Here is a 119,117-nt window from a genome sequence, read left to right as displayed (position 1 = left end):
ATGATAAAGAAGATTTAAATAAAGAGCGTTATGTTTGTCAATGCCCAGCTTGGAATTTTAATGTATTGCTTTTCAAGGTTGTTGAGTTGGAGCTTTGGATTTATTAGCTTTATAAGGATTTGTCTCTGTAGTAGCTACACCTCTCCTTCCAAAACATCATGGTTATTTCAGCGGTTCAGATTCATTTTGGTGGGTGTGATTATTAAATATATCACCGATTGTACGTCTTAATTCAATTCAGACAGGTTATTCTCGTAAAATATTTAATTCAAGAGACAAATTGTTGAAATATGGTTTCAATTTAAGGTTTTTATTTTCGATATAATGTTAAAACTCAGATGATTCTAAAAATTTAATTAACGTTTTAACAGTAATATTATCCTGACATATTAATTATGAGACAGATAAAGCCGACAATGTTTTGATCGTTTACTTCGTCTTCTTGCTATGTTTAGTGGGATACGACTATGTTATTTATAGTTTGTACAAGAATCTTGGTCGTCCTGATTCGACTGGCTTCCAAACGGTCATTCCAATCATTGTAAATAAAAAATTATCCTTTTTTTTTTTTTTTTTTTTCTTTGTGTATGCCTTTATTTTAATTCAGAATATATATAGTACATAGTATTCCTTCATTTTGATATTCTTAGACCTCTTTTTTATTTTTTTTCCCCAATTGTTAGCATATAAACAAACTTTGAGATTTAATTTGTAATTACTAGCAAGTCGTCCTATCTTTTTTTTTTTTAAAAAAAAAAAAAAGAAAGAAAAAAAAAGAAAGAAAAGAAAACCCCTAACACTTGAAAGAGAAAAAATGAATATAAAACAAAACAAGCAAGAAGATTTTTTCACGTTTTCAAATTCTAGGGAATGAGTATACTTTTTATTAAAGTAATGATTAAATGATTACATTTATTTATTCCTATCAGCTTAAGCTTTTGAGATAACTGATAATTTAATATTGTATCATAGTCAAAGGTCTTTGGATCGAACATTGACTCCGTCAAATCACCTATATTTAAATTAAATATTTCACGTGTTGGGTCTCACCTATTAAAAGGGAGTTTGAGCCAACATGTGAAGGGAAATATTAAAGTAATGATTAAGTGATTAAATTTATCTCTTGTTATTAGCTTCAGCTTTTAGAATAACTGATAATTTTAACACTTTCAAAAATATAATTTTTATGGTTGAATTATAATTTTATTAAACACTTAACAAAATTTTTTAAAAAAAAATACAATTTCATTAGCTACGTTATCAATTTTTTTTAGTCACACGTTTTAAAACTGTTAAACCAAACAAATACTTTAAAGTAGTTGATGTTAATTATGAGTTCAATTGGGTTCCAAATTGAAATGGATATTTTTCAATGCTTTGATTACGAGGTTTCCATGGAATTTTCTCACGTATATCACGTGTGGGAGTAGAACTAGAAATTTAAGAATTCACCAAAATTCCTGTAGTAAGACTGTAGTGGGCTAGAAGGCTACGTGGGCATTTCTCTGCTGACAATTGTGTCAGCCAGGCATGGTTGTTTTATTGTTGGCGCGCAATTAGGTATTGTAGATGGGATAATTTTGCTTTATGGTTTATGTTTGCTTTATTGTCGGTACTATGTTGCCGACATTTGTATTTTTTCGGTTCGGAAGCAAAATATCAATAAATTTGACGTTTAAAAAAATGTAATTACACTATGATGTTTTTTTACCAAATTGTTCTTCGCACGGCAAAATGAGCAATGGATTGAGAAAGAAATTGCTATGAATTTTACTATGAGAAAATGGTTGTTGAGCATAAATTGAGAAACTTTGTGTATCTACATGCTTATTTATTAGCGTAGGATCAGACCTTGCACACATAAAATTCTAGTTTTGCCTATGTAACCAATGACAGACCCAGGGGGACCGGAAGTGGCCTGGTTCCCCTCAAATCACAAGAAAAAAAAAAAACTTTGGTCCTTAATCCCTCCCCAAATTGAAACTTGGGTCCGTCCCTCCTGTTACTTTTCGCACTTGTTAGTAACATGCATTTTAAATGAGCTAATATGACGTGTTTTAAGTAGCTTTTCGAATTAGCTACTTGAAAAAGAAAAATCAAGTCACTTTAAATACGCCACGTCAATCCGTTTGAAATAAGTATAATAAATGAATATGAATTGTAAAATTACTCTTCTATTTTTTGTGGACTCATAGACCCCATACAAATTCGATAGTTAAAAAATAATAAATTCTATCGATACTCTTAATTTTATTTTATTAAAAGATGTATCCTGAATCTGTAATCATTAATCCACCTAATTTGAGATGGAAGGAGTAAGATTTGTTTATATGAAAAATCTCTTTCAACGTGTATGCGTGTAATATAAAACTTAGTATCGTGCATGTATGCTATTTGAAATCGTATGTATTTGTCAATTACTACCAAGATGGGAGATCACAACATATTTCTCGTGCATCACATGCTTCCTTTCTTTTTCCTTTTCCTTTTTCTTTATATATATATATATAAAATAATATTTAGAGATTGTAGAACTGATCAATACATGATATTTCTACCTTCGGATCTTCCAAGAACTAGGAAGATTTTCTATTTTTTATTAAAAAAAAAAAAAAAAATCGTAAAGGTTTTGGAAGTGGTGAAAAGGACCGAAGTGGAAAGTAGGTAAGGGATTATTGATTGTGGTGCTGTATGATTGACGGGGAGTCCTTCTCAAGCACTAAAGAGGGATCTCTTTTTCTTCCTCAACGTAAATAAAGCTTGATTGGATGCTTATCTTCGATGCTACGTATAGATCACTACAATAGGCCAGATTTCTAATCTTTTTTTTTTTTTTTTTTTTTGTGGCTATTGCTTTATTCCTTTTTCTTCTGGAATTTTTTTTTTTTTAAAAAAAAAAAATTTAGAACCAACTCGAACACTCGTGCCCTGCAGCATGGCTAGCTGTCTGGTATTGAATGATTTGATTTGAAACTTTGCCTCCTGTCACGTTTGATTCAACCACGGTGCTCCTGTTATTTTCTATGCAAAGGCTAAGGAAAATATCCTGCAATTGGGGATCTCGACAAATTTTTATTGAGTAAAGGAACGGTGTTAGTGAGGACTCGATCGGCTTTCTTATTGCCTGAGCAAAGTGCCCATTGTTTAGGCTTTTTGCTTGGAATAGTACTACACACTTTCACTTTTTCATATTTAATTTTTTACAATTTTAATTGGTTTTTAAAGTTACAATTGAGTTTGTGATAAATCTTTATATATATATATATATATATGAGTGTTAAAAAATGAGTGTGAAAAAAAAAAAGTGGATGTAGAGCATTACTCTTTTGCTTCCTCTCTTGCAATATTCTTTTGCAATTTTTCTCTACCTCCTGTGTTGGGCAAGAAAAATTGCAGATAATCTCAATCAAAGAAAAACATGGGTAACAGAGAAGCTTCTTATTCAAGTAGGGTAGGAATTTGGGTAAGTCTCTTGTTGACTCTCTTCCTCAAGTAAGAAGTCTCCTTTCACAGAACAAAAATGGACAAAAACAATGATAGAATTTTGCAATTCTATAAGGAATTCCGAAATAGGAAAAAGTTTCTCCCCCCTGGCACACGCATTCATACATTCATGATGCCCTTTTACTTTAGCTCAGACTTAATTGTACCTGGGAGACTTTGAAGTCTACAACAACATGCAACTTCAAGGAAGACGACGTTACATGAGTAATTCAGAAAAATCTATACCGTGCGACTCCGTGATTTACTAGAGCGGGTGGTCACGGCGCCAGCCCAATTAAAATTAGAGCCTATAAATCATAATTCAAGTTTGTATAATATATTGACATGCTAAAATCAAAATAAACTAACATATAATGTTTAAAATAATAGAAAATGGTACCTACTTGACAATAAGTAATTAAAACTGTTTAAATATATGAAAAATATATAATATTTTTCATATATTTTATAATTATGTTAATATCAAATATTTTTTATTTATGAGCTGATTGTAATTAAATATTAGGATTGTAATCAAATCAAGGAGATTTGATTACTATACTTATATTTAGACATTGCTCTATAAATATGGACATTTGTATTGTAAACAAAAAAATGTTAATGAGTACAATGTAATCCTTAGGGGTATTCCGAACGGTGGACATAAATGTCTAACAATGAATCACCCGTAAAGTTCTTTGTGTTCTTGTGGCCTTCAATAATCACGCGTCGCCTCTAGCCACCATGCTCCGCCCAAAGCTTTTACCGGTTCTACCACACGCCACAACATTCCATCAATCACTCTGGTTATCATCCCATCTACCATAACTTTTGCCGCTCGTTCCAGATTAGCTGGAATTAGCCTAAAACGACCACATCACGTGTGCCACATGCCGGTCAAGTTCGATGCGCCGATCTGATAACCACCCAAGTGAGTTCATTTTTTTATTTTTTTTATTTTTATTACAATCACAATATTTAATTACAATCAGCCCATAAATAGAGAATATTTGATATCAACATAATTATGTAATATATGAAAAATATATAATATTTTCCATATCTTTTAACAAAAACAATTCATTAATTTCATTGAATGTTTTTCTAAACGGAATTGAGAGAGTCCTTGGAGGAGTAGGGATAATCATAACTTCTTGCAAACACAATTGCTATTATAATTTATGTTTTTGGGAAAAGAAACAGTTGGGCCTACAAAAACAACGTGGATGTTATAGATTAGTTAAACATGAAAAATAAAATAGTCCCGGCAGCACCCGAACAATTGTGGCTTTTTAGCCTTTTTTCGATTTTACTCCTAAACGCACATCTTTACCAACAATAGTCCGGACAAAAGCGCAAGGATCCGGTGCGTTAAACGCACACTGAAACTGGCCTAAACCAAAGCAAACCACTTCCTTCGAAGCCCAATCTTTTCCAATTCGGAGCTCTTCGGGATTGCAACGACGCCGTCTGGTTGTTTCAGATCCGAGATACGTTCGTTCGTTCATTCAATGGCTTCGTGGCTCACACATTATCTATTGGGCCTCTATTGGGCCAATAGTGTCGGGCCAAAAGCCAACTACAAAATTTCGGCCCTCAAATGTCCAGACAAATTTTGTTAGATTTAGCCCGCCTCATATTTCCTACCACATATCTTTAAAGGTCGGAATCTAAATTTGCCGAGAGAACGAAAAGAAAGCACACCAAATATTTACAGCTTAAAAAAAAATTGTAAGAGTCAAAATAAATTAAAGGATAATGGAATAATTCTATTCCACCTAAAAATAAAGGACAAACTAGCAAATGCTCCTCAATTTCAAAAGAATTAAAATTCAATATCATAATAGTCATCATAAACATCAAGTATACAAACCATAAATTCTAAGAAATCGACCCCAGAACAGTTTCAGATCGAGAACAGAACAAAATATGTTACAACCCTGTGTTGATATTGAAGAAACACCAACCAACCAACCTTGAAGAAAGTTCTTCGTTGTTCATGAGGTATTCGTCGATTGCGCGCTGATAAATTTTTAGGAGTAATGTTATTTAGTAGACTCTTATATAATTGTTATGTAATTATGATGATGTGGCAATGAAAATTAATATTTGAACTATTAAGGACTTGTAAAATAAAAATCAATGGCTGATATTTACTGTCACATCATCATAGTTGTATGATAATCGTATAAGAAAAGTCTACTAAATATCATTTCTCATTACTTTATTCTTTTCTCTTCTAGATTTTTGTTTTTTTTTAAATTACAATCAAACATCGAAATCGTATATGGTATCAGAGCTTTTTGAAGACTAATGTCTATTCTTCTTCAATGGCTTCCTGTTCATCCTCGGATTGTCCCTTTTGGTTTGAATGTACATTCCATTGAAACCAAATGCTTAACAGTTGGACCTACGAAAATAATGGGCCTACTGGAAAAAGGCCCAATGCCGAGCCCATTGATTTTCTTCGCAGTTGTTTTTTTTTTTTTCTCTTGTTCGCCACGTGGATGTTATAGATTAGTTAAACATGAAAAATACAGTAGTCACGTCAGCACCCGATCAATTGCGAGTTTCTTCGATTTTACTCCTAAACGCACATCTTAACTAACAACAGCCCGGACAAAAGCACAGGAATACACAGATTCCGGTGAGTTAAACGCAGGCTGAGACTGTCGCCAAAACCGTTTGATTTCTTTAATTTCGATCAAACTCTTCTCCCAACACCCATTCCATTTCCTTCGAAGCCCAAGCTTTCCAATTCGAAGCTGTTCGGGATTGCAACGACGCCGTTTGGTTGTTTCAGATCCGAGTTACGTTCATTCAATGGCTTCGTGGCTCAAAGCCGCAGAAGGTGTGCACCAGTCTTTCTTCTTCGATTTTCGTCTCCATTTTGGGGCTTAACTGTGTTTTGTGTCTGATCCGATGCTTCAGCGTGATTGATTTTGTAGATAAACAAACCTTTTGTTGTGCATTAGAATATGTAATACGCATTGGAATATAGCAGGACTGAAATGGAAATGCTTAAGCTTAATTATCCTAAAAGGAACTCTTTGGTCAGCTATGGTTTAATTAAATGGAAAATATGCACTGCTTTATTTGGCAAACCTATCCTTGTTGGCATTCTCTGGTTTCAATCAGTACTATGGATTTGTTGATACCTCACTTTGTATGAATGGGTTATGTTACTTTAAGGGTATGATTAGGGATTAGCTATGAATTGCACAGATGAAAGTAATCGATCACATTGATATGATCATTTTTTTTTTTTTTTTTTTATGAATAATAATTTATTAGGAGAAAATCTCACGTACATGAAAAGTATACAAGAGAGGCAACCACCCTATTGGGGTCGAAAATCTAAAAATTTGACAAGATCTACAAGATTAGATGAAGAGAAATTAGGAACAAAAGCTACAACTCAATCTAAGAGGGCACTCAAGAAAGAGAATTTTAGCTGAAGCACATTAGATTCACAATCCTCGAAAAAGTTTTCTCTCTCCAAATGCTCCACATTAGTAAAGTAGGGATGACTTTCCATATGGCCTCTTTGGGTTGTCTCCATCCTTGTGTCTTCCAACATTGAAGTAGCTCAGCAACATTGCTAAGCATGACCCACTAGACTCCAAATAGGGTGAGAACCAAATGCCATATCTTGCTAGTAAACTCACAATGGATGAAGAGGTGGTTTATGGTCTTCTCGCTCTTCTTGAAAAGACAACACCAATTAACAAGGTTAAGACCCCAGTTCCTAAGGTTTTCAATCATAAGTATTTTACCCAAAGCTACCGTCTAAGCGAAGAAAGCAATACGAGGTGGAGTCTTCACCTTCCAAATGCTCTTCAAAGAAAAGGGTAAGACTTGCCATACTGTAATATATTGTAATAGCTCTGCACTTCAAATTTATGATCACAAGCTGGGGACCTCAACATTATATTTGTCTCTCTCAAAAAGGTTTTCGATGAGTACTAAATATTGAGGAATGCAAGAAAGGACTCAAGCTCCCAATCCTGGACTGCCCTAAAAAAGTTAGGGTTCCAACGGACATAAGTGCTGGAATATTCCATGTAATCTGACACTAAAGCCTCTTTATCATATCAATGTAATCCTACATTGATATGATAATATCACAAACTGCTTCTTTCTAAGAATCATACCTATTTTAATATATTTAGTAGAATGAATAATTGTTGTTAGTATTCCATAGCATTCTGCCAGATGATTTTGTGTCATAAACGGAAGAGGTCTATTTATTCTTGAGCTGATCATCACCAGTTGAAAAAGCCTTAATTCAAATATAGTCGGTAAACGATTTTGCTACTACTGCTAAGATTTTTCCTTTTCATTTATTTTGTCTATATAGAATATTTGCGTTGGGATTCTTTTTTCTAGTATTTGCACTTGATTTGTGAAAGTACCTGTTGCAGGATTAAGTAGCACACACAGTTACATACATAGCCGTGTTCTACATTAACCTCTTATTTAAGAATCTAAAAATCTTTAACTGTTTTCGTCAGATTTGTTTGAAGTTGTAGATCGAAGAGCAAAGCTGGTTGTCAATGAATTGGCTGATGAACAATCTGATTCTCAACCTACAGGTATAGATCTTAATTCTCTTCATATATCTTACATTTATCTCTGCCAAATATATAATCTGATAGTCTGATGTATAGGTACTAACTTAGACATTGGCCCTTTTTCTTTCTTTAGTATTTTTTTGCCCGGGCGGGGTGGGGGTGGTGTGAATTCAAAAAATCTGGATCTTTGATATAAAAGTACTATTTTTAAGTTGAAGTGGATGTTGGTGTTTCCTTCCTGACGTGGTGAGGGTCAAAACTCTCCTGCTTCCATAGGAATTGCGGTGCCTGTGGGCATCCATGTTTCTGGAATTTTAAAATGAAGAAATGAACAACATTCCACTGATTCTAGGGAATTTAGACTTCCTAGCTTGAATTCATAGTGACTAATAAACCCTAATTGACTTTCCTAAAACTAAGGTGGTATTGTGATTGTACCTGGCTATAAAGTGTTCTTGACTTCTTGAATGAAAAATCTGGTGCTTATTGCTGTTTTTGTTTTCCTTTTCTTAACGGTTAAGGTGCTAATAGGCAAGGATCTCAACCCAAGAGGAAGTCAAAGACTAAGGTACTTGCCAGCATACCTGTAGCCATAGGTAATTATTTTTTAGATTCTTTTCAAAGAACTCTTTTCTCACATTTTGTTTTTCACAGGCTCAAAAGAGAGTCCCTAGGAATGAATCTGATACTTCAAAGGAGCAAAGTAGTACATTGATTTCACAAGAAGATGTGACACCCGAAAGTAATAGGGCGGCTCAGTTAGTTGAGAATGACGGAACTCCTGATACGTCTGTGGCCCAAACAGACAATGGCCAGCAGCACACTATTGGAAAAGATTCCCCCATGGTAGTCATTCCTTTAACAGAGAAACTAGCAAATGACGCGGTTGAACGTGATGCTGATCATATAGAAGTCCCATCAACTGTTACTGATGTGGAAGCTATCACACCTTCAAATGGTGAGATTGTCAATGAGAATGCTTTAGATGTTCATAAAGAACACCCTCCTTTGTCATTGCCTGCCAAAACAGTTGAGATTGTTAATGAAGATCGTCCAATTGATGCTGGCCAAAGTATCAAATCTGGAGATGCAGATGTTACTTCGAAGATTGACCAAGAGAGATCTCAATCTGTGTCTACTGATTTGCCCAGTAATGGTGAAATTCAATTGGAAGATGGTGATATTGAAGTTGAACCTCTTGTCATTCAAAAGGGGCAACAAGAGGATAAAACTGAGAAAAAAAGGCAACTGGAGGATAAAGCCGATGGTTCTCCCTTGAAAGTACAGGACCAACTTGATGAGGTAAAGTAATTACTAGAGGGGAGACTATCTACTTCACTTTATTTGTTCAAGTGCTATATTGTTTTACATGCCTTCCCTTTAGATTTTTTGTTGACTAGATCCTTTAGTTCATGTGCAGGCTCAGGGACTGCTTAAAACTACAGTTTCCACTGGTCAGTCTAAAGAGGCAAGGCTAGCTCGGGTAAGCTCTAAAAATATCCTTTTTTCCGTACCTGCAGATATAGACTATAGTCAGATTAATTGACATTGGGTTCTCTTTACTACCTTTTTTTTAAAAAAAAAATTATTTGAATTATATTAAGCTAATAGAAAAATTGAATTGTCTACTTCTAAAATTTGATGCATGGTACTGGTGGCTAAAACTAAGCATTGTCTTTGGATCAAACCATCAATGGAACTAATGGAGCATACATCTTTACCAATAGCATGTTCTTTGCCCTTTTATTAGGATACAGGAAAAATGCTGGCAGCAATCACTTCTTTTGGGTATTAGTTCATCCAAAACATGGTTTCAAGCCATTATTAACTGGTCGAAGGCATCTTGTATATGAATGTATGTGTTTTTTCTTCTTCTAAGAAACGAAAACAGAAGAATAATGAGAATAAGTTGTGTACTAAGAAAAATAAAACTCTATGAAATTTGTGATTATTCAGTTTAGGCCTCTTTAGTGTGTTAGATACAAATTAAACTACAGCCATTTGTTTGCTTATAGCTTGCCTAGTGCAAATCAACGTGAGTTCCACCTGCATCCAGCCCTCTAATGGGCCAAGAACGAACAAAAACAAATTAGATATGATTTTTTTCCTTATACATGTGTGTTCTCTCTTTTCTTCTACAGTATAAACCAATCAATTTTTCTTTTTTGTATCATCTAGCAAATGCAAACTGCTCTACCAATTTTGAACCACATGCCTTTCAGCAAGCAGTTAGTTCTGTAAAGCAATCATTCTTCAGAAAATGTTACTGTAGATAGGATAAGCATGCTGAATATGTGATCTCCTGTGGAAGAGTTACTTGCTGGTCGGAATCTGCTGTTTTTTAATCCTTTTTGTCACAAGTATTCAGGTTTGTGCTGGACTTTCATCCCGTCTTCAAGAATACAAATCTGAGAATGCACAGCTAGAGGAACTTCTCATAGCGGAGGTGAAACTCCATCCCTGTCCATTTTAGGGATTAAATTTCTGGTTTTTTTCTTTTTTGATCTTCATACTATGCTACTGAAGGAGTTCTGCTCACTAGCTAGAGTTGTATCTTTATAGAGAGAGCTGAGTAAATCATATGAGGCTCGCATAAAGCACCTGCAGCTAGATCTGTCTGCATCCAAAAGTGAAGTGTCAAGAATAGAGTCAAATATGGTTGAGGCCTTGGCAGCAAAGAACTCTGAAATTGAGGCACTTGTCAGTTCTATGGATGCACTTAAAAAACAAGCTGCTTTGGCTGAAGGAAATTTAGCCTCATTGCAGGTTCATCACAGTCACCATATGCATGATCATTCTTTTTCTTTTATACTTTTTTTCTTTATAAGTCATTCTTTTCTTTTATATTATTCTTTACTGAAAATAACTGTCTTCACATTTCCTTTTTACATTTTCTGTGTTGATGTCAAGTGTAAAGCTTTAGCTCAAATTTTTGAAATTAATGGAAAAACATGGACACATAAAACCTTTCCGACCCTTCAACCCTAGATTGCTCCCTTTCGCTCTAAGCTTATCATATTGGATCTTTCTTCATCAGTGTAGGGCTGACTTGGGTTATGCCTAGAGGGGTGGTAAACCTTGTTGCCTGTTGGAGAGCGCGGGGGGGCAGGTCTCAACTTGATGCGGTTTGGAGTATAATTCCGCATTGCCTTTGTGGTGTATATGGTGGGAAAAAATGATCGTGAGAGCACCTTAGTAGAATTAAAGCCTTTATTCTTTAAAACTCTCTTTCTTTGGGCCGCTGTCTCATATTCTAGTTTTTCAAATTTTCATGTTGTCTTAGATCTCTCATCCGCTTCTAATAGGGTTCTCTCTTGTGTACTCCTTGTGTACTTGGGTTACAGCTTTGTTTTTTTAATTAACTTTGCGTTTACATATCCAAAAAGAAAAAGCTTATCGTATTAGATATTTCTGTTTTCCTAATAAATTCAGAACCTTTCCCACCATTCAACCCTAGAAAAGAACTTTTTAGCTGCTGTCTGTGTGTCCATTTGCTGCTGCCCTAGGTCAAGTGGGGGATAGGAATAAGTTCATAGCCAAGATTTTTTATTTGGAGAAGAGTAACCATGTGATGTACCCTTCTTCAGTTTCCACCCATATTTCATCATTTAACTCCTTGATCTGCCTATTACATTTCATCCTAAATTTTTCTTTATTCTATGTTCAATCTATCTGTGCTCCTTGCTTGGATTTATGGTTATATAAGGCTCTTCTAATTCTTAGATTACTTTCATCAGGCAAACATGGAGTCCATTATGAGAAATAGGGAATTAACAGAGACAAGGATGATGCAAGTAAGTTGGTTGGTTTTTCCTTACATGTGAGATATCTTATTTTTGGATTCTTGGACATAATTACACTGTTTTTATCATTAGAATTTGATTATTAGAAAAAAAATTACCCAGATTCTTAAGAATAAAATTCTTTTCCAGGCTCTACGGGAGGAGTTAGCATCTGCAGAACGGAGAGCAGAAGAAGAGCGTGCTGCGCACAATGCTACCAAAATGGTTTGCGTCTAGAATCATTAATTTAGTTATTATGTTTATGTTGTTTTCTTGATTGTGATTATCTGTATTCATGACACAGGCTGCTATGGAAAGAGAGGTAGAATTGGAACATAGAGCAGTTGAATCATCCACAGCCCTTGCAAGGACCCAGGTAATGTAAGCACTCATCATGTTTGCAGCTGATTACTTAAAATGGCACATGTTGGACTACATAATCATTACAGAGATTAAATGCATTCTGATTATCACTACTGGTCTTGACTCTTGAGTTTGGAGTTCCTCAATAATTTACATTTGAGATAGCTAGCGCATTTTCTTTCTTTTCTAATCGCAACTTAGGAGTATATACCTGTCATTTGATCATTATATCCATCATATTGATTGAATTACTGCAATTGCTTCTTTATCTAGAGAATAGCAGATGACAGGACAGCAAAGGCAGCAGAGCTTGAGCACAAGGTGGCACTGCTTGAGGTAGCTAAATACATTATAACTGGTTTTTCTTTTCTCTCTCTCTTCTTCTTCAATTTTTTTTCCCAATTACGAAGATTTGCTCTCCATTCATTGTATGCGATTTGAAATTTCTTACTGCTATATGCCATTAGGTTGAATGTGCATCTCTAAATCAAGAACTGCAAGATATGGAAGCTCGTGCTCGCCGTGGACAAAAGAAGTTGCCAGAAGAGGCAAATCAAGCGATTCAGGTATGCATTTTAAGACTACGGCTAACCCTTCAATCCAAAAATTTCAGCCACACTGAATGTACTGTGGCAGATCTCTTTTAATTGACAACTTATTCCTGATATGGGATAATTTCAGGGAGCTATCGGTTTCTACGTTACAATTAGTATAGTTTGATAATTGAAAAATCATTCCTTATTTTCAAAGAATAAATGTTATCTTGAAGTCAGATTCGATTTAACTACAGGATTTTCGAAGTTTGGTGTTTCAATGGGTTTTATAGTTGGAAGTGCATGCGCCTGTGCGTGTGCATCATGTTTCACAGTAGGCTTTTTATAAATTTGGAGCACAAATTTGAGGAAATTCTTTTGTTTTAGAAAAGTTGAAGGTGTGCTTTGAATGCTATCTTTCCCTTCTTCTTTTTTTCGGTATTATTTTCAATTTTTGATACTATTTGAGCTGTGAACATGGTTCTACTACTGTAGGAACACACCTCCTCCAGTCCAATAGTTTAAATTATGAAACTATCCTGCCATTTACATACAATTAAACCAATAATTTAGTCCTTTGGAAGCAGTGCTGGTGTAACAGTAGTAGTTATTTATGGTCATTTGCTATAGTATCTGTATATTTACATATGTTTCTATCTTAAGATGCAGGCTTGGCAGGAAGAGGTCGAGCGTGCACGCCAAGGACAGAGAGATGCTGAGAGCAAACTTTCTTCTTTGGAGGCAAGTATCTTTTTCGTTTTGCCTAAAAATTCTTAATTCCACTCAACTTTTTGCCTAGTGATACATTTCCTTTCATAAAGGGAGGAGGTTCGAGATTGGGATTAGCTCCATGGATCCTTTTTGCCTGATGACATACTTAGATAAATCCTGTAATTTGGCATTTGGTGAAGGCTTTGTTTGCTATGACTTTTTGGATATTTGATTTCAGGCTGAAGTGCAAAAAATGAGAGTAGAAATGGCTGCAATGAAAAGAGATGCTGAGCATTATTCACGTCAGGTTACCTCTGATTTATCCCGCTTTTTGCCTCTTTCTCATGTGCTCTATTTTTGTTTCTAGATAAGGAGTGTCAACCTTGGTTTTTCATGCATGTCAAAATAAATGAAGGGAGGCCAGGAAATCTGTGGATCTGTTTTGGACATAGATGTGTCCAAATGCTCTAAGGGCATATGTACTTAAAATGGCCTTGTGAACTGGTAGTGGTGGCTACATGTACCCTTCATCGCCAATCTTGCTTTTGTTGTAGCCATATTGACTGTCATGTCATAAGCCAGATAGTCTTTTCTTGCTGCTTTGACCAAGTTCTTGATGCAATTTTCGGTTCTTGTTGTGTATAGTAAATCATATCAGAACACTAGGATTGTGATGTAAATGTAACTCAAAGTTGTATTATTTTCCTAACTTCCCATCCTCTTATCAATTTATATCAAATGGAACTCAATGATGCAAAGTATCGCCTTCAACTACTTCCAGGGTTTTATGATTTCTATGACACATATGAGCTGAAGACAAGGCACCTAAATTGTCTCTATCCATATCTGTATATTACAGGGGCAATATCATGATTGGCAGGGGACAGGAATGAGTAATAAATAAATTCTAAAGCATGAAAGGGGTTTTATAATTGAACGTTAAAGTGCAACCAAGAAGAAAAATTGTAACAAAACTTCCTATCTCAAAACTTCCCAGAGTGTAAATGAGATTTTTGGCATCATGTGGGTAATACATTTTTATAGAAAGAAATGTTTTGTTTCAGGTATGATTTTGAGTTATATTTGTACCAACTTGGTGCCTAAAATAATTTATGCTATCCTGGAACATGGGAACTTTTGTTTATGTCATTGTGCTGTTCTTTTTTGTTGTTGCGACTTTTAGGACATTAGTCAAGCAAGTGGGGTTTGAGTTGTTCTATTATTTTTCTAATTTTTTGGGTGTGTTTCTTCATGATATGATTAGTTCCAAAATATTATATATTTTTTGAGAATCACTTATTGATAATAGCTGTCATTGAACAGGAGCACATGGAGCTAGAGAAACGCTACCGTGAGCTAACTGATCTACTGGTAACTTGAACTCAAAAGTGCATGGTCCCCAATTTGTTTGTTATATGATATCCAATATTATGATGAGTTCTTGTATCTCTAAGGTTTATCTATTATTCAGCATTACTGATCAAAAAAAGTTTATTTATTATTCAGTACTACAAGCAAACACAGTTAGAGGCCATGGCTAGTGAAAAAGCTGCAGCAGAGTTTCAATTGGAGAAGGAGATAAGGCGTATTCAAGAAGTGCAGGTCTGACGCTTGCTACTTTGCTTCTTGATTTGTAGTCATTTATATTCTGGAGTTTAATCTTTGTATATCTGGTTATTTCATATTTTATTTTTTGGTTTTGCTTGCAATTTCGCTGTTATATTGAACAGGTAGAGGCTGAAAGAAGTAGAGTGTCCCGTCGGGCATCAACAACTTGGGAAGAAGACACTGAAATGAAAGAACTTGAGTATGTTGATTTTTTTAATTATATTTGGCATTTATATAAGCTTCCGCTGATGATTTTGGCTTGTTATGAGCCGAGCACATAGATTGTTGACTGTTAAAGTTGTCACATTAGCTTTCTTAAAACGTTCTCTGATTGTGATTGATATATGATTATCTAAGAGTTACACGGAGCTCTTAAGTGTTGTAGCTATTGATTATTGTAGACATATTGAGGAGATGAAAATTTGCAGAAATCTGAATGTTGTGATTTCTTTTCATAGGAGTCTCTTGGAAGCATTTTAAGGGTGTGAGTTGGTGTTAGTGATTCATTGTATACCCCGATGAGTTATTGGTTAGGCAGATATCTGTGGATGCATAGTTGGTTTTCACTTGTTAGGTTGAAAGTCATGGTGGTTTCAAATCCCTTATTTATAGAATTTATTATTATTCCATGAATGAACAAAGGAAAATGAAGATCTTTCTAGGAAGCATGCATGCACTGGGCTGCAATGTGATTCAGCTTTCCAAAGCTTGAATTCCTACCACTTCACATGTACTTTTCTCCTATCAATTCTATCAGTACTCGTATTATCTATTAAATCATACAGCCTTCTTATTTCTATAACTGCCCGACCCATGTTTCTTCTTCTTCCTCTCTCTCTCCTCTTTTTTTTTTTTTTTTTCATCATTCCTGTAGTTAAATTTACTCCTCCTTACTGGTTGACTATGTGACCAGCTAAGGCTAAAGTTTCATTAAAAAGTGTGTTTGCACAGAGTTTACTTTCAGTTTGTTCCGACTCCTCTTATGCTACATCTAACTTTTGGTGAATGTGTTTTTCCTTAAATTTTCTTGTGTTGTCTTGATTGGGTATCTCTATGTGAACGTGCGTGCAGCAATTTTGTCTCAATTTGCAGTTTTTATCGATCAAACTCGCAAATTTTTCTTATGAAATAATAATTGCAGGCCTCTCCCCTTGTATCACCGCCATATGGTTGGGGCAAGACTACAGGTATCCCTGCTCTCATATCTCACACCATTCTTGCCCTCCCTTTCTTTATTTTACTGTTTGTTCAACTTACCTTGTACAGTTGCAAAAGGCGGCAAAACTATTAGATTCAGGGGCTGTCAGGGCCACAAGATTTCTTTGGCGCTACCCAACAGCTCGTGTTATCCTGCTTTTTTATCTGGTAAGAAGAGTTCATGTTGTGTTAATTACAAAGATTATATGGAACGATTTGAGTTGTATATTAACTATGAGAAATTTTTCTTCAGGTATTTGTACATTTCTTCTTGATGTATCTGATGCATCGTCTTCAGGTACAGATATTTGGCCATTTGCACTAGTGTTATTGGAAGTATGCTTTCAGCCATGATAGATATTTGAAATCTTTGCAATGTGTACATTATATATATATATATATATATATATATATATATATATATATATATATATATCATGTTAATAAATTATTTGCTTTCTTAAGCATGACTAATGAATCTCATTTGTTGCATTTTATGATAGTTGGGATACTTTCTCCCTAATAATAGTGATTATACCAGGAATCTACTTTGTATTATAGGATAATGGTTTAGAAATGAAATGTACTAGATCTAACTGTGGATATGCATGTTCTTTACAATGTTTAGGCACAAGCAGACAATTTTACCGCAAGAGAAGTTGCAGAATCTATGGGACTTACGACCCCTACCTTGCCGTGATTGTTTTAGCTGCAGCAGGTAGAAAGGTAGCGTAACCCGTTTTATTTTTTAAAAGGGTACATCTTCCAATTCTGGAAAAGCATGGAATTGCTTGAGAATGATGCAACAGGATATGAATATAAAAAGAAGTTGAAATTGTCAGTCTATTCTTTCTTTTATACAACAATTCGAGGAATTAGTTGATCCTGGAGAAACTGCTGCCAGTTGGGATTAGGAGACTGCATTCAGGTGAAGGTAGACACTAGACAGTAGGCTGCATCTCTCTCCATCGTCTTCAATTGGCATGCAAATGTTGATATGTCACAATTTATATGTTTCTATGATTGATTTGTAAGCCTCACAAACACTCAAATTATATTCAAAGTGAAGTCGTCACCATTTAGATCCAGATTTTTGCTCCTTGAATATGAATTTTTCCTTCTGTTTTTTTATTTTTTTATTTTTTATTTCCTTAATTTTTAATGTGATTGCTAGTCGTAGTTCTCATATTGGATTTTTTGTTTTAAATTAACTTTGCCACAGCCTTTCATCCGTGCACTTAAGCGAGTTGTATTTTTAAGAAAAATGCAGTTATTGTTGAAGTCCAACCCTTAATTTTATTATTAAATATGATTAATATATCTTTGAAGTGCCCAAAAATAACACTTGTATATAAATACAACCTTATGGTTTCTTTCATTTTTCTCTTACATGGGTTGTGTACAATTTTTTTTTTTTTTGTTATATACTTATTTCGTTCAATATAAGAAATTAACCACAATTATAAAATAATATAAGATTGGGTGGGGCAAGGTTGGGATGGGATCTATTGTTCCTCATGCAATGGAAAAGGAGACCTTCAAACATGCCTAACTCCAGCTTAAACTAATAGAAAGAAGATATAGGCTTTAAAGCAAATACAAGTTTTACCGCACTAGAACTGAAAATGGCGGATGGGCAAGTGACGGGTAGTTTAGTTTGATGGGAACCGCTCAAGAAGAGAGTTCTCCCTCAACTGGGAGTCTAGGACCAAGCTCTCTCACTGGCCAACCAAGTCAAGAAGCGAATTTCCATGCAAGCAGCCGTCTGCCGGGACTCCCAAGAACACATTATCCAGGCGAAATCCTGGCTCAAAACACCATGTGATCCAAACACAAGAGAAGCTTTGGCTACTCTTCTGGTACCTCAAATGGTAGCCTCCTTAAGCCGGCAGAATCCTTACTCTAAACTATTCATGGGTCAGCGGATCTCCCCATCACTACCGATTTACTCGTAGCCCTTTTGGCTTTCTTCAATTTGAAAACTAAGGAAAGTTGACGGAAATACAAACTTTTGTACCTACCTTATGGCAAAATGGGCTGCCTCTAGATATTTTCTTTGGATACATTCCCATCTCCCCTAGGCCCAACTCCGCCTTTCCATCTTCATCGACAATAATGATAAGAACCCCATGGTTCTTTGTTTCTTTGTTATTTCTTGCTTACCTGTTCCACCATTTTTCATAAAAAAATAAATAAATAAATAAAATTTCAAATTTCAAATTTCAAATTATAAAAAAAAAAAAAAACAACAAATTAACAAAAAAAAAAAGAGAAAAAAAGATTGGAGCTACAATAACTTTTACTATAATTCACTTACAAATTTACATGGCAGGCCACATTTTATAGATATGAGTATATTATGTGAATTGCTACGTGACAATCCATATTTTAGTAGCTAATATGGTAAATGCTACACGAAATGATATCAATTTGTAAAAAAATTGTACTAAAAATTATATTACTACAATCAACTTTTTTTTTTTTTTTGAGAAAAACTTTAACAAAAAAAAGAAAAAGAAATGAGTTACGTCAAATCCTAATAAAAAAAAAAGCGTATAAAGCGTTCGACTTCTAGAGAGAGAGAGGGGCTCTACCTTCTCTTTATAAGTTTTCTTTCTCCCTTCCTCTAGGCAAAACCAAAGAAGAAGAAATCACATACGAGTGAATAACGATTTCTAACCTCCTCCCTTCTCTGGTAGCAGTGCTCAGTGTCTTCGGGTTTCCATTTTTGGCGGGTTTGTTTTAGATCTAGTTTATTGATATAGATCTAATCGTCTTCATCAGCCAAGACATGTCTTCTTGGGAATGTCTATGATGTCGTGCTCCTTCGTTGCTGCTTATAAAAAAATTTTCTTTTTGTTTTTTAGTCTTTTTACTTTGATTTTTTTTTTTATTCTTTTTGTTCTGGCATTTGGGTTGAGGACATGAATTGTCTCCTCACCTTTGGGCTGAGGAGGAGTAGAACAGTGTGGGGATTTTATCTCTCACGGCCGAATTTTTAGTTTTTTTTTTTTTTTTTTTTTTTTTGTGACTTCATTTTAGACCCTAGAATTATCACGCGATTTGAGAAACCCCTCCCAAACTTTAAAACCTTTCAATTTGGAAACTTCAAAACCTCTCAATTTGGACCTCTAAACTTTCAATTACAATCAATTTGAACCCCTCTGTCAAATTTTAAACATTAAAAGTGAGACAATGATGTTTACACCCTTGACTTTTTTATAAAATTTCAAATTTATCCTTAATTCCAAATTAAAAAAAATTAATTAAATTTTTTTTAAAAAAAAAATCAAGGATGTTTTGGTCATTTTAGGGATAAATCAAGGAAATTAACAGTTAAATCTGACGAAGGGGTTCAAATGGACATCAATTAAAAGTTTAGGGGTCCAAATTGAGAGATTTTGAAGTTTAAGGGACTTTCTCAAATCGCATGGTAATTCAGGGGTCTAAAGTGAAGTTACTTTTTTTTTTTTTTACTTTTGTTTTCTTATATATGGGCTACCTATGTCCTAGATCTAGTTTGTTAGGAGCAGATATGTTCCATAACTGTAGTTGTACATAGTTAGCGAAAGCTTGAAGTTATAAATATGCACTTGATTTTAAGAATTTTTTGATTATATCTATGACTTTGTAATCTTATAGCATTTGACTATATTTTTCAGAGCTTTATGCTCTTAATCTTTTTTTTTTTTTTTTGAACGAATTATCTCTTTATTGATATAACAATCAAATGAGACAAAATGTTTTGTACAATGTCAAAGATACAATTTAGAATCTTTACAATTCAAACATCATCTATGACATATATAATAGTCTCTCGGGCTATTGTAAAACAATATTTACGAAAAGTCACCGTCCTAATCAATTTAAGATCTACAGCAAATTTTGACGAATCACGTCTCTATTTGCTACCGGGTATTGATTCCCTAGCTTTTTTATCTCTACTATTAGTGTTTCACCAATTGCAATCTCCTTCCCTGCCTCTACTATAGTGACAATTTTTCTATATGCTTGATAACTCTTCCGTCATTGGTGTATAGTTTGCTCCCAGAAAAGGAACCATAAGAAAACAAAAAGACCGACCATAAACAAATTCTGTTATTCTTAAGGATTCGTAAAAATAAAACTTAAGAAAATGAATAAAATTTCACCTCATAGATCGCTATTAAAAGCAAATTTAATGAGAATACATTTTTATTTAAAAACAATGAAAATACAACAACAAAAACCCAACACACCTTCACGCATTCTAGTGTTCCACGCACCACTAGAATACACCTTGAGGACCATTGACACACGCGCCCTAATTGATCTACAGTGAAGGCGGGAAAAAGGAGGGAGAAAGGGGGCATATTTCCATTTAAAAAAAAAAAAAAACGTATATTCAGGCGTAGAAATATCAATGTAGACACTTTTTCAAGTTTACTGAACTTATCAAGCAAGTTTCTAAAAGAAAAGTGAAACACCAAAGCATCTATTTAGTCAAAAGGTACCGATGATTGATGAATCGCAGAAGAACTTTTTGGCGCTTTGTTTGGATTCACTTTAGCTCGAAATCTCAGTGCATACCTTTCTTCTTGACAGATGCTAAAACTTACCAAGGAAGTTGCTCAGGAAAAATTAAAAATAAAAAAATACCAAGCATCTATTAGTAAAGATCAATGCTACATAATGCTCGCCAACCATTTCTTTTCTTTTTCTTCCAAAAAAAAAAAAAATAGTCAAACTCGTTCCTTTAGGTAAACAGATAATTTCCTTACAAAAAAATCATAACTTCTTTCATATTTATATCACATCAGTCAATTATTTATTCATTTATCTATTTTTATAATTTAGGTCAACCACAATAACTGATTTTACATTCATTCCTATTTTTATCCTATAATTATCCAATAATGTTTATGTGTCACTCCAAATCAATCGGTAGATCATTTTATTATTATTAGTACTTAACAATAATTAATTCAAGGGTTAGGTTTTTTTTTTTTTGAGCAAATAGGGAAAGAGCTATAAATAATTAAAAAATCAAAAAAAAAGAAGAAAGTGTGAGCTCTCCAACAACAAACTCAAAATGAAAATACAATAATAATAATAAAAATAAATAAATAAATCTTAGGAAATTGACCAAAAAATGATCTGGTCCGCTGGATCTTAGTCGAAAGACTAAGCAATGCACCACAAATTGGTGTTTGAAGCAGGTTAAGAAGCTAACCCGCTTGAAATCTACAACAACCACCGAGAGGATGTTGTTGAAGGAGAAGCACTGATTTCAAAAGTTATTTGAGAGTTAATACATCAATCTTATTAGATAAATGTTAGCTTTTTTTTTATTTTTTGCAAGAAAGGTATTGATTCCTACTTAAATGTTTTCTATACCAATTATTCATGCAAAGAACATCCATAATGACTTTAGGTTGTCTTTCATGGAAGAGTTCTGCCTGAACTTGCAAAATAAGGGAGGAGGTGGTCAAAAGGCCACCGATTTGGAGACCAAGAGGCACTCCAACACTCAAAATAATAAAGCCCAATTGAGAAGGAAAGTAAATTAGTAAAAAGGGAGAAAGAGTATGTGAGAAATATATAGGGAATGCTTAAAACCATAGGCTAGAGTGAGATGGATCCCGTGAGAGTGGTAATGCATTCCCATCAATAGGATCTTCTATTTGAAATAAAGAGTATTTATTTAGCGTAAAATGATGAGTAATATTGTAAATTTTATCGTTCATCAACTTTAATGTTAATACAATATTATCTTTTGTTTTACACTAAATAAATACTCTCAATTTCTTTTGAAATGACAAGAATCCTACTCCCCATTGATGTGGACTTAGTCAATTTACATCTTTTTAGGTTGTCGGGCTTTGAAGACTCATTGCTGCTTATGGTCCTCCACCGATGATGAATGATGAATCGCAAATGAACCTTTTGCTTTGGATTCACTTAAGTTGGGAATCTCAGTACATGCACCTTTCTTCTTGAAAAGTCTTAGATGCTAAACTTATCAAGGAAGTTGCATCTATTAGTAGGGAGAGTAATAATATGTAATATATTTTCATTCTACAATATTCAACAATATTGACGTAGCTCAAAATCAACCATTAAATATTTTTTCTATTATTATTTAACAATTATTAATACAAAAATTAGTTGAAAGTACTATGTCAACCTTCCTGAATAATTATTAAATAGAATAACACTATTTAGCATTTTTTTCTTGTGAAAATGGTACTAATCCCTTTACCGATGAATTGCAAAAAAAACCTTTGCTTTTCTTCGTTTGGATTCACTTTATAGCAGTACACGCACCTTCTTTCTTAACAAAACTTAGAGCATTCACATTGAACTCTCTATATTTAGCTTTTTTAAAAAATTTTTGAATAAAATAAACAATTTAACAAACTCTTTAGCCAGTTCTAGATATAACTCTTGTCATACATCATCTCCAAATGCAAAGAGCCCAATAGGTAAAAGTTATATTTTTTTAATCTTATTTGTGTACATGTCATACTAGCTACGCGTTAAAGTTAGTTTCATGGTAGTTGGCTTTGTAAATCTAATGGTTAATTTGTAATGGTCCGTTTGGGATTGCGGTTTCAATAAGTGCGATTTTAAAAATAATATTTTTAAAATCGCTACTTTTTTAAATTTTTAAGAGTTAAATATAGAAAAATTTGGAAGAGCTCAATGCAAAACCTTTTTAATCCATAACTACCCCCCATAGGGGCCGAAAAGTATATCATTCCCTTTGTTTTTGTTTTGTTTTTTTTTTTTAAAAAAAAAAAAAAAAATTATAAATGCAAAATGAATATATATGGTTGACCTAAATTACAAATCACTCATTGTCATATTAAAATGAATTCAGAGGTCCTTGGATTATGTCAAAAAAACAATTTAGTCCATAGACTCAAATTATGTTAAAACAATTGATGTTTTTTGTTGGGTATCACGTTAGTACCAATAAAATAACGACATGTGTCTCTCTTAATAAAAAATATAAACATATCAAACTAAAAAAACTAAATGGTGGTGGCTCGCAGGCCACCTTGGCCACCTCTCAAGGGTATCCACCCATTTATTTGTTTTTTTCTTTTTCTTTTTAAAAATTAATATTTTAGTTTTATATATTTATGTATTTTTATTAAGAGTGACACATGTTGCCATTTTATTAATCCTGACGTGGCAGCTAACAGAATTCTCAAATGTTTTAACGGAATTTGACTTTAGGGACTAAATTGTTTTTTGGCTTATTTAAAGGACCTCTAAATTCATTTTTATATGACATAGAACGTACAATTTGTAATTTAGGCAAATCATAGATTAATTTTACTTTTTTTTTTCTTTTTTTTTTTTCCCTTCACTTTCATGTTTTAATTCCTTTTGAGGAGAATGACCATTGCGTAGCCTTGAAATTTTAGAAAGCGACACTGAAGATTGCTTTTGGATAGTGAATAACCTATTTGGGAAGAGCTTTAGGTTAATTATCTTTTTAGTACTTAGGGTTTCACGTTTTTATTCTTTCTCACCTAGGTTTCAATTCGTATGATATACGGTACCTGACTTATGAGTAAATACTAGATTAGTACATCCATCACAATTCTGTGAGCCAAACGAATCAACTACAATGACGGTGGCCGTACCACTCCTAAGGCCATTGGGGGTGGTTTGGCCACCCCCAGATTGGTCTTAGGGAGTGGCCGAAACCAACCCCATGGCAATCTGTTAGTTTGGCCGATGAAATGGTGATGGATGTATTAAATTGGTATTTACTCATAAGTTAGGTATTATTTGTGATACGGATTGAAATCTAGGTGGAAAAAAATAAACGTGAAAATCTAAGTACTAAAAAGATAATTAACCCAAGAGCCTTTCTTACTGTACACATCAAATTGGGAAAAAAACAAAAAAAAATCCACTACATGCACCATCATATCAATGATATCATATTTATGCTTAGAAAAAAATAAATTGATATCATATTTTGGACCTTCACTAATTTATTAAATCAATATACATTATATATTTATATGATTTAAAGATGGTTGAAAAATAATGAATTAAATAATGAATTTTATATATATATATATATTAAGGTACATATTTTATTAAAAAAAATGTATATAAAAATAATATATATTTTAAATATGCCAATTGAATTTAATAAATTATGATAAATACTATTTAATAAATTGTTATAGTATTTTTACACAACTGAAATGAAGTAAATATTAATCTTAATTTTTTTTACAAATATTTATTAATTTAACTTAATTTTCAATTGTTCCACACCAGTATAAATAGCATTACTCTTACTCATAAATTATATTCAATTTTACGATTGATTTCTTATTTAAAAATTTAAATTATTTATTAAAATATTAACTGTTGTGTCTAAATCCACGTACACCTTCCTATTATATATTCTCTTCTTAAAGAAGCGGGAAATGTCTCACATTTGCTCCCGTTGAAGAACTCACAAACACTCTCTCTCTCTCTCTCTCTCTCTCTCTCTCTCTGTTCCTCTTACTCTAATGGCGGACCCTTGGTCTGCACAAGTTGCGCTCCCTGACGCGGTGGAGCAACTGCTCCAGAATATCTGCAGGGAGCAGAAGCAGGCGCCCCCAGGCGCCGAAGTGCGGCAGAAGCTAGCCTCGCTAGGTGAGGAAGCGGCTCTCGAGATCCTCCGTAAAATATCGGCCTCTTTCAACAGGAAAGGCCTCGGCGGATTCATCCTCTACATGATCGACAAAGCCTCCCCTCAGAGACTTGCCCCCGTCTTTCCTCTTCGCACTCCCTCCTTTGCTTCCCGCCTCATGTTCAGCCCGCCACAAGGTACCCACCCAAATTTTGCTATCTCATTTTGTTGACAACGCTTATTTCTACGGGAATTTTTCAATGATCACTGGATATAACTTGTTGAGATGCTACTTTTAAACGAATCGTTTGGTCTAATTCGCATTCTCATTGTTCTAACTCTCAGAGCGTTCTTTTTCTTCTGGCTCTGTTTGGCTACAAGGAAATGTTATTTATTTTAATTTTTATCTTCCCCTCGTTTTTTACTGTGAAAAATTGAGGGTTTATTATTTATACTTGCTTTTTCACTGTTGGAGTTTAAGCGGCCGAATGTTGTAAATACTAGTCCTCTGGTTTTCTAATATTTAGTGGATTACTGGATTTAGTCCTCTGGTTTTCTAATATTTGGTTTAGAACTTTTCCTTTCATATACTGTTTGAACTTTATTCTAGTAGTATTGTTTTATTAATCCGGCGCCCAATAGAAAATTGCTGACTCCGCCAGTGGCTTTGTTGGTTATTCTTCAACAAGAAATGCTATTCTTCACATCATAATCATGCTATGCTGATATGGCATGAGCTAATAGTCTTTGTTAAAAATAAAAAATCAAGGACTACTTGTCCATGTCACGTTAGCATAATGTGATTGTAGTGTGAAGTATAGGATTAGTAGTAGCTGCATTACTCTTCTTCATCATTGAAATTTCAAATTCGGGGTCCTATGAAGTCAACATGGTGTTAGATTTTTAAAATTTTGTTGGTCACGATTTGTATTTTCTTTGTAGGAGGGCTTAATCTTGAGCTTCATGCAGCATTTGCTTTAGAACCTCTGTAATTTTTTATCGGGTAGATAATAGTTCCTAGAATGTATTTTCCAAAAATGAGATGGGTGGTGCCCTTACTTGATCTCTAATTCCAGGGAATTTGAGAGGCACCCCACTTTGAGTTCACCAAAACATATTGTATCAGGCTTTATATGCTTCTTCCTAATTTCTAACTTTAATTTGTTTACATTTTGTTGGGGGAAGTTAGTTTAATTTGTATGACAGTGTTATACTATGCCCTTGCTTGATTTTATTCCATATGCAATAAACCAAATAGTGTTATATGATTTTTTTTTTTGGGGTACATTTTGTGCCCGTAAGTGGTGCTGTTACTCACACTCCAATAATAATAATTCAAGGGAATCTGAGAGGCTCACCCTCTTCAAGTTTGAGTTCAGAGAAGTTAGCGGCCTGGGGAGAACTTGAGTTTCGAAAGGCATTTCTAATACTGAGTTATATTGGGGAGTAAGTTTTCCTTGCTTTCGACTGGTAGTTGCGGTTACTGCATACTATGCTCATGCTAAGCTGCTTTTTTGATTTTTTCTACAGAAACCTGCTGGAGGATATTGATGATATTTCTGCCGATGAAATTAGGAGTCTGAAACATTTAGGGATGCTAGATTTTGAAGAAAGAGTTTGGGAAACCTTGGGAAAAAAATATATTGACGAAGAAGACCGGCTAATGGTGAATATTATGTTCTAATTGTTGTTGACCTATGATGCTTACCGTTTCTTGACTAATTTCTTAATGCCAGAGAAGTCCACTGAATATATATAAAAGATTGAAGTTGCTTTCCTCTTCATATTATGAAAAAGTAGTTTTTTTTTTTTCCTCTAAAAAAAGAACTGTTTATCTGAAACAGTAATGTATATACTTGTGACTTGATTCAAATAATCGGAAGGAACCTACAAATGCTATTTTTATGAAGTGATATCTTAACAATTAGTAGGGTTTCTGAGTACATAAAATAGACAGCCATGTCTTCTATGTTCTCTTTGCTCTTTTTTATTCCAGGTGATTCATTAAAGAGATGAATAAATGGCCTCTTAATATATCCTCACATCCGTAAATTTGTTTGAGCTAGGAATCTTTTGTTGTGTGGTTGATATGTTTTAGATGAGCGAATCCATGAGTTCCCAGCAAACAGTAAAAAGAAAAAAAAGAAAAAAAAAGGAGAGAGAGAGAGAGAGAGAGAGAAGATTTAATCTGGGAAATGTGCTGAAATCGGTGAAATCAAAGGGCATTACTTGAATGCTGGTGGTAACAAGTTGCTTCGATTCAAAATCTGATTAGTTATTCTCCAATTACTATAATTAGAACCATCCTACCTGTTTCTATTAGCATTTTATGTGCAAAATTGACTCCGCTTTCTAAACTTTATTGAGCTAATCTAGTTATTGGATAAATGGAATTCAATTAGAAAATGTGAATGTTATCTTCTGTCTGATGGTGGATAAATTTCAAATAAGGGTTCAATTTTATTATTGAGTATTTGAGAGGTAAATGCTCTCCGGCCAGCAGTGTTAACTTCTCTTTTTAAGTCATCAGCCTCCCTTGTATCAACTGCAATATTTGCTTAACCCTTTTCTGTTTTCGGGGTCTTGCAGACTCTTGATTGGGATGCGAAAAAGACGACACATCTGTATCATTGTCATGTTTCTCTGGATGGGAAATACAGGTTCAAGGTTTGTATGTATCCTCCATTGTATACATAGAGCATGCCCAAACACAAGCAGATACATGTATGTGATCACATAAACCGACTTCTATTTTGAGGATGATTTTTTCAAATCTACTTAACTCATGGAAGTTTACCTCAATTGCTGGTGTAAAATTGATTAAGGTTCTGTGGGAAGCTGTATTCTAGGTCATCATAACTTAACTTCCCTCATAGAAATGTAATACAAGTACATGCATGAGACACACTACTATTGTCAATTATCATAGAGGAAGGTTGTGCCTTCTGGGTTCAATTTCTTGGGTGGCAGTGATTTATAGTAATTCATGCCAGTGCACATCAAGAATTGGTACTTGACACTTTCTATTATGAAAGGTTTGCATCTCAGTTCTGTTTGCTTCAGGGCTTGAGGTTGCACCGGTAATGTGTGTTGTCTTGTTGTCACCTAATTTTTTTTATGAAGAAAGTAGCTTCATAAAATAGCTGTATATGTTTTTCCTTAATAACACACGTTTAGAGTGCTCAAACACAGTACTTTAATCAATACATTGTCACCGATAAGCAATATTTTGTGGATCTCAAGCATTTATGCTCTTAACTTCTTTACAAAGTATTATGTTCTTATAAATTGACATCTTCATGTTTCAGTTCTTCATTATGAAGAGAGTTCTACTATTAATTTATCACTTCAAGATATTTTGTGCTAAATATATTGTTGTTTCATTTGACCATATTCAGGGCCCGTATTTACACGAAACAAAAACTCACCTACAAAGAGTTTTAGGTGATGAGAACGTTCTAGCAGTGAAGTTTGCTGAAGAGGTGGCAGGCAGGAGAATCTTATCCCGGGATTATTATTCTATTTACCAGAAGATTGCAAGAGAAGGGATTCGTGTTGGTTCCCGTCGTTATTGTTTTTTTGGTAAGCTATTCTTTATTGTATTTTTGAATGAACTTTACATTTTTGGTTAGTTCTTGTTTTCTTATTTTTACTTCTCTTTGTTCTTTGAACTGTACTATTGTTTAGAAGCAATTCAATTCAGGATGTGCACTTGATACTTTTCGATTTTAATGTTATACATACAAAAACAAGTTTTGGATCTTTTTCCCATTTCTGAAGTACTGTTCCTTTATTTTTCTTATCACTGAAATTTTTGCCCTTTCTTGTGTTTGGAGTGTGATTTCCTTTTTGAAAGGACCAACTTTGTATAAAGCGAGTAAGAGAGAGTTGCAAAATCTTGATAATTGTTTTTCCTTGTGCTGTCTCTCATATATGATTAAAACAAGTAGGTATCTGGAATTTTTGACTGTGGATGTACCGATTCACCTTCACACATGCACACTGCACACGGGCCACGCAAGTTCATCCCTACCTAACTTGTTTGGGTATATGGTCCCAAGGTTTTAAAGGATCCGTTTTTTGTTTTATTTTGTTTTGGGTATTTTGTTATTCTTATTACAGATAACAAATCTGAGTTTGTCATTTCCTTTTGAATAGGACCAAGTATGAGTTCAAGTAATGGTGCATGGTTCTTTGTCAGATCCAAGAGCCGAATTTTAGTTTGGGGGTGGAGGGGCAAAACTAAAAACAAAAAGATCTTTTGGGGGGTAAAAAAATTTTTTTTGGGGTCCATCTCATAAGTATCATAAAATTTAAAGGACTTTTTAAAATTTTAGCCAAAGGGTGGTTTTGCACCTGGTCAGATCCTATATTTTTCCCTTGCTTGTTATCTTATTCGAGTCATAATTTAGGTTCCAGTAACATGCAAATAGATAAACCTAAAAGATTTCTTATCAAGTTGGCTTGTTAAAAGACCTAGCATAATTGATACTTTCTTGATTTGGTTATTGGTCAGTGTTTAAAGATGGCGGAAGAGAAGAAAGGAAGAAAAACTCAACTACTTCACCTGTCAAATGTTTTTTCATTCGGATGGAGTCTAATGCTACTATTGATCAGAGCGAATATATATTATCTAGGAAAACAGTTAATGAAGCAAGAGCGGTATTTATGCATGCACATGGATTGTCTAGTGTGACCAGCTTTATGGCTAGGTACGTAAACAATTCAAAGCATCTCTTTTTCAGAGCCATATCTGAGCACTTTCTCAAGTCTTTGTGTGTATTATCCTTATTCAGGTTTTCTCTTATCTTGTCCAAGACCGTAAAGCTAGAAGTTGATGTAGCATCTGTTAATATTGAAGTAATTGAAGATGTACTTTGCAGGGTACGATCTTTGAATTATTTTTCCAGTGAGATTTCCTGCATTCTGTGAATGTAGTTATATTCAATTCTTTTTACTAATTCCATCAACATGCATTGTACTCTTCTTCTTTTTTTTTTTTCCTTTTCCTCTTTGGGTGAATTGCAGGATAGAGATGGCAATATTGTCTATGATAAAGATGATAAACCTCGTATACTTACAGATGGAACTGGTTTCATATCTGAGGATTTAGCATTGCTTTGCACTCATGATATTTACAAAGGAGAACAAATCAGAGATGAAAATATTGAGGTTTGTGATACTGGATTGTTTCCTTATAAGATGCACTTTGACAGCCTATATGTTGCAGTTTGAAGTGACGAATATAAAATTTTTTAATTTCTTGGAACATATTCCAGTTTATGTTAACTGATCTGAATTATGTACACATGGCTGGATGTTTTATATACCATGTTGTCTTCTTGTCTTCTGTATTTTTTTTAAGACTAGTATGTCCTCTAATCTTCTGTTACGTAACTAATCTTTCGACTAATGGTCTGTTTTAATATTATCAGAGAAGTTCCGAACTTGATGAACTTGCGGGGAAAATTTTGGCAATGATGAAACAACCAAAATCTCAAACCCGAGAACTGGTATGTTGATCTAGTACTGGGGCATGATTTTCTCTTTTTGAGTCTTTGTTGATGTGTTTCATTTATTTTGGGCTTGGAATTCTTTTCATTCTTTCTCACATCTTTTTGGCTGTTTTCTAGCCTTTGCTGATCCAGTTCCGTCTCTTTAACAACGGTTGTGCTATCAAGGGAACTGTTTTGGTCAATAAAAAGGTAGTTTTATTGTCAGTTTCTATTGGAGAAAAGAATGTATTGGTTTGTCATCTCTAAAAGTTACTTCCAAAGGATCCAGCTTTAACTGAAAATGAATATACTTGCTATGACCACAAACAAAGTAATGATGAGTCTAGAATGCAATTTTTATTCAATTTAGTGCCGGTGGATGGCCTTATAGTTGGAATTTTATTGGAATAGAATGTTTTAATTTGTATGGAACATATCAAATTGGGGCATTAGTGGAACAGATTAGACAACACTGCCAACATGACCTTGATGCTATTTTTTAATCATATATCACCTGACTGTATGCCTCTTTCACTGCAATATATTATGATGTTGAATAACATGGATTAAATATCATTTTTGGCCAATATTAATTGGAAATCACCTCCAATTTCTATTAAATAATAACGTAATTTTTTTTCTTCTCATAATTGAATATCATTCAACCTTAGTCACAGGTTTATTTCTAATAATTATGTAAATTTAGAAACTTATTGTAACACTCTAGGAAATTAGTTTCACATTAAGTGGGTGGGCTACGACAGTGTTGCATGAGTGTCAAATCCCACATTGGTTATATACTAAGTGAAATTTGTCTTTAGTAGTGAATTTAGGAATTCCAGTTGTATTATAATTAGTTCTTTTGGAATAATAGCATAGATGTGGTTAGCGTTTATTCTGAGTTCTGAAAAATGGTATCAGAGCAAAGTAGTAACACCATGTGGTGCTGGGGCATTATATTATGTGGATCCTAAAGCATGCGTTGGGGATTTGAGTGGGAAAGATTGTGACGCCCCGTAAAATTAGTCTCACCTTGGGTGGGTGGATTGTGAAAATATTATTACATGAGTGGCAAGTTCCACATTGGTTCTTTACTATGTATGTAGCTAGCATTTTTCGTAGGTCGTGACACTTACACTCTGAAGTTAGTGTAATACATTATGCACATCACTTCAGGGTTAATGGTACTAATTTTAGTTTTGATTTCTAATATGTTGTGTTTGTTGAAGGTTCCTAATTGGCTGTTGAGGCTCTTAGCTCTGTTCTTCTTTATTTTTTGTCTTGTTCTAGTTTCCTTTTTCTTCTTATATTGCATACCTTTTTTGGTGTTTTGTATTCAAATTTTGTAGCTTCCTCCTAGAACAATTCAAGTTCGACCTTCAATGATTAAAGTTTGGACAGATCCAAAACTTACAAATATTAGAACGGAGAATTCATTTGAGATAGTAGGAACAAGGTATTCATCATTTCACCCTTACTTTTACTTGATTTTGCAATTTATATGTCCTCTTCAGTTGACATGGTAGTTATTTCCATTATAATCTTGTTACTAAAGTATCATTTAATCTGAATTTACTTTGAAAATGGCCTATTTTTGGAACAATCAAATGTACTCAAGGTTCAAAATGGAGAAAAGGAAAATTATAATTATTCAGAAAAAAAGGATATTTAAATTTTTGTTCTTCATGCTGATATTTGTATGTGAATGGCTTTGGTGCAGGAAGTTTACCTAGGATAGTGTCTTAGAAATATGTAATTATTTGCATTGTAGGTAAAGCTTGGGGTTGATGACGAGTCAACCATTGCCTGACAACAATTGAATCAATATGTAAAGTAGGGTAAATTGCATTTCCTCACCTAAGCTATGAGGCTAATTTGTAGTATCTACCCTACCGTTAAAGTTTTTCGGGGTAAATACTTTTTTTAGTACCTATGCTTTGCCTCGTTATCAAATAGCTACCTCAATTTGCAAAAGTATCATAAATGGTACATGTACACATCTTATAAACACAGTTGGTACTTTCCTGCATTTTTCATCCAAAAGCTTCACGATTGTCACGTCAAACCTATCAGTGACTGTCACATGTCCGATATGCCATATTAGTACTATTTTAAAAAAAAATAATAGTAATAAAATAAAAATTTAGGGGCTGGCTCCACCACTCCCTTTGGCCAAATGGGGGTGGCCCGAATGGCCGGGGGTGGTTGGTTTGACTACTACTTGGATGGCCATAAGGGGTGGTCGAGCCACCCCCTAATTTTTATTTTTTTAATTTTTTTATTCATGTTTATTTTTAAATTATACTAATGTGGCACATGGGAGGAAAAATTTAGGGGGTGGCCGTGGGTGGTTTCAGCTACCCCAGGCTGGTCATAGACCATCCCCTATTTTTTTTAAAAAAATTTCTTTTTAAGTAATACTAGTGTGACATATGGGACATGTGGCAGCTGTTGATAGGTTTGATGTAGTGGACCGTTAAGCTTTTAGAAAGAAGTACCAACTCTATTTATAAGATGTCACATATAATCTTTAATTATTTAAAAGTTTTTGAGATTCTTGTTCATAGAAAGGTTTTAAACCCCTCATATTTTGACCATAAGCAAAATCCTACCGAACATGTGTCGATTTTCACAGTAGTAGTGAGATGGAACTGCCCTTGAAATCCAACAAATCTTTGCATGTCGAGAAACGTTTTAACAATAAACTCTGTTGGCCTTGTACCATGAGGCAGTGAAAGAAGGAACCACGCCGGACAGATTAATAATACTGTCCATTGTCAAGGAAAGAAAATGCTCAATGACTTCAAAACTCTGTTGAAAACTGCAATACCCTGCTGAGAACCTTTTAACTAGCGACAGCAACCTTACAACTCCCGCACCTCCCTACCACATTTCAAGTCTAGTCTTCAATGGAAGACTTCCATTAAATAGGGTTCATGAGGCAGAGACACCATTAATTGCTATGATTTGTAGGCACTTATATTTGAAAATTGGCATGTTGGACACTTGAGGACATGAGACCTGAATCTCCTATGTCTGACACTTGCTTTGAGTCTGCTAAGTAAGTTCACCTTCTGGACATGTCCTTATGTCTTGATTTGCTAGTTGCAGAGCTGACACCTAGTGTGCATTGAAACTTGAGACTCTTCTTTACGTCTACAAATCACGGGCTAATACCCATTGTTGCCAAAGTGGTCTGGAGCTGGTTCATGAAATGTGAAACACATTCATTTAGCAAATGTGGTGTATGTTGGTGTGCAAAGAAACTAGTAGTGATAATTGAGATTGAGTTTGCTATGCTAATTATGGAAAATTAACACACGGAAATTTAAATTTTACTCGCTATTGAATTAATTGATAAAAAATAGTTCTTGGTTGATGTGGTTGACTCTAAAAGATTTCACCCACTGACCAACTATATTAGTACAAAGTGTGCTATTATAGTTTATATAGGAAATCATTTTCCGCAGATGCTTGTTCGTGATTTGAGACATAACAATAGCAGTCATATGATATTACAATTCTATGGTTTGCTTGTATTGATGTCAGTTTTGATTATATTATTTATCATGAAAAGAACATTCAGATATATTGAAGTGCTACTTCTGTTTATTTCTATTGTTTAAGGCGATATTCTAATTTTTAAGTTCTAATCTGACAGTCGTAAGCCCAAGAGAGCATTTTTGTCAAGGTATTTGATTGCACTTTTAAGCTATGGAGGGGTCCCAAAGGAATATTTCATTGAAATAGTTAAGAATGCTTTAAGGGATGGTCATGGCGTTTTCTCCGATAAGCGTGCAGCACTAAAAGGTAGTCTTTCTGATAAAGCTTGTTTGTAGGATATGGGTTTCCATAATGTTTCTCTTATCTTTGTTACTATTGTTATTATGATTACTATTACTGTTATGTTTACTTTTACTGTTACCATTATTATTTATGGCATTATTGGGAGCAAAATCTTATGTTTTGCTATCTTTCTATGCATTCATTGGCCATTTTGGCGTTAAGGCTTCTTTTTTTTTTTTTTTTTCCGTGTTGAATGTTTTTATTTGCTTCTTATTGGCTTTCCGCAATCTCACCAAAAGAGTGATAATACTTGTCTGTTTCATTTACTTCTCTTTCAATGTACAAATCCTTGATGGATTTCCTTCAATTCTTTTGCTTTATGCAGTTTCCATCCGCCATGATGACACGGATGATTTTAGTGCAGCAAGAATGATTTTATCAGGGATACCTCTTGATGAATCATTTTTGCAACATTGGCTGTCTATACTGATAAAGATGGAAAAAAGAAGTCTTGGACAAGGAAAGCTTCCAGTACCGGAATCTTACTATTTAATGGGGACTGCTGATCCCACTGGAATCCTTGAGAGTGATGAAGTTTGTGTTATTCTGTATGTATGCTGTTTAACATGTTTTTCATTTCTTTATGGTTGAAACCATTGGAGCATTTTAAGAAAAAAAGGAGAAAGCAACCATACAAGTATTGGACAACAAATATTTTGAAATTTATATTCCAACAGGTATGTTTTATTGAAAATTTTGAGAGATTCCCCTGTTATACTTTACTTTGATCTTTGAACCGCACTAATACAAAGAGAATTTGTCTGTCTAGTTCATGCTCTACCATTATGGTGGCATTGAATTACAATTTGTTGTTCGAATCGAGATTCTTTTGCAAAGACTGCACGAGTAGATACAGTTTCTATTTTCTTAATTATTATTTTTTTTTTGTCAATATGTATCGACTTCAGTGGCAATTAATAAGGTTTTTTTTATACTTATTTCATATGTCTGTGTGTGTGTGTTCTTATCTTTACACATTATATGTAGTGACAATGGACAAATTTCGGGAAAGGTATTAGTCTACCGGAATCCTGGTTTACATTTTGGCGACATTCATGTTTTGAAGGCCACCTATGTGAAAGCCTTAGAATCTTTTGTTGGAAACGCCAAGTATGCTATATTCTTCTCTTGTAAAGGTCCACGGTCCTTGGCGGACGAAATAGCAGGTGGTGATTATGATGGTGACATGTATTGGGTCTCAAGAGACCCCCAGGTAAGCGTTTTCATTTATTTTAGTTTCAGATGATTTCTTCATTTCTCCCATTTTTTCATTTTTGTGGGTATAATCTTATTTTCTGAGTGTCTTGCAATCTTAATGCTTTTCCTATCTTTCGGTATTTTGCTTTCGACGTGTTCGTAGGGTTTCTCTTTTTTGTGAACCTCTTAATTCATGTCAAAATTTTGGTCTAACAAATTCAAATAATACTCTAAAAAGTATTTAAACTACTTAAGGTTGAATACACAAGTCTTAGCTCAATTGATCTCATTCTAGGAATAGTGGTTCCCCTTGATATAGTTCTACTCTAGCTTTCATAAGGCATTCTTTCTTATGTTATGTGTTAATTACTCTTCTTCATAATCAATGCTCTCTTGGCAATTACTCTATAACTTGTGAACATGTTGTTTACGAAAAGGCCAACATAGAACAACGTCTATTGTTGTATTGGAAAATCTTCACTTTTAACTTCAACAGTTTAAAAAGATTAGGCCCTCTTAGGAGTGCTACTCAATTAATGGCACTATTTCAGTGAATTTTTTTTCTCTTCCATCTCCTTTCTCCCTTTATTGATTATGGATAGCATGAATGTGGGGGAAAAAAGATCATGTTTGGTATCTCTTGACCATAATTTTTCTTATTTTCCTACAGATACTCCATTTTTTAAAGCTTCCTGTATGCTATATAATGCTAACGAAAATTTTACAGTCAAAGTATCCATAATTCTAGCTTAAAGTAGAGCACACTCTAGTTTTTCAGCAGAAGACTTGCACACTTCGACCATTTCTAAAATATTTCCAAAGTAGGCCATCAGTAATGTATTCCCTACCATTGGCCAAAGTCAGGCCCTTGTATATCACCAAAAATGTACCAGGTTAACATCTCCCACTATTGCTCTTTAGCTAGTTTAGAGGTATGATTTATTGTATCGCGATGGCTATTGGTGTCAACACGACCTAGGTTTTTTGAGGAAACTAAAGTCGAAGTTATCAAGTCTTTATTCAAGAAACACAGTAAGAACATGATCTTTAAACTTATGAAGCCTTCTTTTTTGATAAGTAAACTTATGAAGCCTTCTTAACTGAAGATCATTTGTTTCCCCGAGTATTATGATGTACTAAATTGGCATTTCAAATGTCGCCCTTGTGTGCATGTGTGGGTACTAGTTAATTTCTTTATACATTGAGCACTTATTATTGAAATTACTTCAGCTATTGAAATATTACAAAGGGAGTGAGCCTTGGACACCGACTTCTTCAATGCAAAATGTACCCAATCATAATGTACTCAATAAAAAGCCAAGTGATTTTTCAGCTGAGAAACTTGAGGAAGAGCTCTTTAAACTGTTCCTGACAACTAGGTTTCAGCCAAGGTATGCACTTAACATATATCTATTAATTATGGATTATAAAATTAATGCAAATAGATTTTGACCAGATGTGTAATGAACAATTAAGGGTAATGGTCCAGGGAAAATAGATTTTCTCTGAAAATCATTTTAGCTTTAAAATTTCTCCCCTTTTTGAAGTTTCAACTAATTGTTGGATCTCGAAAACCTTATTCTCTGGACTGTGAGTTTGTAATGCCAAAATTAAATCAGACGGAATTCATATAAATATGGCTTTTCATTCCACAATCAAGTCATAGGGTTTCCTAGGTATTGTTTACATCAGGAACCTGGTATGGAGATCAACCTTTACTATCATGAAACCATGATGTTTTCTGCTGTTTACAGCTATGCTATGAGTGAGGCAGCTGATAGCTGGTTGGCATTAATGGATCGGCTTCTGATTCTGGGAGAGAATTGTATTGAAGAGAAAGATCACGTGAAAGCAAAGATACTTCAGTTGATTGATATTTACTATGATGCTTTAGATGCACCGAAAAAGGGTGGACGAAAGGTTAGTTCTGTTTTTTTTTCTAGATACCCGGGACTTTCTACCGGTTCCAATATGGTTAGGTATGAAATTAGGCTGATTAACTTGTGAACTATTTATATCAAGTACCTTCTCAGGCTGAAATGTTTCAAAGCTCACCACCACATGGCACTTGACTTTTGAGCTTTTTTAACTTCAAAGCATGGTCCAACAGTAGATTGCATGTGGGTCATGTAGCAACCAGCAAAAATGGGAGATGTATTTAGATAATAGAGGGGACTAGAAAGGGCTTTGAACCTGTGAACCAGCATGCTCTGCACATACAAGTTGTTTTGGTGGGGGTTGTATTAGGTTTTTAGTAGTTGAGTGCTGCATAAGTCGGATTAGGCTTAAGTGTTTACATGAAATTAAATGTGAATAGGATTCATTTTCGGGACAAGAGGGACTTATCAAAAAATATAATAATTTCTGGACAAGAGGGATTGATGGAGGACAGGGGAATGAGCTTGGGGCAAAAGAGAAAGACGGTAAACCCCTTCCATTTGGTGGTCTGAAATACTTAGATACTTCTTACAGCATTTGTTCAAAATCCCTTATTTGCACTCAATAATTTCTGGGAGACCATTCTGCTCATATCTATTTAGCGTGTTAACCCCTGGTTTCTTGTACTCAATATAGTGATTATACCTCACAGAAGATGTTTCTGATTATAACCTCCCAGCAGTTGTTTCTATATTTTGGGTGATGGAGCTAATTCCTTGGTTGCATTCAAGGAATCAATTAATGCTTATAGTATGCCCGCTGTCTAGAGTGTAAGCCCTCTTGTTCAGCCTCCTGCTTGTCCGATCTATATGTTGTCTCTAATTTTGAGGGTTCACTAATGGATGGAAAGAAGAAGTTGTTGCCCTCCAGATATCAATGAATTTGTTATAAGCAAATTCTAAGGCAACAATCTTATCAGTAGGTGTTTTGGTGGTTAATGCGATGAAGTATGCTTGAGCAATCAATAATTAATAAAATCTGAAGGGCTTTGCTGCTTTATTAGCTGTTTTATTTTCATGATCCTTGATCTCCCAAGTTGCTTTGCAGTGACTGGTTCTACCTTGAATTTACTAACTTTTTTTTTTTTTTTTACCCCTTTTTTTCTAAATAGATTGAAGTTCCCAAAGAATTGAAGGCACAATCGTTTCCACATTACATGGAGAAGAAGAATTCTTACCCTTCTACATCTATTTTGGGTGTAATATATGATACTGTTAAGTCATATCAATCAGTGAAAGGTGAGGATTTTCTAAATTAAGAAGGTAATTATTTTCAATTATTCTTTCCCCCATGGTACGCTGACCGAAGATTGTCTATGCTATAAGTGAGCCAAAATAGGACAAATCTAATGTTTATAGAATAGAAGGAGGCAAATTGTCTTCCTCAAATTATGTTCTACTGCATTCTTCATTTCTATATTGTTTGCTGATAAAATCGTATCCTTAGAAGGCTTGAACATCATATGATGCTAATATATATACGTCGTGCTCTTCAGAAATTAGGAAACTCCCCTGTTTTGATGTTAAAGTCCCTAAAGCATGCTTGAACAAATGGAAGGAACACTACGAGCAATATAGGCAGGAGATGGCTAATGCCTTGCGTAATGGTGATGAGGGCAAAAATGAGGTTGCTGAGGAAGTCATACAAAAGTATAAGAAGGTGAGGCTTTAGTTTATTCTTCTTAAATTCTCAAATTTGCACTCCTATGGAAAGTAAATCGTGCCTTGAAAGTTGAAACCCCTTTTTCCCTTTTCTTGCTTTGCTAACTATTTTCTTGGCAGATATTGTATGGCGCTGCGGAATTTGAAGAGAGTAAAAGGGGGATGAAAGAAATCTTTGGTGAGGCTCTTGCAATATATAACATCACTTATGATTTTGCTAAGAGCAGAAGATCTGCCAGATATTGTGGCTTTACATGGAGAGTTGCAGGTCCAGCCCTACTCAAGTACCATGCCATGAAACCATGCGAAAGATCCATTCTCTTTCTCCCATCTGTTTTACGGGATATCCTTTGTTTTTTTTGTAGATGTTTTACGGGAGATCCTTAATTAACGGGATATTGGTATATTGTATCATAATTATAAATAAAGGACATGAAGTATTGTAGTGTAAATATGTATTATTATCGTATAAAATATGGTATATATATTTAGCTTGTCAAGTATATCGATCTGTCGCCATTTTCTTTGTGAAGGCATTAATTCATGATTTCAGGGTTAATCTATATATATATATATATATAATTAAGAATCGTGTTCATACCCTAGTCGGTGTCTGTCCAATTAAGCTAGTATAAGGATAAGTAAATACATGTGGAGCCTCTGAATATTAGTATGGATCGAGGAAATAATATTTCATAAAATCTTTCATATGGAGATCCTGTTGTTTGTTCTGGATCGATGCTTCATGAGGATTGTACGGAGTGAAGAAGTATGATATGAATATCCTGTTGCCTGCATGTGTAGTATAGCGGGGATGGAGATATTGTACGAAGTTAACAAAGTGTCATAGCAGGGTAATTTGGTTGTGGTCTTTATTCACCGTCTAAGAATGCATGTTTTTTTTTTTTTTTGATAAATTAAAAAAAAAAAAAGAAGTTATTATAAGTCATTTGTCTATTTTGTTGGAAATGCTCTATTATGAGCTATTTTTTTTATGTCTAGTAGCTACTTTAACATTTTTTTTTCTTATAGTGTAATAGTGAATATGCACTCTGCTGTCTCTTTCTTTCAATCTCTCTTCCCCACTTTCTTTCTTATGTTATGTGTTAATTACTCTTCTTCATAATCAATGCTCTCTTGGCAATTACTCTGTAACTTGTGAACATGTTGTTTAAGAAAAGGCCAACATAGAACATGATCTATTGTTGTATTGGAAAATCTTCACTTTTAACTTCAACAGTTTAAAAAGATTAGGCCCTCTAGGGGTACTGCTCAATTAATGGCACTATATTTCAGTGAATTTTTTCCTCTTCCATGACCTTTCTCTCTTTTTATGGATTATGGATGGCATGAATGTGGGGGGCAAAATATCATGTTTGGTATCTCTTGACCATAATTTTTCTTATTTTCATACGTACGGATACTCCATTTTTTAAAGCTTCCTTTATGCTATATAATGCTAACAAAAATTTTACAGTCAAAAGTATCCGTAATTCTAGCTTAAAGTAGAGCATACTCTAGTTTTTCAGCAGAAGACTTGCACACTTCGACCATTTCTAAAATATTGCCAAGATCTCACTTTTTCACATTTTTATTTGTAGATTTCCTATGTATTTAAGTTTTTTTCACCTTGTGATATATTCCTTCATGAGACAACTAAAGATGCTCTGTACTCTCTCCTTGCCTCTCCTCCGTGGGGGCAGTGCATGAGGCTGGTTTTTTCGAAACGCATTCTTGGTATTCCGTTTATTAGGCTCTTTTTGACAAACATTTTTGGGCAGCGGCGTTGGGCATATACTGTTCAGTCAGTTTGAAATTATCTGCCAAAAGACTGGAGGAGCATGGTCTAGTGAACAGGAAGCTTACTTCAAAACCGGCGCCTTTTCCAGCCTTCTTTCACTGTTCCAAAAATGCCCTTGCAGCATGTGATATTTCTTCTTGCTTTTCTTTCCTTCATTATTCAGAAAACTTCTGTCTTTCTTCAAAATAATAAAATAATAATTCATCAAATATATTGGGGTTGAAATATTTAACATTGATTAAGAATTAATACCTAAAATATAATGGGCCTTAATAATTAATTAATGGATCAACATTGAATTTATCAAGCATACCCATTTTAATTGAATATCTCTGAATTGTTCCAACCATATAAAACATTTTAGAGCTCCTTTTTTATTTTCAGGAAAAGTGTAAATAATGCGACTTTTAAAAGGAACATTTATCCATTTTAAACTTAGAAAGTGATTTGATAAATTATTAAATCCATAAACCGACATTAACGCCTGCTGATTATTACGTACGTACTCACACTGGCAGCAAACCGGTTAAATGGCATAGAAATTTGAGGCCACCTATTGTTGACGTGTCAAGTTGGGGTTGGAGTGTTGGGGCTTGGTCAACTACGTCTTAAAACTGCATGCATGACATACCACGTTACGAAGAGGAAGTCAACAACTTCTCATGACGTGCACGCCATGGCAGAATAAGTGGGCCTACATATGCCCGCAGTCGGCGCAATATTCAGATTCTTGGGTTGTGAATGTGAACAATATTTTGACTTATAGATTGAGGATGATGAGTTTCGGCATGGAGGTTCTTTACTCTCAGGGCCAAAGAATAAACGCTATCTATGCATTGAATTGTGTCTGTTTGGTGCAAATATGAGATTAAACCTATTGAATAGTCATAGGTTAGCGGATGATGTTGTCAGATTTGTGTGTTGATATCTTTGCTACCTATAACTTTAGCTTCGAATATGATTTACTTTAGAGCTTTTTGCACTGTTCGTAAGAGTTTTTACTCGCGACCATTTTATCAATGAATGAATATGAAATGTTTTCCTTCCAAAAAAAAAAGTTCTCATATTGGATTTGTTTAAAAGTAATGAAATACCTTATATACTGATGCGGCATTGTCAAATTCACCATTATATTTTTATTTTTATTTATTTTTAACAATGACAAATATTGACAATATCACATTAAACATAGTAAAATAATGGTAAGACAATAGGATGGTATATAGCATTTCTCTTGTTTTAAATTCAGTTACTGTTGAGGCCCAAACCTTCTACATCTAGGGACTAGGGATGATAATTTCTTCCCCTTAAGCCGGGATCTGTCCCACCCATATCTCTTCTTTTTATTATTAAATAGTACAAATTTTACTTAGCGCAGGATGTTTTATTACTTTTATAATTGTTAAAAAGGCGGAAATGGTGGAGATGGAAATGCATCTAGAAAATTGATCTTAAAGGTCTTGGCAGGGGGAGGGGTTCAACGGTGGGGAGAATTGGGGGACTTTTATTCCTCCAGACTGCATGATGTTTAAGGGAGACTTTCTTGATCTGGTTGGGCAGTGAGTGAGAGAGCATTAGACTTAGGGGACAAATGTAACATGGTTAAAAAGATAAACCTCTTGCTTGGAGTTGGGGATGCTACAGGGATTTTGACTTACGAGGGTCGGTGATAGTGGATACCCACTCACTCAAGGAAGTGACCTCAACAAAAAGAGAGGCTAGGGGCCGAAAGGCTCGAAAGTAAGAGCGTTAATTCTTTTATTGAGGTTTATGTTTAGCTTATTTATGGATATTCATTATATTTATTTTAATTAATTATTTTGTTTTTTTTCAACGAATGAGTTACACATCAGTTTAATAAGTCTCTGTTAATAATATAATTAGTACCCTTAGCATTTCTCTTTACTATAATATACTTACAAATTTATATGACAACCCACATTTTAAAGATATAGGTGTCACGTGAACTACTACGTGACAATCTATATTTTAGTGACTGTTATAGTAAATGCAACATGAACTAGCATATCAATTTGTAAATAATTTATAATAAAAATTATACTACTGCTAACAACATTATTTTTTCTAAAACATTTTTTTAAAAATAAATCAAAAATAAAAAGGGAGTTATATCGAGTGAGATCCGAAGCGAGGAAAAATTGAGAGTGAAATTTGAACTAATGACCTTTATTTCATGAAACATGATTCTCAGTCAATTAAATTATCTCTTATAGACCATATATTCAGGCATATAAATAAGAGTATAGACACCTTTCAAGGGTACTAAGCCTAGCAAAGAAATTGCTTAAAAAACAAACAAACAAACCAAAGTCATTCAATATGGGAGAGGGGAAATGCTGAAATGAGGATAAACATCAAAGCAAAAGCATCCTGCATCTATTAGTCAGAAAGGTGTACTGAAAGTCTGCATGTTTCTTTACCGATGAATCGCAAAAGAACCTTTTTCTTGCTTCATTTGGATTCGCTTTAGCTCCGAGTCTCACGAGCTAGTACATGAACTTTTCTTCGTGACAAGGCCAAGATGCTAAACTTAGCGAGGAAGTTGCTCAGCAAAAGAATAATAATAATAAACTAAAGCAAGAAGTTAAACACCAAAGCATATATTTGTTTGAGAATATTATATTTTTATTTTATAATTGTTTAATACTGTTGATGTGACACTATTAATCGGTTATTATATATATTTTCATTTAAATAATAATTAATTCAATAATTAGTTGAGAGTATTATGTCATTTTTAAATGAATGTTAAATTAAATTACAATATCTAACCTTTTTTTCTTGTGAAAAAGGTATTCATTTGTACCAATTTTATTTACCAATTGTTAATGCAATGAACATCTACAAAAACCTCAAGTTGCCTTTCGAGGAAGAGCTTCGCTTGCACCTACAAAATAAAGGAGGAGTTGGTTATACGGCCACCAATTTGGAGACCGAAGATGCTTCAACAGTCAAGTTAATAAGGAGATTGAGGGAGAGTTGATCGTTGCAGTGTATCCCATGGGAGCAGTGGTGCATCCTGCTATTGGTCTTGGGCATGATGTAGAGTTATCCATATGTACATCTTTTTAAGCCTATTTGAACTCTTTTAACAGTTGGACTTCAAAACCCCGTTGTTGTGTTGTAAACCCCTTCCTTAAATCCTAGTTGTAAGATAACTTAGTAAATTGGTATTAAAGTTATTTAGTAACGCATCATGTGGTAATGTCAGCACCATATGAACATCATTGGTTTAAGGAGGGGGGGGGGGGGGGGGGGGGGGGGAGAGGAAGATAAAGAGAGAGAGAGTTTAACACTTTGGTCCTATGTTGAGAAAATGAGTAGCTCACATAGATAGTAAGTGGTTTATAATAGATACTCATAAGTTCTAAGTTCCACATAATTTACTTATTAAATGAAATTAGGCTTTTTAAGTGATTATAATAAAGCTCTAAATTGACTAATTTTTTTTATAATCATGACATAAATGTAACTAGCATTTTTTTTTTTTAAAGATCATTACATTTGTGGTATGGTCAAGCCAATAAATCGCAAAAAAAACCTTTTGCTTGCTTCGTTCGGATTCACTTTAGAGCATGGAATCACAGTATATGCACCTTTTTTCTTGACAAGGCTTAAAGTTGCTCAAGAAAAAAAAACAAAAAAAATTAAACAAGAAGCATTTACCAAGTAAGAAAAGTAATCCCATGTTTGATTTTGATTTTGATTTTGATTTTATAATTGTTCAACAATATTGTTAATGTTGCACTTCAAATTAACCATCACTTTTTTTTATTAAAAAAAAAAAAAACAATAGTATTTTTCTTAATTTTTTTTTTTTAAGCAAAAAATGGTAGGTCGGGAAGATTAATTGTAGTTATCCTATCTAGGCGTGACCATAATAGCACCTACCCGCTGAAAGCCGCACATGAGAAGCCTAAATAGTAAAAACTACATGCGTTCCCTCAAGTCCGACTGAGCCATAATCTGATTCAGTCTCATCAAAAAATCAATGAAAATTCAAGTCGGTTAATACTAATCAAGCATATATAAAAATTCTCCATTGCAAAAATTTGAACTCACACCTTAACATATGTTTTAACCAATTAAAAGTTTTCTTAAGCCATTCAATCAGTACCGTTGATGGTTTAACAATAGTTAGATAAGAGTACGAGATGGTCTTATTAAATGGATGTGAGATAAAATTTTCTTGTTTTGGATTTCACTTTAGCTCAAAATCTCAGTGCATTTCAACTCTTTTCTTGGAGTAATCCTATATATAAAATATATATATATTCTCACTCCACTTTTCTATTTTCACACTTTGTAAGTGAGTTGTAAAACTATTATTAAATTGAAGTTTAATAGTGATATATGATAATTTTTAAAAATGAAAATGAAAATAAAAAAGTGAACGACACCCAATCTTGTATAGATTGGACACGTCGGAAGAACCTCCTTGGGAAGAGCTTTTTAAGTGTACAACATCAGACAAACTCTGAAAAAAAATCAACAACACCATCACATCATATAATGATTCATGCACCTTCACTAATTTATTACCCCTCAAATTTACAGAATAAACAAGTACCAAAAATAATAAATTAAATTAATATATATTTATATTTAAATACAAAATTAACTCCAAATCCACGTACGCCTTTCTACTATTCTCTCTCTATATATATAACTAAAACTAAAAGCGGGAAACGCCTCACATTTGCTCCCGTTGAAGGACTCGCAAACACTCTCTCTCTCTCTCTCCGTGTGTTCAGACTGATCCTCTTACTCTAATGTCGGACCCTTGGTCTGCACAAGTGCCGCTCCCTGACGCGGTGGAGCAACTGCTCGAGGATATCTGCAGGAAGCAGACGCAGAAGCCCCCAGCCGCCGACGTGCGGCTGAAGCTAGCCTCGCTAGGCGAGGAAGCGGCTCTGGAGATCCTCCGTAAGATATCGGCCTCTGTCATCAAGACCACCCTCAGCGCATTCATAGTCTACATGATAAAAAACGACTCCCCTCAGAGACTTGCCCCCGTCTCTCCTCTTCGCACTCCCTCCTCTCCTTCCCGCCTCATGTTCAGCCCGCCACAAGGTACGTAAACCCATCTAAATTTTGCTCTCTCATTCTGTCCACACCATCGACATGCGAGTGTTTTTGCATTTGGGGTCACTGCTTATTTCTTCGGGATTTTTTCAATGACCACTGGATATAACTTGTTGAAATGCTGCTTTTAAACGAATCAACTCTCTCTCGGAGTGTTCTTTTTCTTCTGGCTCTGTTTGGCTACAAGGAAATGTTATTTATTTTTCCTTTCCCTCATTTTTACTGAAAAATTGAGGGTCTATACTTGCCTTTTCACTGTTGCAGTTTAAGAGACTAGTCCGCTGGTTTTCTAACCTATGCTTTAAATGATCTTTTTATGGTTAAATATAGAGCTATTTTTGTACACTTTGAAGTAGAAGTTTTACTGGGGGAAATTAGTTTAATTTGTATGATGCCCTTTCTTGATTTCATTCCATATGCTATAAACCAAATAGTATTATATGATTTTTTTTGGGTACATTTTGTGCACTTGAGTTGTGCTGTTACTCACACTCCAATAATAATAATTCAAGGGAATCTGAGAGGCTCACCCTCATCAAGTTTGAGGTCAGAGAGTGCTGTTCGTCTCAAGTTAGCGGCCTGGGGAGAACTTGAATTCAGAAAGGCATTTCTAATACTGAGTTATATTGGGGAGTAAGTTTTCCTCTCTTTCTACTGGTAGTTGTGGTTACTGCATACTATGCTCATGCTAAGCTACTTTTTTTCTACAGAAACCAGCTCGAGGATATTGATGATATTTCTGCAGATGAAATTAGGAGTCTGAAACATTTGGGGATGGTACATTTTGAAGAAAGAGTTTGGGAAGCCTTGGGAAAAAAATATATTGACAAAGAAGACCGGCGAATGGTGAATGTTATGTTCTAGTTGTTGTTGACCTATGATGCTTACCGTTTCTTGACTAATTTCTTAATGCCTGAGATGTCCACTGAATATATATAAAAGCTTGAAGTTGCTTTCCTCTTCATATTATTAATGATAAAGTAGTTTTTGTTTTTTACTCTCGAAAAGAAGTTCTGTTTATCTGAAACAGTAATGCATGTACTTGTGACTTGATTCAAATAATCGGAAGGAACCTACAAATGCTATTTTTATGAAGTGATATCTTAACAATTATTAGGGTTTCTGAGTACATAAAATAGACAGCCATGTCTTCTATGTTCTCTTTGCTCTTTCATGTCTTCATATTATTAATGATAAAGTAGTTTTTTTTTTTTCCTCTCGAAAAAGAAGTTCTGTTTATCTGAAACAGTAATGCGTGTACTTGTGACTTGATTCAAATAATCGGAAGGAACCTACAAATGCTATTTTGATGAAGTGATATCTTAACAATTAGTAGGGTTTCTACTTATCAAAAAAAACAATTAGTAGGGTTTCTGAGTACATAAAATAGACAGCCATGTCTTCTATGTTCTCTTTGCTCTTTTTTATTCCAGGTGATTCATTAAAGAGATGAATACATGGCCTCTTAATATATCCTCACATCAGTAAATTTGTTTGAGCTAGGAATCTTTTGTTGTGTGCTTGGATATGTGAGAAAGAGAGAGAGATGAATACATGGCCTCTTAATATATCCTCACATCAGTAAATTTGTTTGAGCTAGGAATCTGTTGTTGTGTGCTTGGATATGAGAGAGAGAGAGAGAGAGAGAGGATTTAATCTTGGAAATGTGCTATATCCTAAAGTTTAAACCATAATTACTAAGGAGTGCAGAAGCAATTTATAAAGCACAAGCTGAAACCCGTGAAATCAAAGGGCATTATTTGAATGCTGGTGGTAACAAGTTGCTTCAATTCAAAATCTGATTTTCAATGAGAAGAAATCTAACTATTCTCCAATTACTATAATTAGAACCCTCCTACCTGTTTCTATTAGCATTTTTTGTGCAAAATTGACTATGCTTTCTAAACTTTATTGAACTAATCCAGTTATTGGATAAATGGAATTTAATTAGAAAATATGAATGTTATCTTATGTCTTATGGTGGATAAATTTCAAATAAGGGTTTAATTATATTCTTGAGCCTTGAATTGAGACTTTTGAGAGGTAAATGCTCTCCAGCTGTTGACTTCTTTTTTGTAGTCATGAGCCTCCCTTGTATCAACTGCAATATTTGCTTAACCCTTTTCTGTTTTTGGGGTCTTGCAGACTCTTGATTGGGATGCGAAAAAGACACATCTGTATCATTGTCACGTTTCTCTGGATGGGAAATACAGGTTCAAGGTCTGTATGTATCCTCCACTGTATATGTAGAGCATGCCCAAACACAAGCAGATACATGTATGTGATCGCATAAACTTTACTCATGGAAGTTTACCTCAATAAATTTATTAAGGTTCAGTGGGAAGCTGTATTCTAGGCCATCATAACTTAATTTTCCTCATGGAAATGTAATACAAGTACATGCATGAGACACTACTATTGTAAATTATCATATATCTTCTTTTCGCCTTTAGTGGAGCCTTTCTTTATATACATCCTGTGTACTAGGGTTGTGCTTCTCTGGCGTTTCAATGAATTAATTATTTATCCAAAAAAATTATCATGGAGGAAAGTTGTGCCTTCTGGGTTCAGATTTTTGGGTGGCTGTGATTTATAGTAATTCATGCCAGTGCACATCAAGTATTGGTAGTTGGCACTTTCTATTATGACAGGTTTGCATCTAAGTCCTGTTTGCTTCAAGGCTTGAGGTTGCATTGGTAGTGTGTGTTGTCTCGTTGTGAGCTAATCTTTTTCTGAAGAAAGGAGTTGTATTTGTTTTCTTAATAACATACATTTAGAGCCTGTTTGAGATTGTGTTAAGAAGCTTAAAAGTGCTTTTAATACATAAGAAGCTGTGCCAAGCAAAAAATGCGTCTGTTTGGTAAAAAAAAACATAAAAAACATTTTTTTGACTTTTTTGCCCTAAAAAGTCCAAAACTGTGTTTTGGAGGAAGTTTGAAATGAGGCATTTTCTAAAAAACTTTTTTAGGCTTTTTCTATAGATAAAAGCTCTATTTTCTAATGCAATTCTAAACAGGCTCTTAAACAACACAAAGTACTTGATCAATACATTGTCACTGAAAAGCAATATTTTGTGGATCTCATGCATTTATGCTCTTAACTTCTTCACAAAGTAATACGTTCTTATAAATTGACAACTTCATGTTTCAGTTCTTCATTATAAAGAGAATTCTACTATTAATTTATCACCTCAAGACATTTTGTACGAAATATATTGTTGTTTCATTTGACCATATTCAGGGCCCCTATTTACACAAGACAAAAACTCACCTACAAAGAGTTTTAGGAGATGAGAATGTCTTAGCTGTGAAGTTTGCTGAAGAGGTGGCAGGCAGGAGAATCTTTTCCTCGGATTATTATTCTATGTACCAAAAGATTGCAAGAGAAGGGATTCGTGTTGGTTCCCATCATTATTGTTTTTTTGGTAAGCTATTCTTTATGCCATTTGTGAATGAACTTTACATTTTTGGTTAGTTCTTGTTTTCTTCTTTTTACTTCTCATTGTTATTTGAACTGTACTATTTTCAGAAGCAATTCAATTTAGGATGTGCACTTTATACTTTACGATTTTAATATTATGCATACAAAAACACGTTTTGGATCCTTGTCCCATTTCTGATGTACTTTTCCATTACTTTACTTATCAATGAAATTTTTGCCCTTCCTCGTGTTTGTAGTGTGATTTCCTTGTTTGAAAGGACCAACTTTGTGTAAAGCGAGTAAGAGAGAGTTGTAAAATCTTGATAATTTTTTTTCCTTGTGCTGTCTCTCACATATGATTAAAACAAGAAGTAGCTACCTGGAATTTATGACTGTGGATGTACAGATTCACCTTCACACATGCACACTGCACACAGGCCCTGCAAGTTCATCCCTACCTAACTTGTTTGCGTATATGGTCTTGAGGTTTTTAAGGATCCCCTTTTTTTTTTTTTTTTTTGGCTATTTTGTTATTCTTATTACAGATAACAAATTTGAGTTTGTCAATTCCTTTTGTTGGAAATAGGACCAAGTAAGAGTTCAAGTAGTGGTGCATGGTTCCTCTTTGTTAGACCCAAGAACGGAATTTTAGTTTGGGGTGGAGGGGCAAAACTAAAAAAAAAAAGATATTTGGGGGGTAATTTTTTTTTTTTTGGGGGGGTCCATCTCATAAAAATCATTAAATTTAAATGACTTTTTAAAATTTTGTAGCCCCCCAGCGAAAGGGTGGTTCTGCCCCTGGTCAGATCCTATATTTTTCCATTGCTTGTTATCTTATTCGAGTCATAATTTGGTTTCCAGTGACACGTAAATTGATAAAACAATTTTTTTATTTTATCAATTTGGCTATTAAAAGACCTATCATAATTAACACTTTCTTGATATGTTTATTGGTCAGTGTTTAAAGATGGTGGCAAAGAAGAAAAGAAGAAAAACCCAAGTTCTTCACCAGTCAAATGTTATTTCATTCGCATGGAGTCTAATGCTACTTTTGATCAGGGCAAATATATATTACCTAGGAAAACAGTTTATGAAGCAAGATCCGTATTTATGCATGCACATGGATTGCCTAGTGTGACCCGTTTTATGGCCAGGTATGTAAAACAATTCAAGGCATCTCTTTTTCAGAGCCATATCTAAGCATTTCCTCAAGGCTTTGTGTGTATTACCTTTATTCCGAAATCAGGTTTTCTCTTATCTTGTCCAAGACCGTAAAGCTAGATGTTGATTTAGCATCTGTTAATATTGAAGATATTGAAGATGTACTTTGCAAGGTATGATCTTTGAATTATTTGTCCTGTGAGATTTCTTCCATTCTGTGAATGTAGTTATGTTCAATAGTTTTTACTAATTCCATGAACATGCATTGTACCTTTTTTTCTTTCTTTCCTCTTTGGGTGAATTGCAGGATAGAGATGGCAAAATTGTCTATGATAAAGATGATAAACCTCGTATACATACAGATGGAACTGGTTTCATATCTGAGGATTTAGCTTTGCTTTGCCCTCATAATTTTTATAAAGGAGAGCAAATCAGAGATGAACATATTGAGGTTTGTGATACTGGATTGTTTCCTTTTAAGATTCATTTTGACTGCCTATATGATGCAGTTTGAAGTGACGAACATAAAAAAAGTTTAGTTTCTTGGAACTGATACCAGTTTACATTAACTGATCTGAATTATAAACACATGGCTGGATGTTTTATATTCCATTTTGTCTTCTTGTCTTTTGTATTTTTTTTAAACTAGTATGTCCTCTAATCTTCTGTTACATAACTTATCTTTTGACTAATGGTCTCTTTTAATATTATTAGAGAAGTTCCAATCCTGGTGAACTTGCGGGTAAGCTTTTGGCAATGATGAAACAACCAGAATCTCAAACCCGAGAACCGGTATGTTGATCTAGTACTGGAGCATGATTTTCTCTTTTTGAGTCTTTATTGATGTGTTTCCTTTATTTTGGGCTTGGAATTCTTTCTATTCTTTCTCACTTCTTTTTTGGCTGTTTTCTAGCCTTTGCTGATCCAGTTCCGTCTCTTTAACAACGGCCGTGCTATCAAGGGAACTGTTTTAGTCAATAAAAAGGTAGTTTTATTGTCAGTTTCTATTGGAGAAAAGAATGTATTGGTTTGTCATCTCTAAAAGTTACTTCCAAAGGATCCAGCTTTAACTGAAAATGAATATGCTTGCTATGCCCACAAACAAAGTAATGACGAGTCTAGAATGCAATATTTCTTCAATTTAGTGCTGATGGATGACCTTATAGTTGGAATTTTATTGGAGTAGAATGTTTTAATTTGTATGGAACATATTGACTTGGGCCATTAGTGGAACAGATTAGACTACACTGCCAACATGACCTTGATGCTATTGGTTTAATCATATATCACCTGACTGTATGTATGCCTCTTTCACTGTAATATATTAGGATCTTGAATAACTTTGATAAAATATCATTTTTGGCCAATATTAATTGGAAATCACCTCCAATTTCTATTCAATAATCATGCAATTTTTTTTCTTCCCATAATTGAATATCATTCAACCTCAATAATAGGTTTATTTCTAATAATTATGTAAATTTGAAAACTTCTTGCGATACTCCAGGAAAATAGTCTCACATTAAGTGGGTGGATTGTGAAGGTCTTGCATGAATGTCACATCCCACATTGGTTCTTTACTATGTGAAATTGGGCTTTATAAGTGAATTTAGGAACTCCAATTCTATTTCAATTAGTTCTTTTGGAATAATAGCACAAATGTGGTTAACTCTTTCTCTTGAGTTTTGAAAAATGGTATTAGAGCAACCTTGTAACATCATGTGGTGCTGTGGCATTATATGATGTAGATTTTGAAGAAGGCGTTAGGGATTTGAATTGGAAATATTGTGACACCCCAGAAAAGTAGTCCCACATTGGGTGGGTGGATTGAAAAGATATTACTGCATGAGTGCCAAGTTCCTCATTGGTTCTTTACTATGTGAGACTACCTTTGTAAGTGATTTTAGACACTCCAATTGTATCTTGACTGGTCCTTTTGAAGTAATAGCTCGTATGTAGCTAGCATTTTTCGTAGGTCATGACACTTGTGCAGTTATTCTCTACTGTTAGTGTAATACATTATGCACATCACTTCAAGGTAAATGGTACTAATTTTAGTTTTGATTTCTAATATGTTGTGTTTGTTGAAGATCCTAAATGACAATAGTAATTGGCTGCTGTGTCTTTTCTTATTTATTTTTTGTTCTTGATCTAGTTTCTTTTTTCTTTTTCTTATGTTGCATACCCTTTTTGGTTTTTTGTATTCGAATTTTGTAGCTTCCTCCTCGCACAATTCAAGTTCGACCTTCAATGGTTAAAGTTTGCACAGATCCCAAACTTTCAAATATTAGAACAGTGAATTCATTTGAGATAGTAGGAACCAGGTACTTATCATTTGACCCTTTTACATGATTTTGCAATTTATGTCCTCTTCAGTTGACATGGTAGTTATTTCCATTATAATCTTGTTAATAAGGTATCATTTTATCTGAATTTACTTCGAAAATGGCCTATTTTTGGAACTATCAAATGTGCTCCAGGTTCAAAATGGAGAAAAGGAAAATCATAATTATTCAGAAAAAGGGGATATTTAAATTTTTGTACTTCATGCTGATATTTGTAAGTTAATTGCTTATGGTGCAGGAAGTTTACCTAGGATGGTGTCTTAGAAATGTGCGAATGTAATTATTTGCATGTAGGTAAAACTTGGGGTTGATGGAGATTCAACCATCGCCTGGCAACAATTGAATCAATATGTAAAGTAGGGTAAATTTCATTTCCTCACCAAAACTATGAGGCTAATTTATAGTATCTCCCCTTCCGTTAAAGCTTTTTGGGTTAAATGCTTTTTTTAGTACATGTGTTTTGCCTCGTTATCAAATAGCTACCTCAATTTGCAAGTATCACAAATGGTATATGTGGACATCTTATAAATGCAGTTGGTACTTTCCTACATTTTTCATCCAAAAACTTAACGACCGTCATGTCAAACCTATCAATGACTGTCTGTCACATGTCCCATATGCCACATTAGTATTATTTTAAATTTTATGAGAATCTTGTTGATAGAAAGGTTTTAAACCCCACATATTTTGACAATAAGAAAGATCCTACCAAATATGTGTCCATTTTCACGGTAGTAGTGAGATGGAACTGCCCTTGGAAATCCAACAAATCTTTGACATGTCGAGAAAGTTTTAACTATAAACTCTGTTGGCCTTGTACCATGAGGCAGTGAAATAAGCTACCACGGCGACAGATCAATTATACTCTCCGTTGAAAACAGCAACACCCTGCTGAGAACCTTTTAAGTAGCGACAGCAACCTTACAACTCCCGCACCTCCCTACCACATTTCAAGTCCAGCGTTCAATGGAAAGACTTCCAATAAATAGGGTTCATGAGGCAGAGACACCATTAATTGCCATGATTTGTAGGCACGTATATTTGACAATTGGCATGTTGGACACTTGAGGACATGAGACCTGTATCTGCTATGTCTGGCACTTGTTTTGAGACTGCTAATAAGTTCACCTTCTTGACATGTCCTCATGTCTTGATTTGCTAGTTGCAGAGCTGACACCAAGTGTGCATTGAAACTTGATACTCTTTATGTCTGCAAATCATGGGCAAATACCCATTTTTGCCAAAGTGGTCTGGAAATGTGAAACACATTCCTTAAGTAAGGCATCGATGCCCAACCAATCGGATCTGTATGTTGGTGGGCAAAGAAACTAGTAGTGATGATTGAGATTGAGTTTTCTATGCTAATTATGGAAAAATTAACTCGGGAATTTAAATTTTACTTACTATTGAATTAATTGATAAAAAGTAGTTCTTGGTTGATGTGGTTGACTCTAAAAGATTTCGCCCAAAGACTGGCTATATTAGTACAAAGTGTGATATTATAATTTACATGGGAAATCATTTTCAGCAGATGCTTGTTCAAGATTTGAGACATAACAATAAGAGTCTTACAATATTACAATTCTATGGTTTGCTTGTATTGATTTCAGTTTTGATCATATTATTTATCATGAAGAAAACAGTCAGATATATTGAAGTGCTACTACTGTTTATTTTCTATTGTTTAAGGCGGTGTTCTAATCTGACAGCAATAAGCCCAAGAGAACATTTTTATCAAGGTATTTGATTGCACTTTTAAGCTATGGAGGGGTCCCAAAGGAATATTTCACTGATATAGTTATAAACGCTTTAAAGGATGCTCATGGCGTTTTCTCCGATAAGCGTGCAGCACTAAAAGGTAGTCTTTCTAATAAAGCTTGTAGCTTATGGGTTGCCATAATGTTTCTCTTATCTTTGGTACTATTGTTACTATGATTACTATCACTGTTATGTTTACCGTTAATGTTACCATTATTATTTCTGGCATTATTGGAAGCAAAATCATATGTTTTGCAATCTTTCTATGCATTCATTGACCATTGTGGCATTAAATTATTATTTTTTCCGTGTTGAATGTTTTTATTTGCTTCTTATTGGCTTTTCCCAATCTCACCAAAAGAGTGATAATACTTGTCTGTTTCAATTGCTTCTCTTTCAATGTACAACTCTTTGATGGATTTCCTTCAATTCGTTTGCTTTATGCAGTTTCCGTCTTCTATGGTGACATGGATGATTTTAGTGCAGCAAGAATGATTTTGTCAGGGATTCCTCTTGACGAAACATTTTTGCAACATTGGCTGTCTAAATTGATGAAGGAGGAAAAAAGAAGTCTTGGAGGAGGAAAGCTTCCGGTACCTGAATCTTACTATTTAATGGGGACTGCTGATCCCACTGGAATCCTTGAGAGTGATGAAGTTTGTGTTATTCTGTACGTATTCTGTTTAACATGTTTTTCATTTTTATATGGTTGAAACCATTTGAGCATTTAAGAAAAAAGGACAAAGTAACCATACCAGTATTGAACAACAAATATTTTGAAATTTATATTCCAGCAGCTATATTTTATTGAAAATTTTGAAAGATTTCGTAGTTATACTTCGCTTTGATCTCTAAACCGCACTACTACAAAGAGAATTTGTCCGTCTAGTTCATGCTTTGCCGTTATGGTGGCATTGGATTACAATTTGTTGTTCAAATCAACATTCTTTTGCAGTTGGGTTGGGAATATATTGTATTTCTGATCTTTATATGTGCTACCATAAGTTTGCCTTTATTCATGTCCCTTAAAGTGTTGTTTTGATTAGGCATAACTTGCTACAGATAAAAGTTGTAAATTACAAAGCATTAAAAAAATGTCAGCCTGTGATGGGTGTGAATGATTTTCCTAAGTGTCACAAAATAAAAGTGAAGCAAAAACAATACTACAATAATATCCTTATGTGATGATAAAAAGGTTTTAGAGAATTCTATTTCTTGATTCGTTCTATGGTGTGGTGTGCTATTTTAATCTTCCTTGGTTTGTCTTATTTATGATTAGTGACTTATTGTTCAGACCTTACTTTGCAAAGACTACATGAGTAGATACAGTTTCTATTTTCTTAATTATTATATGGTTTTTTGTCTATATGTAACTACTTCTGTGGCAATTGATAAGGTTTTTTTTTTGTACTTATTTTGTGTGCTTGTGTTCTTATCGTTGTTTCTTTTCTTTACACATTATATGTAGTGACAATGGACAAATTTCGGGGAAGATATTAGTCTACCGGAATCCTGGTTTACACTTCGGCGACATTCATGTTTTAAAGGCCACCTATGTGAAGGCCTTAGAATCTTTCATTGGAAACGCCAAGTATGCTATATTCTTCTCTTGTAAAGGTCCACGGTCCTTGGCAGACGAAATAGCAGGTGGTGATTTTGATGGTGACATGTATTGGGTCTCAAGAAACCCCCAGGTTGGCATTTTCATTTATTTTATTTTCAGATGATTTCTTCATTTCTCTGAAGTTTTCATTTTTTATATTTTTTTGGGTATAATCTCATTTTCTGAGTGTTCTGCAATCTTAATGGTTTTCTTATCTTTCGGTATTTTGCTTTCAATGTGTTCTTATAGGGTTTCTTTTTTTTCTTTTTTGTGAACCTCATAATTCAAGTTAAAATTTAGGGTTAACAAATTCAAATAATACTCTAAAAAGTATTTAAACTAAATACTTTAGGTCGAATACACAAGTCTTAGCTCAATTGATCTCATTCTAGGAATAGTGTTTCCGCTTGATATAGTTCTACTCTAGCTTTAGCAAGGCATTCTTTCTTATGTTATGTGTTAATTACTCTTCCTCATAATCAATGCTTTCCTGGCAATTACTTTGTAACTTGTGACACGTTGTTTAAGAAAAGGCAAACATAGAACATGGTCTATTGTTGCATTGGAAATCTTCACTTTTAACTTCCAGAGTTTAAAAAGATTAGGCCCTCTAGGAGTACTACTCAATTAATGGCACTATATTTCAGTAAATTTTTTCCTCTTCCATCTCCTTCATCTTTTTATGGGGGGGGGTATCTCTTGACCAAAATGTTTCTTATTTTCCTATGGATACTCTATTTTTTTAAAGCTTCTTTTATGCCAACGAAAAGTTTACAGTCAAAAGTATCCATAATTCTAGCTGAAAGTAGAGCATACTCTAGTTTTTCAGCAGAAGACTTGCACTCTTTCACCATTTCTAAAATATTGCCAAAATAGGCCATCAGTAATGTATTCCCTACTATTGGCCCAAGTCAGGCCCTTGTGTATCACAAAAAATGTACCTGGTTAACATCTCCCACTATTGTTCTTTAGCTAGTTTAGAGGTATGGTATATTGTATTGTGATGGATATTGGGGTCAATATGACCTAGGTTTTTTGAAGAAATTAAAGTGGTAGTTATCAAGTCTTTATTCAAGAAACACGGTAAGAACATGATCTTTAAACCTATGAAGCCTTCTTAACTGAGGATCATTTGTTTCCCCGAGTATTATGATGTACTAAATTGGCATTTCAATTGTTGCCCCTGTGTGCATGTGTGGGTATGATTTAATTTCTTTATACATTGAGCACTTATTATTGAAATTACTTCAGCTATTGGAATATTACAAAGGGAGTGAGCCTTGGACACCAATGCAAAATGTACCCAATCATAATGTACACGATAAAAAGCCAAGTGATTTTTCAGCTGAGAAACTTGAGGAAGAGCTTTTTAAACTGTTCCTGACAACTAGGTTTCAGCCAAGGTATGCACTTATTCATATATCTATTATTATGGATTATAAAATTAATGCAAATAGACTTTGACCAGATGTGTAATGAACAATTAAGGGTAATACTCCAGGGAAAATAGATTCTTTGAAAATCATTTTTGCTTTAAAATTGCTCCCCTTTTTGAAGTTTCAACTAATTGTTGGATCTCAAAAACCTTTTTTCTCTGGAGTACGAGTTTGTAACACTAAACTTAAATCCGACATAATGCATATAAATACGGTTTTTCATTCCACAATCAAGTTGTAGGGTTTCCTAGGTATTGTTTACGTCAAGAATCTGGAATGAAGATCAACCTTTATTATTTATGAAACCATGATGTTTTCTGCTGTTTACAGCTACGCTAAGAGTGTGGCAGCTGATAGCTGGTTGGCATTAATGGATCGGCTTCTGAGTCTAGGAGAGAATTGTATTGAAGAGAAAGATCACGTGAAGGCAAAGATACTTCAGTTGATTGATATTTACTATGATGCTTTAGATGCACCGAAAAAGGGTGGACGAAAGGTTAGTTCTGTTTCTGTTTTCTAGATAATCGGGACTTTCTACCAGTTCCAATATGGTTAGGTATGAAATTAGGCTGATTAACTTGTGAACTATTTATATCATGTACCTTCAGGCTTAAATTTTTCAAGGCTCACCACCACCTGGTACCTGACTTTTGAGCTTTTTTAACTTCAAAGCTTGATCTTACAGTAGATTGCATGTGGGTCATGCAGCAACCAGCAAATATGAGAAATGTATTAAAATAATAGAGGGGACTAGGAAGGGCTTTGAACCTGTGAACCAGCATGTTCTGCACATACCAGTTGTTTCGGTGGGGGTTGTATTAGGTTTTCAGTAGTTGAGTTCTGCATAAGTCGGATTAGACTTCAGTGTTTACATGAAATTAAATGTGAATAGGATTCATTTTCTGGACTAGAGGGATTGATGGAGGTCAGGGGGATGAGCTATGGGCAAAAGAGAAAGATGGTAAATCCCGCGGAGAGAACCCTTTAACCGTCTCATTTGTCATGGTAGTTGGCTTTGTTTGATTTGTTTGTGACGTGTGCCAAATAACCAAGCCATTGTTGTTATTAAAAACCTATCCTCTACTTATGTAAGAGCATATTTGGCCGACATTTGCAGGGCACTGGCTTGTGCTCACTTGGCTGAAGCAGAAGCATGCTGTTTTGATGAATAATTTCTTGAATTAGAAATTGCATGAGCTGGCGCTTGATGATTAATTTAGGACAGTACGTAGCAGGGTCATCAAAACTCATGAAAGTAGGTAACATATTAAGATTAGGAGAATTTAATGAGAAAATTTTGAAAAAAAATAATTTCTAGATATTCGTGCCTTCCCTTCAATAGGTGGTCTAAAATACTTTGATACTTCTTACAGCATTTGTTCCAAAGCTCTTATTTGCACTCAATAATTTGTGGGAGACCGTTCTGCTCATATGTATTTGACATATTAACCCCTGGTTGCTTGTACTCAATATAGTGATTATACCCTCACAGAAGATGTTTCTGATTATAAACTCCCGGAAGATGTTTCTATATTTTGAGTGATGGAGCTAATTCCTTGGTTGCATTCAAGGAATCAATTAATGCTTATAGTATGCCCGCTGTCTGGAGTGTAAGCCCTCTTGTTCAGCCTCCTGCTTGTCAGATGTATGTGTTGTCTCAAATTTTGAGGATGGATGGAAAGAAAAAGTTGTTACCTTCCGGATATAAATGAATTTGATTTAAGCAAATTCTAAGGCAACAATCTTATCAATAGGTGTTTTGGTGGTTAATGTGATGAAGTATGATTGAGCAATCAATAATTAATAAAATCTGAAGGGCTTTGCTGCTTTATTAGCGGTTTTATTTTCGTGATCCTTGATCTCCCAAGTTGCTTTGCAGTGACTGGTTCTACCTTGAATTTACTAATTTTTTTTTTTTCCCCTTTTCTTTCTAAATAGGTTGAAGTTCCAGAAGAATTGAAGGCAGATTTATTTCCACATTACATGGAGAGGCATAATTTTTACATTTCTACATCTATTTTGGGTGTAATATATGATACGGTTAAGTCATATCAATCAGAAGATCCATCAGTGAAAGGTGAGGATTTTCTAAATTAAGAAGGCAATTATTTTCCAATTATTCTTTCCCCCATGGTACGCTGACTGAAGATTGTCTATGCTATAAGTGAGCCAAAATAGGACAAATCTAATGTTTAGAGGATAGAAGAGAGGCAAATTATGTTCTACTGCATTCTTCATTTCTATATTGTTTGCTGATGAAAATGATAATATCGTATCATTAGAAGGCTTGAACATCATATGATGCTAATATATATACGTCGTGCTCTTCAGAAATTAGGAAACTCCCTTGTTTTGATGTTGAAGTCCCTAAAGCATGCTTGAACAAATGGAAGGAACACTACGAGCAATATAGGCAGGAGATGACTAACGCCTTGTGTAATGGTGATGAGGGCAAAAATGAGGCTGCTGACGAAGTCATAAAGAAGTATAAGAAGGTGAGGCTTTAGTTTATGCTTCTTAAATTCTCAAATTTGCACTCCTGTGGAAAAGTAAATTGTGCCTTGAAAGTTGAAACCCCTTTTCCCATTTCTTGCTTTGCTAACTATTTTCTTTGCAGATATTGTTTGGCGCTGCCGAATTTGAAGAAAGTGAAAGGGGGATGGAAGAAATATTTAGTGAGGCTCTTGCAATATATAACATCACTTATGATTTTGCTAAGAGCAAAGAATCTGCCAGATATTGTGGCTTTGCATGGAGAGTTGCAGGTCCAGCCCTACTCGAGTACCATGCCATGAAAAAAGGCGAAAAAGCCATTGTCTGTCTCCCATCTGTTTTGCGGGAGATCTTTAATTAACAGGATATTGGTATATTGTATCATAGTTATAAAGGACTTGAAATAGAGTCCTCCTATGCGGCTGCCAAAAGGCAGCGTAGCGCAGGACAGATATTAAAAAATAATAATAATAAAAAAATTTTGTTATTTTGTTATTTTTTGTTAGTTAAATTTATATGAGTTAATATTTAATTTTTAATGCCTCAAAATTTGTTTTTTTTATTATTCAAAACTAAAATTTAAGGTTGGAAGGTTAATTCTGTAGGGATTGAATTACCGAAAAGGGATTCGATCATCATAAATTTGGTGCTACCGCATCAAATTTGGTGCTAATACTTCAAATTTAGTGTTAATACTTTAAATTTGAATTTACTTTTAATATTTCTCTTCAATTTTTTTTTTTTTTTTTTAAAAAAAAAAGCCAGCAAAATGACATTTAAAAAAAAAAAGAATTTGGCCACGTCAACTTTAGCAGGCACTGGGATGATCCCTGGCTACCGAAAATCTCTAAAATATATATTGTAAATAATATGTATTATAGTGTAAAATATAGTATATTCAGCTTGTCAACTTTATTTGTCGCCGTTTTCTTTGTGAAAGCATTCATGATTTCGGAGTTTTATTTCTGCTTTTCCTTCCTTTGCCGAAACTATCATCTGGCTTATAGCCGCCCATTACCGAGATGGCCTTTGAAGAAGTTCGTGACGGTTCTGAGCCCTCAAGCTCCATGGGTTTGACTGCAATCCCTATTCGGGGCGAAGTCGGACCATGCAGAACACAATCTGGCGGAGCCTTGGTGGGCTGAGAGTTGAGAGTCTGAGGTGGAAGAGCATCGGCACCTCGATAGAATGTGGGAGGTTTATCATAAATCCTATTGTACGAGGAGGGTTGATATATTTGTGGCCAGGCTTCAGTTTCCAATTCCAAGCTAGGCTCAAGAGGTGTTGGACCGCTTGATCCTTGCACCCTCTCAACTAATGCCCAATGGTTGCTTCTGTGGTCATCTGTCCTCGGGAGCCAAAACCTGTTGTCGCCGCCATATCTTCCATATTGAGTAGTTACTTTTAACATATTTTCTTATAGTGCTAACATTATTTACGATTCACACTACAATTTTTTTTTTTTTTTCTCACTCCATTTCTTTCTTTCAATCTCTCTTCCCTTCTTTCTTTTGCATTCGCTCTCAACACAAAAGAATATCTTAAAAAAATAAATTGTAGAATAGAGAATTTGTCAGAGTGTATATAAAAAAATGACCAGTTAAAATAAAAATTTGTATTTTTTCAATAGCTATTTTAGCTATTCTCATTGGAATCATTCACATCGAGCTTTTTAAATTTGGTTTGTCTCAAATTGAAAAAACTCACAAAAATAGTAATTTAATAAGCTTTCAACTTTATTTCAAATTTAACTTTAATCAACAGGGCTCTCCAAATATCAAGTGTCAAAAAATGGAAGTTATTTAGTTTTTTAATCTTATATATTCATTTTCTTTTTCTCTCTCATCTACCAAAAACAAAAAAAGAATTAAAAAAATAAGAAAATAACAATATTTAACCAAAGTAGAGAAATATATAGAAAGTTTGATATTTGATTCATTTTAAAAGTGACTCTTTAAATTTAAAAACGTTAGTTTTTTTCTTCAAATTTAACTTTTATTTGAAAAGTTCAATATGAATGCTGTTATGAGCTATTTGTCGAAATGCCAAATCACATTAACCAATTTATATTATTATTATTATTATTATTATTATTTACAAATGACAAGTAGGTCATACGGCAAATATAGCCTAGAAACAATATTTTTATTCGATAGTGGGATAAATTGTATTCCTTTCTTAAACTCAATTAGAAATTTGATAAACATGGAAATCACGTGTGTACCATTTTTGGATTTAGCCTTTTTTTTTTTTTTTTTTTTTTTTTTTTTTTAATTTCTTTTTCTTTTTCCTGGAAAATGATAGCTTACGGGAGGAGGGGTCATGCAGGATCATCTAACAGGAAGTCCTACGCACTACGCAGAATCTCCCGACTTTCTCTCTTCCTCTCTCTCTCTCTCTCTCTCTCAACCGACTCTCGCTTCTTGCCGTTTCCGGTGGAATTCAAGGCTACGCCATCGGATACAGCACTTCCGTGTCTCCTTCGTCGTCGCGGGTGGCCGGATTTTCGCCAGAAAACGCCGAGAGATCCCAAACTCTTTTACGACGATTACCGTTGAATTGAACCATTCTTGGTGGGTAATCTGACCCCATCCAGTGAATTTAGATGTTGATTTTGGTTAATTTCATCTGGGTTATTGTGAATTTATCCTCTTCGGCCGATATATGGTTTGTGGGTTTGTTTGGTTGGATTTTTCCATTGAAGTTTAGAAATTTGAAACCGGGTTTCTTGATTTTTTTATTTGAGGTAATTTTGCGTGACTTAGAGGTTCATGATCTTGATGCGTAGAAAGCCTATGCAAGGTAAACCTCACAAGTTTTTAGCTGTTGGGACCTAAAATAATTTGTATTCGGATTCACTTTTTGTGGGTACCTCATTAAGACTTGGAATTTGTTAGGTTTCAAAATCAGGTATGCTATAATGGTGTGATTGCAGTAAGAAGATTTGGTGGTATAATGTTTCTTTGGAATGAGTTAAAATGAGAGGATATTTCAGGATGCAAGTGGGAAATGGCTCCTTTGAAATGCGTATGTTATTTAGGTGGCTTTTCTTCAATTCCTGAATGCATTAGTTTAGAGGTTTCCAACTATTGGTTGGTCATACGGCTTGGAATGAATGGTTACATACATACACTCTTTAGTATGATTTTCAACTTGGGTCGCTGTAATTTATGTTTTAGTGTATGCTTATACAGCTCTCATTTACGCTTTAATGGACATTGACTTCCATAAACTGATATAATGATACTTGATCAACTCTGTTGTTCATGCTCAAGTTCTATAACTTATAGCTTCTGAGTGCTTTTCAGTTTATAAAGAAAATTTTGTAAGACTCCATGACTGCTGGTATGGTAGAGGAAAAGTGGAATGGGATATAGGGGGTTTTGATGAAGTTTAGAAAGTTTTAGAAAGTGCCTTTTAAAGTTGGAAATAACTAAGCTATGAGTAGATGCTGATCATCTTAAGGTTGGAACACAATTGGAGGCTGTGTAACATTTAGTTGATGTAAAGAGGATTTTTTTTTGCTTGATTGTGCATTGATGGGCTAAATTCTAGTAGTATACTTGAGGAAATAAACAGCTTTGTGATTATAATTCTAATGAACTATAAAAGTTGTGATTTTCTATTTATTCTTACATATCCTTCTATTTTCCATGCACCAAGCAATTTTATCGTCTTTAAATATTTGACCTGTTTGTATATTTGGCTTAGATAGTTGGAAAGATGTCAGGCCAAAGCCAGCGCTTGACTGTGGTTCCCACTGTAACAATGCTTGGGATGATGAAAGCTCGCCTTGTTGGTGCTACAAGAGGTCATGCTCTTCTCAAAAAGAAGAGTGATGCTTTAACCGTTCAGTTCCGTCTGATTCTTAAAAAGATTGTCTCCACAAAAGAGTCAATGGGAGATGTCATGAAGACTGCGTCATTTGCCCTAACAGAGGCCAAGTATGTTGCTGGAGAGAACATCAAGCATGTTGTTCTCGAGAATGTTCAAAATGCATCTCTTAAAGTTCGATCAAGGCAAGAAAATATTGCTGGCGTCAGGCTCCCCAAGTTCGAGTATTTTACTGATGGTGAGACCAAGAATGCCCTCACTGGATTGGCTAGAGGTGGACAACAGGTTCAGCTGTGCCGTGCGGCTAATGTGAAAGCGATCGAGGTTCTTGTTGAGCTTGCTTCTCTTCAGACATCATTCTTAACACTTGATGATGCAATCAAGACCACCAATCGTAGGGTTAATGCACTAGAGAATGTTGTGAAGCCAAGGTTGGAGAACACCATAAGTTACATTAAGGCGGAGTTGGATGAGCTGGAAAGGGAGGATTTCTTCAGGTTAAAGAAGATACAGGGTTATAAGAAGAGGGCAATCGAGAAACAGCGTGAAACTGCCAAGCAGTTTGCTGAGGAGCAGGTTGCAGAGAAAGTATCTTTGCAGAAAGGGATTTCAATAAATGCAGCTCACAGCATGTTATCTGCAGCTTCTGAGAAGGATGAAGATATCATTTTCTGATTTGGGGGTTAGCTTATATGTTCTTCTCTAGAATGTATAGCTTTGACCGTGCTTCTCGTTTTGCCATCAAGCCCCCCCAAACCCAAGCTGGCACTTCACCCACCCCCCCAAAAATAAAAAAATTTTGCATGATCTTTTTAAGCCCAAACCCAACCTTGGGTCCTCCTCGTTTTCCTTGCTAATTTGGGTTATAGATGAATGTGGGCAAGTGATTTGGTGAAAGCAAATGGCAAATCTCGTTCATGATGTTTTTTAATTTGTTTTGTTTTTATTTGTGGGCAATATGTTGATTATCTTTTTATTAAGCACCTTATGTTAATTACTTATGTAATGGGTTTCGTTTTGTTTTGTTTTTGGTTTTTGGTTATTTATTCAGGTTTTTTTTTTTTTTTAGCACAACAAAACAGAAAATTAGTTGTTTGTCAAAATAAAAAAATGTTGTCATCTAAGAAAGTTTGTATCTTTTCAGCTAACTTGTGCATGGACTTTCGTCAATTTACAAGAAGAATTAAGTCATCTAAGTTGCTTCTTTTTAAGTTAGATGAATATCGTCTGTTTGCAAAGGTTCCGCTAATTAACCCAAAGAAAGAACACAAAAAATAAAGATATAATCATGTTCCAACAGTCAAAAGTAGTTTATTTAGATTGTTTCCATATAAATTTAGCTAAATTACTAGTTATTTGGATTAAAAAAACAAAAAAAACTGCTAGGAATCCCAATCAGTCCACTGAAATAACCTTCATAGCAGTGAGTAGGGAATGGTTCCATCCGGATAAAGGTAACGTGGGAGAGAGGGTCCAAGTCCAAGAGCAAATTATGTAGTAGGCCAGCACGTAAAGGCGACGTGTTGAATTGAGATTGAGCCGCCTCTTGAGTAGGTGGTGACTCTGTCTGTTTGTTTTGTCCAAACTATTCAAGACAAGCTGCACTGCTTGTCACGTAAAGCTTCTTTCTTTTATTTATATCCCCCTCCATGTTTATCTTCAATATATTCATTTTTGGCTGGATCTTGGAAATTAAATTAAATAAATCATAATCTAATCGCCTTTGAAAATTTATTAATGGTTTTCATCTTTTGTTTTTTTCCCTACGTCCCAAATTTTGGCTGATCCGTGTGATCTTATAAAATGGATTTTTTAAAAAAGAGTATGAATATAACATGGTGGGGTTGGGTTGCAAGAGGCATAAATAATGCTGTGTCACTCTCATCCCCATTGAATATCCTCTTCTTGTTCTTTTAATATTCCCACAGCTCCAACAGGCTCTTTATAAAAGTGATTGGGAAGAGTATAAACTATAAACTAGTTACTTCTGCACCCATCCGGATGGATCTCTACAATTTTTTACGAGCAGAAAAAAAAATTGTAAAGAGTGGCTTCTTGTTCGAGTAGGGCTTTCTTTCATAGTTTAATGGAGCTTTCTTGTCTGAGAGCAATACCATATTAAATTATTATTTTAAGAAAAAAAATTAATTATTTAATATATATTATAAGGGATGCCTTCAGCCAACCAAGCCATGCACTCATTAGCCTTCTGTAGAAACCGACACATATCATATAGGAAAATGCTAGAATGCAAATCATTTTTCCACATTTACCAAATCAAATGCTGATGTAGCGGCTTCTCTTATTAGTTTATTATTAAAATTTTATAAATTTTTAAATCAAAATTAAAAGAATAAAAAACTAAATAAAAAATAAATTGCAAGGGGTGGCTGTCCACCCCAGTTCATGCGAAGCCACCCCTTGCAATTTCTTTTTTATTTTTTATTTAGTTTTCATTAATGTTATAAGTTTTTTTAATAATGATGTGGTTATTAAAATAATTATTAGACTTTTGATTAATTATTATTAAATTTTAATCAAATAGTAATTTTAATAGTCACGTCATTTTTAAAATGATTAAAAAAAAAACTTATAAAATTACTCAGTTATCACCAGCGTTCTCTCTCCAAATAATTAAGGCAAAACACCACTTTCCCACCTATTCTTCTCTGTCTTTCTCCCCCATAAGATTTTTTTTTTAAATAAAAAATAAAAACTCTCTTTCAAACTTATCTAGATTTTTGGCGCAATGATCTCCTTAAACAAAGCTACTTTATTGGTAATAATTTTGATCCACACCCATAAAGTCTCCGTTCTCGATCGTGACCAGCACCACTAAAATGGAGAAAAAAACAAGAAGAAAAAGCATCTTTTTTTTCTTTAACATGACTTTGGACGCACAGAGAACGGAGAAGAAAAACAACGACGCCACCTGTAATAATATATATCAACTAAAAAATAAAAAAAATAAAAAGAATCTGAATATCCATGGTTTTACAAAAGTAAAATCTGTCGGTAGAGTTATCACTAGTAGGTGATGACTGATGACGAGCGTTGTTCATCGTTATTTTTCTTTCTGAAAACGACGCCACCTCATCCTTTCCCCATTTGACTTGTTTAATTTACTAGGAAGAAAAAAGAAGTCTTCCTGTGTGTCTTTGATTTTTAAGAGCAGAGGAGCAAGAGAGAGCTGAGAGCATTTCTGGGTGTGTGTTTACATAGACAGAGGTAACAGAGTTGCTTGTGTGTATTGCAGAAGAGAGTCTTGAGAGGTAATAGAGAGGTGATCAGGATGGAGAGCACGCTGAAGGAGATGAGACAAGGCGCGTCGGTTCTGGACATGGACCCCAAATCCACCGTCGGTGGCGGCGTCGAGGACGTGTACGGTGAGGATCAAGCCACCGAGGACCTGCTTATCACCCCCTGGACTCTCTCTGTTGCCAGGTCTCACTCTCTCTGTTTTTGAACTTTTTCATGACCCATTTCAGTTTTTCATGTTTTAGTTTAACTTTTGCTTTGTATTTTTCGGTCTGTCTTTAGTGAACTCCAGTGGATTCTCTTTTCTTTTTCTTTTGGTTGTGAAACACTGCATGGTAGCTTTCAGCCTTTCATCGAGTTTTTTTCCCCAATAGGAAAGGAAATTCTGCTTCATCTTATGCCACTTTGGATTGTGTTTCACCCGAAAGTCATCTTTTTTTTGTTCTAATCTGAATTTCCTTAAATTTTCTGACACGTTATGTTTCATTCTGAGGCCCCACTTAGTTGGACTTCGATCTCAAAAGAATCACACACACACATACACGTATAGAAATGTGTACATATATTTTATATATGTATGCATATTGTATATATGTTTGATATTCAGAAGCTAAAGATGACACTATATATGAGATGGCAATGGTGTCTATCACTCTGTTGCTAGAGAAAACTTTATTACATCGATGCATGAAATAACTAAATAAAATCTTTTCCATGGTTGTGGAGCAGTGGGTATTCATTGCTCAGGGATCCCCAATATAACAAAGGGCTTGCATTTACTGAGAAAGAGAGGGATGCCCATTACTTGCGCGGTCTTCTGCCTCCTATAGTAGTTTCTCAACAGCTTCAGGTAACATTAGTGCTTATTGTATAACACATCCTTTTTATCTAATCCCATTGTTATCATTGTTCAAGTTTTGGTGACCCTTTCCAATTGTACTCATCTCAGGTGAAGAAACTGATGCAGAGCATCCGAAATTATGAAGTCCCGCTGCTAAAATATATAGCCATGATGGAACTTCAGGTAGCTATTATACCTTCATAGAATTCAGTTTTGATGTTGATTGTGGTATGTTATTTGCGCATGGCCTCCACCTGCAGACAGATTGTTTGATGATATCTTATATAGCATTCGAAATGATTGTGTCGTGTATATCATGGCAATTGGAAATTTGGAATGCCTGTATTTTCAAAAGATAATGCAACTCCCCCGTTTTTACAGGAGAGGAATGAAAGACTGTTCTACAAACTTCTCATTGATAATGTTGAAGAATTGCTCCCAATTGTCTATACTCCAACTGTCGGTGAGGCTTGCCAGAAATATGGGAGCATCTTCAAGCGCCCTCAGGGTCTATACATAAGTTTGAAAGAGAAGTATGACTTTTCGTTTATGCTATAATTATGTGCAAATAAGAGCTACTCTTGACATAATATGACAGAATTTGGTTTTTGCAGGGGTAAGATTCTTGAAGTGTTGAAAAACTGGCCTGAGAGGAGTATCCAAGTTATTGTTGTCACTGATGGTGAGCGGATTTTGGGACTTGGGGATCTTGGCTGTCAGGTAATTATGTTGTGATTTTTTTTTTTTTTTTTGAATTATAGACATTCTAAAAAATGATTTAATTATTGGGCTGTAAAAGTGAAGTAGCATTCACTGACAATGTTGAATGTTTCAGGGGATGGGGATTCCTGTGGGGAAATTGTCTTTGTACACAGCACTTGGAGGAGTTCGGCCTTCTTCAGTAAGTTTTTCCAAATAAAACTTGTTTTTCTTGCTTCAATTTTTTCTATGTTGTAATTATTGCACATACAATGTACTTCATTTAAACCGTATAAAAACTTTTGTAGAAATTAATGTGATATACTTAAGTTGTAAACTGAAGCAAAGTTTGAATTTTTTTTTTTTTTTTTTTTTTTTTAAAAAAAGAACTAATCAAGGATGTTATGCACTCTGCTTTTGTAGTGTTTGCCTGTAACAATTGATGTGGGGACAAACAATGAGCAGTTGTTGAAAGATGAATTCTACATTGGTCTTAGACAGAAGAGAGCAACTGGGCAGGTTTCTGAACTTTTGCACCTTGCTCAAATTTAGCCTGCTTAAATATTTGTTTTTATGTAATTTACATTAATATTTGACGATTCTTGTCAGGAATATTCTGAACTTCTACATGAGTTCATGACTGCTGCCAAGCAGAACTATGGAGAAAAAGTTCTGATACAGGTTGCGCTTGAGTTAGATTACATCCTTGGTTGAAAAGGTTTCCCCAGTTTGAAAATTTCATGCATTTCTGATGTTGTCTAGTACATTTTAATGGTTTCTTCAGTTCGAAGATTTTGCCAATCACAATGCTTTTGAGCTACTTTCAAAATATGGCACAACTCATCTTGTTTTCAATGATGATATTCAGGTACGAAGTAGCATTAATGGTGAATCTTCTACTAAAGGATTTTTACACTGCACGTTCTAGCTTCTATTGTCTTTCTTCTTTTTTTTTTCTTTTTTTTTCAGGGGACTGCAGCGGTTGTTCTTGCTGGCGTTGTTGCAGCACTGAAGTTGATTGGTGGTACCCTGGGTGAACACACATTCTTGTTCCTTGGTGCCGGGGAAGTAAGACTCTTCTTCATGTTAATTTCATCTCTACTTCATACTGGTTTTTCCTTCCCTTCTGTTGAACTGAGGAGAACGAAAACATATAGTCTACTGGATCTTAATAACTTTAACTCAATTTGTATGTTGTTCGATAGCCAAGTTATGTAATCTAAACCCCAAAGGGTTGACTCAAATGGTAAGACAATTGGCCCGGATGCCTCATGAAGCATCGGGTTTAAGGTTCAACCCCCCTTGAGTGCAAACAATTCGTTGGGTCACGTGTGCTGGCGAAAGCTTGAGCTTTACCCAACCCATATGGAATAGGCGTTTTGCACGGTGTCCCAGGGATCTAGTTGGGGTGAAGCCCCAAATACCCCAGTTATAAAAAAAATAAAATAAATAATCTCACTTTGGTTTCTTTCATGATTGCAGGCAGGGACTGGCATAGCTGAGCTTATAGCTCTTGAGATGGCAAAACAGGTAGTAATTTACCATTAGCATATGCAGCTGCTTGCCCATGTTATTTATGTAATAGTTACACACGATTTGGATAGTTCTTGAACATGATGGTTGATGGTTATTTATTTATCTATTAGTTTTTCATTTGGCTGTTGTAGACAAAGGCTCCTGTAGAAGAGACTCGCAAGAAAATCTGGCTTGTGGATTCGAAGGTAGTAACAGCTTTATAAATGTTCCTTGCCTGACAAATATATTAGCCATTTTTTAAAAAAACTTTCTTAAAGAGCATGTAAATATTCTTGCAGGGATTGATTGTTAGTTCTCGTAAGGATTCACTTCAACACTTCAAGAAGCCTTGGGCTCATGAACATGAACCTGTTAAGGATCTCTTAAGTGCTGTCAAGGTGTGAAAAAGTGTCACTGTTTAAGCTACGGTGAGTAGTCTTTTTGTGGCTCTTGGTCTCTTATTAAGTTATTGTACTTCCTCAGGTGATTAAGCCAACAGTTCTGATTGGATCATCTGGCGTCGGAAAAACATTTACAAAGGAAGTGATTGAGGCCATGACCTCTTGTAATGATGTAAATTCTCTCTCTGTGAGACCGAACTTTGCCTATTCAATTTTCTATCAACTATAAATCGACCAGAAAAAAACTAAGCTTTTTGCAATAAATGACATGCAGAAACCTCTCATTCTGGCTCTCTCCAACCCAACTTCACAGTCTGAGTGCACTGCTGAGGAAGCTTACACTTGGAGTAAGGTAAAATTAATTCACAACCTGTCTTAATATTCAGGATTTCGCCATATGAAGGATGTTTGATTATTCTACTTTTGCAAGTACAGTTAACTCTTGTTTTACGTTTCTTGCGTTCTACATTTGAAGGGTCGTGCAATTTTTGCTAGTGGAAGTCCATTTGATCCTGTTGAATACAATGGCAAGACCTTTTTCTCTGGCCAGGTAATACAATTTTTTTTTTTTTTCTCATTAGTATTTGAATTAGGTTCCCTTCACAGAAATTGGTTAGACATCAAGGACTAAGGTTTGGCTTTCCTTGTCATTGCAGTCTAACAATGCTTACATTTTCCCCGGATTTGGTTTGGGTATCGTTATCTCTGGAGCAATCCGTGTGCATGATGAAATGCTTCTTGCAGCCTGTAAGTAGGCAGCATAGTATGAATGGTATAATCCAATAAAAGCAAATTATTCAAAGCAAAATGTTCTGCATTTTTCTTTTCCTAATTTTATTGCAGTATCTGGAATGCAAAACAGGTTTGTTTCACAGTGGAGTATTCCCATGGATCTTGTAATTAGCTATGATTTTAAGCTTAAACACCGAAAACATTTGGATTTATAAAATCTTGTTAAGCTGGCAGAGGACTGACTGAAATGTTTGTTGTTCTCCTCCACAACAGCGGAAGCGTTGGCCGGGCAAGTAACGAAGGAGATCACCAAGAAGGGTTTGATATACCCGCCGTTATCTTCTATCAGGAAGATTTCAGCTCAAATAGCTGCTAGTGTAGCTGCCAAGGCATACGAAATTGGTTAGTAACTTCTTGTTATCAGCATCCTCATAGGAATTTCCACCGCATGCGATTTATAGTTTCTTCTCTTTCTTGACATGGTTTTTGTAGGCGTGGCGACACGTCTTCCTCGCCCTGAGAATCTGGTGAAATATGCTGAAAGTTGCATGTACACTCCAGTCTACCGGAATTATCGTTGAATGGTCAATGAATTACTCTAAAGCCATACTACGTTGAAACCTCGTTATGAAGCTACATATTGCATATGGTGTTTAAGATAGCTTTAAGAAAAAATGGCTTTCGAGTTGAGTGTGTTATATGTTTCTAAGGTAATATAATATCGAGGTTTTGTGCCTTCTGACTCTTGTTGATTCGAATAAAGCTGTAATATTCTCCCATTTCACCTGCTTCTATGCTAAATGGTATGAAACTAAATTGAAATAATCACTTTTAAGTGAAGCAATTTGGCTAGAGCTATTTTGGGTCTGATTGGATCTGTGTTTAAAAAACTGTTCCAAAAAACATGCTTTTGTGAGTGAACAAAGAGAATTGTTTCTCGATGTTTTCGATTTTAAAATCTGTTTGGAAATATATTAACTTCGTAACTATTTTCAGAAAATAGAAGGAAATTTTTTACACAAGTAGTGACAATCGACGGGGGAAATGTCAAACAATGAAAACTGGCAAAAATGTTTGGCTAAGAAAATTCACAGGGAGCGCCTAAACGCCTAAAATTCTATGGAAATTAGCATTTTCTTTTCTTTTAATGTGCTATGGAATTTAAATTTGATGTGGCTGTTTAGGACTCTTTTCTTTTTATGCCCTTTTAGTAGTTTTTCATGATTTGCTTAGGAACATTCTTCGTGCCTTGACAGAAAGAACTGGTTCTGATTATCCAACAGAAGAAGTGAAAGCGGTTCTCTTAGCCATCAATTTTAGAATCTGATTCTTGGAAGTGATTTATTTCATCCTGAACCAGCATTTTGTTCAAGACTGACAAATTATTCTCACTATGAATGATGAAAAGGGTTAGAGGAGAGTTGGCAAAAGAAAGATAAATTTATTATATATATTAGTAATACATCCAGATCTCTTATCTGGTGGTATAGCCAACCCACCATAAAATTTTACCTAAAGGAACGTGTAATAAGATCGATCACGACGTGCGAACCGCTTATTAGACTAGACATATACAATTACAGGTTTGTATAAAAAAAAAATGACCTCTACTGGAATGTTTATCATATTTTTAGCTTGGTTTGATAGAAATATTTGCTGGCTGCTCAGGTGTGCAGATCTCTCAATGCATATTCTATGGCAAAATTTAAGATTGAGGCTTGTTGTATATACTCAAATCAGCATGTGTATCCTCATAGCGTTGGGTCAGGTAAGTCCGACATAGGATTGGAGTAAACCTGGAAAAATAGAAGAATGCATCACAGACATGGAAGAGTTTAAGAGTTTGAAATGCACACTATAATATTTCTGAGTTCATGCACATGATTTTGCTTTTATAACCTAACGTTTCAGGCCCTTCAGGGTGATCTAGATCTTTGATATCACATATATATGGTGAATGACTATATCAATTGTCTCTATGCATACGTTCTCATAGCCAGTAAACAAAGAGTTACGACAGAACCCACCATCTAAATCTATCTGTAGAATTTAAGAGTCGGAAAATAGAAACATTTAATCATAATAATTGAAAAATCAAACAAGCAGTTCTTTATTTGCCTGATCAACGCGATTGAGCTATTACCACTTAAGAGCAAAGCTAATGGAGGACAGTTGACTGCAAGAAAAAGTTACTTTCTGTATATATTTACATAAAGAACTTCAAGCAAAAATATTCTTTAACAAATATTGACTTTTTCCTTCTTTTTCAATCGCTGGACACAATGAGGTAAACAATCCTTTTTCGTTCAAACAGTAACTATCAATTTGATTTATCCACGTGTGATTCACATAAATGCTAAGTTGCACTTTTTTTTTTTTTTTTTTTTTTTTTTTTGAGCAATACAGGAAGAAGGGAAATGTTAAGTTGCACTTGCAACAATTTTGATCACGCTGAAGGAAAATTTTGTGGACACTTACTTGGGAGGATTATTTTCTGACTTGCAGGTTGGCAAGCACTCAACAAGACAATCATGACTGGGTTCCACGAAATATGCAATCTGCCGCAGGGAAAAGGAAATGAGATACACATAAACCTGATCACTTTTAGCAGAATGTACATGAAAGTAATAGAAAATGCATCGAGTAAATCAAGAAAACAAAAAAAAAAAAAACAAAAAAAAAAACGAAAAGGACTTGAGGTAATTAGGTCAATATATAAAGAGTAAATGTCCTGCAAAGATGCTCAGGAAAAAAAAAAATGTCATGCAAAGATAACATGAAATGAATTGAGCAATACCCTCAACAAATTAGAGCCCCTCACCAAGTTAACATTTCACTTATTACCCAACTCCTTTCTCAGCCATCAAGCATTTGAAATGGTCATCGAAGCATAAAGAAGTTAAAAACTTTTTTTTTTTTTCATTTGGCATCGGGTATCCGGAGCTTCATTCCGACTAATCCAGGGGTGCACAGGCCCTCGGTAAGGACTTTTTCGCAAATGCACTTCAGTTAATTCAAAGGGCGAACTCCCAGTCCAATGGCCTCAAAAAGCAGTTTGCACTCAATAGGTTTCAAATCTAAGACCTTGAAGAGCATACTCAAAGTCCCAGACTGTCCAACCACTGAACCAACCCCCTGGGGTTAAAAACATTCTTTTGTCTTCTTATTCACGCTTAGAACCAACCAATGGGGAGATTAATTATCAAGAGCAAGAGATTTGGTGCACTATAAATAATGATATTATTTATGGATTGAATTTGGCCAAGTAAAATACCAAGTGTTCAGGAGAATAATTAATCTCAAGACCCAGTTTACCCTCCCGATGGAAACAACAAAAACTGCCACAAATGATTCTAAGACTACTAGGGGGAAAAATTAAAAAAGAGAACCAAGTAGATAAAATTCAAAAGTGAAACTAATCAGCGGCCATTTGTAATACAAACACCACTGTGCATCTAAAATCCAGCTACAGGTAAGAAATAGGGGAAAAAAAGTTCCTGAGCCATTTATATAATGACATTGCAGAAACTTTGGCACCATAATCATGGCTAATTTAAAAGCTTCTGAAGGGGCATACAACTTTCCTTAAAAAGAGAAGGTACATAAAAATAAAAAAAAGGGCCTTACAGAATAGCGCTCTTGACCATTCACCAAAACTCTGTGCAATGTGGACCTGAGTATATTTACAAAGCAAAATGTCAGGGTTAGAAAGAAAGTTTTCGTAAAAGGGGGACAACTAAAACACAGTTTTTGGCAAAAGCCCCTTAGACATGCATACAACAGTAATAAACAAATATATATATATATAAAAGTAAAACAAACAAATCAGCAATAGCTGCAGTATGTTCATGGCAGTGGTCCAGAAAACGATGATGTATTGGGGAAAATCTATACTCTATGATCTTCAAACTGGAATGAAAGTTTACCAGTATACCCGGGAAAAAAGTAACAGTTAACAGCGCATTAAAAATATAAAGCAGTATAATTACCATCCTGGCACAAGTGAAAGTTGTCACCAGTTTAAAGTTTGCTACTGCAATTCTTTCTAATAAATGATGAATAATTTGTCACAGCTTTTGATTGGGGATACAAAATGTTTAATGGCTCAGAAAAAGCTCATCTACAAATTGAATTCTTCAGTTGGCATGGCACTAAATGCCATGTTGACAAAGGTGCAATATAAACATTCTATATTTACACTAAATAAATCAAATCCAATCCAGAGAGTTATTTTGGTTTTGCATTTCAATAAAAGTTCAAATGTTTTCGATCATATTTAATACATTCAATTACAGGAAATCTAACCAAGGGAAACTAATTCATATATGACATTTAGAAGATTAAAAAAAATCTGCACAGATCAATGTAGAAGATAGCCACCGAAAATCAGGTTATGGCAATAAAGAACGGTCAGACATCATAACTAAATACAGAATGCCATTTAGGATGAAAAATTCAGGGGAGGTTAAATGTATGGCAAAGCTCCATTATAAACAGTATCATCTCTTATATGCGATAGAAGTTCAACTAAGAGATGTATATTACTTGAAAATGCAATTGCTCCAGCGCTCCAGCATGTCACCGAGATTCACTATAAACGCTCTGTCAAAGATGAAACCATAAAGAAAGAATGTCATCATGCCAGACTAAACAGAATGTTTTCTCTATAACATTCATAAAGCAAATATGTGATCCCTCACATGTTGCAAATATGGGACCTCCATAAAATTTTATAATATTTAATGAAGTGGTATGGAGCTCAAAAATCAAGCTCGATCAAAAGTATGAATTCATAGAACTTAGGGGAAAAAATTCATAACTGAAATAATCATAAATGCCCGAAAAAAAAAAAGAGGCATCCACACAAAGTGAGATAATGTATCTAAAAAAACTATGCAACTTTAGCTCATATTCATCAACCAGACTCGATCTATTTTAAAGATATAGAATCTCAACCTTCAAAAATGCTACATTTACTCACCCTTTTAATGGTGGTACATATTCCCATATCTGAGGTTTAGCATCCTTATCCTTGCATATCTGGCCATGAATCAACAAGATTGCAATAGCTAGTCAGACTACAACAAATAATTTAAGTTTTACTCACTCAAAAAAGTTACAATCTTATAGCACTCTTCTTACTTGGAGACCTAAGACATTATCTGTTGCCAAGAGGGTGATTAAACCAAAGTCAGAATGAGCTCCAGCTCCATATATTCCCTTTGAGGGATCAGAAATTTCACCTAAAAAACGCACCCCTCATGTATTACCAATCATAAAACAAGGCCAAGTTCAAAATGTTCAAGACCTTCAGTTTAAATTCAACCTTCATAGTGCAGTAAGCGCAAGGTTGCAATAGGCTCGCCAAGCATTTTTGGCTTGTCAAAGAAATCAATCTCCAGATCAAGTGCGAGAGCTATTATCTTTGAAACTGCTCTTGAAACCTCCCTGAATGCACACAAGGAATAGATTAAAAAGAAAACAAAGACATAAATAGCTAATAGCATATACTACATGAATCCACCTAAATACCAGTCATTCTACACAAAATTGATCCACGGGAACAACTGAGACAGCCGAGGATGCCAAAACAGTATCTGAACCACACACTAACCAAATTACATATATAGACTCAACAATTTAGGCTTGCCACACACGTATATACACTGCCTAAGAGCATTCTCATTGGGCTAGCCAAAGGCTATTTTGGTTAGTCCTGTAGCAAAGTAGAGCAAAAAATAAACCCCATCCTGCTAGCCATCTTAATTAAGAAAATGGCTTGCTGAGCACTATAGCTCGACAATGCATAAGTAAAATTAATACAAAAATCTCTTCATCTGTGCCAACTGCTCCTGCTCTTCATCCTCCCCTGAGTTTGCAATGCCTATATGACACACCAATGCTCCCTTTCCACCACCTACTCCACTACTGTTTCTTATAAGATTAGCCTTTTCTCTATTTTTTGGTCAATAAGATAAATTATACATATCAAAGAAATGGTATTAAATGCTACAATGATCATGTAGTTTTAAAAATGTGACCGTTAGGAAAAGACAAATTTAAAAAAATATGATTTTTGGCAAGAAGAATAAAAAAAGAATAGAGATAGAATATTTAAATGGAATAGTGAAAGCGGATAGCTAAAATGCTGAGTCGGATGTAAGTGCTTTGAAAAAGAATAGAAAAATGTGATCCTTTATGTAAATTTTAGCCAAACATTTGTTGAGCCGGATGTGAATGCTTTAAGCCAAGTGTTAATTAGCAACAGGGCCCCTATCTTCACGTTCAAAGCATAAGCCATCTATATCTTGGGTAGTCCACAAAACCCTTCACGTTGTGACTTTGGATCACCATCTGTTGCTTAGCAACATGCTCACTTACAAAAGGACACGATCATCTCCACAACATATTACTATTATCATCGTTCTGCTGTCATTGAAAGTTTGGTACGTGTGACCTTGCATAAGAGATGGTTCTAGTTGGAATAATAAAAAATAAAACTCGGTAAATAAAAAAAATAAAAATGAAAAAAAAGGTAAGTAATTTTCAAGAATCGATTACAAATCCTAATTGCAAGTGCATGTTTGTAAATAAGAAATAGCCAATAGGCAATAGTTCCATCATGCAAACCATATGTTTGCTAAAACTTACAAAGCCTCTCGATGAAACTTCTCCATTGTCTCCCTCCATCCGGGCAATAGTCCTAAAGGCAGCAAAAAGTTCAATATTTAATCATTAGTTCCCAGAACCAAAAACGAAAAAGAAAAACGTTTCATGCTTTCGTTGCCTAAAGAACTACAAGAAAGAGAGAGAACAGTAAAATGAAACAATAATGCAGCTTCCTGACAAGTGACAAAGCTAAATTTTGCCAAACACAAGTGAATTTAAAATAATAATAATAATAATAATAATAAAAAAAAAAAACAACTTTATTTTCATCACCCTGTAGTTACCTGGTGCAGGCCAAACATTTGGCCCATAAAATGGTTTTTCCGCTTCTGCGTCATCTTCATCTACTTCCACTCCTATATAATATCCCTCTTTGTAATCTCCTACTTTCAAAATACAAGAGATTACAGCGAAATAAGAATAAGCCCACTTAAAAAGTGAAATTTGTTTTTTCTTTCTGTGTCAATGAAAGTTGGTAGCAAAAACAAACCGTGAACTTGGTTCTCAGGGTCCAAAACCTCGTCAAGAACAGGGGTGTAGCCCCTATGTTTCTCGTTCCTTAAAAGCTTCATTTTCTCGCTTAATGGCAGACCGAACATCCTTCTACTCTGTGCAAAAACCTCGTCCATGAACTCCTCGCTTATCCCGTGGTTTACAATGTAAAAAAATCCAGAATCCAAACAAGCCTTAACCAAAAGATTAAAAAAAAAAAAACAGAAACAGCGACTCAGAATTTAAAAAGAAAATAAAAATAGAGATAATTAAATAATATTGTTATGGAATTGACGCGGACCTGTTTGAGCAACGAAACGGATTGGTGAATGTCAGGATTGGAGAGATCGATACAATTGAGGACTGAGATTTTCGCGGCTTCGACGCCGTTTTTGCTTTGATTTTCCATTTCTTCGGGAAACCAAAGTACCGGAGGATTTGGACTCTTGGCGAATAGGAGCCGAAATTTCGATTGAGAACGATCAATGAGCAAGAAGAAGAGAGCAATGCCGTTTATCTATTTTCTTGGTTGCCAAACGTCTTTCGTGAAATTTTTAATTTTCTGTTTCTGTTTTGTGCCGCTTTATATCTGGTTTTTCTAAGTGTGCACATGTCAAGCGGGTTTCTTCCAGTTATACCCCGCAGCCAGTATTGACGCTTGCGTTTTATTTATGAATTGCGTCATGTTTTGTCGATGAGTAATGATAAACAGCATGTCGGGGCCGGCTATTTTTTTTTTTTTTTTTTATAATTAAAATATAAACAGCATGTTGGGGTCTGCATAAATAGTCATGCACGCCCAATTAATTTTTTTTATAATTAAAATATAATATTTTAATTATAAAAAAAAAAATTAATCAAGCGTGCATGACTATTTATGCACGCCGGAATATTTTAATTATAACAAAAAAAAAAAAAAATTAGCTGGGCGTGCATGACTGTCCATGCATGCCCAGCGTGCTGTAAATCATCACTCTTTGTCGATTGACTTAACACTTAATAGTGATGTTGACTCTTTAATATTTTTTAAAAAATATATTGATTTTTTTTAAAAGAAAAATTATTTCAATCTCATTAATTGATGAATGATCACTAACATAAAAGCTCTTACATTACTAAACAAAAGTTCTAATAATTTCATAGTCGAAGCTATAAGCTTACAAGTTATAAATAGATACATAACAATCTGACATTTAATACCTATCTATGACATATAAATCTATTAACTCATAATTAATCTTCAGTTGTAACAACAGGCCTGCTCTAGACAAACTCAATCCGATACATAGGTAGCAACATCCACCTATCTAAACTCATCATCCTTGACTCGCAAGTCAGGAAATTATTCATATCTTCAACCTAACAGGCCAAGATCACAAAATACAGGGAAAACGAAAAATATAAGAAAAAATAAAGAAAAGACACAAAAGCTAACAAAACACCATATTAAGAAGGTTGCCAAATGATTCTGGCAAGAGCGCGAAAAAACCACGCGCGGGCGCGTGCGAGTCATGATCCGTCACAAGGTTGCCGAAATCAAAAGCGGCAGATGCCGTTGGAAGCAGGAGGGACCAGTGCGCGCGGTGAAGGGGCGCGTGTCGAGGTAGGTCTGACAGAGGGATGTAGATCGAGCTTTGAACAATCCGATTCAAGAGCCCCATCAACCATGAAAAAATACAGGGCATAAATGGTGGACGGCACACCCAGTGCAATGGCGCTTGAGCCTGTAAACAAAAAAAAAAAAAACAAAAACAAAAACAAAAAACGTGTAAGCAAAAAAGAAAAAGGGGGGGAAAGTTTCGGGGAAGAGAGGGGGGCCGGATGTGCAGTGCTCTCTACTAGGGCCGTTTAGTTGTAGCATGTACTATAATATATTAAAATTTAGAGTGGTTAAGTTTCAAAAATCACTTGAAACAAATTAGGTTAGTTAATATAACTTGAATATATAAATAAATGTAAATAATGAAAATATTAATTGAGGATATATATATATATATATATATATATATATATATATTATATATATATATATTCTATTTCATCTTACAAATCAGCTATTAAATATGGAAAAAATATTAACCTTAATCATTTATCTTAATTGAGATTTCCTGCTTTCTTTATTTTTATACTATTCTTTTAAAATAAATAATTGAAATTATGATACATTATCAATCTTAACAAAATAAAAAATCCATACCATTTTTTCTCTTCAAATCTTTAGCCAATCACCTTTTGAAAGGTGGTAGTCTCGTCGGACCAGCAAAACAATAGGAATGTTAAATTACTCCTTAAATTGCTTTGAAGTGATTGACCATCTCAAAACACAACAGGGTAAGTTTTGGGATAGTTACATTACCCGGTGTTAGAATATTTTATATTTTTTAAATTAGATTTATTAATATTTTTTTTAATAAGTTACTCAATGTGTATTATAATAATATAATAATTTAAAAAATAAAAAATATTCTTACTCCTAGAAATAGTTTGGGAGAGGTCTAACGTATGGGGTGGCCGAAACCACCCCTAGCCCCTTGGGGGTGGTCCGGCCACCCCCAAAAGCCCAAAAAATTTATCCCGTGCAAATTTTTTTGGCCTTTTGGAGGTGGCCGGACCACCCTCAGCCCCTTGTGGGTGGTCCGGCCACCCCTAAAACACCCGATTCCCCCCCTTTTTTTCTTTTTTGGCCTTTTGGGGGTGGTCGGACCACCCCCAGACTGGCCATGGGTGGCTGGAGCCACCCCGATTTGGTACCTTTTTTAATTTTTAATATTATACTTAAAACGAAGTCGTTTTAGGCTAGGTGATGATGTAGTTTTGAAGCTCAAAACGGTGTAGTTTTGGAGCCCAAAACAACGTAATTTTGGTTGAGGGTATAATGGGTACAAAATATCGGTTTAATGGTGAAAACTAATAGAAGAGTCTAAAATAAGAGCAAACCAAAGTTCAGGAGGTCTAAGTGAGAGTTTTGTTAATTCAATAAGTACTTATCAAATCGGTTAGAAGTTTGAGAGAGCTTACTGAAATTTTCCCTAATTTTTTAGTTTTTGTAGAAGGACATTGTTAATTTTACGAAACTAAGGTATCAAAAGTATAATTTTTTGAAAACATATGTAGCTGTTTGAAAAAAAAAAAACATACAAAATTCAGGTATCACTAATCACTTAAAGAAAATAAAGGGACACGAGTCATCATGAGAGAGTCGTAGGAAACACTCGAGGAGCTTCGTTTCGTAATTCCTATTGAATAATTGAATATTCATACTTTATCATCATGGCATGCAATTGCGAATTGCTTTCGCCACACGGAGGTGTCTTTTTTGCTTTTGTTGGTCAAAAGTGGAGGACTGAGGAGTAATATATAAATTTAATCGCCTACAAAATCATCAAGGCATTATTTCGTGGTTGTGACGGAATGTTCCGGCGCGCACTTCTTCTTTCTGGGGTCCAATCCAATAATAGGATTTTTTTAACTTTTAATGGTTAAATAAATACAGTGTCCATTTGTAGGTTAATAATAATTTTTTTTTTTAGTAATGTTATTCTTTTACATTTGAAGAAGGTTTTGGCAAACATTATTATTATTTTTTTTTAAGAAAATCTTTCAAAATTCACTCATAAAAAGATTTAGAGCATAACAACTCTATCATCACAAAGCATAACGCTCTAATACAACATACCCAAGTGCTATGTAATTAATTATAAAGTCATAGATACAATTAGAAAATGCTAACAATCAAAGTCTATCTATGCATGAGAGCAGCCACTACGTACTAACCCATGCACAACTTCAATTATAAAATAGATATGCTTAGGCCTCCAAAAGCATATTAAATTTAAGACATAGATAGCCTATGTTTTCCCTTATCTTACTTTTCAGCCGAGAGAGATAATTCCCGCATCGATTTAACCCTCCTCAATTCAAAGGTCAAGAGAAAAAACATATGTCCTCAATCGATCGACCTAAAGGTCAAGACAAAACGAACATAATAAAATACAAATCAAAACAAAACACACTAAACATAACAAAAATACCCCAACAGAAGCAGTGGTGAAAGAGTATGGCATCATAGACATCTCCGGGAAGACACGCACCTGCACGCAAGACTCCGTTGGTTGATCAACGCAGAAAACGGAGAAGCCAGCCGGGACAGTGATGGGGGCGCATGATAGTATGATTGACGGAGACGAGTAGATATGAGTTTGAAAAACTAGATCTAAAACAAAAGTGCCAAAAAAAACCAAAGACCCGAAAAGACTATAATCTACATTCTTCCTTTAAAATAATATTTTTTATTTTATTAAAAATTAAAATCTAAAAAATAAAACTAAAAATCGAGATGGTAACCAAACTACTCATAAGGCCATAAGGGTGAGCCACTCCACTTAGCACATTAACGAATGAGTAATGCTAGGAGTCAATATTTTTTTTTCTTTTCTATATTTGAGTCGATATGTTTTTTTCTTTTCCATATTTCATCCATATTGTCTTACAAATCAATCATTAGATTTGTAAACTTATATGTACCACACATAAGTCAATTATGAATCCCACAAATTTAATGGTTGATCTATTGAATTTATAAAAAAATATAAGCCAAATATGGAGAACTTATTGACACACATTATCAACTTTTCTAATAGCAATGACTAATTTGTTCTTTTTTAGTTACCTCAAGAAGTGATTAATTACTTTTTAAAGATTCATGAAGTTATTTCTCAAAGAGAGTCCCTACTATGAGGTCTTTTCTTAAAACCCAACTTTTGTAGCACCCAATGAGAATTTGACACCTAACTTAAAAACACAAAAATACACTAAAACTAAAACAGCAGATTACATCTTCTAATAACCTAACCACCCGTAAACCACCACACCCCTCCAAACAAACGCTAGAATCCATGGAGCCTCACCGGCCAATGCCCAATGTTGCCGGCAACTGCCCAAATTTCGGCCACTGCCCATATTCACCGAAGAAGAGGTCATGTTTAAGAAAAGAAGAAAACCAAAACAAAATCCCCCAACAAAGCCCCCCAACGCCAAACCTAGCCGTGGGTTTGGCGTGGCCCACGACTAGGTCTGGCTGTGACCCAGCCGTGGGTCACCCTCTCCGACCACTTTTCTGCTAAACTTAGCTTCAAAATTATTTCTAATGCCTCAAAACTTGTTTTTAATACCTCAAAACTCGTTTTTGAATTCAAAACTAAAACCTAAAGGGGAATGTTAACCCTTTAGGGATTCTATCACCCTAAAAGGATCCGCCAAAGAAGGCTACCACCTACCGTGGATGTTGCTACTACAATGGATGTGGTTGGTGATTGGCGGAAGAGAAAGAGAAGAAGAGAAAGTGGGAGAGAAAGAGAAGAGGAAATAAAATTTCCGGAGAAAATGAACTAGAGAAGAAGAGAAAGTGGGAGAGAAAGAAAAAATCCAATATTTTTGTTTCTATTCTATCAGGTATAATTAGTTGATGTGTACACCCACCTTCTATTAGATGCTGCAAAATATCACTTTTGCAGATGGGCCTGATAGAAGGCTTTCCCTTTCTCAAAACTCCAAAGTCCAAGCTATATAGACAAAAAAATACGTTTATCTTAAAATAATAATGATAATGATGTTTATGATAATGACGATAATAATAAAAATAATAATATCATCACGACGTTGGTGATGATAATAACAATAATAATAGTGTTAGTTTAGTAATGACAATCAAAATCTAATTAATTCGGAAGGTAACGTGCAATTAATTATCTTGTTTTATTTTGTTGAATCGTCAAAGTTGACTCTATGTGTCTTTGACCACCAAAGGTCGCGTTTGCTAACTTAAGGACCGCCAACTATCACGCCAACTTGGCCTGTCTTACTCTTAACCCTAAGAAGGGTCCAGAGATTGCACTTATTCACCTTTTCAACATATGTGATGCAGTTCTTTCAACCGTCTAGACTTAATTTCAAAACTTTTAATTTTGAAAAAGAAAGAGAGTGAAACTAAATTTGAATTACTATAGTTTTTTTACAGCACCTAAGTCAAATTAATATTTTTGTACAAAAATTATCCAAGAGCTTTTAAATAATGAAAAAAAATTGGATTCAACAGGTTCACTTGTGTTGGATGCGTTGTTTCTTAACTGATTTTTAATCTTCTCAAGTTATGAATCACAGAATTTAGGTTAAGAAACATGCATAAGCAATATGTGGAAGATCAACTCTGGATAAATTAATTATATATGGAGCCAAAATTTTATCGAGGCTAGATAATATATACAATACAACAATAACCAAAAAAACCAATCTTGTCTGAGAAGAAAAAAAAAAGAAAAAGAAAAGAACAACCTTAGAACTATATAACACCCAGAGTCACAGATACCTCAAAATGGAAATTATTATATAATTTCTGCAGAAAACTGATTTTCCGGGTTACTAGTCGCCGGAGATTTTGCACCGGCAGAGTGGGCAAGAGTTATTGTGGGAGAGCCACGAGGCGATACAAGTTGCATGGTACACGTGGCCGCATGGGACTTGTTTGCCGCTCTCACCTGACCGGAAGCTCTCGACGCAAACTGAGCAAACATGATCTGTTGCAGTAACCGTTGGCATGTTCATTACCACAGATTTCGGTGCTGCAATCGGACGGCCTGAAATATCCTCAGGCAAAGTGAGGGCTTGGTCGAGGTCGAAGAGAATATCTATCGGATAATTTGGCGAGTTCGTGTTGGATTCAGAAGATATAGCCGCCATGGAAGAAAGAGAGCTATAGAGAAATTAAGGAGGAGCTAGCTATAGAAAACTATTCTAATGCTAGGCTTTAAATAGAGATATATATATATTTTTAACCCCTTTAAGTTGAACAAGAAAGAAAGACATATATATAATGCCAAAGACTCCGAAATTCAAGTTTGCTGCATGTGGGTACCTACCTTAATTTAAGGGATAATCTATCGAGCTATTTACTAAGCTTCAGACCTAGTAAAACATTACTGATATTTCATCTCAGTCATATAGCAGTTTACAAAAACGGTCGCTCTCTTGTATGTTTTAATACGAGAATTAAGACCGGGTTTTCTTTAATAAAGAACAAAAAAAAATAAAAAAAATGTTATGTTTTGGCCACTTTTCATGTTCTTTAGGAAGATTGTTGGGAGCACGTGTTTTATATACAATCCTTTTCCGATAAAGGAGATATGGTGGTTGTGAGTTATTGCCCTGGAATGCCATTTGGGCAATTTGTTTTTGTTCCCCTTTTTGTGTTTAGTTGAATCTGTAAACTTCTGTACGTTTTCATTTAGATTGTTTCCCTTCAATTCAAGAAGAAGACGAAGAACAAATATTGACCGCAGGTTCCTTTGCCCATTGGAAGTTGTCTATTGACTTTCAAGTGTAAACGTGAAGCGCCCCAGAATTTGATAGTATAATAATAATAATAATAATAATAATTAATTAAGCAACATGTCGGTCAGCTTATCTGCTTTGACACTTCAATAGAGATGGCTCATTCAAATAAATATGACTTTTTCTACCAATTGCGCAACAGCCAAATCTTTACCCGTCATGGGATAGCAGCCTTCCAAAAAGGCAAAGGTCAGAGATGATGCAAAATAATATATCAAATTTTCTATACTATGCATAGGCAAAAGTTGTCCTATTTTAGTTGTTTTGTTTTGTTTTTGTTTTTGTTTTTGTTTTTTTTTTTTCTATTTTATCTTTATTCTTTCATTATTTCATTTGAATATTTATTATTATTTGAAAGGAACGACAATGGAGAATAAAAGAAGAGATTTTTATTTTTTTAGCTTTTGTTGAATTAATCAAGAGTGCTACAGTACATACGGTGGCATTTTGCAAAAACCCGCTTCAAATTAATTAGCGTGCCGAATGTGGAGAACTTTTTGGCAATTTTTTACTACAAAGCTAACCAAATTAATTCATTTTTTAAAGTAATTTATTAAGTGGGGTGTCAATTCTCTAAACCTGCCTTACTCAATCATCTCCCCTTAATTAGCATTTGTAATTTTGTAGCAAAATGATATTTTATTAATTTTTTGAAAATGGGGCTTAGGGTCTGTTTGAGATTGTGTTTGAGGAGCTTAAAAGTACTTTTAACACTCAAAAAATTCGTTTAAGAAAAAATTACTCGTTTGGTTAAAAAATTAAAAGTACTTTTAAGGGTCCAAAAAGCCTAAAAATGACTAAAAAACACTTTTGGCAAAAGCTTAAAATGAAGCTTTTGCCCTAAAGCTCTTTTTAACTTAAAAGCTCTATTTCTCAAACGCAATTCTAAACAAGTTCTTAGTGGTTCAAGTATGAGGATTAATTGTGATTTTCCATACCACCAAAGGCGGTGGTTCAATGGTCCAAGAAAATTCTTAAGTGGTCAGGGTATGCACTAAGGCGTGGATTTGAATCTCCATAATGGAGAATTCCCACATATACATGATTAGTATTAGCCGCCTTTGATTTCCATTGATGTCTTGGTGGGGCTAGGTCAGGCTATGGCTCAGTCAGACTTAAGGGAGCACCTGCGTTAGGGGTGGCAAAATGGGTACCCATACACGACCCGATTACGACCCGCGGGTACCCGTTACACGATTAGCCTATACCCAGACACGACCTGTTTAGCTAAACGGGTAATCGGGTTTGACACGATTATGACACGAAAATAACCGGGTAACCCGACACGACCCGTTTTACCCGTTTAAAATAACCGGGTCTAAACGGGTAAACACGACCCGACCCGACCCGACCCGACACAACCCGATTACCCTAAACTATAAAATTTTTTTTTTAAAAAAAAATTAAAATTCAAAATTGTAATAATAATACTAATACATCAATATAGTCAATGCAAAAAATTGAGTTCTAAGAGATTAAAGGCTTTAATAAAGGATAAGAAAAAAAAAATTTTTGGAAAAGTGACCGTAATTGACAAATTGTACTCCAAAATAAATTACTAAACTCATAATTTCACCTAAACTTAAAAGTTAAAACAAGTAAGTTCATTTATTAAAATAGTCCACTTATAATTTAGTCCCACATGTAACAAAAGTGTTAAAAAATTAATTTGAACAAATATACAAATTCTCAGACATTTTTTTTAGCATCCAACCCTGGGCCAAGACTCAATATTTTTGAATTCCATGAGAGCCATAGAAGACCAAGACCCTTATTTAATTGTGTAAATACATTTATCAAAATGTGTAATATAATAGAATAGTTATAATTTGAGAGACCGAGTGAGAGGGAGTCAGGGAGAGGGTTAGGTTACAGAATAGTGAGAAATTGAGAATACACTAATAGAGGGAGTCAGGGACTGATTTTTTGTTCAAAAATCAAAATGGTAAACAGGTAAGGTAAAGTAAGACTAGTAAGTTAAGTAAGTGAGTCAAAGTGTCAAACTGACGTGAGCTGTGGGCAGTGGGCTGTGAGCCTGTGAGCTGTGAGTTAGTCAGTCCTCACGTGAAAAAAATTAGAAAAAAAAAACCGGGTCGGCGCCCAGCGGGTCCAGAAAAAAACCGGGTCTGGCGGGTCGACCCGCCGACCCGCCAGACTCGGATACTGCACAGTAATGACCCGCTAGACACGAAATTTTCGGGTCTTAATCGGGTAGACCCGATTACGACCCGAACCCGATTAGCCCAAACCCAATACCTGTTTTTTCGTGTCGTGTTCGTGTCGGGTTCGCGAGTCGTGTCAAAATTGCGGGCCCTAACCTGCGTAGGAATGTCAACCCGGTCCGGTTTCCCGATTTTTGGCCAAAATCGGAAACCGAAAACCGGAACCGGGGTACCCAAGTTCTTGGTTTTGGGAAACCGGAACCAGGAACTGCGTCCCAGTTAACTGAGGTCCTGGTTAACGGCTGGTTCCAGTTTTACCCGGTCCAGTAACTGGTTTTTTAAGAAAATTGGTTTTTGGGCTTATTTTAGGTATTGGGCTTAAAATAAGCCTATTTCTTTATAAGTTGACCCATTTTTTTAAAAAAATCTATTAGCCTTTTTGTCTAAATTAAATGGGCTTTGTTGTGATTGTTCCAAATAATTAAAAAATAAACCTAAAAAAGTCCAAAAATCCAATATATATATAAAATAGAAACCCGGTTCCGGTATTCCCGGTAAAAACCGGGTACCGGAACCGGGGTACCTGATTTTTAAATTTTTCAAACCGGAACCGGAACCAGAACCGGGACCCCGGTCTCCCGGTTTCCCAGTAATTTTTGACACCCCAACGCCTACGGTTTCCATCGTCTAGGCCTTTTCTGTGCAGCTCCCAACGGATAGGTGTTAATGACTCCTCTGCGTAAGATAGGAGATAGAATGCTGGAAATCAGGAAAAAAAAAATTAAAAATTAAAAATTAAAAATTAAAAGCATTCATTTGATTTTGTCTTTAATTGGGGTTCAAAAATGTCCATATAGTGAAGGGACCCATATAAGCCCACAGATGATTTTGTGTGAAACTCACATAAATTCAATGGTTGAGGCAAAAAGAAGATGATTACAAGATGAATATTGTATAACGTATTAACGTGCCTCCTCTCCTCGACTGGAACACTCGCTGAAAGCAGTGAAAAGCCTCACAAGAACAAAGAAATTTCAAAGAGATGGATGAGAGCTTCTCTCACTAAAGAATGAAAAGCAATTGACTCTACTTACTCTTGCTGTAGTAGTTTAGCATAATATTCTAACATTCCCTTAAAATTATAAGCACACTCCTATCTAAAAGTTTGAATCTTCTCAAATCATTAAGATTAATGTTCTTGCAACCATGGATCCATAGGACTATTAACATATTTTTTTTTTTAAAAAAATCAAGGTGACATTACCACGTAGGTTGTCATATAAGTTTATAACACACATGCTATAATATATAGAAAACTGTTAAAAGTACTATAATTATGTTTGGGGTACTATAATTTTTACCAAGTTAGTAAGTTAGGTTGCAGTCTACAAAATTTTCTCTAAGGTGAAAAATTAAGCAATAAAATATGAAAAATAAATTTAATTATTTAGTGATTAATATAATAAATATCATAGAAATTGTAATACCTCTTGGACTCAAAACATACACTGTTTGTTAATTGTAGGCTTGTAGCCATAATAATCAAGTCTTTAGACCAACAAGTTACAAAACACTCACGCCATGCTTGGGCTGAACCTTGTCAATGACTCAATATACTCGGCTAAGTTAAGCATGGGCCTAAATTTTTGGAAGGCCTATAACATGATTCTCAACCGGGCGTAACATTTTTAAGGGTGCGTTTGGGATTGCAATTTCGCAAGAATAATCTGGGTTTTTAAAAGATATCGCAAAACGCAAGGCGTTTGGCATTGCGATTTAAAAAGCACTTAATTTAAAATAGGAAAAAAAATATGCGATTTCAATAAGCAGGCTAGATGGTGCTTATTTAAAAAAGTGCGAATTTAAACCAAAATCATGAATTCATATAACAAATATTTAATAATAAAAAAACTTTTTAATATGTTTTACCAAACGCCTTTACGATTTTAAAAACGCTATTTTTAAAATCGTACTTATTGAAATCGTATTCCCAAACGGACCTTAATGGGTACGACATTCTCAAATTGGCTAGATAAAAATATCTGACCTAAATACCTAAGATCTTATAAAAGAGAAAAGCCAGTTGTGAATGCTTTATTAAAGCTTTTGCCTGTTACTGCCCTATTCTAACTAACTTACATAACTAGATGATACTTAAGTGAACAACAAATTTTTTTCTTTAAATTTTTTTCTCTAATTTAGTCTATTAAATTAATATATTTTATTAGAATATATGATTATCACATGTATTTTTAATAAAGTGAAAATATATCAATTTAATAGATTAAATTGAAAATATTTATTCCAACACGAATTAGAAGACAACTGTCTTTGAATGAATCAGGGTGTGCCCAAAATTAAGTTAATTAAGTGGGCACACCCTGATTAATTCACATTGAAGTATTAAAATAATGAAAATATCACTATAAATAATGAAAATATACATTAAGTAATGTGATTTTAATAATGAAAATATACTTTCACATTAATTTTAAAGAATTAATGTGATTAATTCTTTTTGAGTAGTATTAAAATCATATTTTTATATCACAACTATCATACAATGTTGATCTGTCAATTCCAATCAACTATTGGATTAGTTCTTGTTTTAGAAGTAATTTTAAAGAGGAAATGTACGTTAGGTGTCCAATATTCTTCTAATCCTAAATGAATATTATTTTCTAAAAAAATAAAAAAGAAACTGGCCCATCCTTTGTGCACTTCACATAGGCTTCACAAATTCAATAATGATATTGAAAATTAAGCAGATGAGAAAATAACAAAAGAAAAAATGAATCATTTCTTCATTTTAAATGTACTACAGTAGTCTCATTTAATTAGATTGATATGACTGTGTCCACCGAACTTTGAAATTTTTTTATCCTTTTTATGGCTATCTAATTTTTCAAATGATGATTTTTCAGCGTGGTAGGGGGATGCATTGAAGATTTCTTTAATACATTGCACAGACGTACAATTTGCTATTTGACCCTGTTTTGCACATTACATTTTTTTTTTCTTCATTAAAATAATATCATCAACAAAGAGTTCAACACGTGGCACGAGTGACAAGAAAAAGACCACGCTACTAAAATTGATGTCTCAACAAAACAAGCAAGTACAGCATGGCAGAAGAAGTAATATAATAGTGGGGTTAATTAACAATATTAATCCGGTGAGGTCATAGGATTAAGGCCTCGTTTGGTTCGTGAAATATTTAGTCCATTAGAAAATGATTAGCTATTACTGGGAATAGAACCGTGTAGAATAAATTAGCTATTCCTATTCCTTTGTTTAGTTGTAACATTAGAATAGACTAGCGCATTCTATTCCTTGGTTTGGTACAATGCAATATGTTGGTGAATGAAATGTGATCAAATTTTCTAAAATACATTTATAATACAAATACAATTTATATTATTAAGGACTTTCATTATTTTTTTTTAAAAAAAAACCATAAACAACTTTACTATAATTTCTTTTTCTTTTTTGTTTTTAATTATGTCAGGTATGTGGTATGTAGCCTTTTTTTTTTTTTTTTTTTTTTTTTTTGAATTATGCTACAAAATTATTTATATAAAAAAAATATGGTTGAAGAAAACATAATCAAACTCAATCTTGAAATCAAAACAGAATCAAACTCAATCTTGAAATAAAAAAAATATAGTCGGAGATGTACCGAGAATCAAAAGAAATAAAAAAATAGATTATATATTTGTATTTTATAAAAACCTTGCAGATTCTGTTTCTCTGTCAAAGAAAAAAAAAAAACTGAGAAAAAAGAGATACAGAGAAACATAGTAAAAAAAAAGGTACAAAAAATCAAAAGAAATTAAAAAAAAAAAAAAAAAAACTGAGAAACGGTACAGAGAAGGGAGACGACATAGAGAAAAAAAAAAATCGTTTGCACTTGCTGAAAAACTATACCAAAAGAATCAAGGGAAAATAGAAAGAGATAACGAAATATATATAGAGAGAGAGAACAAAATTTAATCTCACAGGAAATGATTAGCTAAGCCACTAAAAAATGAGTGGCTTAGCGGCTTAGCTAACTCTGTGTATTTGAGATTACTAAATTAGTAGTCTCATGAGAATAGACTTTTTTTTTTTTTTTTTCAGGAATAGAATGTTACCAAATAAAGGACTAGTTATATTTAATGTTAATTAATCAAATCTAATAGTCTATTCCGCAAACCTAAACGGGCCTGAGTCATATCCATTTTCTGATTTTTCTTATGGTTTCACCAATGAAGTGGAGCCTCTTGTAGTAACGTAAATTAGTAAAAAGAGAGGAAACCAGATCAAATCGGTTAGCTCAAAAGTTACTTAACCAAAATAAAAGAAACAAGATGGTAGCTCACAAGTCAAGTCACAATTGTCAAATAATAATAATAAAAGTATCTCCCGCAACATGTGGAACATCGAGATTATTCTGGGTTTCTGAGTTGGGCAAGTGTGGACCTTTGATACCATAATATATAGGAAGACTATGTTTCCAAGTTACTTTATGTTAAGATTTTAACCAATAGTTTTTGACCCAACAATATTTTACCACGTTGGCTTAAGATGTTCGTGTACTGCCATAAAAAAAATGTTAAGACCTATCATTTCTATCTTCTTCTTCCATTTTATTTATTTATTTATTTATTTTTTAAAATTTGTTGATATGTGTTTTTATGTGATTGAAAAGTGTTAATTTTTTTTTTAGTACCTAAAGTGGCTCCAATTACACGTTAACGTGTATTAAAAAGTTATAAAAGAATTAGAAAAAACAAATGTGTTTTCCGTCAACAAATTGGACGGGATCCACTAATGTACCATGTTAGTATTAATAACATTGAGACACATATATGGTTTAGAATAAAAAAAAAAAAAAAAATATATATATATATATATATATATATATATATATAATGGGGTACGTAGAAGTGATTTAGTCGTCCCAAACCAGCCAAAGAGTCTCTCCGGAAGATACCCATGCCGTGGGTCACCCACCCTCTAGTTGGCTTAATTATTATTATTATTTTTTTGGCTTTTAAATTTTTATTCTAAAGATACGTGTCATAATACTATTAATATTGACATCACATATTAGGGAATTTTGTCTAATTTGTTAACGAAAAATGTATCTAAAAACCTTTTTATATTTTGTTTGCTGATTCGTTAGCAGTCACTTTTTAAATTTTATAGAGCTATTTATCACACACACACATATATATATATATATAAAGTTTGTTTATATTAATCCCAAAAAATTATAAATGTAACGTCACTTTACCGCCAGAATGCACCGCACATGCATCATATGCTCGGGTCAATATTGTCATTAACCATCGGATGGAATCTCTCCAGGCTCTGCCTTAATTAAATATAACTAAGAAAAGAAAAAAATGATGTAAATTCCATTTCCAGTCCTGGACCTGTGGAGGATCTATTTCTTTATAGGGGATACGTGTCCATCTTAGGCGTGGGCCCTCTGTGCCCCGCGTTGATCCCACAGTTGCTGTTGGGCAGACTACCGTTGGATCAAATCTTAATCCCACCAAATGTCCCGTCGATTTGATATTGCACAATCCGTAGGGGGTCCCACTCACCACAGTCACCGTAAGGCTCTATGGTGGGTCCTGTGGCTTTTGCCGTGCTTCACCCTCTCTTTCTCCCTCGCGCTTTATAAAACTGTCAATTTAAAGATCGGCTAATAGAGGCCGTCAGATCCGGGTTGATTGCTCAAACGCAAGACAAGTGTCCTGATGAGGTTTTCCAATGTGACAGGATTTCCCAAGGGAAACTCATTACTTATCACACTTCTTTTAAAGGTCAAATTGTACCTAATGGTGGGCCCCGCTGCTTTCCAATGTGCCACCTAGCCATATCATGGAGATGGTGTAACATTGCTCAGGTCCTTCCCATGCGTACATTAGATTCTTTTGTCGAAGCTGAACGAAATCTGATACGTTCTTGTATCGACGAGTAGGTAAAAATCTCAAATAATCGTCTGCCGCGTGGAGAGCCATGACTTTTTAGCAGAAGACTATATGTGATGATGATTTCAGATCCCGAGGAAAGCTGACACCCAATGAGGTTGTTGCAGGTGCAGATGGGTGCTTCGGAAAGGTTTGACAGAGGATCAGCTCCGCCCAATAATAGCGCAGTGTCCAGACCTGGACCGCAAAACCAGCGTGGCATTGCAGGATCGAGAGAGGACACGTGGCGGTACTGCGAAAAGCGAGCGAGTACGATTTTAATCAATGCCTCATTTCCTCTGTTTTGTTTTTGGTGGAGCGATGCCTCGTTTCATTCACTACGAATGCGTGTGTCATCTGAACTGATATTTTATCACACGTGTCACTTTCTGAGCCGTTGTTTCCGCTTCTTTTATCCCATCTTCGCCCTTCCCCTTTTCTCTCTCTCTCTCTCTCTCTCTCTCGGCGACTTTGGTGAATGTAAGTGAGCTACTAGTATATGGAAGCCTCGGAGGACGAGCAACTCGAGCGGGTCGACTCACTGCCTGAACCGGACCTGGCATCGACGAGCTCAGGCTTATCGTCCATACTCAACACGGAAGATTCCAGGAGCACCAGCAGCTCCGGCGACATCTCCTTCACGAGCAGCAGCTCCGGCGACATTCTGGCGTTTCTGGTACCGGAGGCCGCCGCGCCGATGCTGATGGAACCCTCGCCGAACGGGGAGGACTCAAAGGTGATGGCCACGGCGAGGCAGAAGTGCGTGGGTAGGAACAACAAGGGAGTGAGCTGGGGATTCACGTCGGTGATTGGGAGACGGAGGGAGATGGAGGACGCCGTGGCTGTTGTACCGGGCTTCATGTCGCGCACGTGCCATCACGTGGGCGGTTGTACTGCCCCGGACTCCAGAACCTCCAGCGAGATCTCGCCCGTCCATTTCTTCGGCGTCTTCGACGGTCATGGTGGCTCTCAGGTACCTTAAAACATTCTTTTTTGAATTGGAATTAAAATTAAAATTTCAGGAAATCTTCGGCATTTATTTTTCAATTATGAAATATTAATGGAACAAATAAGGCGGAGAGAATGGCATTTTCCGTTGAGCAATAGCCTTTTTTTTTCTTCTTCAGAAACTGCTTATTTTTCAGAAACTCACAATCACTTAGAGTCAAATTTTTACGTCAAATGGCTCATCAAAACTCATTTTATTTAGTTTAACCAATTAAAATGAGTTTAACGAATGAATTTTTAGAAGCCTCGTACATCCGATTAGTTATAATTTTATCTATATCATTTAAATATTAGTTTTTTACTTTTTATTGATTTTGTCTTTATTTTTTTTTCTTTCTAAAATTCGTATTTTATTTTTTATTTGTTCGATTGTTATTCATTTAACACAATAATTTTTTAACGATTATTCGAATAATTATTTTTGTAATTATAATATTTTTGAAACGATTGTATTTTTTAATAATTATATTTTTCGGTAGTAATATTTTTCAAATGTCATGTATGAGAGAAATAATAAAATATAAAATAATTTTCTTAAAAAATGTTGCAAGATGTAGCATATTTTTTTGTTTAATCCAATTAAATATCTATTTTGTATTTGTTTTTTTTGCAAATTCAATGCGAAGGTTTTTTACAAATCTAATCTAATCTAATATAATTTTTTTTAACAAATTTAATTAGCTATTTTAAATAAAAGGATCTAGTACCTCATTGTGATCTTAAAAGGCAAAAGAAAAAAAAAAAAAAAAAAAAAATTTCGTAGTATGAATATTATCCAGCATAATTGGTTCCGAGAAGGAGATGCCACGTTTTGTACTGCGAGTGGTCCATATCGAGAGAATTTATGGCGCGTTTCCTCTTAGTATGGACACGTTTCATTTTAGGCCCTTCAACTTTCGAGCCCCAGTAATCTGGGCGGGCGCGCCTTTGCTTCGCGTGAAAAATTCGGTGCGAAGGGAAGGCTACGGTCACGGCCACCTACAGTACTTGCCCTCACAGACACACCTCCCTCGACCGTTGAACGAGTATCACTGTGATGAGCAAAGGGGTAGGGAGGACCCACTGAAAATTAAGGATCACAAAGAATCTAAAGTTAGCGTTGCACTGATTGTCTTTCTTTACTTCGTTTTTTTTTTTTTTTTTTTTTTATTAAAAAAATTTTTATTCTAGAAAATTGTATATCCCGCACCCAATCCACAACGTTTTGATTCCTTGTTGGATGGAGAATATTTCAATTATTGGATATATTAAATTAATTATTTAGGTTAGGGATAGATTTTTTATTTTGTTTTTTATAGTTTATTATCTGGGTCGCTGGATGGTCTGAACAGGGTGATTAAGGAGGATCGAGACGTTCCGTTTTCGTTGGAAATTAAAATTTAGGTGGGGTCACATGTTCTCTTGTAGGCCACGTGTAGTGGTTGCTTAGTTTTTATTTTTCTAAAAAAATAATTGTTTTGCACTTTCTCTTGGACAATGATTTTGCCTATGTAGTTGGATCCTTATGGTAGACACCTGTACAGCTGACCGCTGTATGCCATTGGGTAATCTGTTTTCTTATATTTTTATTTTTATAATGAAAAATGTTAAGGGTATCAATTTTTTTATCTAGAGATAATTATCAAAATGGTGTAGAGTTTATTCATTAATATTCATAGCATTTTTTTAATTAATTATTTTATTTATCTCAAGTGAATAAGTTTTACATCACTTTAATTAGTACCACAACAATATCTATAGAGAGAGAAGGTATACCAAAAACAATAAAGTGAAATAAAGCTTACGAAGACTTTAGTACCATAACAATATCTATAGAGAGACAAGGTAACCAAAAACAATAAAGTGAAATAAAGCTTACAAAGTCGTTGGTCTGACTAGGATTGTCCATATGGGGATGTAAACAATATAAAGGCTGCTACATGATTGACATTATTTTGTAGATTATTATATACAGATAATATAATTGAAATGACGTTTTAGCGAAAATTAGTTATTGAATTCTTTTTTTTTTTTTTTTTTTTTTGGGTAAGTCTTTATTGATTCAAAGGTTGATTGTCATTGCTATATCATTCTAATTGTGTGCTACTAAATATCATTACTCCAATTATAAACTGATGAGGTAATATATAATTAGTGTTTCTTATTTTGTGAGGAATGAAAATCTTTTTTACAAAATAATTAATTATTATTATTTTAAAAAAAAAATCTGTGTCATCAAAATGGGTCTTTTTCCCATTATTATTCATGATCATAAAGTGTGAAAGTTTGTCAATCTGAGAGCATCCTACTAACATTGGTGGTTATTTCTAGGTGGCTAAATTTTGTGCAGAGCGAATGCATGAAGTGATAGCAGAAGAGTGGGATCGGGAAACAGTTGACGGCTATGAATGGCATAGGAGGTGGGAGTCAGCATTCTGCAGTGGTTTTGAGAGGGCCGACAATGAGAGCGTGACAGAGGCAGCTGCACCAGAAATGGTTGGATCAACTGCTGTTGTGGTTGTTCTATCTGGTTGTCAGATTATCACATCCAACTGTGGTGACTCGAGGGCAATCCTTTGTCGAGGGACTCAAACAATTCCCTTAACCGTCGATCAGAAGGTTAAGTTCAAAACTCTTTATTCTTTTTGTTCTTCATAGAATTGAAACAGAGTGCCATTTTTATTTCTTGCTCCTTGCAATTTGTTTGAAGTACCTTGTTTTAGAATAGTAATTTAGAGTTGTGCTATTTAGTAGACTATTATACGCTTGGCTGATTTTCATTGTTACATCATTAAGTTGTATGTCAGTTGTATAACAGTCTACTAAATATGGTTACTCATTAATTAAATGAATAAATTTATCATTTTTTATTAACTTAAACTTTTGAAATAAGTGGCGATTTAATACCTTGATTAAAAGTTGTATTTGATTTCATGGGGTCAGCGCTACTCATCAAGTATTGGGTTTAAAATTACATTCATTATAAATTTGAAGTATAATAGTATAGATAAGGTCATAAGGTGACAGAGAGATCATATGGCCCTTTACAAACATAATAAAAAAAACTTCCCTGGATATTGAGTTTGAACATGTCCATAAACTTTGGAGAGGGGTACAAAAATTGGAAAAACAAAAGCCAATTACCCAGAAATAGGTTATTTTTCTTATATTATTAAGGTCTTTTTATTAACAAGATTAAGGACATTTGTTGTTGTTGTTGCTGCTTTTACAGCCTGATAGAGAAGACGAACTCATGAGAATAGAAGAAGAGGGAGGGAAAGTCATAAACTGGAACGGTGCCAGGGTGTTTGGAGTCCTCGCCATGTCCAGAGCTATAGGTTTTTTTTTTTATCTCTATTTCTCTTGTTCTTGAATCTCTTGTTCAGTAATAGTCAGATTTTGTCTTCAATTCGATCATTGGTCAAGGCATCTAACTATGTATGAAAAGTTTTGAGGATTGCGAGAAGCTTGTTCCTAGTTTTGCTCTATACTGGGGCATTATAAAAAATATATGACATGAATTCAACATGCAGACCATAAAATGGACTTTCCTGACTATATAAATAATGTGTGTTCAAATTTCTGTTTCTTTTTTCTTGCTGAATCTGATGACATTATGAGGAACTCGAGAATCTGCATGTTGGAAGTTCAGAAATTCAATCAATTTTTTAACAATGTAGTCACTTTTCACTGTAGCATGTGATATGCATATTCTTTCTTGTAGTACTTATTGCTTGACGGGTATGTTTCAGGTGATCGATATTTGAGGCCATGGATAATTCCAGTGCCTGAGATTACTTTCATGACTAGGACAGATGAGGATGAGTGTTTGATTTTGGCAAGCGATGGGCTTTGGGATGTCATGACTAACGAAGAGGTTGGGGAGGCGGCTCGCCGCCTTCTAAGAAGGCGGCGTAGGTCGTTGATGACTGATGACATTTCTCCGGCACAAGCTGTTGCTGATAATCTCACTGAGATAGCATATGGAAGAAATAGTTCTGACAACATCTCCATCATTGTTGTTGACCTGAAATCAAAGAGAAGGCGCCAGCAAAGGCCATCAATAAGGGGAGTGGAGTAACTCTCTCCCTCCTTTCCCAGAAATCCAATTCACCCGCACCCTCTGAAGCTGTGTGATAAGAAAGGCAGGAGTGATGTAGTGGAATTGCACAGAGGCCCCCCACATGACACAATTGGTAGCCCCTGTACAGTGCTGACTTGCAAACACACTGCTGCTCTGAAACCACCAGAATTGGTTTGTTACGGCAAAACCTAGATCAATCCTCCATTTTAGTTGGCTTGGTCAAGGAAAAACTAAGAAAAAACAAATTGTTCAATATTTTTCACATGAAGATGAAGAAAAGAAAAGAAAGAAAAGAATATGGCATGGTATATCTTTCTTTTTTAAGTTATTTGTTCTATTTCTGCTACATATTTACCATCCTATCTCCCTTCCTTCTACCCAGTGAGAGAAGTAAAAATGGTGAGAAAATTGGTTGATTCCCTAGCGTTTTAAAGCATGAAAACCGAAAAACTTTAATTGCCAAGGTACGTAATGCTAATTTACGATCCAAATTCTCTGAAAGATCATTTTTAGGTGGCGGTGCGGTGGCATCTAAAATTTGTGAAGTGTTTGTAACCTTATTTAATTTGCTTTGTTTTATTTATTTTTATTAGTAGTGTCACAAATTGTTATATACTCAGATTTGTAATTTAATTTGTTTTTGAAAATTTTATAATGTAAAGGAAATGTAATGATTTGTGTGTAATTAGCCCACTGAGTGATAACTTTACTGAGGTGGTCACAATAGACTAATTTGGTTGTGTGCTATCTTCTGTGTTTGTAATATTTGAATTTATCAGCTTGTTGATGATGATGATCAGATGAGTTTGTAAATCCTGATGTAGACTTTATTCTTTAATTATGTAGAATTGTGATCCCTAACATGCTCACATGAAATTAATGTTTAAGAAATCTAAAATCCCTAATTTTATTGATTATAGAAAATTTCACAAAATAACTTGTAATATAATCAAGAAATATTTGACACACAAACACATAATAAATAAATAAGAAAACATATAATTTATCTTGGATCAAAATTTTCTAGATTTTATAAGATAATCTTGTGATGAAATTCTTAAAATTATAACAATTATTTTTAATTACATGATGTAGATTTTGCTACCTTATCATACATTTTATTTTACTGACATATAATGAATGATTAAATGTTAAAAATCACATCTCCATCCACCATCCAACTCTTATTTTCTTTGGCTAACAGTGCCCATAAGTCTTTTTATTTATTTATTTTTAGCAAGGACGGATGAGTACTACCACATCAGCTCAATTGCTGGGGTAGTATGACGATATAGTTTACCATTACTTTGAATGAATTAAAGAAGAGTAATGCTATAAACTAGACCTTTTTTTTTTATCCTACTTTTATCTCATTTTGCTAGTGTGGCAATGCCAATTAATCATTAATTTTTTGATTTTTTTTAATTTTTTGATTTTTAATTTTTATTTTTAAATAGGAGCTAATTTAAGGGTTGATTAGGAGATAAAAATGGTTGTTTTTAGCCTTGAATTTTTTGAATAAATTTGAATAAATCTATCTTGACTAATATAACAAAATTGTAACTTCCCAATCACATTTAAAATTCAAAACCAATTCATTTAACAAACAAAAATTTCAAAAACCAATTTTTGTGCTGATATATATATATATATTTTCTGTTCGCCAGTCTGTTTAATTCCTTTTCGTCTAGCCGGCCACGAAGTATCTCAGAAATGGAGCTCAATTCCTTGCTGCAACAGATTGCGACTGTGAAGCAAACCCTCTTTGATGAGGTTTTCTTTTTGGAAAGAAATATTTGTTTCTAGTTTTCACTTTATTTTAAGTAATACATATTGTTACCGTTATGTTTTACACTTTTATTTAAATAAATATGATTGCTTCATCTGCCTATTTGAAGATCCTGTATATGGAAATCGTTACATCCAAACTCGTAAATGTGAATTGCACCTGCTTTTTGTTTTGCATGAAAGCGTACAACTAAAATCTTATTATTATTATTATTATTATTATTGCAGGGAATTCTCAACAGCCAGTTCCTTGGATTGGAGCAGTTGGACGATAATGACAACCCCAGCTTTCTTGAGCAAGTTTTCACAGTGTATTTCAGTGAATCACCGAAAGTGATAGCTACCATAGAAGAAGCATTGTAAGCAGTATATATAATGTGTTGTTTAAACTTCATATTTTTTGAGCAAATATTGCTATTTTTAATCACAACAACAACAATCCCTTTGAATTCAATGTTCAAATTTGCAATTGGAAATGGTTTTAAGCACTATGATACCAACAAAAATGTTTATCTACTATGTAGGGAGGAACAAGTATGTGATTTTGCTACAGTGAACACGTTCCTTCATGGAGTCAAAGGCAGCACTCTCAGGTGATTTTTTTTTTTTTTTTAGATTTGACTTAGGTGCTGTAAAAGAAAAAGAAATAAATAATAAATTTCCTGTAATTTTCTATAATTTCAATTAGACCCATCAGCTTTCAAGACAATAAACTATTGAATCACTTAGACCCATCAGTTTATATATATATTTTTAATTCGATTTCACTAAAAATAAAATGTGCAAGCATCGGTATAATAATAACGAAATGCATATCTTTTTCTCAAGTCAAAAGTGCTGGATCTTTTAACTTATTTTACTACTCTTGTAAGTAATTAACCAGTGAGAAAAGTGAACAATGGGGATTTAAGATTTATGTCTTAACTGATATATAATATAAAAAAAGGAGATACATGGCATTACTCTTCCTTAATTCCTTGCATTTTTTGAAGATCATTAATTAATATTGTTATTTGCAGCATTGGGGCTACTAAGGCGACGATTCAAATCAATCAAGCAGTGGAATGCTTCTATAAAAGGGACATAGAAGGGTAATGTTTCTACTTCCCCTACTTTTATCAACTTCTCAGGATAAGTAATCATCTACTTATCTTTCTTTTTCTCGTATTTGATTTTTTTTTTTTTTTTTTAATGGAGTTTAAGTATTTATGCCCAACCCGACACTTAAGTCACACATTGTAGGAGTGAGGAATTCGGATCCTCTCTGGTTCAAATGAACCAAAGAGAAGCCAGTTCCTTATATTTGAGGGACAAATATGTAAAAAAAAAAAGAAGTGAAATGACAAAATATGCCCCTCAAATGTAAGGAACCTTCTCCTCTCTCGTTCATTTGAACGAGAGAGAATTCAGTTCTACTAGTGAGATATAGTAATGACTCTATTAATTAGTGGTTATTTTTTTTTTTCTTTATGTAAAATATCTTAGAGAAAATGATGATTATGGAGATGCTACAGTAATTTCAAGCGGTTTATATGCTTTATGCTATATTAAAAGCATTGATTTTGAGGTTTAGTTGGGACTCATGCTAAAATATTATGTACAATTATTTATTGAGCCAGATGTAAGGCTGCAATCAGAAGAGTGAAGGAAGAGAATAACACTCTAACAAACAGGCTCCAAGTTTACTTGCAGGTGTGTTTCTCTTTTTATCTCTCTTATACAAATAAAGAAGAGTACTGCTACAATTACAATTATTTTATAGTTTTTGATATGTGTCAATATGTGATTAGAGCGATGTCGGTTATTAAAAAAAATATTTTAGATGGCGGGTCAAGATCAGCTCATGAAAACCTTATATTATTTGAGAATGTTCTACCTTTGAATAGAACTTTAGCCTTCACGGATCATGACCAAGAAATCATTTTTTTTTTTAAAAAAAATTTCATTTTCTTTTCATTTTTAACTCATTTATCACTTATTTATTTATTTTTGCTCTGGCTCGGCTATCCCCCCTAGCCTAGCCTTGTCATTCCCTTCTATGACACTGAGCCGAACCAAAAAAAAAAAAAAAAAACCTATTTGCCAAGCATCCGTTAGATAGAAACAAATTTGATCAATACCGATAACTCTTTTAACACCCTCCAATCATGTGCCATCAAATTGTAAAAGAATTGTAAATCTAGGATTTTTTCAACTAAGAAACAATTAAATTCTTGGTCAAGCTGGTTTAATAAGTTGACATGTTAATTTGCGTGTTTTTATTTTGGTTCTGTAGCTGTTGAGATCTGCCAAAACTGCTACTCGACCCGGAAATTAATTAGCTTCTCTGGAGTAGTTTGCAATAATCTTGGTTCCCTCCATCTCCGGAAATTAATTAGCTTCTCTGGAGTAGTTTGCAATAATCTTGGTTCCCTCCATCTCTAGTATGTCTGTAATAAAGGTTTTTTAGCTATTTCTTTAAAAACTCTCTTTTATGTGTGATCTGTTTGGAGTGCTTACAAGGTTTAATTTCCTTGTCGAACATTATTTTTAGCTTTTGGTATTTGGAAAATAATATCGTTCTCTATCTAATGTAGACCGCAACTGTTTTGTGTTGGTTTGTTCTTTTGTACCAAGAGGTCAGGCCTTCGAAAAAAAAAAAAACACTTAAAAGAGAGAATAGACATGAAAAAACATGTCAGAATGGGAATCATAATTTACAAAGCAAGAAGATTGGCGGAAGCCAATTTTTGCTAATACATCAGAGTAATGGTTAGATTTTTGGTTGAATGATGAAGCTTGTGGTGAGCGAATTGATCCATGAACAAACTCCGATCACCAACCAGTAATTTTTTTTTTTTGGCTTGTATGATATATTTTCTGCATGACTAAGTTTTAAAGGAAATTAATATATGGTATACAAATATAAAAATGGATAATGTTTAGCATTATGCCAAAGGGGCAATGCTGAGTGATTTCGAACTACTAATTCGTTCCGAATTGCAACCCGTGTCAAATAGGCCATAAAAGTTGGCTATTATATATAGGATGTTAGAATATATGGAAAATATATAATATTTTCTGTATATTCCATAATTAGGTTGATATCAAATATTCTCTATTTATGAGTTGATTGTAATCAAATATTGGGATTGTAATCAAATCAAGGAGATTTGATTACTATACTTATATTTAGACATTACCCTTTTCGAGTGGTGCACGTAGGTGTTTTAACACCGAGTCACCCGTAAATTATTTGTGTTCATTCTCTCATGTGCTTCCGCTCAATATTCTCACATCATCATTATTTCAACATGGTATCAGAGCCACTTTCTTGTGGCCTTCAACGTCCTTGATGTTTCATCACATTCCATTTGACGATCTTGGTGATCAAGTCCTCCTCCATGCTCCACCCAAGCTCTTTGCCCGCTCAGCCACGTGTCGCTAAAGTTTCCTGATCACGGAGGTAGACACACCATTTGATACATCGGCCATTGAACGTCTTAGATTTGCCCAAAACGCCCCAAGAAAATGGTTCACGCGCCTCCTGAAATTTCTGCCACAAACACCACGTGCTCCACGCGCCGTTGCCGGCATCCATGTGCCGCCGCCTTCTTCCGATCTGCTAGGTTACTAGACCATTCCATAGATTAGCTGCCGGTCATCCCATATTCGCCAAGAACGCTGCCATATCATCATTGACGCACCCCCACGCGTCGCCTAGACTTTTGGTTGTTCCGCCATTTCCATTCTGCCCTAGGCCGTCACGGTGGTCCGTTCACTTCGATCAGGCTGCTGTTTGACACATCTCCTTCCCACGACTCCAGAACTGGCAAGAAAGCCTCCATCTAGCGCTGCACGCGCTTCTCACAGATGTGAACGTCAGATTCACGCTCTTAGGTGCTGCCAGCCCTTTCGCAAGTGCACCACATGCGCCAGGGTCTTCAGACTGCCACGTTAGCCCTAATGCCACATCATCATATCTACCATGTCAGCATATCTGCCATGTCAGCACCACTGCCATGTAGTCTTGTGTTGACTGTTGACTTTTGTCAGAGTTGACTGCTGACTTTTTTATTGACTTTCAGAGTTGACTACGTGTTTCCCACTCAATTTTTCGTCATGATTTCAAATTTGTGGTCTGTTTTTACTTTTTGCATCTCTATATGGCACAAAATGAGATTCTTTACAAAAAAAAAAAAGGTTCGAGTGACCACATCATGCACGCCATGTGCCGGTCAGATTCGGTGCGTCGGTCAGATTCGGTGCGTCGATATGATAAGCGCCTAAGTGGGTTCATTTTTATTTTTGGCCCAAGTCGGCCCTGGCCCATTATCAGCCCTTTTTATTTATTTATTTTTGGCTCATTGACAGCCTTGGCTTGTTGTTGGCCCTTTTTGGATTTTGGCCCGTCGTTGGCCTTTTTTATTTTTGGCTCATTGTCAACCCTGACTCGTTCTTAGCCCCTTTTGGATTTTGGCCCATCGTCGGCCTCTTTTGAAGTTTGGCTCATTGTCAGCTTTGGCCCGTTGTCGGCCCCTTTTGAAATTTGGCTCGTTGTTAGCCCTGGCCCGGTTTCGGCCCTTTTTTGGAGTTTGGCTCATTGTTGGCCCTTTTTTGAATTTGCATTCACCAGCCACTTGCCGCCGTCGTTGGCCACCCGCCAGCCTCCATCATCTATGGCTCGTTCCTGGCCTCCGCCACTGCTGTCATCATTGTTTCGGATTTCAAACTCAAGGTTCCAAAATATTTCACCTTGAGTTTGAGGGAGAATATTAGAATATATGAAAAATATATAATATTTTCTGTATATTCCATAATTAGGTTGATATCAAATATGTCAAGCTGGAATATGTCATATTAGAATCATATTAATTATTGTATGTGAATATGAGTATTATTTTCTAAAGACTCCAAAATGATCATGTAAATTTATTTGTAGATGATGTGAAAGTCAAATACAATACTTGATATCCCAATTTCTGAAAATTCTCCTAAAAGACTTTGGGTAGTTGATGACAATGAATTTTAAATTAGTTCATTGGAGTTTGATTTTGGATTGCGTTATCACATATAAGAATATGATGTTAATCAACGAGGTGCAAAATAACTCAACGCAGGTCGCAGCTTTTGAGTACGAGTGATTAGAAAAAGAAGAAAAAAATAGAAAAAAGTACCAGTTCATTACACGATGCAAAAAAAAAAAAAAAAAAAATTTGCTTTGGGCCCTTCCCATAAAACTTCTTGGATCTATCCCTGAGTGCTTATGATCACATAATTGTTGTGCTATATTTTTGAATGATTGTTTATCACATAGTCGATATGTCCTAGTTAGTCATACATTTTTAGTGTTTACTCTCATTGATCGCTGCAACACATATATTTTCCTCTAACTATTTCTTTTGCCTATATATTCTCTTCACTGCCTTCCCATTTTGGCATTCAAGCCTTTAATTAATTAGCCAGTTCTATTGAATCAATCGCTCTCTTCTTTGCGAGAATGGATAGCAACATCTTGAGACGACAGATTTCCATGATGAGGGAAACCCTCTTCACTGAGGTTTTTTATTTTATTTTTTATTTTTTTTCAAAAGAAACATTGATCATGGTACACTAGTTTCCTTTAATCTTCAAAAATATAGGATTTTTGTTCACTCCTATTATACCTTGTGACTAGCTATATATGTGATAAAGCTTGTTTTTAATTTAATTTTCTGGCTAAGTATTCGTATATTGTTTGGTCTCATAATTAGTACTCCTTAACTTATAAGATATATAAATTTGAATCTAAGTACAAAGTAATGGCTTGGATCAGTAGGATGAAGACATGTATATATGTTGCATTTATAATGATGGTCCATACTATAACTTAATTTCATCAAAATTTATGGCAATTATCCTGATGTGAAAATCAAAATCAAAATTAGTTAATTAATTAATTGCAAAATTTTCCACTAATCAATCGGAAATTTCAAATTTTATGCTTCACTCAATCATCGCCTATATATATATATACACAAAAGCATCATTATGAAATTGAGATTGTGAATGTAGTTTCTTAACTATTATCCAAATTAAAGATAAAAAGTCGTCAAAATATAATACATAAAAATGCCGGTTATTGCAGAGAGTCCTGGATAGCCAGTTCACTAGAATGGAGGAGGTGGATCCATACTTTGCTGGAGAAATGACCGATTTGTATTTCGGCGAAGTGCCAAGCTTTATGTGTGGCATAGAAAAAACATTGTGAGTGGCATATTATGAAATTCATTCTCGTGTATTTCCATTTCAGTGTTAAACCAAATTAATTTTTTTATGCTCATCCAATTTTGCTATGTATTATAAATAAGAATAATAATTCAATTCCAAAAGCTATAATAACATTGGGCTTTATTTGTTTTGTAGGGAGACAATCCCCCTCAATGTTGCTAACCTGCGTGAATATCTTGGTAAATTCAAAGGCAGCAGCGCCAGGTTACCCTTTGTTTTTTTTTTTTTGGCGATTAGATTATTAATATTTCTCATCCAATAATCTTCAAAAATTAGTTATGGTGGGTAAATTAAGTAGAAGCTCGATCTACGTCCTGACCAATAACATGAATTGAGTTAATCGCTCTTCTATTTAGTATTTTCTGCTTTCGTTTTCTCATTATTGTTATGATTTTAATCGTTATTGTTATTTGCAGAATTGGTGCTAGTAAGGTGATTAATGTAATCGATAATATGATTGATTGTTGCACGATGGGCAATATTGAGGGGTAATGTTTGTACTTACCAAACTTTGAATCCCTCTTTTTATTTTTATTTTATTTTATTTAGAAATACTAAATATAGTTTTATTAGCTTATATATATTTCTTTCTCAAACATGATTTTAGACTAAAAACTTAATGACTATGTTGAACGTGAGATTGAAGTAACACGTTGAGTGTAAGTCATACGTTACAAATTTATTTAACAAATTAAACCTGCATAAAAGATCATATTGTTTATATGAAATACATCTTAGAAAATATATGAAAGTTATTGCTAATAATATTGCTCATAGTTTCCATTAGTATTAATGCTAAAGCATTATAAGAAATTATTGACTTGTCCATGAATATATAAACAGATGTAAGGCTGGATTCTCGGACCTGAACAACGAGGTTTACACTCTGAAGTATAAACTGGAATTCTATCTACAGGTATATCTCTCTCAGACTCATATAAAAACACTTAATTTTCTTGCTTAATTTGGAATATATAAGTGATATAAAAACAGTTTGTTTTTTTGTTCATTTTATAGTTGTTGCAACAGGAAAGGCAATTGGGAAGGCTACCGTCGCCAAGTGAAGATATGATTAGCAAGAATAAGTAGTGTTTGGTGGATTACATCTGTGTGCCAATTCATCCGGCCCTCCACAATTATCAAATAATAGAGAATAAAAACCAATCGATTTTCCTGGTGCTATAGCCTTATTGTATAACTTTTCTTGTGTCATTTGGTTGGAAACTAGTTTCTCCAAATGTGGTTTGTGGAACTAGGTTCTTTGCCGAGTTCGACTATAATAAAGGTAACTTATATCTAAGAAGACCTTTTATGGAATTAATTTTCATATTTTTATTGTGAATATTCTCTTCCTTTCGCTAGCGTGCGCTATAACATCAATTTTGAGACCGAAATTTCATACAGTACAACAATCCTATGTGAGAGGGCGCTCAAACAACTGAACATGTGCTTAAATAATTCGAGTAAATGAGGCTAAGATTGGATGAATACGTACTCAAAACAGATAGGCCAGACAAACACTCATATTAAATAACTCAACTTTATTGTACGAGTTCAACTTTATTAACTAAAACCCTTAATTGAAGAATGTATAAGAAATAAGAATACGGACATAACAGTTGGGAATACTTGTCTATAAAATTAGCCCATGCTTTACAATGTAGGCTTTCAATCTTAAAAAAATTAAAAAAAAAAAAAAAAAAAAGGCATAATCAATTACAAAGATACAAAAGATAACAAAGAATATAATTTGTGATTGGATGACTCAATGCCAGATGTCGCAACATCGCGAATGACTCAGGTCCCTCTGCCCGTTTGATCAAGCCAAAGCCAAAGCTACCGAGCTTGAGCCGATAAATTTCAGTAGTGATCTAGAATAGGGCTCTTGCAACTCCTTGATCTCGCTCAGCGGCTCTTACGCAATCACCTCCGTCCGCTGGTGCAGCAGAAGACTTTGTCTTAGGGCTGATTTAGATTTTTTTTTTTAATTAATTATCCCTAAAATGATGATTAGGTTCGAAATTTTTGTATTCTCTTGATTTTAGGTTCGTTTTTGAATGATTTCAATCGTTATTGTTACTTGCAGCATTGGTGCTAATAAGGTGATTATTGTAATCAACAATATGATTGATTGTCGCAAGATGGGCAATATTGAGGGATAATTTTTTTACTACCAAACTTTGAATCCGTTTGTTTTTATTTTATTTTATTTTATTTTTAGAAATACTAAATATAGTTTTATCTGCTTATATTTCTTTCTCAAACATGATTTTAGACTAAAATTTAATGACTATGTTGAACGTGAGACTGAAGTAACAAGTTGAGAAGTCATACGGCTCTACCGGCTCACACTTTAGTGGGGTTGTGGTAACGGGCTCGCCTTCTCAGGCAGTAGCTATGGTTCAAACCGGACATTCCACAGCGGATGAGAACCTCGATGGTCACGCCCAAGGGGGGAAACTACACTAGTCGCCCCTTTCCATCCTTTCAATTAAAAAAAAAAAAAAAAAAAAAGGTTGAGAAGTCATACGTACAGTTACAAATTTATTTAACAAACCTGCATAAAAGATCATATTGTTTATATGAAATACATCTGAGAAAATATTTAAAAGTTATTGCTAATATTGCTCATAGTTTCCATTAGCATTATAAGAAATTATTGACTTGTCCATGAATATATAAACATATGTAAGGCTGGATTTTCGGACCTGAAAAACGAGGTTTACAGTCTGAAGTCAAAAGTGCTGCATCTTTTAACTTACCTTACTACTCTTTTAAGTAATTAACCAGTGAGAAAAGTGAACAATGGGGATTTAAGATTTATGTCTTAACTGATATATAATATAAAAAAAAGGAGATACATGGCATTACTCTTCCTTAATTTCTTGCATTTTTTTGAAGATCATTATTGTTATTTGCAGCATTGGGGCTAATAAGGCGACGATTCAAATCAATCAAGCAGTGGAATGCTGCTATAAAAGTGACATAGAAGGGTAATGTTTCTACTTCCCCTACTTGTATCAACTTCTCAGGATAAGTAATCATCTACTTATCTTTCTATTTTTTTTGTATTTGATTTTTTTTTTAATGGAGTTTAAGCACTTATGCGCAATCTAACACTTAAGTCACACATTGTAAGAGTGAGGAATTCGGATCCTCTCCGGTTCAAATGGACCAGAGAGGAGCCGATTCCTTATATTTGATTTTTATGTGATCGAGTGTTTGTTTGGGCCCATCTGTTTGAGTACTTGTTCATGCAATCATATATAGCCCCATTTACCCGAATTATCCAAGCACATGTTTGAGTGCCCTTTCACATGGTATTGTCCTATTGCATGAAATTTGGGTCTCAAAATTGAAGTTGTATATAGTGCAAAGTAGGGAAATAAAGAGAATATTTCGTATAAGACTAAAAATATGAAAATTAATTAAATTGTTTATACCTTAACGGAAAACAATGCCTATTTTAAGTTAATTTGGATGTTCCCCATTTTTGGTGCTTTTGTCTGCTATGTTCACCATTAACCAGTTGATTAGTTTAGCCAACTACACCATGGGCCCATTGGACTCATTTGGCTACACAAATTAATTAGCACTTTCTTTTTTCCCGGTTTTTCTAAGAAAAAACAAACAAAAACATTAACAAATAACTAAAAACATAAAATATTCAAAACTAAATTCTCCTTTATATTAAGTCACAACAAAATAAAAAACACACTTTAAAAGTTTTACCAAACGAAACCAATTATTTCCTTTTTATTTGTTTCATGATCGATGAAGAAGATACAAAGATATTGTACAGTCTCTTAAGAATATTTATTAGTTAGATACTTAAAATAAGATTTTTTATTTATTTTTTGTTTTTACTAATATGGCAATTGTCTGTTTCACCAAATGTCATATTTCTTCGATGACTGCTTATCACATAATTGTTGTGTTATATTTTTGGATGATTGCATATCACATAGTCGGTATGTCCTAGCTACTCATACATTTTTAGTGTTTGCTCTGATTGATTGCTGCAGCACATATATATGTTTTCCTTTAACTACTTCATCTCCCTATATATTCTCCTCATTGGGGCTTCCCATTTTGGCATTCAAGCCTTTAAAGAAGTTCTATTATATTAATCTCTTTTGTTTGCGAGAATGGATCAGAAGTTATTGGAACAAAAGATTGCCACCATGAAAAAATCCCTCTTTAATGCGGTTTTTCTCTTTTCTTTTTTTTTTTTTTGTTGCCTTTTTTTTTTTTTTTTTTTTTTTTTTTTAAAATATATATGTTGATATTAATTGGTTTTCCCTTCATCTTCAATATTAACATAGGCTTTTTGTTCCTCCTTTTCTACCTTATGAATAGGGGATATGCTTGTTATTATTTTCTGGCTACGTCTCATAATTAATTAATACTCCTTAACGTAGACAATTTCTATTAATGGGTAATTAGTCGGACGATTTGTTGGATATATAACTTTCAATCTATTCTACAGTTTTACATTTCCTTGCCTTATTGTTTACCGCATAATTATTTGCTTTGAATGTTTAAGGACCAAATTCATGAAAATCATTAGACGTTAATTAGACAAATATTGGGTGGCGGCGTCAAGGTGGCTTGGCTCGTTCGAAGAGAGAGAGAGGCTTGCTGTTTGATTGAGACCTATTTCGTTTTCATATATCCCATTCTCGTCATTTCTATGTAAACAACGAGAAGCATTCTTATTCTCGTCGTTTCATCCCCGAATTTTGTTGTTTAAAATATCATTCTCGTCATCTACATAAAACTACGATGAAATTATGCCATTTGTAGTCATTTAAACAGAAAACAACGTAAATGTACTTTACTTTTGTTGTTGTTTAAAGTTAAATGATGACATAATGATCTTGTTAATTAAGCTATCCAAATATGTTACGTACAATGTGGGTTATTGCAGGAAATCCTTAATGACATGTTCACTACAGTGGAGGAGATGGAGGATGAAAACAATCCAAACTTTCTTATGACAATAGCCAATTTGTATTTGAGTGAGACGCCAAAGGATATAGATGCCATAAAAAAAAGCTTGTGAGTGGCATAATATGAAATTGGTTCTCTTTCAATTAAACATACTTAATTTTTCTATTCATCAAATTTTCATTATTTTATTTTATTTTTATTCTTACTTATTTTTTATTTATTTTATAAATAGCAATCTAATAATATCTATAATAATCTTGGGCTTTCATTTGTGTTCATAGGGAGGCAAACCCCCTCGATCTTCGTAATCTAGAAAGGTGTCTTATCAAATTAAAAGGCACCAGCGCCAGGTACTTGCATGAAAAAATAATACATCTCTCAACAAATAACATATAAATTGAAGGAAAAGCTAGAAATAATCCCTCTTATTTTTTAATTAGTATCTTCTATTTTCTTGTCTCACAATTATTAATGCAAATATTATTTTTATTTACAGCTTTGGTGCTAATAAGGTCACTAATGAAGTCGATAAAATACTAGATGGTTGCATGAAAGGCGACACGGAGGGGTAATGTTTATAATTACCCAACTTGAATTTTTTTTTTTCCAGCCCTTAATAATTTAGTATACAAAATATATATAGTTTTATCTGCTTATATTTCCTTCTCAAATATGATTTTAGACTAAAATTTAAGTTTTGTGTTATTTAGTATATATATATATATATATATACATGATTGTTATATAACTTAATTGATGATGTGGCACGAAAATCAATCATTAAATCAGCATTTGTGAAAAAAAATTGTTGATTTTTATTGTCACGGCATCCCAGTTGTATGATAGTAGTATAACAGTATACTAAATACTATTACTCAAAAGTTAATGATTATGTTCAATGCGAGATTGAAGTAACACCTCTCAAGCATAAGTCATACAGTTATAGGAGTGAGATTAACTCAGAAAATTTTGGAAAGATAAAACTAATATTGCACATACTTTCATCAATACAAATGTTAAAGCATTATAAGAAATTATTGACTTGTTCATGAATATATAAACAGATGTAAGGCTGGATTTCCGAACCTAAAACAAGCGTTTCACACTCTGAAGAAAAATCTGGAACCCTATCTAGAGGTTTTTCTCTCTCGCGCTCTGACACATGCACATACAAACACAAAGAATTTTCTTACTTCATTTGGAATAAGTTATATGTTGGTTTGTTGTTCATTTTGCAGTTGTTGCAACTGTACAAATCTAGCATGTCATCTACTGGCCCCAATGAAAATATGGTTGGCAAGAACAAGTAGTATTTGGTGGATTACATCTGTGTGCAAATTTATCATTTCCATAATTCTCGAATAATAGTGAATAAAAACTAGGCAATTTCCCTTGTTCTTTGTGCCTATTGCTCAACTTTTCTTATAACATTTGGTTGAAAACTAGTTTCCCCTAACGTGGTTTGTGGGAACTAGTTTCCTTGCCAAGTTTGTTTGTAATAAAGGTTACTTCTATATAACCTAAAAAGATCCTTTTATGCTATTGTGTTGGGACTTATGTGGAATATTCTTTCTTTCCCTACTCTACACTACAACATCAATTTTGGGACCAAAATTACTCCATGTGATAGGGAGGGCACTTGGACAGGTGATTCTATAATTTGAGTAAATGGGGACACGATTGTATAGACACGTATCCAAATGGAAGGACCCGAACAAAAAATCACATAAACCGCCCTACACAGTGCAGTAGAACAACCTTATTGCACAAGTTTAACTTTATTAACCAGTACCATTTATTGGAAACGTGTTAAAAAGAAGACTAAGAATATTGTTGAAGTGCAACAATGTCGCTATGCTAAAGTAGATGACTCTTAGAATATCTCATGTGGGGTGTGATTTTGAATGCCATAAAAAGCTTTGGCTTCCCTCACTAGACACTATTTAGTCCAAAGCGCGATCCAACAAATGGTGGTCAAGACTTCGATTCGCGAGAGCATCACGTTGAGGGAGGGATTGTTGAGATTAAGTAGATTATTATTTTTCTAAAGAATAAAGATATTTAGTAGACTCGCATACTATACTCCTATACAACTATGATGATGTGGCAATAAAAGTCAATATTAGGATAAACGGGAGCATATAACATGATAAAATTAATGGCTGATTTTTACGACCACATTACTATAGTTGTATGGCACATAATGACACTCTTATGTGAGTCTACCAAATAACATATCTCTCTTCTAAGTGAATACATTTATTTTTTTTGAAAACTGAATTGATGAATTTTATTGATAAGAAATCGAGGTGGAGCATAAGAACTCCAACAACAATCATCAAGATAGAGCTAATTGCTCCATCAAAATAATATCACTAATACAATTAGGAATGGTACCCCTCCAAATTCTATCACTGACATCAGTGAAGGCCGCTTTCGCCATCCTATGAGCCGCCTCATTTACTTCGCGAGGAACAAAGACACAATTCCAATTTGATAGAGTGCCTAGTATACGCCTTGTGTCTTCTATTAGATGCCCAAAACGACTCCATGTTTCCTTAGCTGAATTGATAGCCTCCACAATTTGTTTTGCATCTCCCTCCAAAATTGCATTGTGCACTCCCATATCTCGGCAAAAAACCGTTGCATGATAGGCGGCGTATGCTTCCCCCATTGCTGGCTCCAGTACACCCATCCGCTTTTTACACATAGCTGCGATCACATGTCCTTTTTCATCCCTGAGCACAACTCCAATCCCCACCCTTTCATTTAATTTATCTATGGCCACATCCCAGTTCACCTTGTACCAACCTTGCAAAGGAGCCATCCACGCCTGTTGCCTAATAGATACATTATGTTCTGCTGGCTCCTTCTGTTGTAACTGCGTGTAGGCCAATGTATCCTCTGCTATTTTTTTAAGAATAACATTTGGGTCAATGAAAATTCCTTCATGAACCCACTTGTTTCTACGAAACCATACCTGTTGTGATAACTGCACGAAGAGAGCAAAATCATCCGGTTCACATTTTAACAAGATAATTTCCGCAATCTGCTTGAAACCCCCTCCCTCTATGGTCATCTTTTGGAAGACCCTTCTACTGCATCCCCATATGTCTCTTGCAGCTGAACAACCCCACAGAGCATGGAGAACAGTCTCCGGTTCCCTCTCACAAATGAGACAAAAAGGTTCTTTCACCACTTTTCGCCTAAGTAGATTTTCCTTGGTGGGCAGTAAATTTTTGCAGGCTCTCCAGAAAAAATTCTTAGCCGCATTTGGAATAGATAATTTCCACAGAGATTTCCACAGCCTACTTTCCTCCCATTTTGTGGAAGCTCCCGGGCATTTCCTCATCTCCATCTCCTTTGCTAAATGATAAGCACTTTTAACCGAGAAGATACCCAAACTTGTACACCGCCAAATCCGAACATCTGGTTGTTGCGTTTGGCTAACTTGTATAGAATACATTTATGTGAATACATTTATTGTTTACATTTATGTGAGTCATATCATACACATTTTGAATAGATAAATTATATTTGGTAGACTTTCATACGACTGACATACAACAATGATGATGTGGCAGAATATCAACTATTGATTTTTATTTTTATAAGTCATTGTTGATCGAAAGACTATATTTACTGTCACATAATCATAGTTGTATGTCAGTCGTATGAGAATCTACTATATAGCATTGCACTTTTGGATAACTGGCAAAACTTGTGAACTGTATATAAAATATCTCATAACCATAGGAATTAGAAAAACAAAAGCCTATCACAAATTATATTATTTGTTTTTATTTATATCTCGGTATTTTGTAATTGATTGTGCCTAATTTTGCAAGATCATAGAGCAGCTACCCACAACAATTCGATGAGAAAGTTGATTTCACCTTAATGCTCTGAGAGTTAACGACTTTGACGCCTACATTAAAGCATGGGCTAATTTTATGGACAAGTATTCCCTATTGATATGTCCTTATTCTTCTTTTTTACACAATTCCCAATTAACGGTGTTGGTTAATAAAGTTGAACTCGTTCAATAAAATTGCTCTATTGCACTGCCAAAAGGCATTTTATGTGAGTGTTTGTTTGGGCACATCTGTTTGAGTACGTGTCAATGCAATCAAATATAGCCCCATTTACTCGAATTATCCAAGCACATGTCTGAGCACCCTTTAACATGGGATTGCCCTATTGCATCAAATTTTGGTCTCAAAATTGAAGTTGTAGTGCAAACTGCAAAGTAGGGAAATAAAGAGAATATTTCGTATAAGGCTAAAAATATGAAAATTAATTAAATTGTTTGCTAACGGCCGGAAACGATGCCTATCTTAAGTTAATTTGGATGTTCCCCATTTTTGGTGTTTTTGTCTGCTATGTTCACTATTGATCATTTGATTAGTTTAGCCAACTACACCATGGGCCAATTGGACTCGTTTGGCTATACAAATTAATTAGCACTTTTTTTTTTTTTTCTAAGAAAAAATAAACAAAAGCATTAACAAATAACTAAAAACATAAAATATTTAAAACTAAATTCTCCTTAATATGAAGTCACAAGAAAATAAAAACACGCTTTAAAAGTTTTACCAAACGAAACCAAGTATTTCCTTTTCATTTGTTTCATGATCGATGAAGAAGATACAAAGATATTATACAGTCTCTTAAGAATATTTATTAGTTAGATACTTAAAATAAGATTATTTATTTATTTTTTGTTTTTACGAATATGGCAATTGTCTATTTCACCAAATGTCATATTTCTTCGATGACTGCTTATCACATAATTGTTGTGTTATATTTTTGAATGATTGCTTATCACATAGTCGGTATGTCCTAACTACTCATACATTTTTAGTGTTTGCTCTGATTGATTGCTGCAGCACATATATATGTTTTCCTTTAACTATTTCATCTCCCTATATATTCTCCTCATTGGGGCTTCCCATTTTGGCATTCAAGCCTTTAAAGAAGTTCTATTATATTAATCTCTTTTGTTTGCGAGAATGGATCAGAAGTCATTGGAACAACAGATTGCCACCATGAAGAAATCCCTCTTTAATGCGGTTTTTCTCTCTTTTTTTTTGTTGTTTTTCTTTTTTCAAAAAAAAAAAAAAATGTTGATATTAATTGGTTTTCCCTTCATCTTCAATATTAATATAGGCTTTTTGTTCCTCCTTTTCGACCTTATGAATAGGGGATAGGCTTGTTATTATTTTCTGGCTACGTCTCATAATTAATTAATACTCCTTAACTAGCTTAGACAATTTCTTTTAATGGGTGGTTAGTCGGACGATTTGTTGGATATATAACTTTCAATCTATTCTACAGTTTTACATTTCCTTGCCTTATTGTTTACCGTATAATTATTTGCTTTGAATGTTTAAGGACCGAATTCATGAAAATCATTAGACGTTAATTAGACAAATATTGGGTGGCGGCGTCAAGGTGGCTGGACTCTTGAGAAGAGAGAGAGAGAGAGAGAGAGAGAGGGGATTGCTGTTTGATTGAGACCAATTTCGTTTTCATATATCCCATTCTCGTCATTTCTATGTAAACAACGAGAAGCATTTTTATTCTCGTCGTTTCATCCCTGAATTTTGTTGTTTAAAATATCATTCTCGTCATCTACATAAAACTAAGATGAAATTATGCCATTTGTAGTCATTTAAACAGAAAACAACGTAAATTTACTTTCCTTTTATTGTCGTTTAAAGTTAAATGATGACATAATGATCTTGTTAAGTTATCCAAATATGTTACGTACAATGTGGGTTATTGCAGGAAATCCTTAATGACATGTTCACTACAGTGGAGGAGATGGAGGATGAAAACAATCCAAACTTTCTTATGACAATTGCCAATTTGTATTTGAGTGAGACGCCAAACGATATAGATGCCATAAAAAAAAGCTTGTGAGTGGCATAATATGAAATTGGTTCTCTTTCAATTAAACATACTTAATTTTTCTATTCTCATCAAATTTTCATTATTTTATTTTATTTTTATTCTTATTTATTTTATAAATAGCAATCTAATAATATCAATAATAATCTTGGGCTTTCATTTGTGTTCATAGGGAGGCAAACCCCCTCGATCTTCGTAATCTAGAAAGGTGTCTTATTAAATTAAAAGGCACCAGTGCCAGGTACTTACATGAAAATATAACACGTCCCTCAACAAATAACATATAAATTGAAGAAAAAACTAGAAATAATCCCTCTTATTTTTTAGTATCTTCTATTTTCTTCTCTCACAATTATTAATTCAAATATTATTTTTATTTACAGCTTTGGTGCTAATAAGGTCACTAATGAAGTCAATAAAATAATGGATGGTTGCATGAAAGGCGACACGGAGGGGTAATGTTTATAATTACCCAACTTGAAAATTTTTTTTTCCAGCCCTTAATAATTTAGTATACAAAATATATATAGTTTAATCTGCTTATATTTCCTTCTCAAATATGATTTTAGACTAAAATTTAAGTTTAATGTTAGTTAGTAACTAATATATATATATATACACACACAACTGTTATATAACTTAATTGATGACGTGGCACGAAAATCAATCATTAAATCAACATTTGTGAAAAAAAATTGTTAATTTTCATTGTCACGGCATCCTAGTTGTATGATAGTAGTATAACAGTATATTAAATACCATTACTCAAAAGTTAATGATTATGTTCAATGCAAGATTGAAATAACACCTCTCAAGCATAAGTCATACAGTTATAGGAGTGAGATTAACTCATAGAAAATTTTGGAAAGAGACAACTAATATTGCACATACTTTACATCGGTACAAATGCTAAAGCAGTATAAGAAATTATTGACTTGTTCATGAATATATAAACAGATGTAAGGCTGGATTTCCAAACTTAAAACAAGCGTTTCACACCCTGAAGAAAAATCTGGAACCCTATCTAGAGGTTTTTCTCTCTCGCTCT

The 119,117-nt window shown here is 34.4% G+C and overlaps 9 protein-coding genes across 14 annotated transcripts; 7 read left to right on the top strand and 2 right to left on the bottom strand.

Annotated features, from left to right (window-relative positions):
• Positions 1–6,062: 6,062 nt before the first annotated feature.
• Positions 6,063–17,339, top strand: LOC132165965 (golgin Putative 1). Of its 2 annotated transcripts, none has more exons than XM_059576683.2 (21): positions 6,063–6,334; positions 7,998–8,078; positions 8,579–8,625; positions 8,712–9,359; positions 9,478–9,540; positions 10,426–10,503; positions 10,620–10,823; positions 11,795–11,851; positions 11,990–12,064; positions 12,144–12,215; positions 12,476–12,538; positions 12,670–12,768; positions 13,405–13,476; positions 13,685–13,753; positions 14,770–14,817; positions 14,953–15,048; positions 15,177–15,253; positions 16,196–16,241; positions 16,321–16,419; positions 16,505–16,549; positions 16,880–17,339. In XM_059576683.2, the coding sequence occupies exons 1-21, from the start codon at positions 6,307–6,309 to the stop codon at positions 16,949–16,951; spliced, it is 2,139 nt and encodes a 712-aa protein (XP_059432666.1). In that variant the 5' UTR covers positions 6,063–6,306; the 3' UTR covers positions 16,952–17,339. The 2 variants fall into 2 exon arrangements, with proteins under 2 accessions (XP_059432666.1, XP_059432665.1); XM_059576682.2 differs by having other exon boundaries at positions 13,399–13,476.
• Positions 17,340–24,728: 7,389 nt separating this feature from the next.
• Positions 24,729–39,513, top strand: LOC132165284 (putative RNA-dependent RNA polymerase 3). 2 transcript variants are annotated; one of them, XM_059575780.2, is made up of 19 exons: positions 24,729–25,080; positions 26,224–26,329; positions 26,414–26,549; positions 27,473–27,550; positions 28,282–28,465; positions 29,400–29,595; positions 29,680–29,767; positions 29,912–30,055; positions 30,319–30,396; positions 30,532–30,588; positions 31,728–31,834; positions 34,040–34,188; positions 34,550–34,772; positions 35,212–35,437; positions 36,652–36,812; positions 37,176–37,341; positions 38,471–38,597; positions 38,855–39,018; positions 39,141–39,513. In XM_059575780.2, exons 1-19 carry the CDS (start codon positions 24,780–24,782, stop codon positions 39,405–39,407), a joined length of 2,958 nt encoding a protein of 985 aa, XP_059431763.2. In that variant the 5' UTR covers positions 24,729–24,779; the 3' UTR covers positions 39,408–39,513. The 2 variants fall into 2 exon arrangements, with proteins under 2 accessions (XP_059431763.2, XP_059431762.2); XM_059575779.2 differs by having other exon boundaries at positions 30,517–30,588.
• Positions 39,514–45,566: 6,053 nt separating this feature from the next.
• Positions 45,567–60,586, top strand: LOC132165285 (putative RNA-dependent RNA polymerase 5). 2 transcript variants are annotated; one of them, XM_059575782.2, is made up of 19 exons: positions 45,567–45,915; positions 46,440–46,560; positions 46,638–46,773; positions 48,073–48,147; positions 49,168–49,351; positions 50,306–50,501; positions 50,594–50,681; positions 50,816–50,959; positions 51,223–51,300; positions 51,422–51,493; positions 52,726–52,832; positions 54,563–54,711; positions 55,059–55,281; positions 56,080–56,305; positions 57,466–57,617; positions 57,981–58,146; positions 59,589–59,727; positions 59,982–60,145; positions 60,268–60,586. In XM_059575782.2, the coding sequence occupies exons 1-19, from the start codon at positions 45,615–45,617 to the stop codon at positions 60,502–60,504; spliced, it is 2,958 nt and encodes a 985-aa protein (XP_059431765.2). In that variant the 5' UTR covers positions 45,567–45,614; the 3' UTR covers positions 60,505–60,586. The 2 variants fall into 2 exon arrangements, with proteins under 2 accessions (XP_059431765.2, XP_088367759.1); XM_088511633.1 differs by lacking the exons at positions 59,589–59,727; positions 59,982–60,145; positions 60,268–60,586 and adding an exon at positions 59,126–59,244.
• Positions 60,587–62,460: 1,874 nt separating this feature from the next.
• LOC132165531 (V-type proton ATPase subunit D) lies at positions 62,461–65,001 on the top strand. Of its 2 annotated transcripts, none has more exons than XM_059576142.2 (2): positions 62,461–62,716; positions 63,859–65,001. In XM_059576142.2, exon 2 carries the CDS (start codon positions 63,867–63,869, stop codon positions 64,650–64,652), a length of 786 nt encoding a protein of 261 aa, XP_059432125.1. In that variant the 5' UTR covers positions 62,461–62,716; positions 63,859–63,866; the 3' UTR covers positions 64,653–65,001. The 2 variants fall into 2 exon arrangements, with proteins under 2 accessions (XP_059432125.1, XP_059432124.1); XM_059576141.2 differs by having other exon boundaries at positions 63,855–65,001.
• A 2,041-nt stretch (positions 65,002–67,042) lies between these two features.
• LOC132165424 (NADP-dependent malic enzyme) lies at positions 67,043–72,202 on the top strand. Its single transcript, XM_059575978.2, has 19 exons — positions 67,043–67,421; positions 67,965–68,085; positions 68,185–68,259; positions 68,458–68,609; positions 68,691–68,796; positions 68,912–68,977; positions 69,199–69,294; positions 69,385–69,456; positions 69,560–69,643; positions 69,745–69,843; positions 70,258–70,305; positions 70,443–70,496; positions 70,590–70,688; positions 70,774–70,863; positions 70,966–71,043; positions 71,167–71,241; positions 71,348–71,438; positions 71,697–71,825; positions 71,916–72,202. The coding sequence occupies exons 1-19, from the start codon at positions 67,270–67,272 to the stop codon at positions 72,002–72,004; spliced, it is 1,776 nt and encodes a 591-aa protein (XP_059431961.1). The 5' UTR covers positions 67,043–67,269; the 3' UTR covers positions 72,005–72,202.
• A 655-nt stretch (positions 72,203–72,857) lies between these two features.
• On the bottom strand, positions 72,858–79,154 carry LOC132165650 (kihadalactone A synthase LFS). 2 transcript variants are annotated; one of them, XM_059576299.2, is made up of 11 exons: positions 78,886–79,154; positions 78,583–78,778; positions 78,377–78,478; positions 78,075–78,126; positions 76,750–76,871; positions 76,566–76,666; positions 76,405–76,463; positions 75,969–76,025; positions 75,051–75,096; positions 73,902–73,981; positions 72,858–73,219 (listed from the first exon to the last, which is right to left on the bottom strand). In XM_059576299.2, exons 1-11 carry the CDS (start codon positions 78,991–78,993, stop codon positions 73,129–73,131), a joined length of 1,014 nt encoding a protein of 337 aa, XP_059432282.1. In that variant the 5' UTR covers positions 78,994–79,154; the 3' UTR covers positions 72,858–73,128. The 2 variants fall into 2 exon arrangements, with proteins under 2 accessions (XP_059432282.1, XP_059432283.1); XM_059576300.2 differs by having other exon boundaries at positions 72,860–73,219; positions 78,377–78,475.
• Positions 79,155–94,492: 15,338 nt separating this feature from the next.
• On the top strand, positions 94,493–99,503 carry LOC132166166 (putative protein phosphatase 2C 6). Its single transcript, XM_059576940.2, has 4 exons — positions 94,493–95,068; positions 97,414–97,701; positions 98,315–98,420; positions 98,835–99,503. The coding sequence occupies exons 1-4, from the start codon at positions 94,595–94,597 to the stop codon at positions 99,161–99,163; spliced, it is 1,197 nt and encodes a 398-aa protein (XP_059432923.2). The 5' UTR covers positions 94,493–94,594; the 3' UTR covers positions 99,164–99,503.
• Positions 99,504–100,843: 1,340 nt separating this feature from the next.
• On the top strand, positions 100,844–113,466 carry LOC132165201 (uncharacterized). The gene is made up of 13 exons (XM_088511763.1): positions 100,844–100,939; positions 101,183–101,313; positions 101,479–101,547; positions 101,974–102,045; positions 102,574–102,646; positions 107,061–107,179; positions 107,339–107,407; positions 107,620–107,691; positions 110,125–110,196; positions 112,438–112,506; positions 112,653–112,724; positions 113,221–113,293; positions 113,395–113,466. Exons 1-13 carry the CDS (start codon positions 100,880–100,882, stop codon positions 113,464–113,466), a joined length of 1,023 nt encoding a protein of 340 aa, XP_088367889.1. The 5' UTR covers positions 100,844–100,879.
• Positions 113,467–114,494: 1,028 nt separating this feature from the next.
• On the bottom strand, positions 114,495–115,622 carry LOC148582984 (uncharacterized). The gene has a single exon (XM_088511762.1). It carries the CDS (start codon positions 115,620–115,622, stop codon positions 114,495–114,497), a length of 1,128 nt encoding a protein of 375 aa, XP_088367888.1.
• Positions 115,623–119,117: the final 3,495 nt, after the last annotated feature.

The sequence above is a fragment of the Corylus avellana genome, chromosome 11 (genome assembly GCF_965113065.1).
Source record: "Corylus avellana chromosome 11, dhCorAvel1.hap1.2, whole genome shotgun sequence".
Taxonomy (NCBI): domain Eukaryota; kingdom Viridiplantae; phylum Streptophyta; class Magnoliopsida; order Fagales; family Betulaceae; genus Corylus; species Corylus avellana.
The sequence above is the reverse complement of the archived record's forward strand: the minus strand, read 5'-3'. Positions and strand labels throughout refer to the sequence as shown.

What these genes read in the sequence shown, in the direction of transcription:
- LOC132165965 (XM_059576682.2), top strand. Translation starts at nt 6,307, where the DNA reads ATGGCTTCGTGGCTCAAAGCCGCAGAAG. An exon ending in CAGCCCTTGCAAGGACCCAG is followed by an intron (nt 12,216 to 12,475) that starts GTAATGTAAGCA and finishes TTCTTTATCTAG; the next exon opens with AGAATAGCAGATGACAGGAC. An exon ending in ACTGAAATGAAAGAACTTGA is followed by an intron (nt 15,254 to 16,195) that starts GTATGTTGATTT and finishes TAATAATTGCAG; the next exon opens with GCCTCTCCCCTTGTATCACC.
- LOC132165284 (XM_059575779.2), top strand. Translation starts at nt 24,780, where the DNA reads ATGGCGGACCCTTGGTCTGCACAAGTTGCGCTCCCTGACGCGGTGGAG. An exon ending in ACGAAGAAGACCGGCTAATG is followed by an intron (nt 26,550 to 27,472) that starts GTGAATATTATG and finishes GGGGTCTTGCAG; the next exon opens with ACTCTTGATTGGGATGCGAA. An exon ending in TCATACAAAAGTATAAGAAG is followed by an intron (nt 39,019 to 39,140) that starts GTGAGGCTTTAG and finishes TTTTCTTGGCAG; the next exon opens with ATATTGTATGGCGCTGCGGA.
- LOC132165285 (XM_059575782.2), top strand. Translation starts at nt 45,615, where the DNA reads ATGTCGGACCCTTGGTCTGCACAAGTGCCGCTCCCTGACGCGGTGGAG. An exon ending in CATGTTCAGCCCGCCACAAG is followed by an intron (nt 45,916 to 46,439) that starts GTACGTAAACCC and finishes TAATAATTCAAG; the next exon opens with GGAATCTGAGAGGCTCACCC. An exon ending in TCAGAGATGAACATATTGAG is followed by an intron (nt 50,960 to 51,222) that starts GTTTGTGATACT and finishes TAATATTATTAG; the next exon opens with AGAAGTTCCAATCCTGGTGA.
- LOC132165531 (XM_059576142.2), top strand. Translation starts at nt 63,867, where the DNA reads ATGTCAGGCCAAAGCCAGCGCTTGACTGTGGTTCCCACTGTAACAATG.
- LOC132165424 (XM_059575978.2), top strand. Translation starts at nt 67,270, where the DNA reads ATGGAGAGCACGCTGAAGGAGATGAGACAAGGCGCGTCGGTTCTGGAC. An exon ending in GAGGAGTTCGGCCTTCTTCA is followed by an intron (nt 68,978 to 69,198) that starts GTAAGTTTTTCC and finishes CTGCTTTTGTAG; the next exon opens with TGTTTGCCTGTAACAATTGA. An exon ending in AAGCTTACACTTGGAGTAAG is followed by an intron (nt 71,044 to 71,166) that starts GTAAAATTAATT and finishes CTACATTTGAAG; the next exon opens with GGTCGTGCAATTTTTGCTAG.
- LOC132165650 (XM_059576299.2), bottom strand. Translation starts at nt 78,993, where the DNA reads ATGGAAAATCAAAGCAAAAACGGCGTCGAAGCCGCGAAAATCTCAGTC. An exon ending in CCCTGAGAACCAAGTTCACG is followed by an intron (nt 78,479 to 78,582) that starts GTTTGTTTTTGC and finishes GTATTTTGAAAG; the next exon opens with TAGGAGATTACAAAGAGGGA. An exon ending in AAATGTTTGGCCTGCACCAG is followed by an intron (nt 78,127 to 78,376) that starts GTAACTACAGGG and finishes TGCTGCCTTTAG; the next exon opens with GACTATTGCCCGGATGGAGG.
- LOC132166166 (XM_059576940.2), top strand. Translation starts at nt 94,595, where the DNA reads ATGGAAGCCTCGGAGGACGAGCAACTCGAGCGGGTCGACTCACTGCCT. An exon ending in ACGGTCATGGTGGCTCTCAG is followed by an intron (nt 95,069 to 97,413) that starts GTACCTTAAAAC and finishes GGTTATTTCTAG; the next exon opens with GTGGCTAAATTTTGTGCAGA. An exon ending in CGCCATGTCCAGAGCTATAG is followed by an intron (nt 98,421 to 98,834) that starts GTTTTTTTTTTT and finishes GGTATGTTTCAG; the next exon opens with GTGATCGATATTTGAGGCCA.
- LOC132165201 (XM_088511763.1), top strand. Translation starts at nt 100,880, where the DNA reads ATGGAGCTCAATTCCTTGCTGCAACAGATTGCGACTGTGAAGCAAACC. An exon ending in TGTGGCATAGAAAAAACATT is followed by an intron (nt 107,180 to 107,338) that starts GTGAGTGGCATA and finishes TTTGTTTTGTAG; the next exon opens with GGAGACAATCCCCCTCAATG. An exon ending in ACGATGGGCAATATTGAGGG is followed by an intron (nt 107,692 to 110,124) that starts GTAATGTTTGTA and finishes TGTTATTTGCAG; the next exon opens with CATTGGGGCTAATAAGGCGA.
- LOC148582984 (XM_088511762.1), bottom strand. Translation starts at nt 115,622, where the DNA reads ATGTATTCTATACAAGTTAGCCAAACGCAACAACCAGATGTTCGGATT.